We start from the raw sequence: 144,179 nt of genomic DNA, 5'->3' as shown, positions 1-144,179 counted from the left end.
CACACTATGGTCAGAAAAAGCACAGTGCTGGCAAACCTGACTTTAATTCAACAGACGTAGCAGCTGACCCGAAGCTGACCTGTCTGTTGACGTCTGTCTTCTGCCTCTGACAGGGGACGTGTGATCACTTCAATAGTCACTCAGTCAAAAGAAAAAAAGTGTAAAGCTCATAATGTTTAGAAGATAGAGACCTGAACATTCCTACTTTATCTCTGCCTTTATGGTATTTCCTGTGTTGTGGAACAACAGGCTGATATATTACAGCAGCACTTGAATCCAATTGATAGATTAGTGAGATTTATTTATGTCTTGTGTGTAGATGACACTTAAGCATAGCCCAAAATAGTGAAGAATGTGTTATTATTCTTCATCCATAGAAAACACACACACACACACACACACACACACACACACACACACACACACACACACACACACACACACACACACACCAGGCAGGCTGTATATAGATGTTTCAAAGAGTTCCAGTCTAGAACTAAGTAGAAAAGTTAACTCTTATCGTGCTGCATATTTTGTAAATAATCAGCACATTTATAAATCATCTGCATATGAAAAAACCCAAGTTTGAAATATTTTATTGCAGTAATGATGCATTATTATTGTAATACACATAAAATATGTAATTATATATTATTTTCATTATTTCATTGTCTTGTTTTGGGTTCCAAAAAAATGCTGTCAAATGCAGTGAACATTTACATTCTGTGACAAATATTTCGACCTCAGAGATCCAGTCTTCATCAGCAAATGGACAGGCTATAACAGATATTACATAGCTGAAGTGAAAGTGAAGTGAAAACTGCTGCAGCTTCTGAAAACAGTGTTGAGTAATGTTATAATGTCGAGCTTCTGCCATCATAGCACACACACCCAGTTCAGGTGGTGTCCACGCACATGTGCACATGAAAGTGACTCCAAGATCTAAGGATCTATAGTGAGGATTTAGGCTAAAAACATGGTGTAAGTGATGTCTTTCAAGTCACCTTGGTAAATTGGGGCTTTAGGAGATTTGGATTAAACCGGACAAGCAGCATGGAGGCATTTTATGTCTTTTTGTTAGTTAGTTTGTTTGTTTTTTCAGTTTGGTCACCATTCACTCCTATTATTTGGGAGATTCTGCCACAGTTTTTCTGTGAAAGTCTAGCAGTGTTTTGTGGGTAAAAAAAACGAAAGCTGACCTTCAATCGGCATGAGGGTGAGTGGGCGAACTATCCCTTTAAGGTATTTGGTATTGGTTGTCTTAAAAAAACATAATTAGAAAAACAATGTCAACAATCTGATTTTGTAGTATACTGAATGCCAGTTAAAAAACAAACCAAAAAATGTATAGTGATATATTTTTAGAATTCGCTCCATTGGATGTTCACTCTTTAAGATGGAAAAAAACTGATTTTATGAGTCATCCTCCATGTGCGGAAATTCCACTATGTGCTGCTGACCCTCTCTGCAGATGTTTCCTCTCTCTGTTGTTGTTGTTCTCCCTTAGCACCCTGGGGTCTCTCGCACTCAACTTGTGCCCAACTAGCATATTAGTTATCTTTATAAACAGCTTTTTTTTTTAAAAGAACGCAGGTGGGTCTCACTAAAAATGTATCTGTATTTCTCAACCTGGCTGGAACATCAGCCATTCTCTCCAAACTGGTACAGGAAGTTACTGTCCTAACACTGCCGGGTGGTTTCCTGACATTTAAACGGCACTTTTACTGTTTAACCATGCAGGAAGTTATATTTTAGAAACAGAAATGAGGCGGGCTGCTCACCTGCCAAAGGTTACTATCCTGTTCTGCTCCTGCTGGTTGGAAAAAGTAGAGATGGTAGAATGTAAGAGAGGTATTCTGAGACAAGAAATGGCAAGTCATTATTTTTCTAAACACTTTTGCACATATTTTGATGTGTGATGTGATGATGTTAAAAGCCTTTTCAATGCTATGATGTTATTAAATTAAATAATTACAAACACAACAATTCAAAATTGAAACTGGACATTATATTGAAAATTACACAGACTGAAAAATATTTAAGCAGTGAAAACTACCCTCATGTATATGGCTTGTCCTGATTGTTTTAATATGTTGTTGATGGGAATGCTTTCATAAGTACATGGCTTGAAATAAATCAAATAAAACACATAATTGTGAGTGGGAAAATCTGTAAAGTGCAGAAAATACCTGCTATTCCTCACTTCATCTTCTTGACGTCATCTTCTTCCCCCCGATGACAGATCTGGAGGCACCTAGCATGTGATTTGAGTGTGCCTCCATGCACGTGTACAGTAAATGAATGGTTGTGCGTGTGTGTGTTCCCAAAGAGAGGACATTTTGCCCTTTTCCTGCCTCACCTTTCTCTTATTCTTAAATATCACGTGCATAGAGCACACAGAGGGAAACTGGTCTCGTGACAAACTGGGCTATGGTAATAAGGATCTGAATTTAAACCACCAGCCCACTCCAGTCTCTGTGGACGTAAATATACAGCAGTTTCAGATATTTTAGGACTTATGAATGATTTTCTCCTGCAGCACTCAGTGCATGGGAGCACGTTCGTCTAAAGCTGGCGTACCCTGACTGTGTTTGACTAACGAGGTGCTCTGATTTCCATCCAGAAAAGAAACGGGGACACACTAAGTGATTCCACTACTGTGGAAAGGGGAGACTGGGGGATATTCTGCAATCACATTTTCTTGGTTTTGAAATAGCTATTCTGTTTCACATTAATTACAGCCATTTGAAAACTGGCACTTGATTTGCTGAGATTTTCTCAGCTGAAATAGAAGGGTAGTTTTATGAGCAAATTTCAAACAGCAAGCACAGAAATTAGCTTTCTCCAAATCAGTTTCTTCTTCAGCCTGCTTATAAAAGGATGCTTATTGGCAACATAACCAAAGTGCTATGACATCAAATGATTGGGTTATTTACTGATTAACCAACAGATTTTGTGCTATGCACCCTCTATCCAATGAGAAATCAGAAGACAGACTTACAGTATCAATCCAAACACAACACATTTGGTGCAGTTCTTTCTTTTTCTCAACTTGAAAAATTATTTCATTATTGCTGTGGGCAAAACTTCATAACCAAATAACTAGTGTGCTCCTGTGTGTTGCGTGAACTAAATATGTAAGAGCAGTCTTACATGTTACTATTTATAATACAGAGTGTTTGTCCTTTGCTGGGCAGGCTGCTTTTTAATAAAATTGGGGGCATACATTAAGACTCTACCGCTCCTCCAGGCACCACTATGTCACCATCGATACCGTAGCACCATCCATAGAAGAGACTCTCTATGTAGATATAAACAGCTCATTGTAAGGTAATGAAAACACAACAGGTGATAATACAGGTATAAAAACATACTTATGTTATATTATACTTATATTCCAAATCTGTCAATATTCTGCCAATATATCCCTGTAAATCTTACACACTGGACCTTTAACTTTAGAGGCCTTGGTATTTTTGGCCCTTGGTGTGTGTGCTTTGTTTTTGCCATCTTTAAGGAGGTGCTGGCTGTGGGCACAGCAGGGTTTCCTTGGACATATTTTTTTTTTGACACAGCAGGCAGTGGAGAGATCAATAAAAAGCTCCTCACTAGCCTTCCAGGCTGTCTGACACGTGCAGCAACACACGTCTTCAAACTTTGAAAAATTCCTGGAAAACCTCAAAGAGAAACTACATCCCATTTTAGACCTCATATGTAATTGTGCTGGGCATCAACAAATCAGACAGAATTAATTCACTTCAAACATATGATCAAAATGCTCACTTCGTTTCTAAAGTGCATGTAAAGCCATGGCAACCACTAAATGCGCCTAGTTAAGATCAGGAAAAAAGCACAATTAAAAATATCAATGCTGGCTGTTACTAAAGGAGATTCTGGTGATTTGTGATTTTCATCGCAATACTGTTTTCTATTTAAAAACTCTCAGCCTGTGTGTCTCTGTATGATGGTTGTTTCTGTGTAAAATAACAACTTCAGCTTGAGGCAGTGGGAGCTAAAAGTGGTGAAATCTTATGTATTGTGACCCTGTTTCTGTAACAGTTTATACTGTGTGTCACAGCAGATAGAAACCAGATGCTAAAACAGGCTTCGGGACTGAACACATTATTTTTCTTTTATTACAGATTTGGGTTAGGAATGATACTTTTGTTTAATGTTACTGATGTTTAAACAAAGGTGATATATGATTTATTTCAAATCATTTCAAATGCACTTATGCTGAAAGTCTGAAGCTAAGGTAAGAAGCTCCAAACACACCTCTCTTTAAGCATTAATATGTGCTGAATTAAACAGATGCCTACATTTTCAATACACCAACAGACAAGAAGTCAGATATTAAGATATTAATGTTGTGCAGAATATTACTTCAAGTGAGATTTTGGATTCTACTGTCAATACAGAAACAAACATTTATATTTGTTGTATTTTGGCACTGTGGTGCATGAACACACTAAAACAATTGTGTTCATTGAACATGCTCATGTTTGTGAGTGTTATCCAATCAATGTCCATCAGAGCACTATTTTATGGCAACCAGCATGCTTTACTGCACCTCTTTTTTTCCATTTTCTGCATAATGTGACAGTGTTTAAGTGGTAAAACATACACTTATATCAGGTTTTCTTGGCTTTGAAAAGTCTGTGATTCTATGGTAGTTTACAGTAATTCATTTAGTTTCAGAAGTGGGCAGTGGCATCTGGAGATGGATGGGTATGAGGAGAAGAAATTAACATTAACTAGGGACTATGACCTTCAAAATTCAAAATAGAGAACTACAACCATGAATTAATACATTTTAATCTGTGTGAACTGAATTTCTAAGCAGCTTTTGTGAAGTGTGAACTTGCACAACACTGAGTGTAGGTGGAACTACACTTACCCAGTGGCTTTAATATTTAATCCTGGGGGTATAGCTGTTATATGTTAAGAATAAACATAAAAACCTAGCATGAGTAAGAAAAAAGTGCCATTGGCAGGTACTCAATCATTATAATTAGATAAACTAATTAATAAACAAATAAAATAAAAAATATTGCTAATACTGTCTTTTAAAGGGACAGTTCTCCCTTAAATCAAAGACACATACATTTATGTATCTAGATTATTTTGGTGGGATTTGCTGAGATTTGGAGCTATCAGTCACAACGATGTCTGCCTTCTCTCAAATATAATGGAACCACCAAGCTTGTGGTGCTCAAAGCACAAAAATGAAAAAATATCAAATTGAACACCTTCTGAAAATCATGACCTGGTTGCTAAAGATAATCCACAACCCTTATTGTGAGCAGTTTAATGTAAGAACGACTTTATTTTTACTTTCTTCGTACTGGAAAGGCAGAAATCTCTACAGCCACATATCTTCAAAGTTCAACAACTCTCACCAGAGCATTTTAGATGGATAAATACCTCTACAGGCCAGAGGAAAAATATGTATATTTGGGGGGGGACATGTCCCTTTAGAATGAGTGAGCCCCCTATTAGCCACAAAGCTAACAAGCATAATGTTAGCAACAGAGATATCAGGCTAGTCAAGTTACTGGCCTATACTTGAGGCAGTAAGTTTGTGTGTGTGCAGATTTGTGATGAGGTTAACACTCTCCATAAGGCTGCTGGTATGAGCGTCTCTGAATGTGTGTGGCTCTCTCTGTGTGTGGCTCTCTCTCTGTGTGTGTGTGTGTGTGTGTGTGTGTGTGTGTGTGTGTGTGTGTGTGTGTGTGTGTGTGTGTGCATTATGTAACTGTGGTATTTAGCAGAACATGGCTCCAGGCCACATTGTTGCAACCCCAGATGAAGACACACAGAGACTAACCACTCTCTGTGCTCTCCCAGTGGACAGCTGTGACAGTTTGCATTAGACAGAGACATGTTCATGCAGTGACACTTCCACCAAACTCAACCTAACCTGCACCCCCAGGGGCAGAAGTAGCTCAAAGTTTAGAGAAGTGGCTTGTTTACAATTTTAGTTCCTAAGCCAGCTGTGAAAAAATGGAAAGTGAATGATTTATACTCTCTCCTCTCTCTACATCTTCCTACAACTCAAAACAGAGCATAAAACAATGTGCATAAAGCACACAGAAATAACTGAAATTAACCTCAGAGGCCTTTTTATGGAGGACACTTTGACATGTCACAGAAGGAAAAGCACAAGTGTACATAATAAAATTAATGATCTGTCATCATTTAGTTTTTTCATTTTCAGGGTCCTGGTGTTTTTCATGCTGGGCCACTGTCACACCGTCATGACTTAACTGGGACATTTAAATGTAACAGAGCCATTGTAAATGTTATTGTAAAACCTGTGTTTTTTCTTATATAACAAGTCAAAATGACTGCTACGAAAAAGACCTTTTGTAGGATATACTACATAAATTAAATAAGGAGTTAAGCCTATAAAGATCTGGATACATGTAGCTTTAATTTCCTTATTCGTTTGCTCTTTAATTTCCATACAAATTCAGGCCAAACCTGTTTAAACATTTATTTTAAATATTGCTAGACCTTTTTCACAGCAGCCACTTTGGCACAGAATTGCAGGGGTAAACACAGGTGTTACCACTGTTACTGATTAGTTGTTCCATTCAGGCCAAAGTCAGGGTGCTGCTGTTGTTTGCATTGGCTCACTGGAAAGGCTCTGCACTAAATGGAATGGTACCTTAACAGTGTTTCCTCTAGGATTTCTTTCAGCAGCAGGGGCAGGCGTTCCGTTTCTCTTCTTAGAGAAATATTTCAATATACTCATCTGAAAAATGCAGTCAGTTGTTACATAATGGTGTGTAGATATTAACGTTAGCCTAATACTATCAATTAGTTTACTCACGTTAGTGACACTGAGTTGGCACCAGGCCAAATGAACTTAAACTACCGATAAGTTACGTAACGTTAGCTGGTCATCAACATATTGTGAACGTCTGTTTAACTTATAAAATCTATGTCGAGTTATCTCAAGCTAATAACTTACGTCTACCTCTTCTCCGGCCGGTAATTCGCTGCTTTATTGTTTATTTGTAATTCGGGAATTCACTCCTCTGACTCTGCCCTGTCGCCTAGGTGCTTGACGTGCTTGACGACCGTGCCCCCGAAACAATGCTAGCATCATGCAAATGAGCACGCACAAGTATATTTCCATACTGAGCAAGATAGTTATCTGCAGTTTACCTTAGTGCTCACAAGTACCCGACAGGAGTCTGTTTTGAAGGTGGAGAGATGCCGCGGTGGTGTATTTGCGTCAACAATAAAAAAAAAGAAATTTGAAGGAGTGGCGGCTAGGATTTAGGAGTGGCGGGCCGCCACTCCTAAATGAATGTAGAGGAAACACTGCTTAATTGCTATCATTTTTAACATCTGTGTTTGCCCTACTATTTCATATCAGTATGGTGGCGTGAAAAAAGGTCTGTTACATAATATATAATTGACCCTTCGTTAAGCCCCACCTCCAAACAGCTACTGTCCAATCACAGCTTAGCAACCATAACTAGAGCTGTCAAGCTGTCCATTTCTCTACATGTTGAAGCAGTATGCAGGAGGTTCTGAGAAGAGCAATGCTCTCTGTTTCATGAGTCTTGGCAGTCATACTTTTTTTTTGTTTCTCAAAAATGTAAAACACGAGCACACGTGTGGGGAATTGATTAAACTCTGTCTTTATCTGCATGTAAACTAATGTAAACTGCAAATGTTAGCATGTCTGGCTAACTAACACTAGCTTACTAGCTACAGGAACTTTACCTCCAGCCAATCTTGTAAGATACCAATGCACCTGCATTTGTTCTGTGGGGCTTTGATGAGGAGGAAGAGGGCTGGTGCAGAATTGAAGTGGATCAATGACGATGCATCTCACTCTGGCTCGCTGTCTCAGGTCTAAGCAGAGTTAGCTTAGCTCTTATCCCGGTTGTCTTCTGTGATCGCGGTCCGGCTGGTCTGGCCGTCTCAGAATCCGCTGCACTAATCAAGTCTCTGCACTTCCTTTTCCCACGTTATGCTGTATTTCACCATATGACCAATGCTTGCTTCACTGCATGAATGCAGTGCGAGAATTGAAAGTTTGGCAAGCTTAGCATTAGTAACTAAGGACGGCGGTGCTTAGCGAAGGGCCAATTATGATGACCATCTCTGTCCTGCCTTTTTAAAAACCCTCAAGCTGATTTGCTGGATCTTTCCTCTCAGAGACATGGCTTTTGCTGTGTCAATGACGGTTGACTTGGCTTGTTGCTGCACCATAAACATTACAGCACACTCACACAACTCTCCACTCATGCACCCACCTACACTGCTGATCTTCACATGCCACCGTTTAAGTTCAATTTAAACACAAAATATGTAAATTCTGCCACGGAAATGTTACATGTCATAGCTTTAAAAATTTCTTCTCAGTCTGCCTCAGGGAGTGTGTTTTCACACATATTGATACTGAGTTGAGGTCATAAATTATGTGATATCAGAAGGTTTGAAGATCAATAAAATCCTTGCAAACCAAGACATCTGCTATTTAACCATGTTGTCGTGGCTTTGGATGAACTCCCAAGCTGGCTACTTTACAACAAAGTATTTTATAAATAATAAAACAAAGAGACAACTGTTAATCTTCGTGTTTTGCTGAGTTGTGCACAGTCAGAGTTCTGGCAGCCCAAAATGCTTCCTGCAGAGTCTGTGCTGTTTTTCCTGTCTGTATATTTCCATTGTTTATCTCTGGGTTTGATTTCATTCAGCTGTGTGTTTGGATTGAAGGCCACCAAACTGCTGAACCCAGAGCAGAGAGGTGACCACACTCATATTAGCTGGACACACAGAAACAGCATCAGGGGATTTGAGTTTAGCTGAAGTCCTCAGCAGATGTTTTCATAGAAGGTCTTGATCTGAGCTCAGTTTGAAACACAGTATCCCCACACAGACGCAGGTTGTGACATTTCCTTGTTGTACTGAGAGTTGAAACAGAGCTCCTTTGCATCTCAGTGAACTGCAGCTGTTTGATCTCTGTGTCGGGATCACATTACATGTTTTTTTTTTCTTTTTTGAACTTTTTTTTTTATTATTTCCTTTTAACAAGTGCAATCATCACATGTTCAGAGACACAACACAGACATGAAAGTCTGAACTGATCACGTAAAGCCTGTCTGGTTCTGGCTCTGAGCTACATAGCTGAAATGTTGACCCCATATGAGCCTGAGAACCTTGGGCGGAGGCCTGCTAGCTGTTCCAAAGTAGAGGCTTAAATCAAAAGGTGACCATGCTTTGGAACGACCTGCCTGCAGAGATAAGGTGACGTCTTTTAAACCGATTCTTAAAACTCACTTTTGTAGACTTGCTTTTTCTGATCTTGTCTTTTTAATCTTTTTAATCCTTTCATTTTCTTAAATTTGTATTTATTCATATTAACAAGATGACATTATGTGTGGCTTCTTTTCTTCTTTTCTATTCTTTTTATGTCAATGTTCTGTGGAACAGGAATAGCAATTAAAGAGAGGATTTTGCCGGAAATTTTCGACATCTCAGCTGTCCAATAAATCCATACACATTTCACAAACCCTCTTCTATTCTTGTCCTTGTGAACTCACGATTTTGCCCAGACAGTAATTCTGAGAAAAGGCCAGACTATAACTAAATCAAATCAAGGCCCTGATCAGTCTGGTAGCGGTTTGGTAGAGTTGATATTATCACCAGATATTCTGTGTCAGTACAGTCCTAATGCATCACAGGCATAAACTGGAGATAAATAACCTGGATCTGGCAGAAAGGTTACTGTAGGCAACTGGACTTGGTTGAGTTCTTGAAGACATTTTGTCTCTCATCTAAGAGTCTTCTTCAGTTCAGGTCGCCTCTTGGATGAGAGGTGAAATGCCCTTAAGAACCCAACCAAGTGCAGTTGCCTACGATAACCTTTATGCTGTACGAATGCCATGACCTGGATGACTGAGAATCTTTACAGACAACCTGGATCTGGGTAATCTGAGTCCGCTGTAGGAGAGAGAAATTGATTTTACAGATTCTGATATTCAATCAGTAATCGTCATCGTAAATTTGCTGTTTGTTTGTTTCCTATTCTGGTTTAACAGCCTGAATTTTGTGCCTCACCTCCTCATAATTTGACTTACTTCCTTGTGTATTTTTGTTTTTGTATGATACACTCTATGCCTTGTAGCTCCTTAGTATCTGTTTTCATCATTTACCTTTTATATTGTCTAACGATCTACACAGAGTAAACTACAAGCTCTGCCAAAAAGCCCTCTGAATAGTTCAGGAGAGGAGATGCAGAGTCTCCTCAGTATTTTTGAAACTTTTATGTCTCTCAGAAAAGCAGAACTATTCAATTCTTAATCTGATCCTACAAATAAATATTTCATTAATACTGTACCCACTTCCTCCAAAATGCAGCTGTTCCATCTTTTTTGCTCTTGCATCCATTCTGACCTGCTGGGGTTCCTCAGGTGAAATGCAAGGCGAGCTGATTTCAGCAGATTGCATCAGACTCAGCCAGTGTGTGTGAGAGTGTGAGAGTGGATTTTTATGTGCAGAGTGTCGTGTGGATGGCAGGTACAGCCTCAGTGGGTCTCCCAGGCATGCTGCAGAGACTACAGTATACCAGCATGTGACAGTCTGCTAAAACAGTGTGTGTTTAATTTGAAATTCCAGAGTTTAGTAAAATACCATATGGGGTATGAAAATATAATTTTATATCACAGTTGTTGGCAACTTTTCACATTAACACTGTGTCGCGGTTTATATGTGTGTGTGTGTGTGTGTGTGTGTGTGTGTGTGTGTGTGTGTGTGTGTGTGTGTGGGTGGGTGTGTATGTGTGTGTGTGTGTGTGTGTGTGTGTGTGTGTGTTTTGTGTGCTTTTTTGTGGCCTCTTGGGGAGCTTTTAAGGTATAAACTCTGACCTTGTCAGGACTAAAAGTCCTCATGAGGAACAAAACCCAGTCCTAATGAGGCAAATCATCATTTCTGAAGGCCTGGTTAAGGTTAGGGGTAAAGTGTGAATTAAGATTAGGGCAAGTTTAGGGATAAAGAGTTTGTGGTTAGGTTAGGACAGGGCTGTTCAACTTAAATAGCAAGTGGGCCAAATAGCTAAATCACTGAGGGTTTGAGAGTCCACAAAAAACAGCTACTAATCGCTTTTCCAGTATAATAGTTAATAGATATATTCCTCTGAGCCCTCTTGAAAACCAGCAGGAAACTAGACATGATTTGACTTGTAGTACCTCTTCATGCTGTATTCTTTCATCACATCACTACATTTGTTGCACAACAAACACACCGTTTTATACTTGTTGCAGCTGGCAAGTTAAGAAATACTTGTCAGACCATTCACTCTGGAATGTATAACTTTCACAATCAACTTTCAATGGTTTAGCTTGTCCACAATGAATACAAATCAATGCAATGTCCTAATGAGGACACTGGTATCTGTGTGTGCGTGTGTGTGCATTTTAATTGTCACAGATAATTTGCTGCTTTGCGAAACAGTTGTACTGTAAGTCAGTCTTTTCCTATTGTGTCTGTTTAGAGTTAATACAGACTGACATTATTATCTCTGTCTTCATTATTGATTAATCTGTGTAATCTGTAATTTTCTCAATTGATCAGTTAGTTGTTTGGTCCAGCAAATCTTGAAAAATATTGATCACTGTTTCCCAAAGCCAAATGTGATGTATATTTATGTTGTGTCATCCACACCCCAGGACACCAGCAGTAATATCCTGCTCCGAGTCTGTGCTCTCCTCTCCATTGTGCGAGCCAGTTTCCTCATATACTTACACAACAGCTGTTTAGGAGGTGCGAGCTGATCGATGCCATTGAGAAGATAATTACTGATCACCACACCTTCCCATTAACATTAGACTTCACCCTTACTTTCCCACATAGTAAACAGAATATAAACAAAACTAACACTGGCGCTGGTTATTGCTGTGGGTGCAATAGTGCCCTTAGTTTGCATGTGTGGGTGTAAACATATACCTACCTGACTGGGTCCATTTCTTTTTTAAGATAATGTTTGGCAGTAAACAGTGTAGGGGGAGGTGGGCCTACACTCGATTTCTCTTGCTGAGTCTAAAGGCTGGGCAGTGTAGGATATATCAGTACAGATATGTCTTGTCTCATGTCCCTGGACTCTATCAATGAAACCTCTATCTGCCTCTCCCTGCTTCTCCTTACTAGCTCTTTATCACCTGCTGTGATAACCCTCACAATCTACTCATGCTGTATTTTTAGTCACAGACCACATGTACCTGTGTGTGAGACAGTGAAGTGTCTGCTTCTGTGTGTTACCTCCTGTCAGTCCCAGGGCTCAAAGCATGCAATGCACCAATCAAAAGAAGTTTTAATCTAGGCCTGGAGTTGATTTCTCCATCCAACAACATAATGTAGAAATTGACTGTTCATCAAGTCAGGGAAAGAGGTTGGCTGTAGATGTGTCTCTGCTTGTCAGACATATATGGGTGATAAAACTTCCCTGGACAGAGATTAACACAACCTTGTTACTGTAGCTGCCTGTTCCGCGCTGTGCTTACCTGGAATATGAGCTCTGCATTGAACGGCTCAGTGGACAGAGCAGCAGAGGAGTCATTAGTGTGAGTAGCCTTTATAATATGACCTTTCCCTCACGGTGAGGAAAACTCAGGGTCACATTATATTCCAAACAAAATCAGATGTAATGTGTGTTGCACTCCCGTTGAATACAGTGTGGCACGCAGCTCCACACTCCAGACAGTCACTCCACTGTAGACCTGAAAGGTGCAGCTTGCTTCTTTGTAGAGGAGAGCAGCCTGATTTCAGTTACACTGGAACAGTGACCTGGAAAAAGAAAAACATTAAAACGTCTTCTCATCTTCTCCTGCACTGTAATCTCCTGTGGACGTTGCCAGAAAATATGCATGTTGATGGAATACCATGTCATCATTTAGATTTTCTCTCTGCACTTTGTAGTGCTAACATTTTAACATTTTAAAAGGATTAAAGAATGATATTTTTGTCACAAAAGTCTAAAGGGATAGTCTGGATTACCAGTCGTGTAGGAAGCCATGTACTGCTATGAACAGGCTCGGCAGCAAAACGTCTTTTAGCCACCTAAAAAAGGTACATCTAAAAATATCTATATCATTTTAAATGTACACTATATTTAGAATATTTCAGCTCCTCATCTTGGTGTCAGGCAGCCTTTTCCGACAGGAAACTGCTGTTAAATAAGCCAAATATTGCTCCCACCAAACCAACCAGACTTCATTTGCAAAAACGATCAAGTTCACCTTGCAAACTACAGGAGTTGTTAAACTACCTCTGCCTCAGATTGTTTGTGTTATTGCGTGACTTTAGTTTAGATTCACCAAAGTCACACAATAACACAAACTAACAGACTGAGGTGGCAGCAGACCAGCAACTCTTGTGTTCTGGTGGCTTTGGAGAGAGCAATATTTGACTTAAATAATGACTTGTCCCATCCGATAAGGCTGTCTGACAGCAAGGTAAAGCAATGACATATTACAAATATAATGTACACTTAAACTGATTTTGATTTATTTTTGGTGGGTCTTTTTTATATTTTTAAATACTATCCTTTTAACAATAAGAACTTTTGATAATAAGCTTGAGCTCCTTCAATCAAATATAAAAAATATTATTATACCATCGGAGTAAAAGATGTGGTCTCAGCTGATTTTTTACTTATAATGAGGCAAATCAAGGACTTATTTGGTTGATTTTATATTTGAAGGCTTTGTCTTTGTGGTTATTCCAAACAGACACATGCAACCACACACTGATGACAAATTGCTCCTTGAAAGGTCTTCACCTCTGCAGGGAGATGACATCATCTCCTGTTGTGTCATTCTCATTATATGTCTCATCTTCACCTGTAAGTAACACTAGTTCTTTGTAAGGCCTGAAGATAAAAAGCGAAGCACCATTAAATCCCTCCTCAAACAATTACTGGGAGGCCCCATCTGCAAAGCCCAGTGACCGAGACAGCCTGTGTTGTTTTCACCTGCTGTTACATAATCTTAGTTAACAGATGCACCACTGCATGGACACTGGCAGTGAGGCCACTTAATGCCTTGTTTTGCTGATTTTTGCATCCGATTTGGACAAAAGAAGGATGTTTCTAGGACATTTTCATAAGTGGACTGTCTCAAACAGCAAATAAAGGAAGGATGTCAAAGAAATGCATTCATATCTAGAATTATCATCAATAGCGAAGACAGCAAGTCATGTCAGAGCACATTTCACAAAAGCACAGAGGACTGATTTCACTCTGACCAAGTAGATGATGATTGGAGAAACCATTTTGGAAATATGGGTCACTTCCTGTTTGTGCCTTTTCTCTCAAGTCGTCACACTGTTCATTATTCACTCACTGCTACAAGTAACTGATTCATCCATTCAACTGTTTGGAAATGTGACTCATTGTTAAGTCAGTTACTATGAATGATTTGTACATATTTCATTCATTCATTCATTTTCTGTAACTGCTTATTCCGTAAGGGTTGCGGGCTGCTGGAGCCCATCCTAGCTGACACTGGGCGGGAGGCGGGGTTCACCCTGGACAAGTTGCCAGTCACTGGGCTGACACAGAGACAGACAACCACTCACACTCACATTCACACCTACAGGCAATTTAGAGTCACCAATTAACCTAGCATGCATGTCTTTGGACTGTGGGAGGAAGCCGGAGAACCCGGACAGAACCCACGCAGACACGGGGAGAACATGCAAACTCTGCACAGAAAGGCCCCACCCCAGCAAGCCGGGGGATCGAACTCAGGACCTTCTTGCTGTGAGGTGGCAGTGCTAACCACTGCACCACCGTACATATTTCAATTAAAGATTTTATATCTGTGTACGTGAACCTGCGATCCATAGATAATAAGTCTTGGAGAGTTGGGTAAAATAATAATAAATGAGACTGAAAACATATGTAACATTGGTATATGTCCCCATTCGTTTTAACCGAAACACCATGAATTTTTACTTTTGTTTGTTTTGATTAAGTTGTGTAGGGTGAATGGGTAATACGGAGTATACATTTTAAAATTCAAATTCTCAGGGTAAAGTTTAACTTACTTAGCTTTACCAACCAAAAACATTGACGTCCGGCTAATTAGGAACAACAATCAACTTTCTTTCTGGTATGTTTACGAAAACAGCTTGGATAAGTCCTACTGATTCTACCTTGGAAGTGTTGAAGTGGATACATCAGAAAAATCCAGTGATCCCCTACAGACAGAGAAAGTCAGAGTTTGTGTGTGTCGGAGGGAAGACGAGGGTCTTACAGGGTCAGCATGGACGGATGATCCTACAGAGTTCACTGAAGGACTTGAAGGATAAGTACATAAAGACTGCTACCTACCAGGCACATAAACTTTAAAATATCTGCTTTTCTTCGGTTCACACTGGTAAACTACCTGCTATGAGATCTCTGAGTGGGATGTGTTTAAAGTGCAACGTGCTGTGAAAGAAAGCAGTGCAGCAGCAAGATTCCTGTCCTGTGTCATCACTACACTGCTTATCTTAGTGTATTTTACGGTCTAAAACTTTTTCATAACCTGACAGTTTTCTGTGAAACTACCCTCATCTGAGATAAGGAGCAGGATAGTGACATCTGGATACAACTGAAGTCAGGACCGGCTGTTCTAACTAGTTTGGTGGTTACAGGAACGGCATGTATCCTCTTCTTTGATGGGTGCCTGAGTCACATTTTCTTAAAGACTGAGAAAGATCTGTGGCTCTGGACCAAAAACATGACATGTCCAGCAGAATCATCCTTCTTGCATCAGTCATTTGAAGGATACCCATGTGGGGAACAACATTTTAATTATGTTGTTTTCTTCTATCTGAAATGTTGAAGGTTAAGAACAATATTTACTGTATATGTGATCCAATCAAAATTGTCAAAAATCAAAAATGAGGTGCAGCTGCTAATGTAAGAATACTTAAGCAGTGTTTTGTTGCCAAACCAAGGTAAGAAAAATGGTCAGTGCACCTTTTTGGTAGGTTGGATTGTTACCTGTTTAAGTGAATCTGCACTTGAACAGTAAAAAGTCCTGAAAAACTGTATCTCGTGGTTCAGTTAATTATTTTAGCGCTGTTAATGTAAGTGAAAAACTTAACACAGAGGAGAGAAACTACATTTAAAGATTCAGTGTGAAGATAAGCAAGTACTGAGAGCTGAACACAGACTTTCAAAGCTCAGTATCACAATACTTGCTTGGGACAGAAAGGAGACTCACCACCGTTGGGCCGTGGTCAGCACGACGTGACTGCAGCCTGCTTGGAGGGCTCGAGGTTCACGTTGGGTGCGGCTCGCCACGATATAAGCAGTCATGAAAATGCAACTCAGCGGTAACATGGTTTGACTTGCGTGGCCAAAAATGTCAGTACGATTACAATTACAGTGTCTGTAATTGTGTCATTCACTCACCCTGTAAGCAGCGCGGTCAGCTCCTCAATGGTGCTGCTGCACACAAGTTTACAAGCAAACATGAAGATAAATCCACTTTTTAAACCCAAAAGTTCTGAGCTCTCATCTGGCTGGTCAGCACGTCCGTAATTGTTTCATGAACACTGCTGCAGGGGGTTTGAGAGGCAGGAGTAAAAATAGATCCACTTTTTCATCTCAAAAGTTTCAAAAACAAACGCTGAGCCTTCGTCTGGCAGGCCCATGACTCCATGATTTCTGCGTTGTTGCTGCAGAAGGTAGAAGCAGGAGTGAAGATAAATCATCTCTGTAATCCCAAAAGTTTGAAACATACACTCTGAGCTCCTCTCCTGCCAGTAAAGTAACCAGCATCACAGCGACTCCAGTGTTTTTTTTCCCCCAGAAGCACCAGTCTGCTGCAGACCCTCCTCTGAAGAGCTCCCCGAATCTGAGCAGCTGTTTGTCGGCTCTGTGTCTCAGCTCCACCTGGTCCTCTCAAGACTCGGTAAAGGTCTGTGATACACGTGAATGAACACAACTGAAGGTGAACTCAAAAGTAACCCAGTGAACTGACAAACTGGGTTGAGCATGTTGCTCATTAGGCTTTCATTTTCTTTATTATAATGCCGTTTTATAGTGACTTTTCCTGCAGTAGTTTCTGTCATTGATTCAGAGTCTCACCAAAGGAACGTGCACATGCAGCTACACTAATAAGAGGAGTCCCCCAGGTCCTAAAAGACCTGTTATTGGTTTAAGTCTACCGTCACGGGGCAGATTCTCTAAATGCTGAAAACAGAGCCATAGAGGAGGTGCAGAAGTGTAGCTGTCTCTCAGAACACCTGATTTACAATATGCTGAAAGGTTTTCATGAAATTATCTCTCAATTATAGCAAAATAATGTTGCCTACTGGAGCTTTAAACCGTGTGAAGGCATGTCATGGAGGCAAAGTACCACCCAACATGAAGTTCGAACTGTTTAACACACACCTATTTAGTCCAAGGTCATTTGTCAACACTGTGATATAAAAGCATTCTCAGATTTTTTGGTGAAAGTAATGCACTTAAAATCAAAACTTATGAGAGCTTGCCGTTGCCAGGACAAGGAATAATTCTAGTCCCTTTCACAACCAAACTCAGCTGGCCTGTCGCAGTTGATAACGAGTAAACACAGTTTCCCAACTTCACGTGATGCGAGTGAACAACTGTCCACATATAATACAAGTGATGTCACAGCGGTGCACTTGATATTCCTCCCTCTGTAGATGAGTAACTTAAGTATCTGAAGTATTTATTCATAACTATGTAACTTCTTAAATCAGCCTTGTTTCCACATAGTTGACGGACAGTTTACTTAGTCGTAACTTAGTTTCTAAAAAAAGTTCCCTTTTTTCCTTAAAATACTCCATCCTCTTTGAAGATGTTTCTCTAAATAGGCTGCTGTGGATCATACAGAAGGTGCTGCTACTTCTCAACCATATTAATTAGTCTCTTGCCAATCCTTTCAACTGCTTTGATGAGGAGAAACAGAAACATCAAAGATGTCACAGTGATTTTAACCAAATAAAATATTTTGGAGGTGCACGAAACCTCACTGAACTTGACGCACAGAGCAGGTTAGGATGTCCTCACCTAGGAAAAGCGAAGCGATCAGGCGGAAGTGGTATGAGCTTTGACTGCTGTGCTCTTAAATGTTCCTATGGTTATAAGTTGGGTAGTGGATCAGTTTCGAACGGTGATTAAACTTGAGCCGAACTATGTGTGCATTAAACGGTTTTAAAGCACACCTGCCAGCCAATCAGAAGTATTCACCCAGACCGTGGTATAAGTTGTTATAACGTTATGTTGTTACAATAAAAGTTATAATAACATTTAATGTTTTATAATATAAGTTATCAAGTTCTAACAAGATAAATAATATATTGTCATAACAGGAGAAATTCCATGTTATAACTGTAAAAAACATAAATTATCAGATGAAACATTTTATGCTATAACACAATATATAGTTTATTGTTATAACAACAAAAGTTTGTTGTTATCCAAACTTCTGTATGTCCTAAAAATAATTATAACAATAAGTTTTCACATTAGAAAGTGATACTGATTCATTTTTCCTGGCAAAGCAACAATCGTTCTGTTGCCATAAAATACAAATCACTAATATTCCAGTATAATTTATATTTTAAAATACACAGACAGATTTCCTGTATATCTCTTTGTGTATATCTGAATATCACATGAGGATGAGTAAATCAGCTGTTTGTTTAATAACAGGAGCAGGAAACGTGTCATTAATTTTCGGCCATCAGACCAGAGCCCAATGTACACTAAAGGAACCATAAAAAGTGAAGTAGAATTACAGTAAAAAGGAACTTTTGCATAACACCTGAAGAAAAAAAGAGACCATGTCATTTTCAAAACGAGAAGGAGCAGTCAAGCAGAGATCACAGTCAGGGTGAAGGGGGAGGGGGGCAGTGATGCAAGGGGACATGGGGTTACAGGAACAAGGGTGAAGTTGATCAAAGGTTATAGAGGGCAAAGTTGTAAAGGTCACAGCATGACCAACAGACAAACGTGGATGTCATGGAGTGGGGATTTCCTAAAAACTATGTGTGTGACCATCACAAGTGCAACACTAAAAACAGATGCTGTATGATGAAATTCTTTTCCTGCATTTGTCACCTGACGTGGGACCATACGGTGGTTACGCTACATCCTGTAATCAGCATGTCTGAACACGCTGCCCAGCTGACCTTACACATCAATTTCACTTGAAAATCATAACATACCTTCCATGAGAGAGGAATTTCCAGAAGAGACGTGCTTACCATCACAAGACAGTGATTCATGGAATTACACAGAAATAGAATTCACTATTAAACTGAGAAATTACCGGGACACACACACACACACACTCACCAGTCTTGTGCAAAGTGTGTATCAGTCTCCGTGTGACCCATTTTACCGGAGCTATGCTCTCAAAAACTCATAATGAGCGTGTTGTGCGTGAGGAATGTGTATACAGCTTCCACTGTCATTGTTTCAGGCACCGGCGTGTTGTGTCGCTGTGCAGCAAACATGCGGCACCCTGCGAGTCAGCTGGCACTGAGTCAAGCTGGTCACACTGATTACAGACTCCAAAGGTTTTCTTACAGTCAGCAGAACGTCCTGCTTGCCAGCAGGAGGCGACCCCTGAAAAACTAACACATGAAGACAGTTTTATTCATCTGTGCCACAAATTCTCATATTTATAACTCTCAAAGCAGCAGGCAGAGCAGAGTATTTGTATTATTCACTATAAAGACTGTTACAAAAGCAGGAATTTGGTCATACAGACCTCAGGCCGGTCATATTCTTTATTTTTCTTATTGTCAACAAGCCTCAAAGACATGAAAGAATATGAGCTAAAAATAAGTATAAGTATACAAGCATCTATGTATGTTCCTTGTGTTACATGTGTTGAATAAAAATAGTTCTGAAAAAAAAAAGTTAAAAGGAGTTAACAGGGGCACAGGGGCTCGTTTTTCCTCCCAGGGGCACTGAAGCAGGGTTAATCCAGCCTTGTTAACAAGAACAACAGGCTGCATAGGTGATATTGTCAGTATACAGTACAGTACAGTAAGTGCATGTGGCTGCAGGCACACATGAGCACAGACGACTTTCACAACACAGTGTCTGTCTGCATACACAGTACTGTATGTGAACTTACGGATCAATTGTCGGCTCTATTAACTGCGTCATGTTTTGCCTGACAAAGGCTCGAAAAGTTCACGCATGAAGGTGCAGTATCAGTAAGGGCCGATAATAAGGATGAGTGTAGTATAAAGAGCGAGAAAGACAACAAAATGCAAAAGGCTGTATTATAAGGAAATTAAAACACAATTCTTATTTTTAGCGGATTATAAACTAATGAAAACATACTTTTTTATTATATTTCTGCTATTCTGCTAATAAACCCCCCGTAATCTTACACCTTTAAGTGACACAGTCTTATTATAGCCTCATATATCCGTCTGTCTGTTATTCATAGTGAGTAGAAGGGTGACCTAGTGAGACACAATGATCAGGTTTGACCCTAAAAAAAGCAGCTGAACATCCACCTGCTGTCTCACTTGTTGTTACTCTGATAACAGTATCAGTTCCTAAAATGTGTTTGTATAATAGTGAAGTGGAACAGTGATTATCTCTTTCTGTGGTGGTGCTTTCAGTCTCACACATGTCGTTTTTCAAAGCATCAGAACACATCCAGACTGATCTTTTTTGGAAATGTGGAAACATCACCCATTCTGAGTGCACTCAGGTTCAAACCAGTTCACCGTCTTCAGGGGCTTGACTGCCTCTAATGTCTCTAGTCTGTAGGTTTATTCCTGGAGTCGCGGTTTAGACTTAAGTGAAGTCAGGACCCCTGTGATTATCTTTCACTCTTAGTCCTCTACTTAAACCTGGCTGCTGCTGCTGGTAAAAATACCATATGTGCACTCCATACACGCTACCTACTGACACACCCCTCACTTACCACACACACACACACACATTTCTACAGAATAAGAGTAGGTTCTGGTAAGCGTGTTAGTTACTGAAGGCCACCACTAATGACAGCAGCAGAAAAATGTCTGAATGACACAGACATGATGTCATCCGCCAGTGGCGAGGGCAGATCAGGGTGACCGGGACTGGAGGCTCGCCAGTTTGTCTCTTCAGAGAAAATATGGGTGGAGATGATGAGAAAGGAACACTCCTCTGCCCGGACACGAACACCTGCAGAGGTGTCCCTGTGACCCCGTGTGACTGTGAGTGAAGTGTGAAGTGTGTGAATGTCAAACTGAGCAAGGCTGCAGCAGTATAATTATACAGTAATCAAGATCATGTGATGGTTGTGTGTGGGTGACATACTACTGGACTCATCTGTTTGATATTTTTTTGTGCGACATTTATGACTGCATGCTCAAGGATTTCTTGTGGTTGCGGTGATTCACAATTTAAAAAAAAAACTTTGAAAACGATTTTATTGAATGCTCTGTTTACCTTCTGCTGACTCCTCACCCCTCTGCTGGCTGCCACAAGTCGTCGACAACTGCTATGCTAAAAACAAGGCTCGCCCAGTCATCTGCAGGCCTCATTTTGGCCTTTGTCGTAGCTCAGAACTGAAACGTTTTGTTTCATGTTAAACTGGAGCATGTGCAGATTACTTCCATACCTGATATGTCATGATCCACTAAAGTTAGACACGATGAAGATGAATAAATCCATGTTTTCTCAGCTTGGTCAACATCGCCATATTATTGGTCTGCTAGTAAAGTAAATGAGAGAATGTAAAATTGACTGTAATGTGCTTAATTATGAACCCATTTTCAGGAAATTTGATTTGTTATACACATGATAATCTACAATCTAATCCCCTCTATGCCAAAACATTAACGTTTTGAATAGCCACAACTTCTATTGGGACATGCCACCTCTGAAGTTTCAATAGGGAACATTATTTACAATTTCGGCTAAGCTTCTCCAACAATATAGATTTCTGCATCTATTATATTGTTGTTAAGCCACTTGGCCGCTAAAGAAACACCAACTTATTCTAAATAAATAACAATGTCTAAACTAAAAAAGTTCTATTGTTTCTGTATATAATTAAAAAACACAAAAATTCTGCCACTCACATAAAAACAATAAAATAGATGTAGTTTGATGACATGTGAAGAAGTGTGGGATCATGGGAATTTCTTTCTTCACCGTTAAACAACCACCATAGCTGATGAAAATCTATCTGACATGACTCAGGCAGAAATCCTGTTCACGGATAAACTACCATTTAAGTCATTCTCTGTCGTATCTGAAGTATACCGTGTTTTCCTGGAAGTTATAGCAACTAGCTAGCCTGGAAGCGCACGGTTAACTCAAGCTGCATATTGGTTTGCATTTGAACATTGTTTGAAACATTTCGGATAATGTATGACCACAGCCTAACAAAAGATATAATATAGATATAACACACACTAAGGTTTTAAACATTTGAATGTGCAAATGTTACATATTATAGCTTTAAGTTTATACAGTTAGGCAAACCCTGGTTACTATACTATTGCACTGCTCCATGCATCCTAAAGAAAACTGAGACCACACTTACACTGTACTTACACTACACTACATACACTTACACTTTACTATATAAAACTGTATTCAGAACTTTGCAAATCTCTGCTGGGTGCATCTAGCAGTTGTGGTAGCATTGCAGTAGCATCTGTTGCCTAGCAGGTATCTGCAGTCTACTGAGTGCACTCTTCTGATTAAGAAGTAGAAAACAGGAAAATAAAAGTAGTGAGAGCTTAAACAGACCTCATCACAGTTTCAAACTTTCCATATCAGTCGAACAAGAAATGCTGAGTCAGCGGTATACTGCAGCACAATGCTGAACATCCTGAAACATCAAGAGGCCTTTGTGTTGAATTTGATCAAAAAGAGCGATCCTTTACTGTCCCAGATTTAAACAAAGCTCTGGGGTTCACGACCAGGTTGCTGTCTTGAGAGGCCACGCTGATTTAAACACCTCTGGAGGACTTTTTTTTCCGGAGTCACTGAGGACACGAGCCAGAGCCAGGCGTAGATAGAAGTCAGAGTCCTCTGCTTTCTTTCTTCTCCTTCTGGGCTGCATCCTGAGCCAGGCAGGCGGCGGCTGGAAATAGCCCAGACATGCAGGCCAAGTCGGAGCAGAGCGCGCTGTTGGTGTTGTCTCCTGTAAGACTTCCTCAGCCGTGCCGCTAATCAGCAGAGACAGAGGAGGATGCAGGACAGAAGCCAGACACAGATCAGTCTCTGATGGGTGGGGCAGGCGACAGGAGTGTGCATGTGTGGAAGCATGTGGGTGTGCATGCATGCTTACCTGCATGAAAATATGCATGAGTAATTGTGGACATGTGCAGACATATAGACGGTAAACAAGGGAATGGCACAATTCAACCCTACTTCTACTTTTATTGAGTAAGTCCATGCCCACTGTATTTCAGAGGGAAATATTATAATGGGATACATTTATTTCACAGCTGTAGTTGTTTCTTTTAATATAACATATAATAATACTTTCTAAAATACAATGCATTTTGAATTGAAAGGAGCTATATGTAATATTTTTTGTTCAAAACATTAAAAATTAACTAAAATTATCAACAGAATGTGAATATAAACAGTTTTGATGTTATTTCTATAGGTCTATGTATTTTGTAACTTTATTTAAAACAATACTTTGTGTACAATTTTTGAAGGAATAATGATTTTGCATTTAGTGAAACAATGCAAACATAATCAAAACAGCAAGGCTAATTTAACTACAAATAAATATAGATACACACATGAATAAGATAAATAAAATCTGTACTTATAGATAGTGTAGCATTTTCACATTCCCCAGTTCATTCAACAGTCCATGAGCCCAATATCAGCCCAATATGCCCAAATTTTATCTTATAACTTTCAAAAATTAACCAACATTATTGACAGAATGTGAAAATGTATTGAGTTGCAGAATCTGGAGTCTGTTGCCAGCCCCGTTCCATCCTGTCTTGTAATACCACTTTGTGTCTCATAGGTGATAGTGAATCACTGTATCACCCATTCTGCTCTCAGTCCAGCTTACCTTGGTCCCGTCTTCTGGATCAGCTTTCTGCCAGCGCACATCGCCAGTTTGCCAAGTCTGCCAGCCAGCTCTCTTTCCCGGATAGCCCTTCTGCCAAACTTCCAACCCCGGATACCATTACTCTCGCCTCAGCCATAACTCCTGCCAGCCACCATCTCCCCCCACCTTACAAATCCCCAAAATAAAAGACTTTCACTAACCTGCCTGTTCTGTCTCTGCATTTGGGTTCTGCCTCAGATTCATGAACTTCTCAGATGGTTTCACTTAAATAATTGTCCAAAACCCAAATCATACAATATTTCACGCAAACAGCACAAAGAAAAAACAATATTTGAAGCAGAATTTTGTTTTGTTTTTTTCTTTTTTTCCTATCCCATTGTATCATGTGACCCTTTGGCGGCTCTATCACTAGGTTGGAAACCACTTCAGTAAACTACCTGTATGAAGTAGAAAAAACAAGCTTTATTTTGACCAGCTACAGAACAGAACAGTAAAATGGTGCTTACATAATGGTGCATTAGTGCTGAAGTAATATATGATAATACATCAGTAACAAGTTATTTTTTTATTGATACAATTAGCTTTTAATTGAATAGAAATTTAAATGCATGACTTTTACTTACAATAGAGTATTTTTTATATTATGTTGATACTCAATGATGGAAGAACCTTTACTTAGCAATACCACAATTTAAAAGTTCTCCATTACAAGTAAAAGTAAAAAGTAAAAGTACAGAATTATAATGAAAATGTACTTAAATTATCAAAAGTAAAAATAAACCCAAGAATAACAAACAAAGTTCTGCAACACAAATTTCTATTAATATTTTCCTCTAATATATGTTTTTCTAAACAAAGTATTGGATGATTTGATCTTTCTGGGATTCAAACAGAAGGAAAATTTAAATGAAACCGTCTAAAGAGTTACGAAGTCCCATCAACCAACTCGCTTGGGACATGATTATATGGCCAAACCAGACCAGCCACTGGTTTACTCATCATCATCATCATCATCATCATCATCATCATCATCATCTAATTGTAGTTTATAAAGTGATCATATTTTTTTATTTGAAAAGCAGTGCAGCTGTCAAATAAACGCAGACCAAAAAACTACGATATTGTCCACTGTAACTCAAAGTGTGCTTAATTACAGTACTTGAGTAAAAGTACTTAGTTACTTCCCACCACTGTTGGTACATTCACTCCAATAAAAGAATCTTACCTCCACCTTAAGTTCCTTCCACCTTAAATCCAAGCTGCACTCATATTGACAGTCATCACAGCCAGAATGAAGAGACTCTGTTATATGGATTCAGTCAGTTCAATCAGTGTCATAGCAACAAACAAACAGGACTAACTCCTACAGTATGTACTTCTCCTCTGATGCTAATTAACTGAAATACGTGTTCAAATTAGACGTGACTGCGTGTTTCCCCACCCAGACGTATATAATAAACATTCCCATTAGCAAAGCAATCACACTGATTAGCAATGGAGGAAAGATGTCAGGGAGTGTTCAAGTTCACTTCAGTTTCACTTCTTCTTTTAACACCTGCAGCCTCTCCTCACTGAATTAATCAAAAAAGTTTCAACACAAAAACACATCACCTAGCTGCAGCCAATTACAGTGCAGGGCTCGACAACCGAACCACGCAGTCTGACCTTTTTTTCCTGACCTTCTTTCGACTCCTGACAAAGAAATCCGAAGGCAATGAACATATACTCTGTACCTTTTTAAAAGTGAAACTATTTTAAGATATTGCCTTTCACCAGATGACTGAACTGTGTGCTCTGTGTTTTTACTTGTAGATTTGCCCAAGGAGAAATACTTGCAGGAATATCTTGTTCCTGTTCTGTGACAGTTCAATCAGCACTTCCTCAAGACATCAGATGCTTTTGTCTTAGTTCCATGGTTTCTGATTTCAGGGACAGATTTGTGCAGCTTGATGAATTTCCAGAAAGTTGACATTCTAATCCAAACAGTTTGACACGTCTATGGTCTGCAATTTCCAAACACACGTCTACTTTTCAAGTCTTGTTATAAATGTGAGCATTCATAATGACACAGAAAAAAGGATTTCTTTGTTTTTCTTTTCACTTTTCACACTGCAAATAATTTCAAAAGATTTCATTACAGACACGAAAGCATAATAATAGATTTGATATCAGAAAGATTTTTTTCAGGTGAAAACTCTTGAGATCATAAAAGTGTTACATGTCAGTTAAAGGATTTAAATATGCATCAGGATACAAGTTGTGCTGAACACAATCTGCTGTTTTGACAGATAAAGACCTTAGGTAACACTTTAGTTGAAGGGATGTGTGCAATATTGCCATGACATGTTATAACCATGACACCTGTCGTGAGCATGAAGGAGTCTTTATGAATATTTATGATTGTTGTTATTAAGTGTCATTCAATCACTTATGTCATTTAATGTTAATGTGAAGTTGACATTGTTTGAGATGCCTTTGTTATGACAACTTGACATTTACCAAGACAGCATAACCTGTCAATGTCTATGTCACGACTACTTGACATAATCAAACTTAAAGAAAGTGTTTAGCTTCAATACATTATATTGTCATAAATGGTTGGTTTTGGCACAAGACATCATGAGAGCAAAGAAACGAGTCATAAATGTTTTTCTAACTTCAAGTAAAGTGGTACATTTTTATTAGTAGTATAGTTTTACACCGAGTTTGGTGGTTGCTAGTTTGACGTCAGAGAAGACAGCACCGAGGTGGTTGCCTTGCTTGGTTTGGCTCCTGGCACCTCTGGGCTGAGTGAATGACATAACTAAATGAATGGTATTTAATGACAAACAATTTTGAGGAATACTGAGTGTAAATTTAACTTATGTTTGTTTACAAGAAAACTCCACAGGGCACATTTAAGATAAAATGTCTATGAGGGATTTTATGGCCCTTTTTGTTGCTTTTACCCAGACTTTATCTCAGTCTGATTAACCTAATTTTCCTGTGGCTACTCTCTGAGTATCCGAATCAGATGTTATTATCTTCATTACCTCCTGTCTATAAAATGTACTTAATTGGATGATAAAAATCTGTCTTGTGTCTATTTAGTTTGATAGGAGGGCTGGGAGGCTTCTTCATTTTGTTCCTGTTTGTTGATTTCATATCTACATCTACACTCAGACTTGGGCTAAATTTGATGGATTGCGCCATTTCGGCATTGTACTACTGATTAGTCCAAGCTAGCTCAGAGGGCGCACTGCATCATCTGTTCATTTGTTTGTCTCCGTGTCAGATACGATAGCAGAACTGGAGCGTATTCCACTGCAGCGCTCTTTGTAAATCACTGTGGATAAGGCTGTCAGCTCAGTGATTAAAAGTAAACAGGGGAGGCCTTCACACTCCCCTACTGGCTGCTCTCCAGGATTCTCCACTCTATTTTTGCATTTGAGTAAATATTTTCAGAGGTGTTCCCTGTAATAATTCTGAAAATCAGTTAATTATCCCCCCAGAGCCATTGTCTTGTCTTGTTGATTGTACCAAGTCTGTACAGCACAATGTGTGAGTGGAAGTTCACTTTTTAAATTTCCGAAGAGTGTGGCGCCACCTCCAGCTGACGCTGCAGTCCCGAGTGTGTGGGAGGTCAGCTGATCCTGCTGGAGAGACGGAGGTCAAAACACACACAAACACACACAAGCACACACACGCACACATACACACACTTCCTCAGAGTCTGGCACATAGTCTGATGGGGCTTCTTTATCTGCACTGATTGAGTGCAGCGAGTGTGAGAGATGAAGAATGAACTGAGACAAAGTGACAAAGAGAGACGGAGGTGGCAGATGAGGGCAGAGGAAGTTACACACACACATGCACACTAACTGAAAACACACATAGTCAGAACCTCTGTCTTGTTTCCTGTTTACAGTGTTGGGGTGATGGCTATTTTTGTCCCGTAGATGTATCAAGTGAGGCCTTCAGCTTTAACAATAGAGCATGGTGAAAACTAAAGAGACCTGCCCCTTCGATGACAACACGCTTAAGAGACAAGACAACAATAATGTCTTATCCATTTCCTGTTTGTTAGCTAAAGTGAATCTTTGGCTGTATTTGGACTCGCCTACTACATACTTTGGATGAACACAGTATTCATACTAGAAAACAGATGTAAACAATAGCACACCTAATGGCCAATGTTACTGTGTAACATCTTTGTTCTCTAAGAAAATAAGTTATGAACGTGAATTTTCATGATATTCATGATTAATCTGAGAGATGGGTAACACCTACCAGGAAGTAGATTCATCAGCGTTCTGTACAATTATTTCACTGCCAGTGTATCGCGTGTTGGAGCCTGTTCTCCCAGTATTTCTGCCGCTTTGGAAGCGTAACACAATCCTTGTTATTGTTGCTTCAAACAAACTAGATGCCTTTTCATAAAAGTTGCAGACTGATGGTATGTTCATGTTAATACCCATGCTGGTTTGGTCATAATATGAACATTTCCACTTCTGTAAAAGCAGCATAATATCAATATAATAATAGGTTAAAAATGTAATGTAATGTCTGGCTTTGGTGGTCTGTGTGACTGTGGAGTGCTCTGTGAGCATGACTGGCTTTGATTCCATCAATTTTCATATAACTGCCAATATTTGAAATCACACACAGATGATTAGTGTACAAAATCTGTCAGAAAAAGTAGAAGTAAAAGTAAAAACTTTTTCTTGTTGGCCTGACCAGTTGTTGTGACTGTTCCAGTGCTTTACATTGTGGAATACAACAGCTGAGGAAGACTGGTCCAATGCATAATGCATTTTTTTTCCTGAATAATTACAACATTTGAGTATTTTTGGCATACTGCAGATTTTTGTTTGGATTCTGGATACTACATTATGCATTTTGAGCAAATCAGTATTTCGTCAATATAGTGGGTGGTTTTGAGCACAACCTTTGTTTTCAAATTTGTCCCCCTTCCCAATTATTACAATTGATTTCTCTCAAACTTCTTTTTACATTTGGTAGGACTGGTAACATTTCACTTGGTCAGTTTAACATGCATAAATATTTGTCGACCATTCAATAAATATGGAGATAAAGTTTCAGGTAATAAATGAATGTTTACATGGGTTTAAAACAGTGGTTTGACACTAATTTGCTTCCTTGCAGAGAGATTGGATGTGTAGATCAATACCACATTCATTTTTGTGTGGTAAATATAAAGCTTCTGCTAGCAGACAGGTAGCTTAGCTTAGCATAAACACTTCAACCAGGGGAAATAGCTAGCCAGCTCTGACCAAAATTCTCCACTTTTTGTGTCTCTAACAACAAGACACAGAACAGTTATACTCTACCAGTATTTTCACCATCTTGTCTCTATTTTCCCAGAAATTAGTACCAAATTATGTCTTTCCAGAATATGATTTTGATATATTACAGAACCTATATATTTGAATTACCCAGTTATGTCTCACAGGGAACATCTGATGCTAACACTTAACTCTAACAACAGAGGAATTTTTAAAGAATGCAAAAGTTACTTTTATTTTATGACAGACCTTGGAAACAGAAGAAAGAAAAACGTCCTCACTATATATTTGGAGGAGGGTTAAAGGTGGCGTTGGGAGTTTGAAGAGTGCAGGTCACTGAATCGAGGAAAAAAACATTTCAGTGCAGCGGTCTGTTCTGGCCCTGCTGCCTTCCGCCATGACGCCTGTTCATCTATCACACTTCCTGTCTGTGTGTGTGTGCATGCCTGTGTGTGTGTATGAGCACATTTGACCATTTTTTATCTCAATTTCTATGTGTTTATGAACACATTGCTCTGTCTCTGTCTCCCCTCTGCATCTGTTTTAATGTCCTTGTTTGTCTCGCACACACGCACGTACAACACACACACAAAAACACGCGCCAATATACAGCACATGGACATTAAACAACACACACACATCCATTCCAACTGATAAATCACAGCTTTGTGAATGTGTCAGTTCAGACCTGGGAGGCTGCAGTGTGCAACCATTTCTTTAGAATAAAGAGAAAACACACACACAAAGTCACAGCTGTGCATTTAAAGACACCTGAGAAAGACAAAAATAACCCTATCCTGCTACCAGCTGCTGAGGGTGTAGAGTACAAAACCAGGCACACACACATGCACATATGTAAATGTACATACACACACAGAAGATAAACATGTCGATGTGTTCATATGCTCATATATTCACACACAAAATAATCCAGCAGAAATTGCAAGACAATAAGACAATAATAGTGTAATTTATCAATTTACATGATTCTATACATAGATATTCTCTTTTAAAATCCAATTTACATGTTGCATTGTTACATGTTGGTATTTTTCACTGATGGTATCATACTTATGTGTGCAGGAGGTTCAGACAGATGTGCACATATATAACACATAATATAAATGTTTATTGTTATGTTATGATATTGTTATGTGTCTTTATTCTCCTTTGTACTAAAACAGAACACCATCAGTGAGTCTTGACACCAAATATACACGACAACCTCAGGTTTGCATGTGTTCTGAGTAGAGTTTCTTTTAGTAACAGTAAAGGTTTTATTCCCACATATTGTAAGATGAAACACTCTTCGACAAAGAGCAAAATTCCAAGTTACTTTAACTCAGCAGGGAGGCTGGCACCCAATCAAGAATAATATGTATGTGTTCAACTCCAGCTTCCTCTGAGTGAAATTGAAAAAACTCAATGAAAAGTTAATTTGAGCTTTGGAAAGACTGGGGGACTTTTATATCCAAAAAGCATTGCAAAACCGTCAACCATATTACATTTTTTTTTATTTGCAAACATTATTAGGTTACAGTAGTGTTTTGAATTTTTAAAATTCATATTTTTGTCCTGGTAACTCATACCACATGGTATGTGTTAAGACACCATGTGACTGCTCTTGAGGTAAAGGTTCTTAAGGTCCCACTCTGGCCCAGAGCCTTTATCACATGTATGACCCTTACCGACTTTCTTTTCAAGTCAGTCTTAACTTTTCACCGCCAATTTAAGGAATCCATTCTCATTCCAGGTCATCAAAGTATTGAATTCTTTGTCACGCCTCTCTGCGTTTCATGCTGATATACAAAGTACTCTTCTGTAGCGTCAGTAGCCTATAATATGTTGCTAGAACGCCTTTTTAACATGTGGTTAAGGTTGTAAAACAGTTGCAGTTTGGGTATCTTTAGGCACCAAAGCTACTTGGTTAGGTTTAGGAAAAGTAAACTATTTTCATAATATCTACAGTGTATGTACATGTATGTACAGTCTGAAATCAGCAGACAGCACACAATCAGGTGTAGCCAGGAAGTATTTTGCATGATTGTACAAGGACATAGTCTGTTGTTGTTTAGCGTGCCCATCAAGCAACACAACCGCTCGTGTCCAACAATGCTCCTGTGAACAGGTACCATAAAGGATACCTTATGTGGCTGTGTGGGACACCAAGGGGCGTAACAAACCATTGGTATTTGATGACCTGACTACGCAAACAGGCTGATTAAGAACAAAAATGTTATTAAAAATGCAGAATTTTAATTAGATTTTTTTCATGTACAACAAAGATGTGGGATCTCTGTTTCATTATTCTTCTCCCAACCACAGAAGCTCAGTGTTGGTGTGAAAGGAAGATTATGTATTTCTACAGCATATATTAAATACAGGATTACCACAACAGCATTTACTATAGAATTATTATGGGATTACTATAACCTTATACTGTTGTAGCTCTTACAACCATAAATCCTCTAAACCATAAATCTTTTGAACCTCAAAGACACGTGAAAACATGCCAGTTGTTGCTTTTACATAATAATGTTACTAAATAAAGAAAAATCATTCTATAAACATGCACTCTACTTCATCCCACAACTGCCTGCATGTTAAATTGCTTTAACAACCATTGCAGCAACCTCTTGGACCAGCTGTTGCTCAGGTGGCAGACTTTGTTTTCTAATGATTGCAGGCTTGGTGGTTCAAATCTGTATTGCTGAGCAAGACACTGAATCCTGAGTTGCTGCTATAGATGAATCTGGCAACCGCTTTGTGTGTTGCTGTGCTGCCATTACTGTGGTGGCACGTCATGTCTATCACTCTTGGTGTTTGCTGGTTGGACCTAGAAGAAGGAAACTCCAGATGTGTGTGAGATTCTTCATGGTTTCGGGTCAAAATGTTCACTCTCACGTGTTTGTGTCTGTGTGTGTGATCGAGGTCTGGGGTTCCTTTCTAGACACCGTGTCTGCAGTTGCTGACAGTGAGACATGGGTAATTGGATTGACAACGTAAACAGCGCCCCTAAGTAACTGATGAGGGTACCTTTTAGGATGGTGAAATTACTGTTATTCAAATTTTAAATAGTGGTTGTGACAATAACCAGAAATGGATAATGGAGAAGAGAAAAACGGACCACCTCTGCCACATTCAAGTGATGAAGTATATATTAAAAATATATATGAATGTACATTTTTCATCAGGTATTGAAGGTTTTCAGGATTTTCAAGTTCCTTTCTGTTAATGTTTTTGATCCTCTCTGACACATCGTGGTCCTCTGTACACTCAGTGAAAGACCTCAGTCTCAGGTCTCAGACAGCGGCACTCGTCATGAAGATTCGTTTAATTTTTTTTCCAAAGTTGAAGTTTTACACAACTGTTTGAGCAGCTGAACTGCACAGGTTCTTACCGACTTTCTAGACATTGTGGTCAAAAGTACTGTTTCATAAAAAGTAAGTGTAAAAGTAGAAAATTAAGACAGCTTGCATTCATTCACACTCATACTGCAGGGAGACGCCAATGGTGGCTTGGTAACTTCTGGTACTTCCATCTGTATGCTTGCAATCTTTTTGCCATCCTTTCAGCACCACATAGACACATATATATTTCGCTCTTGTGGCTAAGTTTTGAAAGATCTAGCTGTCTGTGCAGCAGAGCTATTCAATTAAAATTCAGTTGGGGCAGATTTTAAAACCAAAAAATGTAGATGGGCCAGACATTTTCAGCAGCCTATTTAGAACCTTTTTTTATTTAGCTTTTAGCATAAATGCATTTTAAACAAATGCAAATGATTGTAGTAAAAACAGTCATCATTCATTACCTTTAAATACCACAACATACTCGTTGAAAATTAAATACTTTGGTTTGCCGTCTGGAGATGGTAGTAAAATATAAAAAAGTAATTGCCTTTTCATTGTCAATTTTACATTTCAAGGTTGACAGAGACATATTTAAGTGGAGAACTTCCCTACTTGCGAGTGTCAATAGTGTCAAAACTCTGAGAAAATGCTGATATGTAACTATAACAATGTAAGTATAGTTGGCAGAGTAGCCAAGACCAGTGCCTATTTCTTTGATCAAATCACATTATTTGCTGAAAATGTTACAATAAGTCTGTTCAGTCACCCATAGACAAAATATTCCTCTCTTGATTTAACTTTACTTTACAGTACAGTTCTGTTGTAATGTGTCCCTAATTACCCTCTAAGAAAGTTACACCATTTGGTGTATGGTGTCTAATTAGGGTATAACTACTGTCAAATGAATAACATATTAGTTCTTTTTTTGTCTACGTTCATACAAAGTAAGGCGTCTTATTTGTGTACTGTAAGACAAAGTGCGACCAATACTTTCATACACCGTATTTACTTATTTTGTTAGATTTATGTATACCAGGTCATTTGGAGGTTGCTTCTGGGCCGGATGTGGACTGCAGGGCGCCAAGTGACAAGGCCGGGTGTACGGGAATGACCAGAGATTATGGGTGAGTCAGTCCATGTTGCTTACCCCGTGTCAAACTGAGTGTGTTTCTGAGAGAAAGTGGAGACACAGACAGAGAAAACACCAAGGGGATCACCCTCACGCCTACCCAATCTTTAAAAACCACAACCCCCACCCCTTTTTTTTCTTTTCCCACACAGCAGCCAAAAAGGCAGAAGCTCAGCGACCGGCTGCTTCAGATATCCTGTGTTGGGTGTGTATCTATTTTTAACCACCTCATGCTTGTGTGTTGGGGCAGAGTCAGCTTCGTGTGTTTCTTCATGCTGAGCTCTGGCTTTTGCAACACAAATGCTGTAAACCCATGTTTCCCACCAAGCCGCAGAGATAAGAGAGCTTCTGTTATTTAGGCAGACAAGCAGCCTGTGCACAACAACAATGAGTCCTGCTGAAGACACACCGCGCTCAGACACATGCAAAACAAACACGCACATTCTCACACACATTCTTTCTCTCTCGCTCTCTGTAAACATGTGTGTGCGCATGTGTACATATTTTTCTTTCCCCTACACACATGTTTACACAGACATAAACAAATGAACACACTTAACAATGTGCATGCAAGGCATGTAAGGCTATGGTTATTAGTTTTAGACTAGAGCTGCTAATATAAAGTATTTTTAAATCTGATCACTCAGAAAAATTTCCTTGATGATAAATGTTATTTTTGGCATGTTGGGAAAATCTAATCTAAATTTAATAATAATACATAAGAATTTGTCTGTTTTATTCATTTAGAACCATTTCAATCATCTGCCCACTTTGATATGGACTAATGTTAGCTGCTGTATTACAACTAGTGGTTAATAATAATGATTGGTTGAAGATGTGATGATAGTTTAGTATTGTACATGGCTGAGTAAGCCTCACCCTCTGCCTGCCTGGACCTGCCTTACTAACAAGGCTATGGAGTTCACTGACAACAAGTGAGTGAATGTCAGCAATGTGTGTTATTAATCACAAGCCTGATGTAGCTGGTTGGGTTTTTGTTATGGTAAATGGTGGTGAATGCCATGCTAGTTACTAGCTTGTAGCTAACTAGCTTTTAGTAAACAAGGCTGTGTTGTCAAGCATCTTTTAATTGAAAAAAACCTGCACCTTTTATAGAGACCTTTTATTGTGATCAGTCCAAGGCACAGAGTGCTCAGGAAACGCAGAGTTTTGTGAAGAGATTTTTTGAGAGAAATAAACCTTTTTTGTGCACGGAAGTCTTAGATCCTTTACTGAAATTCAAGAAAAATAAGAGCGAAAGCAAAAGTTTTGCGTTTAGATTTTTGTTGAGCCTAATTATTGCATTTGTTCAACAATGCATGCAGTTTAAGAATCCATCACAGACTGGCACATAGTCATGAATAATACATGTACTATATGGGCAAGTACACACAAAACATACTCACACGCACTTGTCTCTTTGTCACCGCATTCTTCACACTCCAAAGTGTTTATTAAAGGTGCGATAAGTGACACCACACCAGCGACAGCAGCAACAACCTTGGCTCTCAGGGGAGGACGCCATCATCGCTGAGCTGGCTGTCATCCCACCAGGTTGTTGTTGCTGCAGCAGCTGTTTTAATTGTGTTAATGCATATGCAACACTAGACACAGAAAGGCTTTTCTGACCTACTTTCACCTTCTGTACTTTCTCATTTTATTCATCTCCGACTCTCCTTCATCTGCCTCCCTCTCTTTCAGGTTAGATGGAGTGAGGAAGGCAGAGATGGCAGAATGTGAGGAATTTGGCAAGCGACTAAAACTGAAAAACGATTAAGGACATTCCTTGAAAATCAAATCAAAGTCATGCTGTGTTTTATTAGGGTGTGTTTCAGCAAGGGAGCTGCACTGATAGCTTGTGATCTAATGTGTCAAACCACTGCAGATGTTCTCATTTAGAAAAGTCACACCTGCAAAGCACTGTTGTGATGGAGTTTCCATGGGTAATATCTACAGTACAATCACCGCAGCCCTTTTCAGCTAAATGCCAGGGTTGCTAATGCAGCTTGTCAAGCAGAATGTCTGTTTTTGTCTCTGAATGTCACTTTCAAACTCGCATGCTAGTACGTTTTTTTTCTTTTTTCCAATTTGCACGTTAATTATAATTGTCAGCCACATCACTGGAAATGGCTTGCGAAGAAATGGCAATAATGATTTCTGATAGAATCCTCTTAGCTCTGCAACGTACAGATTATATAGGCCAAGGATTATACAAACCCATTTCATTCATTAGTTTGATTTAAAGCCTCTTGTCCACCATCCATCCAGTGTGTCATTAACAAAGGGTACTGAGAAAGTCGCACTTTAACTAAAGGGATATTACACTTTTCTCCTGTTCTGCGCCACAGAAAGATCAGAAGTCACATCATGGGTACAAAACAGCAGTTTCGATGCTGTTAGTGAGACACGGAACAGGGATTTGTCAGATTGTTGGTTACCGGCCAAGACTGAAGGTTACTTCAAACTACTGTGAATCAAACTTGGCATGCTCTCAGACAACTGCAAGTAAACACAGTGCAGTACTCACAGACTCAAAACAAGGACAAAATACGGTTGTTTAACTAAAACTAGTACAAGTTTGTGGAAGTAAACTGAAAATATATTAACCACAACATGAGCCAGTGATGACCAATTGCAGTTATGTGTAACAACTTTGTGACATTCTGAGAAATAATATTTTTGTCTTTATATCCCTAGTGTTGTGTGGCCATACAAATGATGGGATCACAGTGAGGTTTGTCGATAACCTGCAGTAACCAGTGTTTCTTGTGATGTGTTTCAAATGATGTTTTGCTTAAGACTGCAGTTCCTTGAATGGCCACTTGAGGCTGATACTAAAGGGAGCCAGTCCACATAGACCGCTATATGAAAATGCTCAACTTTAAAGCAGAAATAAAGATGTTTACAGCCTGCTACAAAAGCGGATTAGGTCTCTAATTTCCCAATTCACAGCTGGGTGAATTTTTATTTAACTCACTTTATTAAAGATGCGGAGTGCTACTCTAATCCAACAACACTTCTCATCAAATTCAGTGAATATCTCTTCATGGTCCTCTGGCTCCCCATTCTGTGTGTGCTAAAAAACTAAATCTGATGTTTCTAAACAGCCATACACTCGGACTGAGCCACACAACAGTGTTCAAGACAAGGGGAAGATGAGGGGGAGCAAAAGGGACCGTAAATCTTCTAAGGGAGCACTGAAGGAGGATTTGTTTGGTTGTTGAGCTCAAATATAAATAATCTTTCTTCAGAATAATGCACCCCACCTTTAAATTATATTAAAGCTTAAAGTAATGCATAATTAAGGGCGTGGAGACTTTACCATCGCAGATGACAAGCTGCTAGAAAGTTGCTTCGTTTGGCCACCTCACCTCCATCCACGCTCCACCTTTTTGCCCAATTTTGGATTAGCAGGGAATTAAGCTCTACTGAAAACACATCAGTATCTTAATTTAGATCTGATTTGTGGTACCAGATTTTTACAAACCAAATAAACATATTGGTGGTTTCGATTCAAAACATGAATTGAAATGCGGCATATGGTTAAGTCACATGCTTCCATTTGAAAAAGCCAATCAGTGCTGTTCAAGCCAAAGGCATAACTTCACACTACATTTGTCTTTTTCACATGCTGAAATCAAGCACGAAGCCCACTAGCATCACACTTTGCTAGCTGCTGCACTTTGACAGTGGTGAATTCCAACCTCTTCTCATCCCTTGTCATCAAACATTGATTATTTGACATGCCGACATACTGATGCACAAGGTGCCCTTTAGTGTCTGTATGATAAACTGCCAGAATACCTTTTTAAAAAAATGGGTAATAGAGCTCCTATTGGTTAGGTTTAGGCAACAAAAGGACTTGGTTTGGTTTAGGAAAACATCATAGTTAGTATCATAAAGTAACATGTCATGTAGCACGTGACATACACAGACTTTCTCGCTCTTTATACTACGTCACGCAGATGTGTTTGCATTGAAGTCACAGAAAGCTTGTTGTGTCTCCTGCAGACAGTAAAGGGTACCTTGTGCATCTGTTTGAGTCACTGTGGGGCGTGACAAAATATTGGTATTTGGTGAGTGAGTGACTTATACACAACCTTTTCTTAATCTTTTATATCAGCCTCTCGCTGCTGCAGAGGGTGGGGACATGCAGCTTAAAGTAAATGAAGAAACATCACAGCTTCATGAATATATTGTGCTTCTTTGGCCTCTTTATGTATAAACCTAAGCAATGTTTTTAATGTCCTATAAGTACAAATACATTTAGTTAGATTGTCTCCATTTTTTCTTCGTCTCTGTTCATTTTGAATGATTTGCATTAATACCCTGTCAGCATTATTGTTATGAACCCTGGGGACAAATGATTGCACCCTTCTGTTACTCACCAACAGTTCTACATGATGAAATTGTATAAGCAGTATTTCATGTATACTCAGTTCATATCTTTATTGATTTATGTAATATATATGGAACATTATAATATATATCTAGACACACAAGGAAGAAAAGATGAGGTTGTCTGATCCTTTGACTTTTATTTCTCTGGATCAGTCTCTCTCAAGTCTCCACATTGCTCTCTGTCCTCCCTCTCTTTGAACTTGTTTCTCATTTTTTTTCTGCTTTCATCTCCCTTTCTCTAAAGCTATTGGAGGAATGCCAAAGTCTTCAGGGAGGCCAGATATGAGCGGCACTGCATTCCAGTCTGCTCTGCTGTGTCGAGATGGACAGGTTGGAACGGCGGGCAGAGGCATGTGACTGTTCTGGTGACAGATGGGAACAAGACTGAAAGGAATCAGTTCCTCATGCTCTCAGTTTCTTATGCCCCTTTAATACCTGGTCACAGCAGTTTGGCCATGTTGTGGTGTCCTGAGTTGTGGACAGACGCACTTCCACTGCAGGGAGTTTTAACCCTTTATTATACACAGTAGAGAGACCATGGATGATTACTGTGCAGGCGTACTGGGTGGCCCGGGGGAGGACCTTGGCCAAAGTGTCTAAAGTCATCCATGCAACTAGGAAGAGACATCAAATGAGTACAAAGAGATACACAATGAAAAGAGAGACACAAAATGACAACAGTGACACAAAGGTACTGCAAAGAAATAAAAAAAAGTACCATGTAAGTACCACCCGACACACAAAGGTACACAAGGTACCAAATACAAAAAACTATCAGAAATAGACAACTACAAAAAGACACAAATGCACTACCAAGAGACACAAAGCAACCACAAAAAAAGAAAAGGACACAAACCTACCACAAAGAGACACAAAGCAATTACAAAGACACACTGTCTATCTGTCTATCTAGGCATGCTCCTACAAAGAAGGGGTGAGGGGCCTTTTTTATGTCTGCAGGGACCAGTTGTCTCATAATCTGTTGATGAAGATAACAAGAAACGAGGGAAAATGTAATATAAGTTGTGGTTCATGGTTGACATATTCACCCCAAAGCATGTGACAGAGAAAAAATGATGTCACGCTTTAAGTTGGTGTTATTTTCAAAAATATCTGACCAAATCACTAATATGCCCCTAACTTCATCTACGTCTTTGAGTTGCCTGAATATCACCATAAAAACATGGCAATGTTTAAAATAGGTTGATGCACATATATTCAATTTATGCGTTTCTTAATTAGGCCAAAACTGAAATGTGGCATTACACTGCCTTCTAAATGTATTTGCAACTGCAAATTATTATGTAAACATAGTTGTAGGAGATGTTGTTGACACATATTACCAGCCGGAGAGATGTAATAAGCATTCATTGCCAGAGACAATTCATGTTAGTTTTTTGCATATGCTTAGTTGTAGTTAGTTAAATGTTGGGATAAATATTGCATTGTAGACTTTTTATTGTGGTATTGTCAGAAATATACCTCACTTCGCTAACAAACCGTCATGTTTTAAAGTGAGTAGGGGTTTTTTTCGGAACTTGTACTGTTAAACTTAGTTTGCTTTTTCTTTACAGGTTTTACTGGGTTAATACAGGTTATTTATAAGTGTGGTTTGTGCTACATTCTTTCAACAAAGCATAAACACACGCACACACACAGTCCCTTTCACCCCTGGGTTGTGAACTATGCACACACACACACGCACACAAAGCACAATCCCATTTAATCACAAGAATCCTGACTGGGAGCATTCCTGTCGCACAGAGTTAGGACGATTTGCTTATTAGAGCAAACAATGGTATCTGTCAATTTCATTTTCATAAGCTGAAAGATTACAGAGCGATGTGCTGATCCTCTGTATCCAGTCCAGCGCACTGCCTTTCTTCTGCTTTCCCACGTCTGATAGGCACCATGTTGATATTGGCTGCTGCATAAACTCTTTCCCTACACATGCAACGGAAACAGTTGTGTCCATATTATAATACCGTGAGGTTAGCGTAAAACCACATATGAGGTTTTTGATATTGTTTAAAGGTACTTTGCCGATTCACCTCTCTCCCTCAGCTGACCTCTGTGTCACCGAGGTGCCATTGTTCACATTAAAGAGCATCCTCCTCTTAGACATTATTGTTATGGTATTACAGAGGAGCCGCTGTTCAGACTGCTGACTCCCATTTTAATAACCTGCTGCACCTGAAAGTCTGCATAGCTGTGTCATTCACAAACATATGCTGATTCAGTGTAATGAACCCAATGACTGCACCTGAGAAATGATTAATGACACACTAAACCTGCCTTCACATGATGAGAAATTTGCTCCCGGCTCATTGTGAGGTAGGGCACAAAGTACAGTGCCATATATAATGTTTGCCTGGTGTACAAACAGCTAAGCTAACTTTAGTATTGGATTTAGCTAAATTAGTAAATTATATGCCTAATCAAAAATCTCATTGCCTCATCTGACTGCTGATATTTTTCCGAGCAGTCCATTTACATCCAAAATTGTAATACGTTTTTAATGTTGTGTTACAGAGTTTGGAGAACACTTTTCTTCCATCACTGCCTCCCTCCCCTGCTTGTATGTATCACTTCAGGCTACATCATTACATACAGCTGTTATCTCATCGGTTGCACTTTGAATGGTCAGCAGCAGCTGAGGGCAAAGTTTGAACTTTGAGCGTAGCACTTGTTGGTGATTTCGAAGTTTGGTATTGTTTCCCCCTTAGGAAAACAATGTGCACATTAATGTGCACAAAATGTAGCAGCTGTATGTGAATTGTAAAAGTGCTTAAATACAGTATATACTTGACACACAAAAGCTCAAAATATCATAAAGAATCAGCAGGTTTATACATATGAGGAATTTGTCTTGGTGTTCTGCAGCACCACAATAAACCTTACATTACATGGGTTGGCAATCTGTGGCTTCAGAGCCACATGTGGCTCTTTTGCCCCTCTCCAGTGGCTCCCTGTGACTTTGACAAAAAATTATATAGAGATGAGTAACATAACATCAGCAACTAAAATGTGCAACATACTCTATGTGCCAGTGGCAAGTCTCAAATCTCTTGCACTACAAAAAAGAAAAGTCACAGAGAAAAATAGAGAATTTAATAGTAATGGCTTCAGACAGATTTTGGCCGAATATGGCTCTTTTGATAGTAAAGGTTGCTGACTCTTGACATAGTAAATAGAAAAATATAAAGAAAGATAAACACGAGCACTGCAAGTCAAGAAATATAAATACAAATATGTACAAAATATCATTTAAATTAGAGAGCTTTGCAGTTTTGTGTAGGAATATATAAAGTATGGCATAGGCCCTACATTAAAGTCACTATAATATGCTAATTTTCAAAGTTCATACTTTTCCATCAGAATAGATTTAATGTTTGCATGCCCAAAAAACCCATAACTGATTTCATACTGGCCGTAGCTGCAGCACATCTATTCAGCCTCTGTCAGAAACGCACACAGTTTTAGCTCCTGTCTCTTTAAGGCCCCAAGCCCCTTCCAAATTCAGCTCCACACTAGCTGCACATTATTCAAATGAGTAACATAGTGATGTCAACATGTAGCAGAAGAAAGGCTGGATTACAAACGAGGTGTTTCAAGCAGTTCAGGAGGTGTCTTTTTGTTGGAGACAGGAACAAAACAGCTGTATAACACATTTAAGGAATGCGAAACCCAAATATAGTAACATGGTTATTAAATGAACCCTGTGTAAATCTGACATACAGACAAACTCATAAAATACTGTCACAAAATACACAAGCATCAGCCATTAATGTGAATTATTTGAATGTAGAAGTATTCCCATGAATATTAATAAATGTCAGCTATGTTTATGTTTATGAGAGGAGGTTTGCTGCAGGCCTGGATTACTGCTGCTTTGTTTCTGTGGAAATCCTGCAGATGCACCTGCACGGTAATTGCTCGCTTTTGTGCGTGTTGAAAAGTATGTGCTTCTGCGTGAAAAGGATTTTGTGAGCTTGTTTGTGCAATGTGTCAGATTCTTTGTGTGTGTGTGTGTGTGTGTGTGTGTGTGTGTGTGTGTGTGTGTGTGTGTGTGTGTGTGTGTGTGCGCGTGTGTGTTTCCAGGTGGAGGAAAGAGGGGGCAGTTTGCAGCAGGGGACCGGAGAATGAAGTGAAGGAAACGGGAAGGAAATGACGAAGGCCTGCTCTCTCAAAACTGCCACTCTCCCTTTGTCGTCCTGTATGGAAACTTGGACACACACACACACACATACAAACACACACACTCACAGCCTGTTGTTGTTGTGACTGTGATGAAAAATCTGGTACACAGGATCTGAGACACAGGATGGAAAACACTGAACTTGGAGAATAGAGCGAGAAAGACAGGACAGAGAGACGGGAAAGAAAAAAGTCTTAGAGACATAAGGAAAGACAGATTGAAAAAAGTTAAAAGACAAACTGTTCAACACTTATATAACACAATCTTACTTTGCATTCATGAGAGTTATACTCCTCACTTAGCAGAATCCACATAACAGCTGAAGTTCAATAATTTTTCTTTTCATTCAGCAAGCGTTTTGTCAAAGTCAGCGTCCCATTTTTCAAACAGCTGTCGCCTCTTTGTGAAATTAAGCTCTTGGGAGAGACACCTTTGAGTGGGAGCAGGTAAATCATGCACAAATAAAATGATTATTACACATTTGCCGGCTGAGCAGAGGCCAAATAAAGCATTTCTGCACATTAACGTGAGAGCGAGGCAACGTAGGAAGCCAGTTCTTCCACTCTGATAACCCAGAGGGCAGCGAGAGTGGGGTGGCGTCACAAACAGGGCCATTGCCGCCACAACATGACAGGCCAGGATCAAACATGTTTCCTATCGTTTGTTTAAAACATGCTGCATGTTGAAATGTGCTAAATACAAATTTATTTGTTTTATTTTAATACATTTCATCAAGTTAAGTTGATGATAAATAGATTAGACCTTTTTTGATACTCCATCTGTGTTGTATTGTTGCTTTAAAAGAATAAATTTGTCATTTAAATTAAAGCAGGTTTCTCTGACTCATGTGTTTTATTGTTCTTCACTTTGCTTTATTTATCAGGACAAAGAACATGAAAGGTACTGTGTGGAAATTTCAGAAAATCTTTTTTTTTTATTTTATTTTTTTTGCAATTTATGTTTATTGTTAGAATTTCATAAGTCATTCCTCATCATCAAAACAGTGACGTGACATACATCAGTTGGCTTGTGTTGTGATGTCAGTCCATATCTAAGCTAACATTAGAAAGTTTTGGTGCAGAAAGGGGCTGGAGAGAAGCAAGACACTCTGGACAGACATGCATGTCACATCTTCACGAATTTCCCAGAAAAACCATCCCAAGTCCGTCTTATAGAAGTCAGTCCACAGGCTGTTAGAGGCAACTGAGCGTTAGAGAGGCAAGCTTGTGACCAGAAGGTCGCCAGGTCAATCCCCTGACCGACAGGTGGGGAAGTGAAAGGCAGTGCTTGCCCCTCCCTCATTACCACCACAAGGGTCCCCTTGAGCAAACCCCTGAACCCCGAGTGCTCCAGAGGAGCTGCTCAGTGGCGGCAGGCTGTGGCTGCACTGGGCAGCTTCCAGGTGTGAATGTGATCAGCATGTTTCTGCAAAAGAGAGCATCTCTCTCAGCGAATCTGACTTGAGGCTGTCTATCACTTAAAATATTTAATCACATGAGTGAATCACATTTATCTGTTCAAAATGAACCTTAAAGGGATATTTTTCAAGTATTTAATGGACAAATATGCTCAAATAATAACACATGACAAACCCAAGTCCATCAGGCACAGATGAGCATATTGACCTGCTCAATTTAACACCAAGGCCAGAAAATATTCACGTTTAGATGAGATTAGAGAAATTTGACTTTATTATGTCAATTAATGATATATTGATTGTTGCAGCTGGAAGTGTTAAAAGTTCTTTAGGTTTATTTGTTTGTCCAGCTGTTCCTTCCTTTTTGTGCACAGCGTATTCATTAAATGATTAAATTGGCAGCTGTGTGTTCACTGTGCATGGCAGGATATTCTTCACTGAAAAATTACAATCCTACCAATAATCCATGTTTTTAATAACTGCATCTATAATCTGATTACCACTTTTTTATCTGTTTCTCTGATGGATTACAGTTACCTTTTTTGTATCCAGATTACATGCTGCTTGTGGTGTACCTTACATTTTATTGTCAAAAATAAAGTTGGAAGCTGTTGCTTGCAAACACACATTTACTAAAGTGTTATTACTACTAAGATACGTGAGCACATAGGGAGAGATCACATATGAAAAAACTTATTGAAGAGACGTGTAATGATGTCCGATCGGTCCTTGAGTTTATGTTCCACCTTTGATTTTTTCAGGGCCCTCGAAACCAGTTTCTCCAGGAGTACCTTGATAAGCATTTTGTCTTTGTCTGTCTGTTCTGTTGCACACTGTCCTTCAGTTGTCCTGTCAAGTTTTGAGACAGGGTTTTCTGCCTGTTCTGTTGGACATGTTCTGTTGCATATATAAATCCTTAAAGAACCTTTAAGATCCTTAAAGATCATTAATCATGAAATCAATTAAATTTTGTCCAGTTTGCAGGAGAAGGTGGGAGGAAACCGGAGCACCCGGAGGAAACCCACGCCAACACAGCAGGCAACACACAAACTCTAAAGTAAAGCTCAGGGTCAGGACGGGAACCCGGGACCCTCGCCCTCTGAGGATGAGGTCACACTGCTGATGTGGCCCTGAGAGCTGAAGTCCTGCCACAGATCTAAGCAGCTTTCTGCTCTACTGGTTTGAGACCAGTGAGGAGAAGATAAACTGGACATGAGGCAGGACTTCAGCTCTGCATAACTTTTTTAATAGATGTGTCAGTTAGCTTTGTGGGGCAGTTTTCAGTGTACAATGGCAGCGTGATTTGGAAGATGGTGCGAGGAGACCAGAGCCAGCACGGCAGACAACACACACTCAGAAAGGATTGAACCTTCACTTTCTGCCTGCGGTGGTTGTGCTGCTAAAGTGGCTCTGACACCACCTCCTTTACCTTACAGTGAACTCACTGCCATGCTGGTTTAATCTGGCGCAGAGACTTGGAAGCTTTTCTTAAGAATCTGTGTAGGGCAGGTTTTTTTGGTGGTGCCGTCAGGCGACGTTTGATGGTGGAGGCAATAAATGATTCAATTTCTGGATTATGTAAATCCATAAAAACTAGCACTATGTCTGGACAGCCCCACGCCTTACATAGATCTTTGAAAATTGACTTTTCGAGTTTTGCTAAATTCTTTTGGGTGATCTTAAAATCCTCACCCTCCACTTCAGCCCATGACTTATTGAAGAGACGTGTAATGATGCCCGATGGCTCCTTGAGTTTATGTTCCACCTTTGATTTTTTCAGGGCCCTCGAAACCAGTTTCTCCAGGAGTACCTTGATAAGCATTTTGTCGTTGTCTGTCTGTTCTGTTGCACACTGTCCTTCAGTTGTCCTGTCAAGTTTTGAGACAGGCTTTTCTGCCTGTTTTGTTGGACACTGTCCTTCAGTTGGTCTGTCAAGTTTTGAGACAGGCTTTTCTGCCTGTTCTGTTGGACATGTTCTGTTGCATATATAAATCCTTAAAGAACCTTTAAGATCCTTAAAGATCATTAATCATGAAATCAATTAAATTTTGTCCAGTTTGCAGGAGAAGGTGGGAGGAAACCGGAGCACCCGGAGGAAACCCACGCCAACACAGCAGGCAACACACAAACTCTAAAGTAAAGCTCAGGGTCGGGATGGGAACCCGGGACCCTCGCCCTCTGAGGATGAGGTCACACTGCTGATGTGGCCCTGAGAGCTGAAGTCCTGCCACAGATCTAAGCAGCTTTCTGCTCTACTGGTTTGAGACCAGTGAGGAGAAGATAAACTGGACGTGAGGCAGGACTTCAGCTCTGCATAACTTTTTTAATAGATGTGTCAGTTAGCTTTGTGGGGCAGTTTTCAGTGTAGAATGGCAGCGTGATTTGGAAGAAGGTGCGAGGAGACCAGAGCCAGCACGGCAGACAACACACACTCAGAAAGGATTGAACCTTCACTTTCTGCCTGCGGTGGTTGTGCTGCTAAAGTGGCTCTGACACCACCTCCTTTACCTTACAGTGAACTCACTGCCATGCTGGTTTAATCTGGCGCAGAGACTTGGAAGCTTTTCTTAAGAATCTGTGTAGGGCAGGTTTTTTTGGTGGTGCCGTCAGGCGACGTTTGATGGTGGAGGCAATAAATGATTCAATTTCTGGATTATGTAAATCCATAAAAACTAGCACTATGTCTGGACAGCCCCACGCCTTACATAGATCTTTGAAAATTGACTTTTCGAGTTTTGCTAAATTCTTTTGGGTGATCTTAAAATCCTCACCCTCCACTTCAGCCCACGACTTATTGAAGAGACGTGTAATGATGTCCGATGGCTCCTTGAGTTTATGTTCCACCTTTGATTTTTTCAGGGCCCTCGAAACCAGTTTCTCCAGGAGTACCTTGATAAGCATTTTGTCGTTGTCTGTCTGTTCTGTTGCACACTGTCCTTCAGTTGGCCTGTCAAGTTTTGAGACAGGCTTTTCTGCCTGTTCTGTTGGACACTGTCCTTCAGTTGGCCTGTCAAGTTTGGAGACAGGCTTTTCTGCCTGTTCTTTTGCACGCTGTCTGGCAGTTGGCCTGTCAAGTTTTGAGACAGGCTTTTCTGCCTGTTCTGTTGCACGCTGTCTGGCAGTTAGCCTGTCAAGTTTTGAGACAGGCTTTCCTGCCTGTTCTGTTGGACACTGTCTGGCAGTTGACCTGTCAAGTTTTGAGACAGGCTTTTCTGCCTGTTTTGTTGGACACTGTCCTTCAGTTGGCCTGTCGAGTTTTGAGACAGGCTTTTCTACCTGTTCTGTTGCACGCTGTCTGGCAGTTGGCCTGTCAAGTTTTGAGACAGGCTTTCCTGCCTGTTCTGTTGGACACTGTCTGGCAGTTGGCCTGTCAAGTTTTGAGACAGGCTTTTCTGCTTGTTCTGTTGGACACTGTCTGGCAGTTGGCCTGTCAAGTTTTGAGACAGGCTTTCCTGCCTGTTCTGTTGGACACTGTCTGGCAGTTGGCCTGTCAAGTTTTGAGACAGGCTTTTCTGCCTGTTCTGTTGGACACTGTCTGGCAGTTGGCCTGTCAAGTTTTGAGACAGGCTTTGCCTCAGTCACCAAAGGTGCTGCAGTCTCTCCTGGTATCAGTGATTCATCATCTATCAAAGCGTGCATTAACATTTTACTGTAGCGGTCAGCATGAGTGTTCAGCCACCAGCTCATCAGTACCACGAAACACCACACTTTGGCATATATTTCATCTTGTATATCAGCACATGTTTGACCTCTTTTTGATACGTCGATGATCTCTGGTAATCCTTTTTTTATGTGACTGTTGATGAGGTCACAGAGTTTTTTTGCGAACACCAGCTGTTTAACACTGCCAATACTTTCGATGCCCCAAATCTCTTCTGAATCCTTTTGTTTTTCTTCGTCCTCTGGCAGTAGCAGAGATTCAGCTTTACCTATGAGTGACTGCAGGGACTGCTTGCTTTCAACTTTGGAGTGCAGGAAGTATTTGGTCTTTATTTGTGCCACTATGCGACATATCACTGCACTGGAAATGCGTTGTAAGAAAATGTTCTTGATCTTAGTCCCTACTGCTTCCAAATACAGTTTCATTTTGGGACCTGCAGCTGTCGTCTGTTCTGCACTCTTAACTTTTCCAACAATTTCTTGAGTAATGTCACCTGCAACGACTTCAATCTCCAGAGAGCATTCCAGTGACTCATAGTCATGGTCTGATGCCTCAGTCAAAAGAGGTATTACGATTTTACTCACCTCTTCTCTAATTTTTTTCTGGACAGCTTCAGTTGTTTTTCTCACAAAGCTGTCCTCTGATAAGACCTCTCTGGTCTGCACTTTGTCTAATAGGTCTAGTGACAGTGACTCTGGGTCGATGCTCATGACAGGTGTTAACCAAAAGTCTGGGTCTTCTCCTGTGATGTCAACTCGGGGTTCTACAAAGTCTAACCAGTGATTCCCTAGGCTCATACTTATGACCGTTGATGGACAGTCTGGGTCTTTGCTTGGGTCTGCTGTTATGTCTGGTGTTTGATGGCCAGTCTGTAATTCAGAGGACACATTTGTCAGCTGTATGTCCTTTGTTCTCTTTGGTTTACATATGGATGAGTTTCTCATAATGTTCCTCAACATTCTGTGAGCATGATTAACCATATCTTGAAATTGGATGGGTGGAGTTATGCGCTGGCATATCACATGCTTCTCAGTGTAAAGACCACATGAGCATGCAGACTCGACGATTTCTGCAACCTCTTTTGATAATAGTTTGTTTAAACTTTCTGAGCTCTCACATGGGACAGGCTTCTGGATGCCCAGGGCTTCTGCAAAACCCTGAAAGAGTGTTTTGCCCAAAGCGAACTGAATTTGCTCCGTGGACATGATCGTGTTTATGTGCCGAGAAGCCACCAATGTGGCATCTGACAGGCATCGAATTATTTCCAAAAGCAGGTCTGCCAACATAATTTTTGTGGCTTCGTGAGAAAAAGATTGCAACAATTCCCACTGTTTATCTGACATTCTTTGAAAAAACGATGTAATCAGTGAGCAAATAGTATCTGGTCTAACTAACGGTGTTTCTGTTGTATCCATGGTGAATCTTTCTATATCTGTTTGTGTGTCTGTCCTCGATCTTATTTTCTCAGTTTTGTTGTTCCTTTGCATATTATGAAATTTCTTGAATGCTTTCAAAAGTGTGTGAAAAGTTTGTGAATTTCTGTGTATGACTGAAACAATAGATCTGATCTTAGCTGTTCAAAACATGTCATCAAAGGAATTCATGGACCTCTGATGTCATCAGAGCACCTGTTGCTAGGTGCAGAATCTTTTTTTTTTTTTTTTTTTTTTTTTTAACTTTATTGAAGAAAAAAAAACCAAAACATTCTTTTTGTGTATATTCCATTCTGTTGCTGAGTTGTAAAGACTTCATTGTATAAAAATAATGAAAACAAATGAAAGTGTTCAACAACAAAACAATAAAGAAGAACAACAAAAAAACATATTAGTCCACTAAATAAACAAAAACAAACTGCTGTCTGTGATAACAGTCCAAGTTCAACAAATTAACAACCTACATTAAAGGTTGTGTGGAAGTTTTAGAGGCTGACATGACATCAACTGTTTATTAGCAATCTAATCTATATCTGAGATTTGTAACCATTTAAACCATTTTGAGAAAACATTTGAGGATGAAGGTGAAATTGTCCATGTGGGCCAACTTTCAAAAATCTCTACCAAAGTTTTTTTAAGTTAAATTCTCAATAAAACACAGACTAATCTAGTTTGATGTACTGTTATAATAGTATGATTTAATATTAAATAAGCATAAAACAACACAATTATTCTGAATATTACAATTAATCTGGGGAATTGTGTGAGTCATGGCAACAAAGTGTCAAGTGGTCTAACCATAATTAACTATAATAATATTGTGCAAGAAGACCGTGTGACAGGAAATGATGATATGATATGATGATATCACAGAGAAGGACCTCTGCAACACTACATGCCAAGGTTAGAAACATTTTTATGGTGTGATCACATATACTTTGGTTCACAAGTCAAATGGTATGACCCCAGGAAAACACTGATAATTCATCATAATTATAAAAATTTGTTTTTAGTACTTTAAAAATTATGTTGTATGTCCATGATAATTCCTGTCAAATTGTATTTTAAATTGAAATATCAAATGTTTGCACATTTCAATTCCTATTTCTCACTATTAGAGGCCAGTTTAATCAGATATCAATAGTTTATTATGCTGATTAAATATTAAATATGAACTAACTCAATATGTCAAACTATTTTCAAGTGGTCAGTATTATGTTTTTTGAGGTGATGTATCCACAACTTTATCGTCAAAGCTCTGTGAGGGTTGAATAAAATCATCATGTTGCACAACCCAAGTGTTTTTAAAATACTTAGCTTTAATGTACATTTGTGTTCCAATCTGAAATTTCAAAATATAATTTTAAGCTGTATATAATGTCAGAATTTCAAAATATAGCAGAATAAAGTGGGTGAACATTCACGCCGACTCTTGAACAGGTTTAAAAGACATAAAGACATAAAAGGCTGAGGTTGCTAAGCTAAGTTGCGGGTGTGTAAATCTAATGCAGAAAAATATACACTGACATTGTCGTGGCTTCATTCATTGTCGTTGACATGCAATAATATTAGATTAACAATACAGCATGGTAGAACAGTAACTCAGTATGGGTCAATACATGTGATTAAATGTGTTTGTTGTATGTGTTTGTCATTCAGCAGTTCCACTGCTCAGAGTGAATCTAACACACACACAGTAGTTTACTCACAAATCCTGCCAATTGTTTTTTTTTTTTTTTTTTTTTTGCTCCTTTGAGCTCAGAATTAAACCAGCCTGGGGTGCCAGATCAGCTGTATTAGCAGCTAAAAATGTAAATCACAGAGAAGCTGCACTGACTTAAGAATATTTCAGTCTGACCTCAATGTTCAGGTACTGCAGGGGCAAACATGATTCATCTGCAGACGCCGACACAAAAACAAGAAAGGGGAAGGTCAAAGGTCACTGCAAGAATGTCACTGGTATGTTTGTTATCACATATTTTCACACAAATGCACAGTGTATGTGTGAGCACACACATACATACACACACACACTTTTGATGTTGAGAGGAAATCTATGGGGTTTTTTTGAACAGTCTCATCTTTCAGCTCAACAATGTTGTTTTGATTTTGTTTGTCTTTTCGGCAGAATGAGTTTTCTTCGTTCCTGTTACAGACAAAAACAATGTTCCCCCCTGGGCTTAAAGGCATTTCATATTTGATACAGAGGTGGTTAGGTTGTGTGTGTGTGTGTGTGTGTGTGTGTGTGTGTGTGTGTGTGCGTCCCTTTCTGTAATGTTTCTATGTCTGTTCATATGGAGAAGAAATAAAAAATGTATGAGAATGTCCAACTGCATCCAACAATATATAAAAATATTTGTTTTATACATTATGTATTACATGTCTTAAGCTGGGAATACACTGTACGATTTAAGTCCATTTCTGAGTTTCAGTTGTAGTTTTTGAGCCACACGACTCACGTCAGAGTTAGACAGAATTTCAGCTTCGTCAGGAGTCGTTCTCCATGAAATGTACACGGGGGAGCGAGGACTTATCAACAGCTCCTGAACGTCTGTTGGATGTTCGGATATACTTCTAACATGTCAGAAATTCTGTTTGGCCATTGCTGAAGTCTATTCTCCGAGGTCTGCGCCTTCTTTCTCACTGAACCTGCACGAAGAAGCAAACAGAGTGTCTGAAAATGCCATGGAGACACGATGCCTAATGCGGATGGGAAATATGGATGGTAAAACATCGTCACCCCCAGTTCTGTCTACAAAATGGACAAACCCTACTGTCCACATCTTCCTAGCCACCTGCGGCTCCTGCAACATTCTTTTTTAGAAGTTTCTGCATACAGGATAACACAGAAACTCAAGACAGCAACAATTTTGCTTCTACCTGCATTGGAGCTCCCAAACAAATCTAAATTTATTTAAATCTTTTATAGGCAGGTCATTTTATATTTTAAACATGCAGTGTGAGCACATGAATCCTGAACTTTAACTCTACATTGCAGAAAATGTACTTGTGCAGGAGTAAGAACAAAACATAAACATTTCTAAAATTGTACAGGTGTCTGCCCGGTTCAATAAGACTTATATGTCTCATACTGTGATTTACGCACACAGGTGAGTTACTGGGATGCTCCATGACTGTAGTTTTTAAACTTATCTTCTTCTTCATTGGTTTTTAAAGCAAAACAGAAAACGTTCTTCCCCAACCTTTATCCAGAGGCGGATTAAAGTGATCATGGGACGCCCTCGGCTACTCTCTGTGGGACTCCTGTGGTTCTGATACAGATAGCATTTCCGCTGCGGTGCTGCTACTGCCAGCCCTATCTTTTTATGTTGAGTTTACAGAAGAGTTTTGAAGAGAAGAAAAGAAAAGAACTGTATCCAGAAAGCGGTGTGAATTTTTTCACCCCTCACTGAGAGAGTGAGAAAGAGGGGGAAAAAATACTGACCTTGACCAGATATTTTCTTGTCTTTGACATATTCTACAGCTGCATGAAACTGAAATGAGAGCTGTCATGTTGCTGATATGATGTCTATATGACATTTATACTGTGTTTATTTGCAGGGTACTGGGCACATCATAGGGAAAAAATAGGTGAGACTCCGAATCTCTGGATGAAGTGTGGCTGCTAGATGTAGGCACATCTACCCAATCAGCTGCTTAATTTTTAAATGTTTTATGGTCCAATTTGGGTCATGTTTTTAAACAAAATATTGATTAAAATTAAATATTGTCTGGCCAATCTGGGACCCTTGCACATGTGGGACCCATGAGCTACAGCTTAGGTCAGCCTGTGCATTAGGGCCTCAAAGCCTCTCTCAACAGCCCCTGCACTTCCTCTCCAGCAATTCTCACAATATACAAAAACTTTCTTGCAGCATCAACAGCTATTTCTGTTCTCTCTGATTTTCTTTTTGCCTCAGTAGCACAGTTAATCACCACAGCCAGAAATGCAAAGAAGTTACAAAAATAATACTCATCATGCTTCCTACCTGACTGCTTCTCCTTTCATTCTTGAATCTTTCCTTTCCTCATGGTGCGGCCTTCTCTTGGACTTCATCCTCATGACCTCCATCTCCTTCTTTCTCTTGTCTGTTTCATGACTCCCCCTCACACTGATCACTCTTTGGTTCCTTACCACAGTTACTACTGCTGCACATCACATTTCAACATTTACCACAGATCTTAAAACTGACGTCAGCACACAAGCCAGCTGTGTCCAAATTTCCAACAGTGTCTGCACTCAATAGTTTTAGGGACAAAAGTCTTTACTGGGTTACTGATATGGTCCAATAGTACTGTCCAATGTATCTGTAATTCAAAATGCAACATTACATATCTTGTTTAACATCTTTCTCTGTCGCTCATCTTGAACATCCTGTGATAACCACTCCTTTTCACTCCTTAAATCTGCTTCAAAATCATAGACACACCCTCAACAACACCCTTCACTGACGCTCTTCTGCTGAACAGAAAACATGATACCTGGTAACAACCTGACTCTGTAATTTTCACTGTTTTCGATGCTTTCTTAAGTTGTCTCTTCAACACAAAACAATGATTGAACTACTTATTTTAAAATCTTAAATCTTAAATCGCACTGATTTGTCTACCTGTAGCAACAGTCTCTTTTTACTGCCAAAATATTTAATATCTGAATTAATCGACTTGCAACAAATCTAGCAAGACATTCAGACCAAGTGAGAAATATACACAAATCTATTATTTTGTAATATATTTGCACGCTGTAATCTTAGTCAGTGCTCCTCTGGCAGCAGCACAGCGTCTCTCCATCTCCCCTCACACTGTGTGCCAGGCGAACCGACTCATGACCACCACCAACCATGGCATGAAATGTCCGACCTTGACGTGAAAGATGTCAGTTTCACTAATGGTTGTCCAACTTATTTGACTACTAAGAATGTAGTCGATATCACAATTACAAGTGTATATAATTTCTCAAGTCACACAAACTTACTAAGGATCTTGTTTCTGGTTTGACTATCATAGAAGTTATGGATAAAAGATATACACATTTGGGAAAATGTGTCTATATCTTTTCCATATGGGTTTTCTCTGTGTGGACACACTTATTTGTCTGGTCTGCATGTTTGCTCTTATGTGTCCTTGAGTGAGTGTGTCCTTGTGTTAGGACATAATTATGCTTTTAATCATCTGGGCGTGGCACAAATCAGGTACAGAACAGTACACTTCATTCTGTGGTGCAATAGATGAACATTTTGTGCCAAGTGAATATTTGGCACAAGACAAATAAACAAAAGACAGCTGAAGGCGTTTTGACAGACAGAAGCATTATGAGACAGAGAGATTTCCAGCGGTAACTGTTGACTAATACGTCAAGATAAATCTCTTAATCAGTAATGTTTTTATAAAGAGAAATCTGCTAGTTAATATAACACAAAGTCCACCCATTTTATGAAAAGCTGCTGGTCTAAGCACACAGTGTAAAGTAAGGTAGCTCTTTGACAGGAAAAATCCCCTGGCAAACGGGAAGTGATGTGTTTTATGTTCTTGGCAGCAGCAACAGCAGGGGATGAAATGAAGAAAAAAAAAATGTGTTTCTGGCATGACATGAAATATCAACCCAGACTAAACTCACACTTCAGTAAAGAAACATGAAATCTGCAGCAAAGAAAAAACAAATCTATGTTTAGCAGCCATGAACACAAATAAAAGATCAGACTCATATACATCCACTTTAAGGTCCATCTGCAGGCAAGCCTGTCAACAAAGTGAACATAGCAACAGCCAATGGCACTGTGCATTTCCTAGATGGTGTGTGTGGCTCATGAGACCCGATGACATGCTAATTCCATGGAGACAGCGTTGTAGGGGGGTTGAGATTACAGTCTGGCTGTGGAAGTCCAGCAAGGTTGCTCTGTAGTTTCCTGGAGCTCATGGCCTATGTCTTAAGAGGCTTTAAGAGGCTTGGAAGAGATGAACCGCCATCTGGCTAAACCCCGAAGAGCCAGTCACACATGGTTGGGAAAATGTTAACACCACTGATGTGGTGTGATGCAGCAGAGGGCTACTGGTGACCGAAAACCTGGTGTTTCTTACCTGAGAAAAGACTGAGAAGCGGTGATGTAAGAGGATTTAAAGAAAGTTTTTTTTTTTCTAATCTAAAACATTTTTTCAACTGAAATGTGTCTAACATGCAAGTTCATTATGTTGAGTTTGTTATTTTTAATAGCTTGTTTTTGATTTACACTTGCACATTGTATGTAGTGTTTTAAACTATACGATATGAGTAAAGCATCAAATAGAAATACATAAAGGCGGTATTAGAAATAAAAAAACTGCAGCAATACATTTTTTTTCATTAAACATATGCCCATCACTTAGCCTAAAATGTGGCTAAAACAGACCATTAAATGTACATTACATCAGCCTGCAAGTCAGCCTCATCACCACCAGTTTTTGAATGTTGATGTTTCTGTGTAGCCTTGGTTTCTTCCAATGATTCCAACGATTAGCTATATATAGTTATATTCAGAGGTTTTTGATGTTATATTTTGTGCTTTTGGTGGTAGACACACAACCATTTCTGGAGGGGCCTCAATCAACACAATATGAAAGTCCTTTGTAGTCACTTTGACTGAAAGCACAATTTTTCTGTAACATTAACAAAAGTGCTTTTCTTCTAAACCTAACCATTTGTAGAATTCAAGATGAGAACCCCAGTCTAAACATGATTCAGACAGAGATTACAAACAAATTAAGAGTTAAATAAATGTGAATTCTGGAGACGAAAAGAAAAAAAAACCTGTGCTGTGTTATGTTTGTAAACTGGATTTTAGAAAAAGCCGAATTAGAAAGTATTAAGTACTGAGTATGCAGGATCAGTGCTGTGGAGATGTTGCCATGCGGCATCATCTTTTTTATGTGCCTCAGCTGTGATTTGGTTTTGGTTTTGGTTGTTTACAGTTTCACACATCACATCTGTGTCAGGAACAGTTCAAACCTGCAGGGAAGGAAAACACTGGCACACAGCTTTCACCCCACCAGTCTGCTCACATCTATCAAAGGCCTGCACGTCTCCCAGACACTTTGGTTTTTGTCTCCGTTAAGATGTTTAATCTGTTTAGCTATGAAAATTATTCAAAATCTGAATATGTCTAAGTAAAATTACGCCACACAGTCAGTCAGTCAAGCAGACAACGAGTTGATCGAGGGAGATTCAGTCTGATTACTTGATATTTTTAAGTCAGAGCAGGGAGATAACATTCTGACATCTGAGACTACACTACAATGAAGTACAGTGTAAACACGATCAGCTGATATTCATGCACCTACAGCATGTTTTTACTCGCTTATTTTGAGTCTAAGGAGTGGTTCTCAGACGGAGCAACATCTGATAAACATTGCTGGGATTTCTGTGAACAAAAGACTCTGTTTTGTTTACATTCCCCTTACAGGGAGATACATGGTTTGGTCTTTCTGCCTAGAGCGGAGATGCACAGCACTGAACACTGCTGTCTTCATGCGGTTCCTTCTGACGTACAGTTCTGAAAGTGACATCAAACTGTTAGGAAAAGGTGAACATTTGGGGAACGTCCATTAGCAAGGCATGCAGCCTCCAATGGGGAAGCTCTGTGGCCAACAAAAGATAAAATGACTCGACAGAGTGCTGCTGAAAAAGAAAAAAAACTGAAATTGATGTTAAAAAGCATAATGCCCACATATTAGAACAAAGGCTGACATATTGTACAGAATATGGACACTGACTCCTGTTTGTGTCTATTTTCTCTAGTTTAAAAAGCTACAACACATTCCTCACCCAGTGAGTGTGAGTACTAGATGTATTTTATAGATAACTGTACCTTACATTATACCAAATAAGGTGGAGGTTTTTGAGCATTTTGCCAAAATTCATTGATATAAATGAGATGGACAAATATTAGAAGCATATAAAGCAATGCAGCAGTGCAAACTACAACCTAAAAAATCAATCAAAAAGTTGAATCAAAAACAGTTTCAACAGAAACTGAAGATTATAACCTCTGTAATTTATTGCAGGATTGTTGTAGACTGCATTAGTTTAAGCTTGGTGTACCTGATAAACATATATAATACATCATTTGCAACTTGCTTTGCAGTCCTGAAGTGGTAAATTCCACTAATTTGGTATTTTATGCAGGGACAAAAAGCATACGAATTGTTTTAAAATGATATTTATGTTCAGTACAGAATATATTTTTTGTTTTATATTGCCTAAGGAAGAGCACCAAGCTTGAAATACATTGCAATCCAGAGTCCAGGCTTCTGTGGATCATTTATGCCATTTGTGCACATATTAAGTTCCCTCAATTTTGTATAATCAATGTCTCCACTCCTTTTCTTCTCCTCCTCCTACTTCTCACTCATTACGGGTCATTACTGTTTGTTGGTGACAGGATGATCTTGTGCTGAAACTAGACACTCAGAATTTCCACCTAACATAAACCATATATCGTATACTGTATTATACACACATTGAAATATGCTGTTGATGAAAATTAGCACAGTAAATTAACATCATTTCTATTGTGACACCTTTATCTTGTCATTCAGACAGCTCTAAAGATTTCTCTGGACTAACATGTATAAACAGGTGGGTATTTTCTTCAAGTTCAGAGGTCGACCATCTGGTCGTCTGCTGATTACCTTTCAGCTGAGCTATCAATAAGACACCTATTCATGGATGTCAACTGACATGCTAGGCAAAATGCTAATGAATCGAATCACCCGCCGGGCAACAGCAGAGACCCTGATCCCTTCTCACAGCAACAGTCTGTCGATACCACGCGGCAGCATGCTTGTACACTATGGCCTGCACAGCATTGATCTCAATACAGTGGACAGGACAGGACACATCTATCAGTGACAAGATCTGTCTGTTACAGGTCAGGCTGGCCAATGGAAAATTGGAGATTTGATTCATTTATTCAATGCCTGTGAGCTCTAGAAGTCTCTCGGTAAATATGTCACTGTGTTCAAAACTTCATGTGATGACATTTAAGAGTAGAGAATACACACAAATGTTCAGGAGTGTTAAAATAAATGAAAACATCATGTTGACTTGAGACAAACAATTATCCCTTTTTTGTGTTAAGTCAATAAATTTGAATTTTTGAATTTTTTATTAAGATAAGACGAATTAACTACACATACGTTATGCATGTACATATTTTGATGGTTGAATTAACTAAAAAATGGTTCTAAAAAACTGACATAATATTTTTGTGTTTGTATGACATGTAGCCAGTTTCTTGTTCAAATGCTTGGTAACACTTCATTTGAAGGGGTGTGCATAACCATGTCGTGATACCTGTCAAGAACATGAAGGCATCTTTATGCATGTTTATGACAGTTGTCAGTACGTCTCAGGTGGTCAGTTATGTCATTTTTAATGCAAAGTATACATTGTTTGAGATGTCTTTGTTATGACAACTTGAGAATAACCAAGACAATATAAAAAGTCAGTGTCTTTGTCTGTCATAACAAAGACATTATTGTCTTGATTTATGTCACAACAGACATGTCAAACATGACATCTTTGCATTAAAAATGACACAACTGACCGAATGACATTTAACAACAGTAATACATTCATAAAGAGTCCTTCATGTTCATTACAGGTGTCATGACATGGTCAGACCGTATAATGAAAGTCTCATGCCCACCGTTTCGAATAAAGTGTTACCAGATGTTTTGCTTTCTAACTTAAAACTACAGCAATCCTGTGTTCTACTAATTTAAAATTTTCTTGAACACAAAATTTAGTAAAAACAACATTTATTTTTAGAGTGCAGGCACATCATGCATGGTATAAAAAGTAAAATTCTCATTCTCATGTGTCTCTGAAAACCATCATATATCATTACCATGGTGAAGGTTAGTTTTTAATTCAGTCCCTACCATTTTTCACTTAAAACTTAATAAATTCACTGTGAGTAGTTGCACATATTGCCTTTGTGTCAGTGCTGGAACAAAGTAGCTCCAATAATAGATCCCTTTACAGGGTTCTCGTTTTAAAATGTATCAGATGGAAACATTAAAAAGTCAGAGATGGACTCTCAGCTGACTCAAGGAGTTCAAGCATTAGCATTAGCTTACATTAGCCAGCTGCACTTATTAAATCTGCTAGAGTCGTCATTTCAGCCGACAAAATCCACGGCCGCCAGCTAGAAATGAGAAGCTGCTTTTGTTTATTTCTCTGTGGAATCTGAGGGACCCAGTGTTTCAAAAATTATTTCCAATGTTGGTGTTAAATCTGCCAGCAGTGTCACTACAAACTGCACATGTGCAGTGGGAGAATGGCCAGCTTGACAGATGTAGCAACAGTAACTATGGAGGGCGGGGCATAACAAAGGGTCAGTTGGTTTTAAGAAACTCAAATAAGACTTTAAACTAACTATCCAACCTAAGCTCAGTTAACTTACATTTTTAAGTTGAACCAGCTTAAAGTTCTGCATGCAAGCTTTTTACAATGAACATTTAAGCTGAGTGAGCGAATTGACATTTACAGTGTATGTTAGTCACAAGTGCCATCAGATCAAAGTTCAACCTGCAGAGTTCTGGTAATAAAATGTCATGTGTAGAGATAACAGCCATAAAAACACAGCTAGGTGCAGAGCAGATAAATGCAATAAAGGCATTTTTATCTTAACTTAAACCTTTACAGTTTTTTTGTTCTCAGATTGGGGATATATTTGTTATATTTTGTTCCACAGATGTAGCACTTGTGCCCGGAGCCTGCCTGTCAACAGATAAAAGCACCTGCAAACACTCATTCAGACACACATGCACACACACAGAAACTCGTGCATGCTATGGGACAGGCCTGAGACCTGAGGTGTTGGACATTGCATCTGTTTCCTGTCTGTATTTGGAACAGGAAAATTACACATCTGGATTTCACCAGAGTTTCCTCAGGTCCAGAGAAATCAAAAAAGTAGGCCACAGTATCTGTTGAATATAAAGGTGCTAAAACCCTACTCTCACTTTGCTCTTGTCACTGACCAATAAAAGCAAAGAGAGTCAGGGGTTTTGGGGGCACAGATGTATCTCAGGTCTCCCCCCTGCACGATGTGCCGCTAGGTGTCTCGTTAAAAACACCAAAGGGTCTCACAGATCCAATTTTGGCTTCTGTATTCTGCTCAGACAGTAAGTCTGTCCGAGGGTCACCCCATGATTTTCTCTCCCTCCTCTGTTATTATTCCATTTCCTCCCCGTGAACGGAAAGACCGAAATAACCCTGCTGAAATCTATGGCTCTCCAGGGGCAAAGCTTTTGTGTCAGAACAAGTGGAAAACAAGAGCAGCAGCGGCTGAATGGGACACTGTGAGATCTAGAGTTTCAGACCTCATGGGGCTCGGCCCATAGACACAGACACGGCTCATTACATGAGCAGACTGTATGGAGACCAACCGAGAAGAGTCGTGTGAGACACTCAGCATGTGTGATTCACGGAAGAAATTGTAGGCTGGACTCTTGTCTGAAGCTGAATGACATCTGAGTGCACGGTGATGAAATATCCTGTAACTACCTGCAAATGTGTGTGTGGTGAACTGAGGTTGTGATCCCAGCTGAGGAAAACTAACATTGAATCCCATATAACCTGTCCTCCCATCAACCTTTTTTCTTCTGCTTTTTAGCAATGCTAATTGTGTGGCTGGGTGACACTGTTTCTTGGTTCACCATTTTGGTCCAAATTAAAGTATCACAGCTACTTTTGGATTGATTGCCATGACATTACATGCAGACACTAATGGCTCCACATGGAATTTTCAGAAAATCTGTCATTAATGACAGTGGCAGCCATTAAGTGAACGGCAGTGGGCATCCTGTTGCTTCAGCCAAAACAGTGACGTGACATACACAAGAGTGAACGGGATTGATCGGCATCATGTTGACAGATGAGGTTAAGTAAGGTCTGGCTGGTGAGCTGGTGAGTGTCGGTTTGTTTGTTGACTTTAGCATACTCCATTTCTAAGATAATGTTAGCAAGTGTTGCAGCAAAGCACTCTAAACTACACATCCTTTGGATTTTCCTGGCAGAATATCATTCCACCGACATTTACATAGATATCAGTTGACATCGTGACATTGGTCATATAAAATGGCACAAAATTTTGTACAGACATTTATGGTACACAGAGGATGAATTGACTTTGGTGATTTGACTTTTTCCTCTAGTGCCACCATCAGGTTCACATTTGTTTTCAATAACATGTTTGAAAATATTGGATGCATTGGCATGGAATTTATTGCAGGCATCCATGTCCTCCTTTGCATTAAGTGTAATAAGTGTGCTGTGGTTTATGGTCAAACCTGCACAAAACAAATGTGATCCCCATTAGCCTCGGCTGTACTTTGTATTTAATGCAAACTAGCAAACAAGCATGCTGACACACCAGACCAGTGGATCCCAAAGAGTTTGGTCAGAACCTGGCAATATAGGCTATGTTAATAAATAGAGCAGGAGAAGTAGAGGTCGCCCACCTGCAACAAAGCCGGCAACCACCAATAAAACTCAAAAAAAGAAGAATGGCTATCTATGAGAGAAAACAGGGGGCGATATCTGCAGGAATTCTGCTCTTTCAATCCCAACAGCAGAGACATTTTCCTCTTCTTCTGCTTCTTCCTCCTATTTCTCTTCCTCTTCCTCTCCTTCTCTGAGAGCCAACAAGTCATGTGAGTTAAATGTTTGCTACATCAAAACTTAGCCTCTTTAGAAAATCCTCTCCCAATTAAGCACATTAATTTAAAAAAAGAACACTTAAGTGTAAAAGTGTCAAAACTTTTTTGAGCAACTTCAGATTATGCCATTACTATCAACCTTTTCTAATGTGATGCTTCAAAATTGCACATAAAATACACTGTTAGCATGTTAGTACTTTGCTCAAAGCACCACTGTGCCTTCTAGCACAGCTGTAGACGCCTCTTGTTTTCTCTATGAATTATTTTTTCATCGAGGTTGTTCATTTTAGATTACATAACCCAACTTGCCAGCCACCGGTGCATAAAATCACTGACATTTATCTAAATGCTTTGCAGACACAGTTACTTTTAATGGATGTACTTTTTCAATAATTCATTAAAGCGTGTCTGTCTGTGCATGTTGATGCATCTGTCCTCAGCCAGGGCAGCACCTGAGAGGACGCAGCACATGAAATGTTTCATAGGAAAGCATGAAAATGACCTGTGCTCAGACACACAGTGAACTTGCATGCATAGGCACACATACACAACTCCTGGAGGACTGCTGTCAGATTCAAACTAATGAGAGGTGAGACTGGTAGCATAATGGATTTTTTTCTCCCTTCCTGTCTCTCACTGTCTTGTCTGTCTTCTCACATTCACAGCATCCTGGTAAAGTCATAGGTGGTCTGACACTGTCTGTCTGTGAAGGGTCAAAATACATCATCCTCTCCAGAAAAAATGCCAGTAAAGTTCACCACAGCTGTCTATAAAGTCCGCTGCGCTTCTAATTCCATGTTGTGATTTAAATGACCCTCAACAGTGGTCTGTGTAGTCGAGGAGTGTGTTAATTACACACCTTGATGCAACAAATTGCAGTGTCGCATCCATCTCCTCCTCACCTGCCCCATACTGTCTATGTAAAGCATCTAATTATGATCTCAGGGCATGCTGGGACATGTTGCTGCTATTCCTTGGATTCGTTTATATGTTTCCACAGCCAGGAGAAGGTCATCGGCCCTCTGTGCTCTGATTCAACCCCCCTGACACGCTCCGCACTGTTGCCGGTGTAATCAGATCCAGGCACTGTAACTAACGGCTCTGGTGCTTCCCCAGCCGTCCTCATGCATTATAGACGAACAGATTTTCTAGTGTGGTTCAAAGTGGAGCTGTGTGTCTGCCTGGCACTGCTGATGATCTGGTACAGCGATGGCCCACGGCGGCGTTCCACCAGCAGATAATTAGGAAACTCTTCTGCCTCTGTGTCAGAGCAGGCAGCGGCTGCCAGATTCATTTATTGTTTGTTTGAACATGGCTAAGTGTACTTAAAATTGTAATCGGAGCAATTCTCTCTGTGAATTATACTGTGATTATTTTTATGATTTTTCATGGCATCGTTGCTCTTGGCAGGTACCCAGGGAATTCTTAATGTTCACTGAGCCCTGTGGTATACTTTCATACAGCAGTAAAAAGTACATTTACTCAAGCCCTAAAAAGTTTTAAATAACTTGAATGCTTAATGTTTATGTACCTCTTTTCTCTACATTTCAGAGGATATCATTCTATTTACTGAGGTACATTTTTGACAGCTATAATTTGACTTTACATATGAAACCAGAGGAGCACAGGCGGTAGAGAGCAGATCTCATGACATGGTGGGTACCAGCTGAAGCCTCAGGTCAGCTAGTTTCATATGATAGCAGTATCTTCATGCTAGCCTTGAAATTGAGTCGGCTACAGCCCATGAAAGACCGGCAGATGTAACCCTCACACATTCATGCACACACACAACCAAATGTATGACCATGTCCAGGCTTACACTTGGCAGAGACAACAAACAGTTTATAAAATAGTTACTCAGTGTCCACTTTGTAACACAAGTATTGTTAAACAAGTAACATAAAAGTATATAAAGTAATATAACATCCTGAAAGGGCATGATTAGTAGCATATTGAATGTGATACTGTTACTTGAAAAGAAGTATTTTTCTAAAGTGGTATTGTTGATCAAGTCATTGTTTTTTGCAAGTCAGAACTGGCAAATCCCAAGTAAAGCACTAAACTTTGGGTTTTGAGTCTTAAACAAATCACAATGTGACTGAGTTCACTCATTGGTTTACAAAGTTACCTAGCTTTTAAGTCAAGCTTGCTAATTACGTTGTTAGCCTGGACCTACGTTTTTTTGTGCAACTTCAAATACTGAACCAAGCTGGAAGTTGTTGCGTCTCCATCTGTAATTTTTTTAACCACACTGTTTGCATATTTGACACTGCATAGTTTTGTCCATGAACAAAATGACTGGTCTGGTTAAAAAAATCTGGATCTGGGGAATTAAGTGTTGATTTGCTGAGAATGAATGGTGTTAACATTAGCTGACTCAGAAAATGAAGGGAAACAAATTGATTTGTGGCAAACTTTTTCTCCCTGGACGACAGTATCAAGTATTTTCAAGTCAAAAGGGTAAAGACCAAGTGAAGTCACGAGTCACCAGTGTTAAAGCACAAGTCATGAGACTTGAGGATTGATCTCTGCTTGAAGTATGAAGCAAGTGCAAAATATCAAAAAGTTGCTGCTGTCGCGGAATAGCTAACAGCAGTAGGGCTGGAAAGATTAGTCAGTAGATTAATCTGTAACTAATTGTTTAGGGCCATTTCAAATAGCAAAAATGTCTGACATTTCCTAGTTTCAGCTTCCCAGTGTTAAAGATTTGCTCCTTTCTTTGCCTTATGTGATAGTTAACTATAGATCTTTGGGTTTTGGACTGTTGTTGGGACAAAACAAGCAAATTAAATATTTCAGCTAAGGCTTTAAGACATTTTGAGTATTTTTCACTATTTTATAGACCAATTAATAAAGAAAAGAATCAGCAGGTTACCAAATATGAAAATGTAACCTGCTGCAGCCTGGTTATCATGTCTTATTACCTTTAAAGTGTTTAAAAGATAAAAGATACATGAAATCTTTTTAGTTATGCATGCAACACCAGTCACTGAAAAAGACTTCTTCAGTCCACTCCTGGATGGCATGTTTAATCAATGTATGAAAGATGGGCAAGCATTTAACACCAACAACTGCACACTTTGCTTTTGTGACTGACAGACCATTTTCTTGAATGTGTGACTCACACATGCTAGACAGTCGGTAAAGCAAACACCTGAGTGTTTGTTCAAGGGAAAAGTGAACGTGACATGTGAAAATCAAAAAGCCTCTTTATTTTTTATTCTCTCTTATCAGCTAGAAACTCCACTTGGCAGCTGGAAACGTGTTCTACAGCCACTTGTTTTCAGCAAACACTGTCCTCTACCTTTAATTGTGTGAGTGGACTTGGCGCACGTGTGGCTGATATCCTGGTAACCTTGGAAGATTGTGAGACCACGATTACTTTTGCAGAGGTGGGACACAAGAGTGGAGGCTGCGTGAGAATGTAGGTCAGTGAGAAATATTCAACCATAGATGCAGCTGTGAAAGGCAGGAACGGTACATAAATGGCATGTTGCTCTGACTTTATACATTGATGTGGTTGGAGCTCTGGCCGTCCACTAATTATGTTAAGCTGTGCACATGCTGATGATGTCATGCTGTCTTTTCTGTGAGCACCAGACAAGGCATCGCACCACAGGAGGAAGAGAAACTAGCTGGTGCGGGTTTCTGTGCTCTCATATGCACGATAAACCATTTGACAAGCCACAAATACAGCCACAGCAGTCTCGATTTAGAGCGTGTGTGTGAGTGTGTATGTGTGCCTCCTGAAAAGCACATCAATTCATAATGAGCCGCTGCGAAGCTTTTTATAGAGCTCACCAACCGCTGGATGAAATACATTAACCCTGTATCTCTGGATCTCATTGTAAACCCGTGGTGGGAGTGTTTTTGTTTTCAGTGAATACCTCAGCATGGCCAATGGGATCGTGTCTGCTGGTGAAACACTGTCCGTCCAGATAACAATCCCCATATCCATCTCCTCTGGGCAGCAGCAGCAGGCCTGTTTTCTCCATCCCACATGTCTTATTCAGCCTTATTAGTGTGCACTGACAATATTACAGGTAAAGAAAGTAGTACACGTTAGTGTATTAGAAACATAATTTAAAGGTAGAATCTGTACAATTTGTCTGAGCTGTTTGTAAACGCACAAGAAAGATGGCAAGGCGTCAGATAACAGCGTTTTGGGTTGGTAAAGCATTTCGACCACAGCAAAATAATGAGAGAAAATAAAGACATACAGGCAGATAGATCCACCACCACACACACTTCCAGTGAGTCATAAGTGATGATTGAAAGGGATTATGATTGTGTGAGTCTATACAGTATTTTCTGGGGATGTGCATATTATGCCTAAGAATGCAAAACTTATTGCATGCATATTTGTACTTTTCTGCTTAACTTAATTTATATTTAATGTGTACTTCAAATTTAGATGTCATTAAGTTTGTCTCCAATGTACTAAAAATAAATTTACTAATTCTGCAATACTTAAAGTGGTATTTCAGTTTACTTAAAATAGAATCCAGTGGAAGCCATGAAGAATAACTACATAAAAATAGCCAGTCTTCGATAGATGGTCTTGTTTGCGTGTGTAAGTCATATAGAGGCATTAGTATTAAACTGAGACAGTTTCATAACCTGCTAGACACTCCTTGTAGTAGCTTTAAGTAATCCTTAACACAGTTGAGGTTTACTGATGAATGAATGGTTTGACTGCAAGTAACCTCACATGCTTAAATTGAATATACTTAGCATATTGCCTCTGGAGCAGCATCCCTGCATGGTGTGCGAGGGCTCCAGGGTCCAGCCCTGGCAGACAGACGCACAACACTAATGGCTTACGTACGTCAATACATCAATATCTGCTATGTGCTCTGGTTGATACTGTTACAGCTGTCTCGCCCAAATGACTGGCGAGAACTGTGCGGGGTTGGTGTGGCATGTGCGCAGGCCTGCTGCTGTGTGTGAAAAGGAAGTGACAGTGACAGGGCTTCCACTTTTAGAGCAGCAGGAGAAGTAGTGGTGTCACTGCTGCTAAGTCACATCCATTGCTGACCACATCAGGTCACATGTACTGGCATGAGATGTGTCTGTCTTTGTGCCACTGTGGCTATCAGATATTTAACCTGATCTAGCATTTAATAAAAGGAAGTAATGTTATCTTTGATCAGTGTCACTTCCTTTATCATTTTGGTCAAGACGCACTAACACATCACACTACCAATGCAGCCATTATGATGTCAATAAGTAGGGCAAATGTGAATAGGGCTGCAACTAATGATTATTTTCTTTAAGAATTCCAACCAGAAACCCAAAACTTACTTCATTTACTATCATAAATGACAAAGAAAAGCAGAAAATTCTAACATTTAAGAAGCTGGAATCAGCAAATATTTGACATTTCTGCTTAAAAAATGACTGAAATGATGAATCAATTATAAAAATTATCACCTAATTGCTTAATTGACTCATTGTTGCAGCTGTAAATGTGAATAATACGCACCTGCTGGCTCCAATGTGCAGTATGATGCTAGACATGTAATACCAGGAGAGGAAGTAATGAAATACAAATACTCAAATGACTTTAATTAAGTCATTTTTGGGGGATACTTTCATGAGTAGTTTTTCAGGACTGTAATTTTACTTTACTTTACTTTGCGTTGGCCTTCCCTTGTAGGAAAAAATGTGGTAACATGAGCCACTTTTCATACTTGATTTTACTGCCAAATTAAAGGTACTAAAAGCAGTTCTTAACTGGTTATGAAACTGTCTCAATTTATTGCTGAGGCATCTATAAGTCCTACACAAGTTAATGAGACCAAGAAGAGATCTGCGAGAAGCCTGACTATTTTTGTATAGTTATTTGTCATGCCTGCCATTGGGTCGGCTTCTCAGTGAAATCAGGTGAAACAAGCCTGTGTTTACATTTTTCTAGGCAGGGTTACAGTGAGAAGTGTGTCAGTCAGTTAAAAATAAACAGCACACCATGCAGGGATGCTGCTCCAGAGGCAATCATCCCCGGTGGAAAATAAATATGCTCAATATATTCAATTTAAGCATACGTGAGGTTACTTGCAGTCAAACCAATCATCAGTATACTTGAACTGTGTTAAGGATTAGTTAAAGCTACTACAAGGAGTGTCTAGCAGGTTATGAAACAGTCTCAGTTTAATACTGATGATCTATATGATTCGCACATGCAAACAAGACCTTCCATGTGAAGACTGGCTATTTCTATGTAGTTATTCTTAATGGATCCCACTGGGTCAGATTGTCCAAGAAATCAGATAAAACGAGCCTGTGATTAGATTATCCTGGCCAAAGTTACAGTCTGTAGTTGGTTATCAAGTTAAAAAGAAGCAGGAGGAGATTTATTAATTAGATTGATGTTATATTTTGTGGTTATTGCGTTGGAAACCCAACCACTTTTGTCCACAGGGTCCTCCAAAATCAGCAAAATATGAAAGTTCCTTGTAGTAGCTTTAAAGTCTGCTTGTTTCAAATAAAAGTTATTATATATACCTCAGGTTGTTTTGTACCCATGGAAATCAAAATAAATTATCTTATTATTATGACTTTGGAAAAATGACCCATCAAAAACATTAGTCCTATGGCACAACTTGCCACAAGCTAGGAGTAAAATGAACATTGATGCTTAGTCCTTTCTGTCTTTCTTTCTTGCTAACTCAAATGCATTTTGAAGGAGTGAGTCCATGAAATTGGTCTGCAGGTTTCTTGATGAGGCTGGAAAGTTCAAACTACATGTTATCGTCAACAATCTGATGACCTATTGTTTGTCTGACTTAACCTGTTCCATGAATTTCTCCTTTTCTTCTTTTTGACGTACCTCTTCAGCATTATTCAGAATGGGCCTCCCCTCTTATACCTGTCCTCCTCTCTTTAGATCCTCCAAGCCTACATGAGCCGTCTTGATCTTATCTGCAGTGTATCCACAATAATGCTTAAACTTTGCACTTTGCACATATACTGTTTAGCCTATTTATACTTTTGGGGGTAAACTGTCCCATTGATTCAACTTGCCTCAACATCACTGGTGCATTTTACCTCACAGCCTCCATTTTGACAAAAATGTCTAAAATGGAATCAGATCCATACTTTTGCTAAGGTTATGACCTTGTTTTTTTGCTTACACTGGCTTAAATCGACATGTAACAATGTCCAAAACATATCTATTTTATGTGAACTGTACTCCCCAAACTTGTGGTCACATGATTGCGTTTCTTAATTGTTAGTTAGATAGAGGGGGCGGCTCATTTTAAACACTGGCTTGTCTTACCCCGCTCTCCCCTACCATGAAACAAATGTGCTTTTTGAGACTGAAATATGAACATGCGCTTTGTTGCACTATGCTGCTAATCTATATGATTTTGGTAGTATTGTTAATATTTTAGTTGTATCGTTGTTTTTGTGTGTGTGTTACACTGCTGGGCTGGGGAAGCAGCAGATTTTTAACGAACGCAAGTACGCAAGAAAATGACAATAAACTAAATATTGAATTATGAATACTTCACTACTGAGTAGGACTAAAATCTGAATTAATATCCAAAACTTTCATCCACGTTTTTGTAACCAGTAAAATTAAATGGGCCAATGAAAACGATGACAAAATGATGATGAAATGCTTGCTTGATTAGGTCGGGAGTAATTTAAACTGAAGGTCTGCAGAAACAGAAACTCCTTTCAGTTGAATCCCTGCTTTTGATAATCTATGAAACATCATCTGTTAAAAAGTAACTAACACACTGTGTGGTTTTTGAGAGGAATACTATGTACTAAAGTGTTTTAACACCAGTAGTTTTACTTATATTAGAGAAATATTTCAGTACTTATACTTAATTGCTGATTTCCAGTCCTCTTTCCACCACTGTGTACAACATTACAGTGCACAGATGTACAGTATACTTGTTTTGACCCGTAAGAGGTTCTCCTAAGTGTTTCACCAAAGGAGGACAGACGTAACAGCAAATTAAAAAAACAGTCATGGTGTTAAAAGACCTCGGGTGCTTGTGCTGCCTTGTCATTAAAGGACCCATGTGATGTTCTAGCTGCTGGTGCTCGTGGTGACGTCCTCCTGTGTGGCCTGGCTTCCCTGAGGCCGGTCAGGATGAATGAGCCTTCAGTACCTTAACTCAATAACTTCTACAGCCTGTTCCAAGAAAGCAGTGTGACGAAAAAGGCAAGAAAACTATTAAATAAAAATATATACAACACAGATGCTCAAGTGATCACTAAATTAAATTACTCGTAGAGCTGCAATAATTAGTTCATTAATTGATTAACTGTCAACTGCTAAATTAATATAGATGTGGTTGTGATTATGACAATCGATTAATGATTTTAAGTAATTTTTTTTAAGAAAAAGGTGTCCCAATTCTCTGATTTCAGCTTCTCAAATGTGACATTTCTGGTGTCTTTAATCTTCTAAATCTTCTAAACTAAATATCTTTGAGTTGTGGACAAAACATTTGAGGATGTCAGTGTGGGCTTTTAGGAAACACTGATCAACATTTTCACCATTTTCTTACATTTTATGGACCAAACAACTAATCAATTCATGGAGAAAATGATTGACAGATTAATAGAAAATGAAAGCAACCATAAGTTGTAACCCTACAAGTGAGATGTGTCCTGTATTTCTGTTTCCCACCTCCATGTGACTTTTAGTCAGCAGAGAAAATCTGACCTCAATTTTGAGCCTCTCAAGGTAAATCCCCACTGATATTAAAGAGCACCGAAGAAAAACATGACCTACTTGTTTTCAAATCTACATAAACTTCAACCACTTCATATCATTTTAGTTTTTTTATTGATAATTCTATGAGGTTCACATAACAAACCACATTTTTAATTCTTTAAAAAATAACATATTTATACTTAAAACATCTTTACTTTACATCTTAATACATAAAATGTGTTTTTTCTTTTGCACAGCAAAGATATGACACTTATGTTTCAGACAACATACCAACAAACATTATGTACATGTAGTCAACATAATAATACTTGAATGAATTCTACAACAGTGCAAAATCAAATAAAATGAACAGGCTGGTACAAAAAGCGCCCTGACAGGAGAATTAAGGATGCCTGTTTAGAGCAAGGAAACTAAAAAGTTTCGTTGGTTTAGACCCACTGAACCATTTAGGAAACAAAAAAAAAAACGTGCTTTAAAACGGAATGCTTTTTGGATTTGGGTTAGCATTTTTCAACAGAAAAATGCCACATTCAAGACAGAAAAAAAAACTTAAGGTAAACAAGCTTGAGGCTACAACAAATCCTCTTAAACAAAAGAGATGGAATTAGTGCCTCATGCGCACTGGGATTTTGTCGGTCATTTTTCAAATGGGCATGCACTCGTTCTTCCACATTCTTCTGTTTACACCATCTTCAAATATCATTCAGAAGCCTAATTATATGTCCGCGTGTGTTTAACTGTCCCAGAATCTCTCTTATAGAGATTCTTTTTCTGGATGATCTCAATTAGTCGTGGAGGCACAGATGAGACAAAGACTCTCCAACACAAGGCTGACGACAGAGGGGGAAGTGTTTCTTGTAGAGACAACAAAAACAATGCGTCACAGGCGCGCAGAAATGCCTAAATTTATTCAGGCAATTTCCTGCACCTTTACCTCCTCAAAGCCGTTTGTGACGGGAGGAGGGGGCTCCTGGCTGTTGCTCTCTATGGAGGACTCGCTCCCCGTGCTCTCCCCTGACAGCAGCCTGGTGACTCTCAGATCAGCTTTCAGTGTCTGTACGTCGTTTCCTATGCTCATCTCTCCCAAGTCATTAATAATCTGAGTCAACTCCTGTTTACCATTGGCTACACAATCATCGTCTGTGTCTAGAATGTCCTCGCACTCAAAGTGCATCGCCTTCTCCTCTTCCTCTTCCCCGACCAGGTCCTCCGTGATGGAGCCCAGCTTGGGCGCGCTCCGGCTGCGCTCCACCGGGGGTTTGTAGTAACACTGTCCGTTTAGCAGCTTCCTGAGGGGGACCAGAGGGATGGTCTGCTCCCCTATGAGCTGCTGCTGCTGGTGCCGGGCGTCGTCCCTCCGCTTTAGTCTCTTAAACTCAGCCAAAGCCGTGGCTGAAGTCTGGTAAAGCAGCAGCGCCATGGCTTTTGCCTTCTCCGGCTTGGACACCAACACTGCGTGGCAGCGCAGCATCACCGCCTTGTGCTTCATCTCGTGTCGGTAAATCCAGGCGAAGATCTTGGGTAGCCTCGGGTCCGCCACGCAGTAGGTTATCCGGTGCAGCAGGTACAAGTGTCCCGGCCTCCTGGCTTTGTCGTCCACATGCACCATCCGGATGCCCTGCGAGCTGATGGTCAGACGCATCTTGGTGCCGTTCTTGCCCATCTCGCTCTTGCCCCAGATCTTGCTCACCGCCACGTCCGTGCAGCCGTCGCCCTTGGACTGGATGGTGGTGGCGTTCCCCAGGTAGAGCACCGTGTACGTGGGATCCTCGCTGGTGATCTTCACCTTTTTCCTCTTGGACTTGAACATGCTGCCCACCCTGTTGAGCGCGCTCTCGGGACAGGACTTGGCGAAGGAGGTGAGCGCGGAGTAGTTGAGACTCACCGCATAGCCCTTCTGCTTGGACTGCTTGTCTTCCTCAATCAGGTCGAACTTATTCTTCTTCCAAGGCAGCATTTTGTTTCCAGTCAACAGCACCAAAGTCTACTGAGAGAGAAAGAAAAAATAAATAAACTTGTGTTACTGCTAGATCCTAGAAGTGTTAGTTCCTCTGTCAGGTCATTTATCAGCTACTCTATGAGAACTGAAGGCAGGGACTCCGTACTTCATCTGTTCATCGTCTAAGGTCCTCTGGTCCATTGTGGTGTCTCCAGTCCTCTCTCAATGTAGGGCAGACTACAATCCTCTGTAACGAACTGAGCTGCACGGAATATATACAGGAAGAAACCATTCGAGTGCGACTGTAGGGGCGGACTGTACCAAATGAGAATAGAGCTGGACTGGCCTGTGTTGAACGTGTTCATTGATATAAAACTCTCACGTTTCCCTGCTGTTTCTAAATGGCTGCAGCATTATTTTAATTAGAATTCATATGAATGATTTAGAAATAAATGAAACTATTACAGGAACGAACATTTTTACTTAATTTATAAAACATGTGCATAAATGTAATAAATGAAAATTAAATAACAATACAAAATTAATTAGAAATTTCGCTTTAAAAAATGAGCATCGGCATGTTGGCATACATTGACTAAAAAGTTGAATGCAACAATTTAGAAACACTTACACTTACATTTAGCATAATCTTATTAACATTACTCTGTACAGACACTGTGACCTCTAAACAACCCTTCTAAACTCCCTAAATTTTTATCAATATCAATGATATTACGAAGGACAGAAACATAAGAAATATATATTTTTGAAATAAAAAATAAAATCACAACGGAGTAACTAAGTCACACTACATATTTTAGAACAGTTACTTTCATTTTAATGCCTCGAGCATAATTAGACTACCAGACATTCCTAGCCTAATTTTCCCTTTAATATATTTACTAGACAAATTACTTCTGTTTCGTTCTGCGATGAAACCACGACAATTGCCATCAACTATCGTTTGTAATGTAAATGTAACAATAAAAGCATACAGCAGTCAGAATATAAGTTACATGAAGTCGAGAAATAATGAAATGAATTATAAAGTGGCCAAACAATTAGTGTCAGTCAGTTCAGCATACTGCTAAATGTGGAATTAAGGTAGAGGGGTTAGTCATTCTGATAACTGCTGTTTAATACTGCCATCTTCTGGTTCACATCAGAAGTGCGTCTGTTGTGTCTGTGTGATGATGGAAGATGAGTTACTTGTTACTTTGCGCAATACTAAAGAAAAAAGAAGTTAATAAAAATGTTTTCACTTTTTTCTATTGCTTTTGCTATTCTTGCAGGGCCAAGCTGTCGATTAAGTGTCTGTAAGCATCCCCTTCCGGCTCAGGCTGGGTACTCTGTACTCTGTAGTCTTCCTGCACACATGAATCCTGGCAGCTTTCATTTGTTCATTCAAGCAAAGGCAAAAGGTAAAAACATAACGGAGAAATAAAGGGATAAAAAAAAAACCCATAAATAAACAAATACGCAAAATATATACAAAATAGTAACTACACACGTTTATATATATATTTGATTTGTTTTTTTATTTACATATCTACTCTCTTAATTTCTTTCTTTCTATATTCCCACATTTATATTTATTTATTTATTTATTTTATTTATTCCTCTTTATATTTCCACATTTATTTTCTTATTTTCTTTATTCCATATGAGGGTAAACATCAGGAACGAATGTTGGTACGGTCCCATTTTCTTCAGGACACCTTTGATAACTGGACAGGAAGTGGACCGTACCATAGTTATGTCACTATAAATTATTACACTGAACCAGATATTAATTTAGGGGATTAACTATTCATATATTATATCTATTTCGTACCTACTGAAGTCAAATATTTGTATTAATATCTCCAGCTAGTTGAGGTCGATTCGTCCGGATATGAGACTCGAATGGTTTGTCCCACCTCCGGTTCTTACGACAACAACGTAGTGCACATGGGATACAGCAGCCAGTGTCAGAAAAAAGCTTTTACACCATTTCGATAATTATATAACTGTTTTTTGTATTAAGTGACAACATCAGAAATTGTTATGGGTAAGAAGAAGGCAGGAGGAGGAGGCGGACTGGGCAGAGCGCTGATAAAGGAGAGACTCCAGGCAGGCCGAGGGAACAAGAGGGGCGACTCATGGGTAACTATGACATGACAACAACTAGCTTATATTCAACATGCTTAAACTAATCATTGACGATAGTTAACATCGCTGTTAACAATATATTTTCATGCTAAAATTCACTCTTGACTTTGTTTGAATTGCCTCCCAACTCCTTAGGCAGAGCTGTTAATAGTTCTGAACGGTATGATTTGTTGCTTGGGCCAAACTCCATTAAGAAAATGTATTTTTTTATCGCCGCTTCGCAAATCAGAAACTTGAGATACATCAGTTAATGTCTGTTCGTAATAAAGAGGGTGCAGTTAAGTTCGGAATTGAAATAAATTATATAGGACCTTGATATTTCCCACACACACTCCTCTGTATAAAATATGGCGTGGTTAGGTTTTTTGTTTGTTTGTTTTCTATCAAATATCATAGATCTTTCTCGTTGAATGAAATGTACATTAAATGGATTTCTCTCTGTCATTGCCTATATAGAGATAACCTTGTCAAAGACGTTTTGTTTTTTACATGTTTTTTTTCTATATTTATATGTGTATAATTAAACTAAACTAAGTAACCTATTGCACAGAGTCTCATGATTATTAGAACTGGTTCATGGGACTCGCTACTATTACCCATACCATGTAAGACAGTTATGGTAAAACAAAATTCCATGAGAGTAATTTGGGCAGAGCACAGCAGAGTTGAATGACAGTCACTGTTTTTCTGTAGTGCTCAGTATAACTGTGGCTAATATTTGTTATGTTATGAATGTAGGCCTTATTTGTTTCATATGTTTCATATTTGCAGCTACACACCAGTGAGCTGAATGATGGATATGACTGGGGTCGGCTGAACCTTCAGTCAGTGACAGAACAGAGTTCAATGGATGACTTTCTGGCCACTGCTGAATTGGCGGGAACAGAGTTTGTTGCAGGTAAATAATTCCTCATTTAACTCATGTATAGTGTTTAAATTTCACATGTTACGTGTACGATATGATATGACAATATTTTTTACTTACCAAGCATGGCAGGGCATACGCGTACCCTGATACATGCCATTCTCTGACACTGTTGTTGTATGTAAACATCATATCAAACTGAATGCAGTTAGAGTGGTTATTTGCTGGCCTGTAAACCAAATTCACACAGGTTGTTGCACCCGGTCTGTTTCCTAGGTATTTATTGGATGTATTACTGAAGTGAAAGTTGAAATTGTGCAGCTGCTTCAAGGCTGCTTGAATGTATTTTGTTTGAAATGTTATTATGCTGTCTGCACCTCTGCCTTCTGATTCCACTGCTGTCTGTAACTGTTTCATTCTGTGTTTTCTCAGAGAAACTCAACATCAGGTTTGTACCAGCTGAGGCTCGGGCCGGTTTACTATCAGCTGAGGAGAAGAGCAGGCTGGCAAAGCTGCATGAAGACAACAAACATTTCCTCAGAATTCCTCGACGGTAAGTTGAACAGATCTAGTTAATTCTATGAACTTTCTGTACTGTGTGTTTCACATTTTTAATTTTTGTGATATGTCTCAATGTTAAGCCCCCACTGGGATGAAAGCACGAGTCCAGAGGTGCTTCAACAAGCAGAGAAAGACAGTTTCTTGGAGTGGAGACGAGATCTTGCACAGTGCGTAATTTTCTGTAAACTCAGTCACCTTTGTGTTATTGTCACATGTTTATTATCTAAAATTTGTATACAAAATCAAGAACCACATTTGTAATATGTAGTTAAATCAGTGTGGGATTATCAGTGTCACATATCTGACTGCATATGTGACCTCTGAAGGCTAGAAGAGGAGCAGAAGTTAATTCTCACCCCGTTTGAGAGGAACCTGGAGTTCTGGAGACAGCTGTGGAGAGTGATCGAGAGAAGGTAAACAACAACTAAAGCTGTATACAGCTGTCAGCTCATGCCTGTCTTAAATGACAAATGTGTTTTCTATATGACAAAAACATTTCTGTCTTTTCCTTTAGTGACATCGTCGTTCAGATTGTTGATGCCAGAAATCCTTTGCTGTTCAGATGTCCAGACCTGGTGAGTACATCAGGCAGAGTTGCTATTGTGGAAAAGGGATACTTGAAGGGACTGTAACTAAACTGTGACTACACCTTCCAGTGTATTTCAGTGATGATGATGATGATGATTTCTTTCCTCTTTTCAACTCTTTTCCCCTCAGAGTTTTGTTTAACATTTGTACTTACTGTAGTCAGTTTTAGTAAGTTTGGTACAAAGTTTTGTAAAGTAATCATATTAAATAAAATGATCAAGATCCCTATAACCAGAACAAATATTTTATAAAGGTGAACCGAATTTCACTATTATTTTATTCTGTCTGTGCTACTAGGAGTTGTATGTAAAGGAAGTGTCAGAGCACAAGGTGAACATGCTGTTGGTGAATAAGGCCGACCTGCTAACCAGGGAGCAGAGACGAGACTGGGCCAGACACTTCCAGAAAGAGGGGCTGAGGGCAGTTTTCTGGTCTGCACTGGCTGAGAGCAACAGACTAGATGCAGAGGAAAAGGTGAGTATGTGGAGGCATAAAAAGCTGTAATCTGAACATCACCTGTGAATTTTCAACGTATGTGTTAATTCTAGGGGTGGGATATGGATTCTTTCCTGCCGATTTTAGTAACTTATAATCACCTGCTTCTCAAGGCAGTTTCGGACAAGATAATTTCACATCTTTGTGTTTTAAAACAAACTTGATAACCCAAAGTTTATGCACAGAAAAGTACATGAAAAAAGTAAACATACTTGGGCTTTATAGAGGATTTTGCTTAGGAATTCAAATAAAACGCTTTGATATAATCTGTCAAATCAGACATGCCATGTTGTCTTCCTCTGAAATGGTAAAAACAAAACATCCACACTGGTGATGACATGTTTGGCTTTCACTTGCACTTTTTAAGTAAAAGAAAGCAATTTGTCTTTGAATTATCAACTTTATTCATCAGATAAAATCTCATTACCAGAATAATACTTAATAATGTAACTTTCCTGTATTGTGATTCCCCAGTTAATGCATTTATTCACATTTCTTGCGAGCAGATAACAATGTAAATCCACATTCCCCCATCATGGGGAGGTGGGTGTTATCAGTTTGTGAGTTCAGATTGTTGGTCCCGCTCTTTAATAACTTCAGACTTGCTGTTGCCTTCAAACCCAGTATCAAAGTGCAAACCGTCTTTTCTCATAGGGCATGGAAGTGGATGATCCAGAGTGTGGAGAGAGTGACCCAGAAGATGAAGCACAGCCAAACAATGATGACTTCACCCAAAAAGGAGCAGGTGGAGAGAAAGAAGTGCAGGCAGAGGAGGAGGAGGAGGAGGAGGAGGAGGAGGAGGAGGTTTATGAGAGTGGTACAGAGGAAGAACTGCAGGAACGTATAACTGTAGAAGAAGAGGACTGGTACACCTGCTCAGAGGACGAGGGTGAAGAAGAGAAAGGGACCGCTGGTTCATCCAGTGAGTCGTCCTTCCACAACTCCAGTCGTCTGCTGCATAAGGACGAGCTGCTGGACATCTTTAAGGCTGCTCACAGCGGGCCCAAGTGTAAAGACAGACAACTGACAGTGGGACTGGTGGGTAAAATGTTAACATGGTACAAACTACTACATAAGAGAGTTTTCTGATTTACTTGCTCACAATGGAATGTACTGTGTTGAGGAAGAACACTGTAATCCATTTCATCTTACATTGTTTTTCAGGTTAGTTCTTAGATGAAATATTATGGAAGCCCGTTTCCACTAGTGTGATGAAAAAAGTCATTATTTTGAGATAGCAGCTCCATTATTTCAAGATACTAAGTCATTATTTTGAGAAAGTTTCTCATTATAATGATTTACAGGATTATTTTTTAGCACAATGAAATGGAAATCGGCTTTACACTTTCCTCAAACTCAGCTGTTTTAGTGATAGTAAAGCAATCACAGTTTTTTTTAATTGTGTGTGTGAATTCAACAGGTTGGGTATCCTAATGTGGGAAAGAGTTCCACCATCAACACTATTCTGAGGAACAAGAAAGTGTCTGTTTCAGCCACACCTGGACACACGAAGCACTTTCAGGTACATGACCATTCTTTATACCTCCTGATATAAAATCAAGCCACTCATGCCATCAGCAGAAACCCTAAGGCTGTGGTTGTTTTTACCGTTTTGTTTTCAGACTCTGTATGTGGAGCCGGGCCTGTGCCTCTGTGACTGTCCAGGTCTGGTCATGCCCTCCTTTGTTTCCACCAAAGCTGAGATGATCTGCTGCGGGATCCTGCCCATCGACCAGATGAGAGATCACGTACCTGCGGTCTCCTTTATATCCTTTGTATGCTTTGAGCACAGCACCTGCAGAATCCAGCCACAGGAAAAGAGGTGCTGATGACCAGTGGAAGTGATGTGTGAAGAGCTGTGATATTACTGAGTCATTGTAACGTGCATTTTGGGAAAATGAAAGCAAAATGTCTCACAGTGGGATGTAAGGAACTGAGTTAAAGGCCTGTGGAAAATATATTAGCAGCATCGTCTTCAACAGGAGTTGGAGAGGCCGAAATCTTTTGTAGCATGAACCAACGGCTTTATGGAAAATATGGTCCCAATTCTTAAAAATACCTAAAAATTAGAGATGGGGCTGATATTGACATATTTCACTTGTCAGATATCAGACTAGTGCCACTGATCCATGTTCTAATCTACAGAGCCATGTGTCATCTATTCATAAATACTATGCTACACAACACAAATTGGGACGTTAACGTCATACTTCACATCTCAGATAACCTACTAGCTTTAATGACACCAAGAGGATCTTTAAACTTAACCATTCAATCATGACCGTGTGATTTCTGTCAGAGCATTTCTGTTCATTATGCCTCAGTATCAAATAAATTCATGATGATGATATGTTGATGTTGAAAATGTTCTATGTCCAGAATCTTGGATTTGAACATTATGAAGCTCACAGTCCATCCAATTTAAAGAATTTCTTGGCTGCTGATCATAGTTCAGTCCTTAACAGATTGATCACGTGTGTCAGACGATCCCTCGTCATGTGTTTGAAGGCACCTACGGCATCAACATCATCCGACCACGAGAGGATGAAGACCCCGACAGACACCCGACCTCTGAGGAGCTGCTGATGGCATATGGATGTGAGACTTTGAGACAATTTTCTATTTAGCATGAATATATAAAAGGGGAAAAATGTAGCTGTCAGCATGCAAGTCTGTATGATGAGCTTTGAGAGTGATCCACCTGCATCATCTTGTCAGTTGAAAAAGTGCATTTTTACAGACATATGTGTAATTTTCCTACTTAATCTTAGCTTGTTTTTTTTTCTTTAAACTTAGTTTTGTTTTTTCTTTGTATAAGTGACTTTTTATAAGTAACTATTTGTGTGTCTTTTAAGAGTTGTGTAAATCTCAAATAAGAGCTGTGTAAAGTTCATTATTGTGTTTCACTCTATTTCAGACATGAGGGGCTTTATGACGTCACATGGCCAACCTGATCAGCCCAGGTCATCTCGGTACATCCTAAAGGACTATGTCAGCGTAAGTGCAAAGAAAATCACTTATTTTACTAGTAGTTGACACAAGATTTCCATGCAGTATTATCTACAATAATTGTGAATATTTAAAAGGACAGCAGGGACCTTTGGCCTTAGAGCTGCACATTGTTGTAGTTGTACCATGAAATAGTTTTGCATCACATAATCATCAACCAAGTATGAGAAACTTGTAATTTGGAATATGTGTTTTTTTTTATCTGGCCAATTGTTGCTACACCATTCATACAGTTAATTAAAATATGTGCATCACTGAATAAAACATCCTCTCTCTAAAACACAGGGCAAGCTTCTGTACTGTCATCCTCCTCCACACATTAAGGCTGAAGACTTCCAGCCGCAGCACAAGAAGTTCCTAAATGGAGACTCCAACTGCTGTGACCTCTCTGCACCAACAAAAAAACAGAAAATCAAGAGGATTGAAAATGTAGTTGACAAGAACTTCTTCCATCAGGTACACTGCATCTACTGTCTTCTTATTTGTAAGAAAAATATCTGAGAAGTAGTTACTAGGTGTCAGAAAATTACAATTTTGTACAAGTGCAGTTGTTTATTATGAAATGAAAAGAGTATTGTTGTGATTTCTGTCTTCAGGAGAACGTGCGGGCACTCACTAAGGGGGTTCAGTCTGTCATGGGCTACAAACCAGGCAGTGGACCTGTCGGGCCAGGAAAAGCTGGATCAGAGGAGGTGGTGGGAAAACCCTGGAAAAAACACGGCAACAGGAACAAGAAGGAGAAAGTGCGCCGTCTTTACAAGCATCTGGACGCCTGAGGATGATCTAAAATCAAAGCACTTTTAATGACAGATCATTTCAGCAGGAATGGAAAAACCCTAAAGTACAGTTCACACGTGATTCCAAAGGAATTAATGATGAGAAGTATCCGTAGGTAGATTCAGGCCCCTTCATCCTGTGAGTATGGAAAGGTCAGGCTGTCTTGATTATACAGATGAGGTGCATAATCATGTTATTTACTGCTCTGGTTATAAGATCATATCGGTGCAAAGCATTCCATCAACTGGATCACTGGTCACACACCAGGACTCCCCACAGTGTTTGGAAATGGACTTGACATCCAGAGGGTGTGAATTTAATAAAACATTGAAAAGGACATTTTTCAATTTGTATTTTGAAGCTGTTTCAAAAGACACATTACAAAGTTAACCAGATAAATTACTGTATTTTTCCTGTATACAGTGGTGATTAATGTAACTAAGATGGATTATCAAATAAATTGAATGTTTTCATGTCAGTGTGTCGCTTCTTTACTCCATTTCCATGAGGTTATCATTGGTTAATGTCACACAGTATGGATTTCCATGCATGCAGTTACATCTTCAAATGATCACCAATCTATGTGGTGTGTGTGTACACATTCATACTGGTCTGTTTCTTTAAAAGCTTCATTTGCCTCAGGTTAGGAGTTTTAAAAACAGATTAATATTTAAATGATATTTAATGAGATGACTAATGTGGAAAACACTCAAAGTATTTACTATCTTTTCAACTAAATGAACCTAAATTCACCAAAATACATGAAACGAAAGATGTCCAAAAGGTGTATAGTTTTCTTAGACATCAGAAAAAATCAGATGTGTAGCAGCCCTTCAACATCTAGATTTCATCTGAATGTTGTCCTTTTGTTGATTTCTACCCCGATTGTAACACCCAGACTAGCATATAAAATTTGACAGTGTTGATTTATTATCAGAGGTAGTGATAAGACGATCATGTGGCATTTTGTGATAATCTGTATCCTCAGATGTCTGCAATCACAAGAGCAACAAGAAAAACATGTCTGCAGTCACGAGCAGGCAGCGTTGTCAGTGTGGGACCGGCTGAACATTGTTAGTGCTCCCCATTATGAATTTTGGGAAGATAGTGGAAAAGTTAGTTAGGAGCAACGTACTACAACTATAACAACAGCATCCCGCTGTAAATTTCCTCAGTCAGTAATTTAAAACCATTACTGCCTAGCATTATAAACATATATATGTATATATATATATAAATATATAACCCACTCTGCCTTAAATGATACTCATAGTCTGAACTCAACAGCAAACCCAATGTATATGTATATGTATAAAAAAAATCCATCTAAAACTACACCACAGCTGACTGAGATAACCATGTATATGTGCATGAAATACTGGAATTATACCTGACTTTTTTTACTTAGATACCAGAGTTATGTATCAATCACCCTGCTCTCTTAGTATCGGCATCAGTCATTGAAAAACAATATCGGTCGCCCACTAGTCAGAGATATAAACAATTCTTAGATTACCCAGTGCTCACTGCTGGAGGGATGCCTTCTGATATTCCCAAGACACTTTGAACCACAGCTTCAATTTAAAAAAAAAAAAAAGAGAAAAGGGAGACATGTATAAAGTAAGACAAAAGTGAGACTTCTGTGGCTTATTTCCCACAGAGCAGGATTTCCTCAGGTGTATGTCAGGTGAGCTCCTCCCTAAATTACGCAGCTCCTTTCATCAAACTGTTGACGCGAGAGTTTGCAGGTCAGCTGCATGGCTGCTGCATGGATTCCTTTTCTTATGATAACGTGAAATGTAAACATATCTGCAGTTAATATGCGGGGACGCTCATTGTCAACAGGACATCCCGACACTTTTCTCTCCAGTCTGGTTGAATTTTGCGTAGATTCATTTTCCACCTGCCTCTCCAAAGACGCAGACAAATTTTGCGTCCCCGTCGGTCTCACCTCTCTGTCTGCGCTGCTTCTGCTGCTCTCATGCTTTCTGTAAGTAGTTTCGGATGCGTTTGTTCCAGAAATTTACTGGAAAAGTTCTCGTGTTAAACCCGTGTAAACTGTTGCAGGCTGGTGTATCAGCGGTGCAGATCTCGGAGAGAAAATCCGGGAGAAACCATCACTTTGTGCTACAGCCTCCTGGGTAACCTGTGCAACACAGTGGGAGCCAGTCTGTCCTCACAGCTACACGTTCAGGTCTGTCATTTTAGTCATGGTGCTTTCCATTATTATAGTTTTGTATCTTTTCATTTTTCCACCTTTTTTTTAAGGATAATAAATACAGCTATTTTGTTGTTAAAAGGTGGAGTATATAAAAATATCTGATTTAATTTAATTTTTTCTCGTTTTGACTTGTGCCTGTTTCATTTCCACTTCCTCCCACCAGTAATCAATTATTTCTGCTCCCTCCTCTGCAGGTTTTAATGGGTTTTGTTGCTGCTGCGGTTGATTTTGTGCATTTTATTTCTTCCTGCTTCCCTGTGCTCCTGTGCTGCAACTCAAAGGCAGGTAAGTGTAGGGTAATGCCATATCTCAATAATGTAAACATTATCATTCTCGGATAAGGTGAAGGTAAGCACAGACGTTTTAGTATTACAAGCCAACTGGCCACAAGCCTTTAGGCAAAACAGTAGCCTACTCTACAGATAACCAAACAAATGATCACGAGTCGTTTCCAGCTGCACAAATCTCCTCTTGTGTGTGTTTTTCCTCAGTAAGGAGGCAGAGGATGATAAGAGGGCGGAGGAGGCAACACCTCCTTGCAGTGTGTGTGCTGATGGTGGTTGCAGGAGGTTTTCTGAAGTCCAGAGTCCCCCACCTCCCAGCAGACAGGCCTGTCAGCAGGAGGACACTGCTGCATGTCATCCTGCAAGTGAGCACACACACACACACACACACACACACACACACACACCACTGTGGCTAGTTGTAGTTCTTTCTTTTTGACTTAAGTTTTTATTGATGATTTCAACATTTATAAACATAGAACCAGTAGATTAATGTCTAAATAAGAAAACAAACTAAATAATACAGAAAAGAAAATGCTTTGTTTGGGAGTTCCAGTTTTAGTCCATCCATTCTCTCAGTTTCAAATAAATCATCTTTCAGTCTGGGGCATTGTTTTGGGTCGTGAACAATTTTTTGCAGTCGCACGCCAATGTATCAATTGTTCTATTATGCCCCATTCCCTTGTGAAGGCCTTTTTTTACTACCTGTTAAAAATATTTTGACTAGATATCTGTCCTTACTTGTACATTTTATTTAGTAAAACCACACAGATGGAGAATAACGTAGCTCATAGGGATGTCATATCCTAGTATATATATATATATATATTTTTTTTTTTTTTTTGCAGTATTTTGGATTTTGGGGGTTAACCGTCTCTTTTAAAACTGTTTCAACAGGACAACACTGAAATCCTGGGTTACACACTTGGTCTGCTGTCCTTCGTCATTGCCTGTACCTCCAGGTTCCCTGCACTTCGCAGAGTAGTAAGTGTTTTGGTGTCAGGACCACCTCTTGTTGCCCAAAAATATTGCCAAATGTTAAATGGCTCTTAAGGGAATGACATTTACATTTTCCCTTTCAGTGCAGAGGACAGATGCTGACCCGAGCCCACATATTCTCTGGACTGCTGTGCTCATTAGCTGGTGCCCTCTATGCTGCTGCCATCCTCCTCTACGACAGTCCCTTTGGGTTTCTTCTAAGAGTCATGCCGTGGCTGCTGTCAGCAATATGCTGTGTTATCCTGGACCTTCTTGTATCCTTATAGCAGCACGGTGTGACCACATCTTACTCAGCAGCAACAGAGATCGACACCACAGCTGAACAGAAAGAAAAAGAGCACCACAAATAGAAATGTCATCAATACAACATACAAGACAAGATCACAAGACATGCAGTGCCATTAGATTTAAACGATATCTTGAATGCACGTGAATTGTACAGATTTTCAACCAGGTGTTGATCTGTTGACCTTTAATCCAACATCATCAGATTCTTGTCATCCACTGGTGCAAGAGAGGAACCAGACAGCAGTTTACCAGTTTTTCTCCAGACACGGAGAGCCTTTTAAGGGGCTCACACATCCCCACTGAGGATAAATCTGCCATAGAGAGACAGAGGAAACAGAAGGTTAACTCATCAGCACAAACAAAAGTAAGCTGCCATACTTAATGTTTTAGATTTTATTTGTTTGTGTCAAGAAATTGCCTGGGTTTATTCCGTGGATTAGATCTCAATGAGATTCCCTTGGTAAATAAATAAATAAAACTGATTGTTTTATATTTAAGATTGACAATATATACATTTTATTTACTGTACATGTGTTTTACATTCATATAAAAGTAAATAGGAGACAGTATACAGGCATTCCTCTGTAAGGGTAATTTTCATAAAATAAATGATAATAATGCATTTTCACTCAAAGACAAAAAATGTCCAGAAGATGACTGAGATGGGCCGTTACATGGATGTCAATTTTCAACCTGCAAGACAAGTAAGTGAAGAAAATGCAATGCACAACAGCAGTGATAGGAAATCTTCACCTCAGTCAGTTCTTATTCTTGCAATGGAATGGAATGTATTTTGTTTGTTAGATGTACCTTAAGGAGGTGTTGTCCGAGGAGGAGGTGGAGAACCAGCTTCTGAATGGGAAGCAACGGATGCGAGTGATCAGAGTCGGCAGCTTCTGCTCCTCAGATACATCCTATGACTCTTCACTAGTCAGCTCCGATCTAGAGGTGGGTTGGACTAATATTTATAACAGAGCAGCAACATGGACAGAGAATTACTTATCTTACTGTGAACAGCACAGTTGGCTCCTTCGTTGTCGCTGCTGCACAGAGATTTACATTAGATGAAACCACTTTTTTTAATCCTAAATCTTTAAAAAACAAACTGTGAGCTCTTGCCGGCCCACGGGTGCATGATTTCTCCATGGATCGTTGCTGCAGATGCTCCCCTCCTGCCCATAAAAGAGTCTGCATCAAAGCGTGTTTCTTCCTCCAGAAGCTCCAGTCTACCACCAACCTGGCCACCACCGAGAACACCTGGTCTCTAGATGACCTGTAATTGGTTTAAGTCTACCGTCACTGCCAAAAGAAAGTGCAGAAGTCTAGTTCTCTCTCAGACCAGCTGATTCACAATATGCTGAAAGGTTACTATGAAATTATTGCTTATTAAACAAAAAAAACATGCCTACCACAATTTTATAACATGGAAATAATATCTGAGTCAGCAGTGTAACAACATTATAGCAAGGAAAGTGCTGAAACGGGTTAAAGGCTCAGTTGAAGTTCAGTCACTGAAAAGAGATAAATTGTTAATTGTGTGCCGGTGATATTGAGCTTGAAGTGCCAGTTAAAGTGGAACAGAAATTTGCTCGAGTTCAAGTGGTTAAAGATGTTGTCAGTTGATGTCAAGGCTGAAGATTAAGCGAAGCAGTTGGAATAAATTGTTTATGAATAATAAAGTCTTGGAGTTAGAAGTGCTGTACAAGTGTTTTGTTGTTCAAAGGTGAAGACAAAGATGCTTACACATGTTCAGAAAAAGCAATACCAACTATCCACTTTAGTTTGGTATTTGCTGTCTTGAAATTGCACAAAGAAGTATATAATGTACATTGTTGCATATACAGTTATTCTGCAGTCATTACCAGGAAATATCAGGAGAAGCTTTGCCTTTTTTGCAAATGTGGACACTGAAAAGGTTTTTAACAGTAGTTTCAGACTCAATCTGATGATAAATAAAGCCATAAAGTGTAGTTCTCACAGCATGCCACTAGGTGGTGACAGCATGTTGACATAATGGATGGTGAACATGGATTGTACTATACTGTAAATAAGTGTGAATGGATATACCAGGGCATTGAACAGCTGTTAACCTCTTTTATATCACCTTGCATGACCTGCTGTGATGATTCAAATCTGTGCAATTTATTATTTTTATAGTGGCCTCTGTAATTGGTTTTCCCCTTAACAACACAACACTGAAGTTCATGAGCAGGTGAAAGCTGATAATGAAACTGTCTGATGAATGTTTGACTAACTGATGTGATTTGATGTTTTAAGACGGTGTGTTTTTAACACTCCCCTGAGTGTAGGCTGTCTTGATGTGCCTGGCAGCCTCAATGCTACATGTGATTCTGTGCCTTAAAGGAGAAATCTGTAATATATTTACTATATAAATCATAAAATGGCCATAATATGTCATCAGAGATTAAGGAAACATGCTCAGTTGAAATACACTTGCGGTGTCGTCCTTTTGAAATTTCTGTTCCGTTCCATCACTGTTTGCCTGTTTCACATTAACTAGAGTTTAAATGCTGAATGTTTGCCGAATATGTTACTGTCGGCTTATGAGTCATAAGAAATCATTAATAGTCTCTCAGATGGAGCAAATGTTCATTATGGTTAAATTGTGCAATAAGTTAATGGAGTCTGGCAGGCAGTAAGGCAGGCTGTCAGACTGTCAGAGTGGTGGGCCTTTCTTTTCAGGATACCAGGTTTAGAGACCTTCAACAGGATTTTAGTCTATTTAATATATTGTCTTAAGGCTCCAACTACTTATTTGGGTGGCAGTACTCATTTTTGGATGTGTAGTGGTTACATATTGCTCCTTTAATGATAGATAGATTGTTCTTATGTCCATCTTTGAGACAAACCACAAGTATACCGAGATCTGTATCTTTAGATGTACAGCTGATTAAATGAGATGATATGTGCTCAGAGGAACCAATAAGAAGAAGTAACAGCTGGGTCAGTGTCTGAGCTGCTGCAAACCAAGCTTTGTGCTTTTCACATGTGACTCTGAGGGAAGTAAGTCAGACAGCTGTCAGGGGTTCTTGTAAGAAGAAAGCAGTCAGCATATTCCTGTAGGATTGATGAGTCAACCGCTATAAAGAAACCCCTGCATGTGTGTGCATGCAGAGTTATCAGTGAAAAAGTGTAGGGAAGTGTGAGAAGCAGAGTTTTATTTTAAGTAAAGTGGAATGTGGCTTCATTCTGCAGTGTACAATTGTGCCCAGAATTAAATATTGGCTACATAGAAGACACAGACATTTATAATAGCATAGTTTGAGTTTGCAGGGAGAATGAAATTACAAGCTTTTTCCTTTTTAGTCCCAGACGCTCGTGGCCACAAGAGAAACTCCTTTACTGTGCTTCTGCAGAAAGCCGAGCTACGGAGGATGTCATTTAATCAGAAAACAAAGGCAAATGGTGTTCGCACAAACAATTGCAGCTTGATACCGTTCACCAAACAGGAAAAAGCAAATGACGTGAAAGCCCTAAGCCCAGTTAAGTGTGTTAGAGAAGTCAGAGGGCTTCAAAATGTAGTGTGTGTACATACTGTTTGTGGTAAAGCATACAACTTTATTTAGCCTTGAGAAAACTCTTTCTCTTTACCATGACCTAATCTCAACTCTCATTTGGTGGTGACCCTTAAGCCATAATGTCTTCTTAGCTGAGGGATTTACCTAAAGATGCTGCACAGAATCTCTTAAAAGGTTTCCTTAATTGAGGAAAAACCTTTAGGCATTTACTTCATCGAAAGATTTTAAAGCAGTAATGTAGCAGATTTCAATGGAAACTGTTTTCTTGCACTGGTGTTTGTGATACCTGTTATTACCTTTATCTAAGACATACAAAAATGTACAACTTGACCAAAAAAGATCAGTAATTACAGGAAGGAATCTAACAAAACTGACAATAGCTTGAGTAAGTAACTGTCAGGATTAGACCAGATATAAACTAGACTGTGATGGTAACTATGGGTAATGTTATAGCCTGATGACATAACTAGCCTTATAATTTAAACTGTGACCTAATGTGCTATAAAAGAAATGTTCTTTAACAGAATTTATTCCATACATGATTCATTTATCCCCATAAAGTCAAGTATGTTGTGTTATTTTCCTTACTTTGGTTGCTAAGGTCTTTTGTGCAACAGTTAACCCCAGAAATCCTCAATTAATTGTTGTGAACATTTTAAGGTAATGTTCAGTTGGACTTAAAGGAAATTCTTAACTTAAGGTGCTTTATGCAACTGGCCCCTCCACATTGCAGGGGCTTCCAAATATTCAGTGTTTTGGGGGCAGCTCAGATTAGTCTGAGAGTCTGTAATACCAAATCTGTAAACTCCTGTTAATAACGGCTAATCTTTGCTGCTGAGTGCTCAACAAATCTCTTGCCTGTCTGTAGTCTTTATAAACAAACACAACAGCAGATAGATAAATTCCTCCATCTCTGGTACTTTTTCCACTTGCTAGTTAGAATTAACAGAAGCTGTTTACTCTGTAATTTAATGGAAAGATGGTTTCCACACAAGTTGCCACAGTGTCTAATGTTTAACCTCAGTACACAGAACTCCATGTGAGTTTAAGAATGCTTATTTAAAGGTCTGGTGTGTAAGTCTTACAGGGATCTATTGGCAGAATATGGCAGAAATGGAATATAATATTCACAAGTATGTGTTCATGAGTGTGTAAACAACTGAAAACAAGAATTGGTGTGTTTTCATTACTTTAGAATGACCTATTTTTATCTACAGAGGGTGTGGGTCATGTCTATACAGTAGCCCAGAGTGGACAAACTAAAACCAAACCAAACCAAACCACTGTAGGTTCTTCATACACTTGTAAGGGGATGGCGAGGCAGTACCATTCAACTGACCTTTCCCAAACCCCGCCCCTTTTCACTGTACTCCAATAACAGTTGAACAAGCTTTGTACCCGGGGGAACATCGGTCAGCTTTCTCCTCTCTTGTTTTCTGTATATAGATATGTTATGTGCTAGAAAAAACAAATTTTGAGGATGGTTAAAGATGAGGACCTTTAAAAGCGACATGTACATATATACTCACATTGTAAGTTAGCTTATGTTAGCAAAAGGTTAACTTGCATCAATTGTTAGCTTTTGGCAATATCAATCGTTGGCTAGCTAGTTACATGTGATGGCTAATGCTAGCTAGCTAGTGTTTTGCAGACGTTAGCCAACTTAAGATGTCATTAGCAAAGCATTTAACATAAGTTCAGGGAACAGGAAAGGAGAAAGTTGACAGTTTCGCTGGGTACTTGTGCTTAACTGTTATTGGAGTACAAAACAAAAAGGGGCAAGAAGGGTTAATAGTTGCAAGCTGCAATCTCACCACTAGGTGCCACTAAATCCTACACACTGGATTTAACGAGGTGGAGAAGTTTTTTATGTTTAAAAAGGACCAGAGGTTAACCAACTGTAAAATGTTTGAAAGCAAGCTGACCACAGAAAGGAAGAGATCATAGTTCCAGTGAATCATTTTAGATGTTTTTGCATATAGCATGAAAATAAATTCTGTCTCCTTTACATGACATCTCTGTAATCGCTGATCATGACAAAACCACACAACATTTTTGAAGTGCACTGCCTGCCTGCATGAAATGAGCAGTGAGAGTTCATTGCAGCCAGCAGCTTGAATTGTCTATTGTGCTGTGTGTTTCATGCACATTTCTGCTGAGTGCCGGCTCTTTGCTGGGGTGAGACTGAGGTGGAGGTGAAGGGAGGGGGGGCAACTGAGGGCTACAGCGAGGGGTGGAATTGTTTGAGATTTGCCTTGTGGCCCAATTGTTCTGCTGTAAAGGATCTTTGATTAAAGACCAGCACTGGGTTGGGCCTGTCTGCCTAGGAAGTTAGTGCAAAATGGTTGCCTTGTCTATAGGGGGCCAGTGTTACCCTCTGCTATTTTGGGAGATGTTTATGGTCTCTTGTGTGATGCCTCTTGGCCAGGACTTAACTGTGTGCAGACAAGTCTAAAGCTTTTGCATTCCTAGCATTGAGCTTATTCTCTTCCACAACATGAGTCATAAAAAAGGGGATTTTCCTTTCATGTCAGGATCTGTAACAGCAAAAATAAACAATGTTAAATGGGACAAGGATCACGACCTCAGAAAAAGCAATAAGAAGTATTCTTGTGCTCCAGAAATGATTTGATGAGATGAAGAATTGCTAGAGGTATTTGGGGGAAAAAAACATGCTGCTCTTGAGGTCTTAATATCTTCTTTATAGAACAATGATTGTAAGAATTGTAGTATATGGCATGTGTACACAATGAATATGACAGGATTGTTATTGCATTCATTACTGAGATTGTCATTGCCTGCTGGCCTGAATGAGGATTTGACTCTAGACCCATTTTCTGTGAATGTTCCAACACTGTAATTTCCAGAGTGTAACCAATACCATTCCAAGACAATCCAAGACCTTTAAAAATAATCATGACTTTCATTTTTATTTTTGTTAATTTTTTTTAAAGACTTTTTGTAAGTCACTGCAGTATATATATATATATATATATATATATATATATATATATATATATATATATATATATATATATATATATATATATATATATATATATTTTTTTTTTTTTTTTTTTTTTTTTTTTTTAAAGAATTAGGGGTATTATATTATCTTTATTGTTTGATATGACATGTGGCTTGGATTACATGTGATATATCCGTCAGAAATTATAATAATTCCTTAATGTTTATTGCCAACTATTGGTTTTATGAACAGTGATAAACCTGAGGCCCACACCAGTCACTAAAGTTGATGATTGTTTTTCAAAATGTCTGACTGATTAATAGATTTCTGGTGAAACTGTATAGAGTTCAAATGCACAGCAAGGTTATATGTGATGTGATGTTAATGTTTTGTGTACTGGCAGATATGATTTGTTCTTTATAAGAATATGCCATATCACAGTCCTTAAGATAAACTTTTAAAAGTTAAAAGTAAATCTCCATTAAAATGTCTTGACCTGTCTATATTTTCCAGTGGGATTTTGAGGAAGCACATGCCCAGTGGAGAGAACCAACCGCAAAACAACAGTTTCCTCCACAGGAGTGGCCAACAAACCCCAGGCCCTTGAACATCTGCAGCACCTGTTCCATGTCTGGACTCTCACAGAAAACTCTTTCTGGTGCAGAGGAGGGTGAGAGTGTCTCTTCTGCAAGTTTAGCAAAATGACAAAGAAAATGTCCTCAGTTTGTCAGTTAGTAATGTGACACACATCTGGTGCATTAATTTGAGGAGTAATAAAAATGTGATAACACTGACTGTGTTGTTTGACTGCATTGTTTTACTTTTTAGGTTGCAGGTGTTTTGGATTATAATGTCAGATGTTGGTCAGTACACAGGAGCAGTTGCAGCTACTCTGTCCTGACTTTATTCATCATGCCAGAGTTTGCAGAAAAGACCTCCCCTAATAAAACAATATTGCGCCCCTGCTGCCTTGTGAGGTTATTGGGTCATATCCTGTATTTTGCTAGTCAACCTGGGTTATCAGGGCTGGACTGGGAAAAGGAAGATAAGCACCAGACTAGACGGCCAGGGCTCCTCTGTCCTCTCCATCATCCCTCTGACCTCTGTCCATCTGCCTGCTCCGTGGTTGAGATGATGATGCTGGAGCAACAGAGCAGGGCATTTTTAACTCATGGGACTTCCTAGAACCCGATAACGCAACAATACACAGATTAGAGCAACGTTAGGGAGCACATTTTACTCCTCCCTGTTACATTTCCTCAAGTGACATGTCTGTCGGAGACAAATGACTGAGAAACAACTAATGGAGTGGAACAAAACAATCACTGGTACCAGCAGGAGAAGTTAATGTAACATAACAACTTGTTTGGCCTGAAAATACGGTGCAGAGGTTGGATTGGGAAATAATTAAAAATAATTTCTTACTGAATATCAATTTCTGTTTATGATTAATTTAATGATTTTGAGCAAGCTGTTAAAGGACCAGTGCGTAGGATTTAGTGGTATCAAGCAGTGAGGTTGGAGATTGCAACCAACTCACCTTAACCTCCCCTTCCAAGTGTGTGGGAGAACCTAAGGTGGCCATTAAAAAATAAAACATACATATGAATATCATGTTCCATTTCTGTCATATTTTGCCGATAAATCCCCATAAATCTTACGAACTGGATTGGCACATGGAGAATTAGGTCTTATGTATTGCATAGCACTGGAAAGAAATGAATTTCTTTCAATATGTTTTATTATTTTATGTGTAATTTTGCATACATTTGTCACTCAGTCCCTCTCAATATTGTGATTAGAATCTTTCCAAAATGAACAAAATTAAAATTTTTCCCACTTATTGTACATCTGTTTGCCTCCAGACCATGTTCTCCAACAGCTCAAACCTCTGTTACAAATGTACACACAAAGGTTCATCCATTTGTTTTGGTCATGTGATTGCATCCAGACATTTTGGAAAGAGGTTTGTACTGTGAACCAGGAGGTCATCTGTAAATGGTTCACACTGTCTCCTTCTTTTCCTCTCTTACAGCAAATTTTGGATAATCTTTTTGAGACGGATAACAAATCTCTGTTAATAATTCTCTTATTTCTGTCTGAAAAACATATCTTCAGTATCTGCAGTGGTCTGCAGAATATTGGCCCTGAAAAAACTGATGTACGGTCTCAATCGGAAATCACACAAAACTCTGGCTATCCCTGCATAGTTTATGTATATACCATGTATATTTTAAATTTAATTTTCTTTTTATACTGCAGCAGTGGTTGTTGGTTTGTGGTGGTATTTTTCTGTTTTTTCTCTTTTTCTGCTATTGTTAATTTTGAAGGGTATGTTTGTATCTGTTACATTTAAAAGTAAGAAAAGATTATTATTATTTTTAACTTTTATATAATATTACATAAAGATAACATTGTCCAGCCCTACTGATAGTGGAAATAATTTAGACATCTTTAATTCAGTAGGTGCCTTGGATATTTAATTTCTTTGACTGATTTGTCTTTAATACATATGGGATTGGACTGATGAACCCGCAGTGGAAACCAATGAATTGCTTCCTGCTTAAGCCAGTCTAATGTTGCAGATAGATGGAATGTGTCCCATGTGTATAGCTTGGTGAAGAGGCCTGAAACCTGAGATGCTGAATAAGATTAACCAATACACACAGTGTAGCAGTTTAACTGGACCTCATAATGCAAAATATGGGTCTTCAACTTTACTGAGGACACTGTTTGTGTAATAGGTTCATCTGTGTGGTTGTTTTCACTTGTAAACCTGCTGACAACTTAAACTGTTAAACATCTTGGGAGTAGATGAAAACACAGATTGCTGTTTCCCAACAGATCCAGTAAACAAAAGGAAAAATGATGTGTTTGTACACCATTAATGCCCTCTGATGTCAAGATGAATGCTGAGCTAGCATGAATCCGTCTCTGGGCCTCATCTCTGTCCCTTCTGAGACTGGGCCAAAGGAAAACAAACTGTGTGTCCTGTATAAAAAGGTGGAATTCTGTTTGCAGAGGTGATGAAGAGCGTGGATTAGCACATCTGAAGCAGCAGTGCGGTATGGGCCTTTCTGTTTTTCTTGCCGCATACGTCAGTGATCGCTCCACTGCAGAGGACATGGAAGACGCTGGATGACCTGAGCCTGCAGGACATTTTGTTCACCTTTTACACCGGCTAGAAGCCTGAGTACTTGCAATGAATAAGTGAGGAATGAATCAGAAACTGAATGCTGATTAATGAATACCTAGCTCTCACTGAGTTACTCTGTACAAAAGATTATATAATAGTGAGCTGCTTGAGAACTTTATCTTGTCACAGGTAGTCACAGTCTGAAAAAACTGTTGTTTGTTGTCTTCTGTGGCTCTGGAAGAACTTTTAAAGTCTAAAGAAATAACCCTGATGATGTCTCAACTTGGGCATGAAACTGAATTTCTTACAAAGAGTTTGCATTACAAACTGAGGAGATGGAGTTTAAAACCTGTGGGCACCAGCTAGACTCACACTAGTGACTAAATGTCGGGGTATTTTGGCCTCTGCTGCTTTAATTTTGATGACTCTTGGTTTACTCTTTCTCTTGCAAGCCTTTGACTTTTTGGTCCTTTACTGACTCACAATAAGTCGGTGCTAAAAGCTGACTGGGCATTTTAAAATATTACTACATAATGTGTTGTAATAAATAAATCATTTATTCAACACACATTTTAATAAAATCATCAACTATAGTTTTACAAAGAGTTTTACAAAGAATCTTGGATAGTCTTAGAGTGTTGTGTTTTCACCACCTAAAAAAAAATAAATTAACTTTCTTTTTTCTGAAAAGTAGACAGGAAATGGGGTAGGGAGAGGGGGGTCAGCATGCAGCAAGTTAGCTACACGAGCATCCTATTGCAACTCTCTTGACTTTCATAAATTATTGTTTAAATGGAAAGAAATAATATGTATAAATGACACATAGTTCAAATGAGATCAAAAAATTATTTGTCACCCTGTTGACTACCAAACATATTTTTTCCCATGGGGTTTGCTGGAAAGGGAGGGACTTTGCCTCTCTTTAGTGTATTCAGATTTTAACTGATAGGTGTCACTGGTGAGCTTTCCGACCATTATATCTGTTTGTTTCCAACCCAGACATCCCACTTTATCAGTTTTTAAGAAACAAGTTAGGCCCAGTGGGCTGCACAGTTCATTGCAATCTCAATAAAATCACAAAATCCAAATCAAACAACCAGAACCAAAGCACAATTTTTTGAAAAAGGAAAAATGTACGAGAGATACTGTGGTGCTGCATAGATGCCCAGGTCTAAAACTCTTGTTCTGCAGATGAGAGAAAACATGATTGTTTGGTACAGACCTCAATAAATATCACATCAGCACAATTTTATTTTTTTTTTCAATAAAAATGAAAATTGTAATGCAAAACTAATCATTTCCACTAATCATATACATATCAATTGCAATATCTGTCAAAAATAATCTCAGTATGACTTTAAAAAACCCTGGTTAAAACATGTCTTGAGGGGATCTTTAACTAAAATAATAAATATTTAAGAATTAGATTTTGATATAGGGCTCCTTCATAAGCCTCAGTGGCGCAAATTTATGACAAATGGTCAGTTAAACAAATTAGTAAAACTAATAGACATCTCTGTGCCATTATGTCCAAAACTTCTTCACGGATAGACAGCACTACTAGAGGCAAAATATGTATTTTTGATTTGGGTGATCTGTCCCTTTAAGCCTGTATCAGGTGCAAATTCGTAATAAACCAGTGAAAACAGTACTTTCCCAGTGTTTCGTCCCTCCATCACAGTTTTACCTTTTTATTACTCACCATCATGTGCCTTTTGTGGTCATTTACAGCTGTGACTCATGAGCGTGAATAAGTCTTTTTTTTTTTTTTTAAATAAATCTAATAACATTTACTTCATGGAGAGGGGCGCGCGCTGTTCACCTTGCGTAGTCTTCTCATGATGTCACGACATGTCACTTCCTGCCGTCAGACAGCCAGTTCAGGCCAGTTCACTGTGCTGTAGTACTCAGTCTGTCCAACTGAGCTGTCAACACAGCAACCATCCAGTCTACTGCGACAACATTTCCCTATTAAACTTAGTCCTTCTTCATCTTCAACGACGTTTTCCTTCAGATAACAGCGACTCTCGTCTCACTATGACTCGAAGGTGATCTTCAGAGTGTCCAGGTGGTTCTGGGTGAGTGTGCTATCATGAAATATGTTTGCGGTTTTGCCTTCATCGCTGTCATCATCACCCATGTGTCAGTTGCTACCTAGCGGGGCTAAAGCTAACGTTAACCGTTAGCTGGTGCGTGTACGGAAAACTGGTCAGGGTTGCCACTGAAACGCGGTCTCTACTCAACGGTGTCTGAAACCGAAAGCAAGATCATCAGTGGAAAACACATGTTCGGCGGGATTAAGCTGATCACCACTGAGCTGGCTATCCATGAAGCTTTGCTAACGTTAGCCAGCTAGCCAACATCCAGCGATGTCTCCTTGTCTCCCCGATGAAGCACTTCCCTGGCTGCCTGCGGCTTTTAGCCATGATTCATGGTCACTAACTGGGCATTAGGGATGTTGTTAACATTAGCCTGTGGTAGATAGGTGCAGTTTAAACCAGCGAAAACCTGTTTGTTACAGTGGAGACCTTTGGCCGTTATAAATGACATATGTGATCTTAATATCGTTTCTGTTGTCCTTTATTGGCTTAAGACTTAGTTTTCTTTCGTCAAGGTGGTTGCTACCAATTATTGGAGGTAGGCTACTACACATTTAATATAAGCTGTCATTTTATTTCAGTAAATACTATAGCTGAAGCCGTAAGCCGCGTGGTTCACAAGGCTCTTTTTTCTTATCGTTTCCCCATTCCTCTTGAACACCTGCCACCCTGCTCTCGGCTCTATAAAGCAACAGTCAAGGATGTACGTTACTGTTCACAAGTCAAGCTTTCCAGCTAAACGATATCTAAAATAGTCTGAGAAAGTCTGAATTCGATCATACAGTCTGTAAAACCTGCTGCATGATTTTGAGTTCATGAGAATATGTAATTGAAGTAAAGCTACCTGATGCACAACAGAAACAGCAGAAGAGTCAAATTATTGGCCTGTATCAAGCAAAGAAAACAACTAAGGAGATTGCTGAAACTACTAAAATTGGATTAAGAATTGTCCAATGCATTATTAAAACCTGGAAGGATAGTGGTGAACCATCATCTTTGAGGAAGAACTGTGGTTGGGAAAAAATCTCAAGTGATTGTGATCAAAGATCACTTAAATGTTTGGTGAAATCACATTGTAAAAAATCAACAGTAGAACTCACAGCTATGTATAATAGTGAAAGTAAGAGCAGTTCATATGCACAACGTGAAGAGAACTGAAGGGATTGGGACAGCTGCGTAGCCTTAAGAAAACCACTTATCAGTGAGGCTAATCGGAAAAGAAGGCTTCAATTTGCGAGGGGAGCAAAGATTGGACTTTGGAGCAATGAGAAACGGTCATGTGAACTGATTAGTCTAGAGTTCCCCTGTTACGCAGTGATGGGCACATCAGAGTTAGAAGAGAGGCAGATGAAGTGATGCACCCATCATGCCTGGGACTTACCGTACAAACCTGTGGGGGCAGTGTTATGATCTGGGGTTGCTTCAGTTGGTCAGGTTGAGGTTCAGCAATGTTATGTGCCCAAAAAATGGTGTCAGGTCACTACCTGAATATACTGAATGACCAGGTTTTTCCATCAATGGAGTTTTTCTTCCCTGGTGGCATGAGCATATTCCAAGATCACAATGCCAGGATCCATCGGGTTCATATTGTTAAAGAGTGGTTCAGGGAGCAAGAGGCATCATTTTCACACATGGCTTAGCCACCACAGAGTCCAAACTTTAACCCCATTGAGAATCTTTGGGATGTGCAAGAGAAGACTTTAAGTAGCGGTCCGACTCTCCCATCATCAATACAAGATCTCGATGAGAAATTAACGCAACTCTGGGCAGAAATAAAATTTGTGACATTGCGTAAGTCTTTTGAAATGATGCCATGGTGAATGTGTACCGTAATCAAAGCTAAAGGAGGTCCAACGAAGTGTGTCTGACTTAATTTTTGGCCAGACAGTGTATGAAGACTATATAATCCTCGTTTCATTGTTTCACAACATTAAATCACAGTGGATGTTATTAGCTATTTTGACTGTTTATTGTTTACTTATTGTTTACTGTTTTTTGACATTAGATTCATGAGAATAAATGAACAGAATAGAAACAATCTGTTTTCTGTGACATACTTTTAAATGAGACTGCATGATATGGTTAAAAAAAAGTATATTTTTTGACAAATATTACATGTTTTATATTTTTTTCATCATGATTTTCATTTTGTCTGTAAAAAAAAAAATCATGATATTTGGGTCTGTACCAAACATACCTACATGCATTCTAACATCTGGAGAACAAGATTTGTTGGCCAGGGCATCTCTGCAGCACTACAGTACTTTGCTCCAATACAGTTTTGTCACACATTTTTCCTTTATCAAAAAATTGCATCTCCTGTGCTTGGGATATTGTATTTGGCCATATTGTAATTCTTGATAATATGTTGATTACTTGTGCAGTCCAAATTTCATGACACTGGTATGGACATGTGGAGAGGGAACAGGTGGAGAGGTATTTGGGGGAAAACTACATGTTTCTTTAAAAAAAACTATATAAATGGACTTGTATGTTGTGTGCATTTGTGTTATTTACATGTAAATGATTATTTGTAACAACCTACAAATGTATGCTTAATCTGCATGGTAGAAGATAAACAGGCTTCCCAGTACAGCTGAGGAGGTTAAAATTCTCAAACTCAACAAACAAACAGATATAAAGTATCTATATGTGGAGAAGATATAGGTTGTGTGTGTTCAGCATTTCTTATATTAGGGCATGGGCCAGCCCCATGACGACGGTGACTTCTAACTATAAACTAACACCAGGATGAGGTGCCATGATAAAGAGAATACACAGACTCAAAGGCTGTTTCACGTAACTGAATGTCTGCCTCTAGCATTGAGATGACAGTATCCAGTAGGGTTGTTATGATTAATCACTGATCGATTGATTGCTTCAATTTTACCAATTAAAAGAAACATAAATGTAGGACACATTAAGTGATAGTCGGAGTAATTTTGCCTCATTTGACATTGTTTTGTTTGCTGATTGCATTTGCTGAATGAGGAAACCTAAGCTTAAAATGAGAAAAAAATGGAAAAAAAAGGAAATGAGAAAAACCTTGCATTTTGTAATTGATTGTTAGCGTTTTCAACTACCATTTAAGGATAATGCACAAAATATGCAACGCTAGTAGCTATGGCTGGGGGAAATACTTGATTCTTAGATGCATTGCGATGCAGACATGGAACAGCCATGTCTTTCCTCAGAGCTAACAGTGCAGCAGAGAGGCCGCTCTCCACTGCTGGAGAAACAACTTTAATAACAACACACACAGTGAAACACCCTGCCTCCCCATCATTTTGTTATTGTTATTAGGGCAGGAGACTGTATGATGCTTTCAAAATCATTCATTCATTAATTGATGTGATTAACTCTTTAAAATAAAAAGGCAGACAAAAAGATTCCCACCCTTACATGTAACATGCGCATCATGTTTACTTCTAAATGATGCAACTTCTTGAATTTTGGTGAGGGCGGCTGAATTTGACCAGCTGCAGATAAATCCAATCCAGTCGGCATCCCGATAAAGTTTAAGATTTTGATGCATCAAGATATCTCAGGATGCATCAAGACTTCGAAATCAAATTGGGAGGCACCCAGAGATTCCCTCACCTACTACTAACCAGCCAAGTCCATGTTTACAGTCAAGTGATTCACAGACTCTGCATACCCAGCTACCAAAGTACTATGTGCTCTAGTGACTTGATTAGATTATCAAACAACCAAAACAGGCAGCACTCATTGTCAGACTGTGGTAGATATGAATTCGGACAGACTTTTCTTGGACATCAATCATGGAAAATGGAAACATTGCAAATTGTACTTTTTTTTTATGAAGCAGCAAAAATGTTGTAACATGACAAGTTTCAGTTAATTTGCATTCCTTGACATTGCACATCCTGCAGTGTAACTGTTGCATATGCAAACATTGTGATGTCAATGCTAAAATGATGTACTGTGCAGTGCTAGAATTGAATATACATTAACAAAGTGATTGTAGAGATGCACCAATTTCAATTTCCTTGGCCGATTCTGATTTTAATTATGGGTCTGACCTGCCAATTCCAATTTTCAGTCTGTCTAAGAACCATAATTGACAGAATGCACAAACATTGTCGTAAGTTTTCTTTAATGTAAAATTAAATTGGACGTTCATGATAAAAGACTGACTATTAAATATTTTTTACATTTTCTCTAAAAGTGCTCCAGATTACAGCCAGGTATTATTTTATTTTTAATATGTACCAGAGAGGAGCACAATCTTGCTTGATCTCACTGGGAACAAATTTCAGGTGATGTAAACAAACCAGAAACCGACGTGGTGCAACAGTTTGCTGTAGTAAAACTTTGCAGTGAGAAAAACAGAAGGAGAAGTTAAACAAGTCTGAAGGAGAAAATCTTTGGGGAGATCCATCATTACAGGTTGTTTATTCTTCAGCCAGAAGTGGAGGTGAGATTTTACCTGTCATCCTGTCAACAGTAGTCTGCTGATGGTTAACTTTTGCCTGAAGAGCTACAAAGTTAACTGTTGTTTAGTGACACCATCAGCAGCTCAGCTGTTCTGTCTCTTAGTAGACTGTCTGTCGTCGTTGTCCTGTTCTTTGAAATCTTTTGCTAAGGCTGACTTCATGCAAGCATGTGTCTGAGTGTGTGGCTGTGACCAGCGCTGTCATAGTAATGTTTAGAGCTACAATTAACGATTTTCATAGTCAGTGAATTGGTTGATTATGTTCTCGATTAATAGTTGTTTGTTTTGAAATGTCAGACATGGTGAAAAATGTTAACGAGTGTTTTCCAGAGCCCAAGATGATGTCCTCAAATGTCCCAAAGATATCCAGCTTACTGTCAGAGAGGAGTAAAGAAACCAAAAGACATTCGCATTATAGAGCTGAAATGAGAGATTTTTGACTTTTTTTCTTAAAACATTACTCAATCCGATCAAAATAGTTGGCAGTTTATTTAATAATCAAGTAATAATCAATTAATTGTTGCAGCTCTAGTTTAGTGTTGCTGCACGCATGACGTGACCATGGTGCAGAGCATGTGTGTGAATATGACCGGTACAGAATCAGATGTGTGACACTGACTGCCTGGTCACCGGTCAGGGCCGGTCATGCTGAAAGCTGCCCAATTCTGGTCTCTGGCCAGTTGGTCGGTGCATCTCCAATTGACTGCATAATTCACAATTTACTCAAGCTACCTTTTGTCTTGTGTACAGGGCTTAGTTTTGCAAGTCCTGCCACAAATTCTCAGTTTGATTGAGGACTGGACGTTCCTACTACACTTAATTTTCAAATTTCCTACAGGCCCTCTGGCAAACAGTAGCCGAGACATCATGTGAGTTATTTTGAATTGTGGCTTTTCTTTGACAGTCTGCCCTAAAGCTGTGACTGGTGAAGCACTAGGGTAAGAGTTGTTGTTTGCACAATGTTTCAATCTCCTTCCTGTCGCTCCTTCAGAGGTGCCCTAGGCCTCTTGGTGAACTTCCATGCTGGAGGCGTTCTTATACCAGTACAGAGTTTTTGAGTCTTCGTGCCATATGCCGTTTTGCCTTTTAATTTTGTTATCATTGGCTTTACTGTACTTCAAAGCACAAGTGTCTTTTTTGTTTTCTTCTGTTAATTGGTACTTTACAGTTACCTTGTTGCAGATTTGTTTGGAATGATGTTTTGTCTTCATAATATTGATTATGGCAGAAAATTGCCTTGCCAGCAATCAGGCCATCCAGACACACAGGTGTCTAAAATCTTGGTCACACCGCACAGATGTTTTCGATTCAACTTCATGCAACTTCCAAAAATTGTTTGGATTATTTACTTGTGTCACAGTAAACAGAATGAATACTTTTGTGAATACTTGTTTATTATATTTGTTGTTATATTACATATAGCTTATTTGACCAGATTTATTTATGATAGAAAAAAAATTGTTTGTTGCTGCTCGCTGTCAGTGTGGATATCAGTAATTTAGACTGCTGACTGCTGTTTATTTACTAGCATTTGTGTTGCGCCATGGTTGGCATACCAAGCCCACAAAAGGTTTTGCTAAACAAAGGCTCAAAAAGGGATTAGACTTTATGTGGCAGTCACTCATCAGTTTAAGAATGTTTTGATAAATTTCAGGTGTAGCACAAATACAAGTCATTGAGAGCAGATCAGGACAAATGTATTAATTGTCTATTCACTTTTAAGTTCGTACAGCAACAGTGACTGGGCTGACTGGCACGTGTGTTCTGTGATGCCACAGTGAGGCTCAGGAGAATATTAGTTTGTGTGGCTTTAATTTTAGTAGAGAGAAATGACACCTACACAGAGATCAAGTTAATAAGAAAAAAAATGTGTCCCAGTCATACATGTAAACCTGTACAGCCTTTGACCACAAAATGTAGAATTCAGAGGTGATATTAATTTAACCTCCATATCACAAAATATTGAGATTCACTGCAGTCATTGCCTGAATAATATATCCATGATGAATTCTTGGTCTATCATCATTTACTGTGGGCAAATGAGAGTCATTTAGGACTTTGAATCATATTAGGTGATTTGAATATGTACCCACTGGGATCATGTCTTACAGGCCCGCACTAGAAAAAAATGGGGATTGGTAATTGGCATAAAACAATTGATGCATTTTTAGAAAAAGTGCATTTTTAGAAAAAATGTATTTAAGTGCTTTGTGTTTAACTATTTTCTGTTTTTGGTACTGTCTTTGAATTCCTTGTTTTGTCTGACCAACAGTCTAAAGCTTGAAGATATTCAATTAACAGAGAAAAATTGGCAGAACCTCACAAATGAGAAGCTGCAATTAGAAAATATTGAACATTTAATATACATCATACTTAAACAATTATTTAGATGGTTGCTGATTATTTTCAGTCTATAAACCAATCAATAACTCAACTGATTATGGCAGTTCTACCATTAAGTTTGAGTGCCGCCTTCTGTTTGAATTTAGTCTGCTAATAAGAGATTAACTGGACTACTTTTAAAATCCATATCCCTTTGATTTTTATCATGGTTATTTACTGTCCCAGGATGTGGAAGCATGGCTATACAGTCTATATTTTGGTTTGCCTTATTTTTGCCTTAGGACTAGGTTAGAAAATTCGACTTGCGGAAGCTACTGGATGAGGTTCTTAAAGGTTAAAGAATTCTTGTTACTGTGTCTTGGGTCATTTGATAATCATTTAGGGTCAAGTTTAATGCTAAGTCCATGTAGCAGTTCAGTCTCAGTTTAAGAAGTGAGGTGCCAATATTCCACTGGCCTTTGAGCCAATGCCTCAAGACTTTTCACAGGTGAGCTTTAAGACAGTAGCCTGTGATGCAAGGCCTGTCAGTGTTGATTCAGAGTGCAGATGAGAAATATCCTGACATGGTAAAAGTCCTCTCAGCAGCTCAGCGCCGTTTGATGTGGGAGCCCCAGAGCAGTGTGATAGAGAAACACATCTTTCTAGTTCCAGTGTAGCAGTTTGACTCCAACAAGACCAGGACACACCAGCGGCCTGCATCAGTGGAAGTGAAATGAAACACTTCAAATGAAAATAGAAACAACTGTGAAATGTGACATAGCAACGCAAACCTGAGAACAGAGTCGTGCAGTTACATGAATAAATTGGTCATTTCAGGTGTATTCAGGTCATTTCATTCATTCATTCATTCATTCATTCATTCATTCATTATCTTCCGCTTATCCGGGGCCGGGTCGCGGGGGCAGCAGTCTGAGCAGGGACACCCAGACTTCCCTCTCCCTGGACACTTCTTCCAGGTGTTCCGGAGGGACCCCAAGGCGTTCCCAGGCCAGCCGAGCGACGTAGTCACTCCAGCGTGTCCTGGGTCTTCCCCGGGGCCTCCTCCCAGTGGGGCATGCCCGGAACACCTCCCTAGGCAGGCGCCCAGGAGGCATCCGATATAGATGTCCAAGCCACCTCAGCTGACTCCTCTCGACGTGGAGGAGCAGCGGCTCTACTCCGAGCTCCTCCCGGGTGACAGAGCTCCTCACCCTATCTCTAAGGGAGCGCCCCGCCACCCTGCGGAGGAAACTCATTTCAGCCGCTTGTATCCGAGATCTTGTTCTTTCGGTCATGACCCAGAGTTCATGACCATAGGTGAGGGTAGGAACGTAGATTGACCGGAAAATCGAGAGCTTCGCCTTTCGGCTCAGCTCCTTCTTCCCCACGACAGACCGGCGCAACGACCGCATTACTGCTGCCGCCGCACCAATCCGTCTGTCGATCTCGCGTTCCATCCTCCCCTCACTCGTAAACAAAACCCCAAGATACTTAAACTCCTCCACTTGGGGCAGGGACTCTTCTCCGACCCGGAGGGAACAAGCCATCTTTTTCCGGTCGAGAACCATGGCCTCAGACTTGGAGGTGCTGATTCTCATCCCAGCTGCTTCACACTCGGCTGCAAACCGCCCCAGTACAAGCTGAAGGTCCAGGTTCGAAGGAGCCAACAGGACAACATCATCTGCAAAAAGCAGAGATGAGATCCTGTGGTCCCCGAATCGGACTCCCTCTGGCCCCTGGCTGCGCCTAGAAATTCTGTCCATAAAAATAATGAACAGAACCGGTGACAAAGGACAGCCCTGCCTGAGTCCAACATGCACCGGGAACAGGTCTGACTTACTGCCGGCAATGCGAACCAAGCTCCTGCTCCGATCATACAGAGACCGTACGGCCCTTAGCAGAGGGCCCCGAACTCCATACTCCTGAAGCACCTCCCACAGAATGCCACGAGGGACACAGTCAAATGCCTTCTCCAAGTCCACAAAGCACATGTGGACTGGTTGGGCAAACTCCCATGAGCCCTCAAGCACCCTGCGGAGGGTGTAGAGCTGGTCCAGTGTTCCACGACCAGGACGAAAACCGCATTGTTCCTCTTGGATCCGAAGTTCGACTATCGGCCGAATTCTCCTCTCCAGTACCCTGGAATAGACTTTACCAGGGAGGCTGAGGAGTGTGATCCCCCTGTAGTTGGAGCACACCCTCCGGTCCCCCTTTTTAAATAGAGGGACCACCACCCCGGTCTGCCAGTCCAGAGGCACTGTCCCCAACTGCCACGCGATGTTGCAGAGGCGTGTCAGCCAAGACAGCCCTACAACATCCAAAGACTTGAGGTACTCAGGGCGGATCTCATCCACTCCCTGTGCCTTGCCACTGGGGAGCTTCCGAACTACCTCAGTGACTTCAGCTTGGGTGATGAATGAGTCAGCCTCTGGGTCCCCAGCCTCTGCTTCCTCTACGGAAGATGTGTCAGTGGGATTGAGGAGGTCCTCGAAGTATTCCTTCCACCGTCCAACAATATCCCCAGTCGAAGTCAACAGCTCCCCACCACCACTGTAAACAGTGTTGGCAGGGTACTGCTTCCCCCTCCTGAGGCGCCGGATGGTTTGCCAGAATCTCCTCGAGGCCGACCGGTAGTCCTCCTCCATGGCCTCCCCGAACCTTTCCCATGTCCGAGTTTTTACTTCCACAACCACCCGGGCCGCAGCACGCTTGGCCTGCCGGTACCCGTCGGCTGCCTCAGGAGTCCCACGAGCCAGCCAAGCTCGATAAGACTCCTTCTTCAGCCTGACGGCATCCCTTACCTCCGGTGTCCACCACCGGGTTCGGGGATTGCCGCCGCGACAGGCACCGGAGACCTTACGGCCACAGCTCCGAATGGCTGCATCCACAATGGAGGCAGAGAACATGGTCCATTCGGACTCGATGTCTCCAGCCTCCCTCGGGATCTGGTCAAAGCTCTCCCGGAGGTGAGAGTTGAAGACCCCTCTGACAGATGGTTCCACCAGACGTTCCCAACAGACCCTCACAGTACGTTTGGGCCTGCCAAGTCTGTCCAGCTTCCTCCCCTGCCAGCGGATCCAACTCACCACCAGGTGGTGATCAGTTGACAGCTCAGCCCCTCTCTTCACCCGAGTGTCCAAGACACACGGCCGGAGGTCAGTTGACACGACCACAAAGTCGATCATTGACCTCCGACCTAGGGCGTCCCCATGCCACGTGTACTGATGGGCACCTTTATGCTTGAACATGGTGTTCGTTATGGACAGACTGTGACTAGCACAGAAGTCCAATAACAGAACACCACTCGCGTTCAGATCGGGGGGGCCGTTCCTCCCAATCACGCCCCTCCAGGTAACACTATCGCCACCCACGTGAGCATTGAAGTCCCCCAGCAGGATGATGGGGTCCCCAGTCGGAGCACTTTCCAGCACCCCTCCCAAGGTCTCCAAGAAGGCCGGGTACTCTGCGCTGCCGTTTGGCCCGTAGGCCGAAACAACAGTGAGGCACTTATCCCTGACCCGAAGGCGCAGGGCGGCGACCCTCTCGTTCACCGGGGAAAACTCCAACACATGGCGGCTGAGCTGGGGGGCTATTAGCAAGCCCACACCAGCCCGCCGCCTCTCATTGTGGGCAACTCCAGAGTAGAAAAGAGTCCAGCCTCTCTCAAGGAGTTGGGTTCCAGAGCCCCGACTGTGCGTGGAGGTGAGCCCGACTATCTCTAGCCGGTACCGCTCAACCTCCCGCACCAGCTCAGGCTCCTTCCCCCCCAGCGAGGTGACATTCCATGTCCCCACTGTGAGATTCCATGTCCTGGGGTTGGGTTGTCGGGGCCCCCGCCCACGACTGCCACCCAAATCACAGTGCATCAGCCCCTTCTGAACCCTCTCGCGGGTGATGGGCCTACGGGAGGGCGGGCCCACGTCGCTCCTTCGGGCTGGGCCCGGCCGGGTCCCGTGGGCAAAGACCCGGCCACCAGGCGCTCGCCTGCCAGCCCCAACCCCAGGCCTGGCTCCAGGGTGGGGCCCCGGTAACGCCAATCCGGGCGACGTAACTGACCCTGGTGTTGAACTTTCCATAGGGGGCTTTGGAGGTCATTTCATGCATTTCAATGCTGATTGATATTCCCTCACCTATTCCCTAAGTGATGGTGTAAATCAGGACCCAGCAACTTAGTTACTTTCCTTTTTTTTAGAATTGATTTTAAGATTTTACTGTTGAGTTTTAAGGCTTTATATAGCTTGGACCCTAAAAGCTTGAACTTTAAATCCCAGACAGATCTGCATGCAGTCTCCAGGCCTCATAGAAGCACATCTTGACTTCATCTCTAAGGATGCTGGCTGTAGCTTGTCGCTGTTTGCTCTAGCTCACTCTTATCAGCAGCCGTTTGGACGATTCAGCAAAATGAATTGCTGTCAGAGGCAGTCTGTGACAGAAGGCTGAGGACAGAGCTCTGCATAGGTTCTCTTCTTAAAATGTTCCCCCTGATGATGATCATAGAGCACCTCAAGACATTCATCCCTTCCGCACACCTGGCCAAACTGCAAAACAGATGACAACGCCACAGTGGCTGTTGACACCACTAAACCATTTGGCATTTTAGCAGTGACACAGCCACACACTTGTTACAGAGTCCTGATATGGTGTGTAGCAAGAAGCACCTTCTGAAATTCTGACTCTTATGCACTGTGAATACATGAAATTCTGATGCATTAAAAAAAACTCAAAAGCAGATTTTTGCTTTAAAAATAACTCTGAAGACTTCCATTTGCTACATTAGCTTGTAGCATGATATCACAGTATGTCAGCATTTGCCAGACACTGGTAGTCCAAAGATAATCCTTGTCTGACTGCTTCTTGAGTCTGCATGGCGCTTGATGCAAATATAAACGGTCTCAGGCAGGGTTTTTCTTTTTTTTTTTTTTTTTCAAACAGAAGTCTGCTTGCCCAAAGTCAATTTGTAGTTGCCCTGTACAAATTGTTTTATGAGTGGTTATTAAATAACAACAAAGACTAAATTTGTCATGTTTGATTTAAGGCTTCAACATCAATAATTGTCAGAAAATAGTAAAAATAGTAAAGGTTTTCAAAATCCATGGCTGTGTTTTCAGATGTCTTGTTTTGTCAGTCTAAAACTCAAAGATATTCAGTTTAACATGATTTATAAATGAAGAAAAGTGGGAAATCTCCATAGTTGAGGAACTGAAAACAGCATTTTCTGCCGTCTTGAATGAAAAATTACACTAGCAATGAATTGATAATCAAAATAGTTTAATCGTTTAATTTATTTTTGTTTTTTTTACCTCTTGCCTAGCATATTTTTCTTAACCTGAACAAGCAGACAGTCCTTATTGTTGAGCCCTGTCAGGGTTATGTTTGATCGAGATCAGGCAGTAAGTATGCTGTTTGAATTGTATTAATTTCCCTCACCTGTTTCTGTGCGATTGTAATTAACTTCAGCTGATTTACATCTTTCATCCTCGTTTGCATCAGTGGTCCTGGCCACACTGAGGGGGCATTGAGCCATTTAAGGTGGGGCAATGATTGATTAAAAAATTGTGGTGTGAACTTTTTCGACCTCTGAAGGGAAGTATGGCAGAAATAGTCCCCAGATATAGAGATGATTTACAATTTAGTTTTGCTCATGAAATATGGAAACTTTTAATAATTCAATAATCTGTTACATCCGTATAGAAATACTATTTCTCACCTCGGGGCATTATGTATTAATAAGCCGTTCAATTTAGTAAAAATGTGTTTTGATCTCTTGCACAGTGGCAGTTTTTCATAGACTGTCAGGCAATGCCACTGTTAATCCAAGAGCATGTGGTCTGACTTAAAACTAAGCACACTTTTGATCTGTAGGATTAAGTTTTGTTTTGTTTTTTTCCCAGACCTTTCCCTCCATATTTCTTCTCATAGATTTTTCACAGGATTGGAGGTCACACATACGGACTCAGTCCTTGTAGGTCTGTTTTTGTCCTCTTCCACTTTCTGAACTCATCCCCTTTCCGTTTGGATCAATCATAGTTGCCTGTAATATCAGCAGTTCTTCTCACTTGGTTGTGATGTAAAGTGCACGTATGTCGTTGCAGAACATACAGAACCTGTTACGATGACGCATTTTGTGGTCGATTCTCTGGATTAGAGGTGTGGATGTTTGCTGCATCAGTAGGTGAGTTTCACTAGGCGATTCATATTTTCAGTAAGCTTGAATTTAGCTTGGAAGTTTGAGAAGCAGGAAACTGTTCAGCTTAATGTGTATCTGCCTTGGTAGCTTTTTCTCTAAACTAATTACTAAAATGGAAGAGGGTTTGTACTTGTTGCATTGCTACATTCATTCTGTATGTTAAACACAATCAATTTAAATGTATGGTTTCTCCTGTGGGGAGTTGTAAGGTTAATTATGTTATCAGTTGCACTGGGCTCTTAAAACTGACTGAGATCAAGTTTTAGCTGTTCAGACAGCAAAGGAAGGGCAGGTTGTCATAGATTTTAGTAACAGTGATAAACCCCTTGATTGGCCCATGATGGGGAACAAAGCTTGGCTATAATACCTCATGAGTAGGAGGGGAAGTGATAAAGAAAGCACATTGAGTGCAGAGTATGATGGCAACAAAACACTTTTTCCTCTAAATGCTTCCATGAATTATGAACTTCTGTCATTAGGTCATGGCTCATTGTTCACGTTTTCCATTTTGTCTGTGTCTTGAAGAACAGGACAGAAAGGGAAAGGAGAATATGTCTAGTCTTAACTTTTCTGGAGTTATTTATTTATACAGTTTGTGTACTTTTGCTTTGCTTATGTTCAGGTTCCTGTAAAATATAGCTGTCAGAGCTTCTGCAAAAGGCTCTTTGTTCGTTGTCCCACCATACGAGACTCAAAGTATGACTTATGGTACTTTTGGCATATGGTGATGCCTGACAAGAAGCTTTTTAAGACTAGACTTCACTGTCACTAAAGACATACACTGATCAGCCACAGAAACTACTCATAAGTTAGGTAAATAAAATTCATCTTCTTGTTAGCGCTAATCCCAGTTCCTCTCTCTTGGCCCTACCCCTCGCTGTGGAGTGTCCTCCACCTTGTAGCACACGATTTTAATATTACAGTACTATATTTCCCAGTCTTTTAAATGAGAGTATTTTCTGCCTTTCTTTGTCTTATGTGACAGTAAACTAAATGTCTGGATTTTGGACTTTTGGTCAGACAAAAAAGCAATATGAAAAATAAACCTTTGGTTTTCTAGATGTTGTATTGGGCAGTTTTTCAATATTCAAATAATTTATCAATTGAGAACTAATAGGCAGCAGATTAAATAATGATGAAAACAGTTGTAGTCCCACAGTTGTACTTCTGTATGTGACCTATCAATGTTTATGAGAGGTCCATTTGCTAACATTAATGAATGTAGCACTAAATTGTGGGTTAAAAGCAACTAATGAATTGGACAGTCAGAGAGCTCACATACATTAATAATTCATCATGTCTTTAGATAATTTCCTCATAATGCATGTGTCATTGAGCTGTGTAAAAGCGGTGCTTGATCGTAGAACTAGATTCTATCTCTGTTGTAGTTTGAGACACACTGTATACTCAGTGAATTCTTTTCTGACATTTTACAGTTTACAGTCTTTCCAGGAACATTGATGATTGTCATGTTTAATTTTGAAGTTTGAAAAAAGATCAACAGCTGCCTCATTTGTTTTTTTCCCAAGCCAGTGTTGCTTATTAATACAATAGCAGACTAATCAAATAAGAGACAACAATGTGGCTTTAGGCTGGGCTGGAAGAATCTATAAATATCTCTGAAGTCATGCTGACTCTTAGAGGCCCTACTAGGGTCCTCTGTTCTCCTGGTTTCTTCTGTCATCCTCGTATTCACAACAAGAGGCCTCTGTTGTTGTTTTTTTTCATTACTGTTCCTAGTGGGAAAAAGGCGTGGGAGATTTATTTTATTATGTCACTGACATTGGGATGGGACAGGAACACTAAGCCTCATGAGTGAATGGGAGTCAGGAAGAGTCAGCTGACAGTTCTTTCATATACTGTAGCCATTTCAGCGTGAGGTCATGATTATTTGCTCAAGGCGCCGCTTATCACGTTGACACCTACAGTACTCAGGTTCTTTAGACACAGTGGGAAATTATTGCTGGGAATGAAGCGTAAAATGAACAGGGTCAGCACAGGGCATGATTAGCTGTGATTAGCAGAGGTCCACAGGAGCTGGTGGGAACAGACAGATGATGGGAAAACATTTCACTCACCCTCCTGTGTGGTATAGTTCAGTTGTTTTCAAAAATATAGTTCCCAAGGCGCCCCAAAGGACAAGTGAAAATCTCAAAGCACACCTGTATTCATTTCTGTGCAAAATAGCCTCTATAACTAACTGAATAAATGGAGGCAACAGGTACTAGCCAGTCAGAGGCAAATTTGTCCCTCTGGAGGGTTGGGATGATGCCGTCATCCATTGCTGATGGCTGACAGTAATCGCCCACTCAGCTCTCTACCACTGTAACATCATGATGTAAAAGCCCACTGTAATTGAGGTAGTGTGTCGCCTCAGAGTTGCTGTAAAACAGGGGTTTTGTTTTATCTTTGATTTATGGGAGAGGGGGAAAACTGTTGCCTGTTGCACTAAGGTTATGTTTCCATGTACTATTTATTATTTTCATATAACCCTGCCCAGTTAAGCAAAACCAAGATGCTCGGTTCCATGTGTGGCAGTGTTTTGTTTTGTTTTGGGGTTTTTTCACAACAAATGAGGGGTACACGGACATCCAGACAGAGCTTATGCGTACAGCCTCTGTGACGAAATTTACATCACATGGACCCCAACTGACCCCTGTGCAATTGCAGACACAGATAGCATGCTAACAGCTTAACTTTGGTTGTCCATTGGCAGTGTGCCACTGCGGACAATGTGATATGCCTATTTGGTAGACATGACTCTAAATCCCACCATCAAGCAACTGCACAAATGGTGCAAATGGATTGCTTGAACTTCGGACAGTTTCCCATTTCCATTTAATTACTCAACTTTTTATATAATTCAAGTAATTGTTGCCAGTCAGGACCACCAGACAAAATTAAATTATATTCAGGAGTCTAAATGTGGTTTCCAGTGACCACTTAAATTAAAATTAACTAATTTTCATCTGTTCATAGTCACTGGTCTTTCAGAAATCCAAAGTCTTCTTCTGCACTCAGTACACATTTATTTTTTTCCGTTTTAACTTGTTTTTTGTTTGGGATGAAATGTTTCGTGTTGTGAAAGTCTCTCTCCCATCAAGCCTCTACGTGATCATAAATTTAATGGAAACAGGAGTCCTGGAGAGCTGTGTTTGTGATATGCAGGTTTTGTGATTTTCTTTGTTATCTTAATTCTCCCCAGGGTTCCAGGTTGGTGTGGTGAGAGAGCAAGCTAATTGCGGGGAGGAGGACCGCCTGGGGCAACGTGTCCCTGGCTCTCAAGGTATGAGCACACCAATCAGCTAAACAAGTTTTTTCTCAAATGTGTTCACAGACATTGCAGTGATCTGCCACTTTTTGAAGTATTTTTGTAGTATTAAATGTTGTATGTAACCAGATTACTATCTTCAGCCAAATCATCTGCAAAAATCTGTCTTCAAATGGCCAAATAATTTGTAAACTCAGGGTTCATATGGGTGCTGGAAATCCTTGAAAAGATTTAAACTTTAATGTAGTGTTTCAAGGTTTGAAAAGTGCCTGAATTTTGGATAAAATACTGTCAGTGTTTAGATAAAGAAATAAAATGACTTGGATATTAGCTCTGCCAGGTTATATAGGATGCCAAGACTATTCACAGACAGGTGGACATTTTGAATCACTAAACTTTGTTGTGTGTTGTGGATGTTTATAGCACAATACCATTTGATTTAATGTGATAAAGATGTGAAAAAAGCACTTATGTATATAAATATGTAATATACCACAGCTGTAAAATGCTGGAAAAACCTGAAAACACACCTTGCAAATTCTTGAGAAGTGCTTGAATTGGTGTAAGCTTGAAAAGGTGTAAGAACCCTGTAAATCCTGTTGAACTGATTGCACTGCTGATAAACTAACTAGCTATGTGAAGGGTTAGATGCATTGATTTTGTGTCGGTCTCCCAGCCTTGCTCCTACACAAGTTAACCTGAATCAAAGTATAACTTAACTTGTCTTCAGCTCGAGTTAACATGTAATGTATTTATACTGGAGCCATAAACAGGGTTAACATTGTCAGGCTTCTCAACCACCAGGTTTTAACTTTGGCCTCTGTCTGTTTGGGGCCTGTAATTATGGAACCCTTTATGTTTTCTGAGGTTACAACCCTCTGTAACCTTAACAGATGATTCCAACATAACAGACTGTGTAACAATCTTCAGTTACAGTAACCACATGAGCTTCATATTTTTAAATCCTTTTGGGTACCATTTTCATGTTATCAGTGAGTCACCATGCTAGGACAGCAATCTTGTCTTATCTCTTGAGTGTATCCATAATGCACTGTTGTTGGTATTTCTTGTCATAGCACAGAATTGGGAGGGAACGTTCTTTTTGCACTGCACTCACTGCCTAGCGCCGGCCAGGGGGTGGCTATTGTAAAATACTAGGAAGGGCTTGGTCCTAAGCAAAATATCCCGCTGTATGCCAGAGAAAAAGTCCACACGGGTGCAGCTGGCAGATAAAATCTGTGTGTGGGGGCAGTGATACAGGATCAGTGGGTGTTAGAGGGTGGTGGGGGCAGCAGCAGGGTGGCCCTATAGGCACCATGCCCTGACACACCATGCCAGAGTCCCTCTGGCACTTCATACTTCACTTCATGTGGTTTTGTATTATTTTTTGTTTGTTTTCTGCACTCTTTCTGTTTTGTGCCCCTCTACATTTGATTTAAAAACATGACTTGTCAAAGGCATCTGTGTTGCCAGTTCCAGCTGAGGCCCCAGTAAAGTCAACCTGATTGACTAACACACACACAAAGTGACAGCATGCCTTCTTTGACAGCTGGCTAGTCCTCGGGGACACAGAGAGGAGGAAATGGGGATGAGCTTGATATTGGGTAACCCACATATCTGATGACTCAGTTGGTCTGTGTGTGGGTGTGTGACACTCTTAAGAGATAATCTCAGGTGTTGTGAGGTTGAGCAGCTGTCTGGGAAGTGCTGTGCATTCTTGTAGTTGGAGCGTGTCCCTTGTGCTCCACTGAACTCCTGACCTATGTTAGGTTTATTGCATGTTGTATCCACAGACGGTAATATCTTATTGCTCTTTTCCCTCAGAGAGTTCACAGTGGGTTAAATAGGTTTTACCAGAGCTGAGACAAACACTTTGATCCCTCCTCACCCTGTTCCTCATTGAAGTCCATGCACTCATGAACTTTTCCTCAGTACATGTACTTGTCTCAAAAGTTTCTGAACATTTTCTTTATAGGTTGTCTTTGCATAAATATCGGTGAAACTGAAAAAGTTTGTTTCATGCTAACTCCCATGAGAGTTATTGGTAAAATGCATCACAGTTTCATTATCCTACACTTTGTGATAATGTTTATACCAATATTATGAGAGATGGAACCTATCCAAAATCAAGGCCTAATACTGACATAAGGCATTAATCAGGTATGGGACTTATGTCACCAATCCGCTTTCTGGTCTAAATTCCACAGCGCCATGTTACACCAGCTTGTCAGTGTTACATGTATTTATTGTTGTATTATATTTTTTCTTCGGCAAAGACGTGTTTCAATAATTACCCTGAGGAAGTTAGCTTTGCCATATGATTAGCTAACTGGCTAGCCCAGCTATCTTGTCCTGCGTTACTGTGAACACAGCTAAACAGTTAATCTCGGGGAAACACTGTGTACCTGCTAGCTCACTCATGGTGTGACAATAGACCAGCAGAAAAATAACAATTACCAATAACAATTATTAACATAAACCACCGTGTTCTGAACAAACACATTAAAACATATTTCAAATGCACTTAAAATGCATAAATAAACCAAAGGGAACAGAGGAGAGGAGTGCCTGCAGGGAGAGAGTAACAGAGTCTTGATTTTATAGGCTGGGAACATCGGCCTCAGGTGTTACCAGATGGCACTGATGACCTACCTGTCAGTCAAACAGTGAGGTGAATTATAAGCTGCTGAACAGGCAGCAGCACAAGTTGTGACGTTTGTACGTAAAATGTATGGAACGGTAAGATACCAAATGAGTCTGTGAAGTTTGGGAATTGTTAAAATCTTACATATAATTTGTTACCAAGTTTGTTGAAGTCTTGTACATCTGCTTTAAAAGAGAAATGATTTTCCCAAGTGTTCCAGAACTGTCCCGAATTCTACTTGAAACTGTCCCAGGCTTTACATGGTCCCAACTTATTACTTTCATGCACTGCACATTAAATGACAGACATGTAAGAGAACACATGTATTGACAATTATCAATAATGTTCATTTAGTACAGGCAACTTTTCTGGCACTGATACTAAAGCAAAGCAACCTTAAACAACACTGCATATTACAGTTATGGCATTCAACTTTTGTGACCATTTATACATAGAGACAAATTTTACAGACCTCATTTCTCTTACCAAGGGTGCAACATGTGAGGGGAAGTACTAAGGGTTGGGTGCTGAAATCTGGTGCCAGCATGGCACAGAATCACAACACAGATGACGGTGCCTCAGTTCAGCACTACACGCCAGTACTATCTATTGAAATAGTTGCCTGCTTGTGCAGATGTTATAGACACACACCAAACGTGCCTAGTTAACATCACAGCAACACTCACTCTACATGATTCCAGCAGCAGGTAGCCTTCTGCTAGGTAACAGCCTAGTTTTAGCATCAGTAGGATACCCAGCCCTAGAGATACTATAGACTACTACAAATACATCAACATACAAATGCTAAATCATTGCCAAATGCTAGCTTGATGGATACACCTTTTCTAAGCTAAATATATCACAAATATGCAACAAAATGTAACACTGCATATTTTTACAAATGTTAACATAGGCATACACCATTGTGAGTGGCTGATCATGAATGACTGTGTATGGCTGTTATTATGTCACTTTATTATTTCAGGAAAAAAGTAACCATTTACATTGCCAATATGTGGTCAATCTGTCACAATTATGCTTATTTCAATATTTCAATGTTATGGTAACAAGATTCTCCACTGTCCCAGAATTGTCCTAGACACCATATATTTGTGTTTCAACTGCTGTTTTTATTATCTTTAGGACAATTCATCCACCTTATAACCATGAAGTTATATATCATTTATGCATGGTTTTGTAACCACAGAAATGTAGAGTTAATTGCATAAAATTAGAAAAGAGTGAATGATGGGTCTTTCCCTTTTTCAGTTTTTTTTTTTTTTTTTTTTTTTTTTTTACATTATTTTATAAAGGAGACAGCTAACGCAAATGTAAAAAATGTGTGGCTGACTAGTATGCCACATCACAAAGCTCTTTTGCATCATATCCTTAGAAAGCATCTTGTGACCCCCCCTCGGGTTTCTCTCCATCTGGCGTTGAGCCACTGTTTTGATAGGTTGCTGAGGAGCTGAAATGTTTTTCCAGTGTTCACTGTTCACCCTGACATTTTGTCTGTTGCGTTTGCAGTGACTAAAGGGGGGGCAAACTGTTCTGCAGCATGGAGAAGGAAGACCTGAAGGTCCTCAACAAAGGGGAAGAGGAGGAGATGGTATGCCTCTTTTTTTTTCATTCAGTTTGTGGCTGTGTACTTTAAGACTTATCAGACTGCACCCCCTTTTCTCCTTCCACCTTTTAGGAGCTGCAGGGCTACCGTCTGTGTCGTTGGCGGCTGGCCCTGGTGGGCCTCGGGGTGCTGTGTACAGGGGGCTTCCTCCTCCTGCTGCTCTACTGGATGCCAGAGTGGTGCGTCAAATCCACCTGCACTCGTACCACAGTCCGTGATGCCGAAGTGGTATTGCTGCGCTCCACGGTAGGTTGCAAATAGTGATGATTTATTGATCTGTGGATCAACAGAAATCAAGGACTACCGATAGATCGTTTCAGTTATTTTTCAAGTAAAAGTGACACATGTTTTCTATTTTCAGCTTCCTAAAAAGATGATTTATGGCTTTCCTTTGTCATATACAGGGCTTACGCCAGGGTATTGCAAGCTTGGCTCGTTTTATGATACAAAAATGTATCTATTGACCAAATTCTTACAAATTAAGAATTTAAGGAATAACCCAAGCCAGATTCCTGAGTCTTGTTTGCCACCTGCTGGTTAACGTAAAAGGGGTTAACCCAAAGTTAGTGACAACTCTGGAACAGGCTCACATAATATGAAGTGCAAAATATAATGACAGAGAGCCCAGACTGTTGAGGAACTAAAGCCATATGTCAAACAAGAATGGGACAGAATTTAGCTTTCAAAGCTTTCTAAAACTATTTGTGTCCCCAGTTCCCAAATTCCCAATTTTTTGGAACATGCTACAGGCATTAGAGTCAGAATGAGTGTATATTTACAATCAAAACAATAAAGGTAGTCTGTTTGAACATGAAATATCCTGTCTCTGTACTGCATGCATTTATATTTACACAAACTATTTAAATTCTTAGTTTAAAATTTGATGTTGCCATATCCCATGTTGAGCCATATAAAGTCCCGAAAGGTAGTTGGCTGGTAAAGAAGTGAATGCAAGTGATGAATTAGGGAGATTAACAACTGTTTAAAAGACAAGACAAGACGAGGTTAAGCTGTTGCGATATAGGAGCATATTGGATGGAGCAGTTTAAATTGCACTTTTGCAGGCTATTTTTGGTAAACTAATAGTAGAGTGTCAGACATCCTTTTTAAATTTCATTTTATTTAGACTTTATTTAACCAGGAATAAGCTTCAATGAGATTAAAAAAAGATTGTTCTCTCCAAGACAGGCAGCATCACATTAAACAAAGTTTCAGACATATTATGTGCAACAGTAGTAGTAATAGGATACAAAACACTCAAGGCCATCGTGTCCTGGGTCTGCTTCCCATCGTTTCATTTTATGTTACTTTTACATTTAAAGAATTAAATGAAATTATACAGTTGCCATTTGACACAGAAAGTCTGTTTGTGCCTTAAAAGAAACAATCTCAGGGTTCTGTTTTTCCCAAACCAGTTAATCACAGGGGAGTCGAGTCCAAATGCTGTCTGGTGTGGCAGCATAGGGGTATTTGAAGAAGATATGGACCTCAAGCTCATGTGCTTTTAAATCTGAGAGTGAATACAACTGATGTATTGTAGTAGTACAGTGAATACATTGAGCCTGACTGACCTCCTACAGACAGTCACACCAGCGGGAATGTACAGATAATTTACCATGTGTCCAGGAGTGTGTCCATAACAGTCATGTGTGCTTGTGTATGTCTTTGAGTGTGTGTCCCTGTGTGTGTCTGCATTCCTCCTCTCTGTGTTGGTCTCTTGGTCTGCTCACTGTCTGGTCATGTGTTTGCATTCATTCTTGACCAACTGTGTATGAATCCAAATTTCTGATTGTGGCTGTTGATTGAGTTCGAAATGTCTTAAAGCATTGGGAACAACCCTCAAGAGTAATGATTTTGCTGCTACTCACTAGACATGGGTATTGTTAGATAGGAAAAGATTCAGCAGTTATTTTATTTTTACTTTTTTGCAGAAATAACGAGTTAAATTGTTTCCTGAGTTATTGCATTTAGTAAAGTGAGCCAACACTTTTCATCATCTTGCCCTGTCAGCTGTGTAATGTTAAATACTGATTCTTGTCCAAAAGCTTATTGATATTTTGGTAGTGACAAGTGAGGAACTTTAATACCGGTTCTCAATACCTATCCACACTGCTCATTTCTTAGAGACTTATTCAGAAATAGGAATTTGGTTTAGGGTTTAGGCTGAGTCTCAAAATAACACCTGCTAAGTGCCAAATGTAAATTAATATTTTAAAGTGGATACGTGGGGGCTATATGCTATATATATCTGGATACTTTATAGGCTTTGACATAAATGGCTAGGGAAGCACAGTAAATGTCAGAGCCAATAAGAGTAAATGTATATTATTTATCATTCCAACGATGAAATTCTTGGGCAAAATGCTGAATAAGTATATTGGTGAAGTTTTTAACTTCTCTGGTAAAGTTTCTTTACCAGAGAATTATTGTTTTTTTTTCGTTATTGTTTTTGTTGTGAGTGATTTGGTTTGGTCAGAACTATGGAATACTAAAGAGATAAGAAGCATGGGCTTTTATTTTTCCCTAGAGAGATGATGACGAACCTTGGGACAGCTTTTTTTGGTTAAGCAAAGGGAGAGCTCGACCGGTCAGCACGGCATATTCAAGATACATAATTATCCATTATCATTTGGGCTGAAAAAACATCCATCCTAAATAAAGACTGCAGAATAAGTGTAATGGGTAGATCAAAATGCAAGGGGGTTATTGGATTTTGTGAATGCAGATCCTTAAAAGGTTCTTCAAAGTCCAGCACTAACACTTTGTGTGTATTTGTTTGACTAGGATGAGTTCCGGCGCTGGTTCCTGGCCAGGGTGCGAGTGATGCTGGCCCCGGGGAGCAACCCCTTCCACAGCCTGGAGACCCAGACCACCTCCCCCTCCTCCCCTTCCTCTCCCACCTGCCCCTTCGCCTCCCCTGCGTCCCCCCCTCTGGCCAACGGACATACCCCCCACCCCTCCGATGGCAGCCCAGCTCAGGAGCTCATCAGGAGATTTGCCGACTACCAGCCCACACAGGTAGGCCCTTGTCCACACAAAATACTGTATTTATACACTCACACTGAACACACCAATGATGGCAACCATAAACTGTCTGCAAGACTAGCAACCATCTATCAGTGTTTGGTTTCCAAAGTTCAGATTCAGATTGTTTTATACACTCCCTTGGCCCTTCTTTTGCTCTGTCTCGGGCACAGAGACACATGCAATCATTTGCTTGGGTTTCCTTGTGGGTAGTCTTCATTGACCACATTCATAACATGACACTTTACCCAAACATTGCACTCAACCATACAGATATAATGTAATTTTCTCCACTGTTTCATATGTTTAAGTTGGCTGCTTGTCTTAAATTTACTTTATGTCCTGCTAGTAAATGTTTGGACAACAACAGAGTAATGCTGTAAAAAAAAAAATAATGTTGCTTCTTCCCTCTGCCTCTCCTCTACTCTGTTTCCCTTTAGATTCGCTATTTTACCTTCCATAGCACAAAGTATTATTGGAACGACGAGGTGCAGAACTTTGAAGTTTTAACGTAAGCATTGTTTGATTATTTACAGAACATTTACTGGCTATTTTGATATCAGTTTGCACTTTTTCTTACAGTAAATGATATCTGAATCTATACCTCCCGATTTGTTGACTCATAAAGAGGTGTAAATTAAAATGAACAGAGCACTGTTAATTGTAATTAAAAGCGTTGACTTTGTCCCCTGCTTTGACCTATTTTCTCTCCACAGCGGTTTGGAGGATCTGCAGGTCAGCTGCTCCACCTTTCACTCGGAGCACAGTACAGGCCTGACCAGGAACCAGCAGGAGTACAGGTATCATCTTATCTGTTTGAAGGATAGGTCCCAGCAGCTTTTGACAGCCTGACTGGAGGACACAACTGAGGCCTTTTGGCCAGATTATTCTCCTGTATGAGTTACAGTAGCTTAAGCCTTTTCCCGTAGTTGTTGAATTTGTCAGGCTAGCTGTCGGCAGGGATTCATCTGAAGTAGCCAGGGGAAGTTTTTAATAATGACAATTGAAACTGTACAGAGTCCAGATAATTTTAATAATGAAAAAGCATTTCAACAACATAGAAGGAACTGATCACTGAAACCATCTGGTAATATTGTAAACCTGCATACCCTTTAACTTTTAGTGGTTCCCTGTTGTGTATCTTGCTATGTACTCTGTATATGTGTGTGCGTTTAGATATGAAGGTCTGTTATGCAACACTTGACTCATGAATGTTTCTTTCACGTCTTGTCAGGAGACTGTTCTTCGGAGTGAATGAAATTGCAGTGAAAGTGCCTTCTGTTTTCAAGCTGCTTATCAAAGAGGTACAGCAGCATTTTCTCTGGGTTTGAATTTTCCTTGAATGAAAGCAGCTTGTGTTGTTGTCCCCCTTTTTTGTGCATGGACATTTGTATAATTAACAGCTTCTTATGCCAAATATTAATATTATGTGAACATTAAGCTCATGCCTGTAATTCAGCACACATAATTTATGGACAACAGACATTTTGTCTGTTATTAGTAAATCTGTGATTGTATGCTACTAATTTGTACAAGCTTTGGAAGAAATATTGAATACTTGCCCGTAATGTATTTTTTTAATTGTAATTAATACCTCAAGGTTATTTAGGTGCTGACTCTGGAGAAATGTCATGGTCTCAAGTAGTCCAAAAATGATTTGTCAATTTTTCCATTAGTCAATAGACAGAAAATACATCTGCAACAAATTTTATTTAAAAAAAAAAACTTTTCTTTACTTAACAGAGCCTAAAATAATCACTGATCCCAGCTTCTCAAATATGAATTTTTGCTAGTTTTCTTATTCTTCTAAGATAGTAAACTAACAATATGTTTCATTTTGTTATGTGAGTCCTTGTTAAACGACAGTATTTTGGATATCTGCTTACCATATTTCTACAAGATAAGTATGAGGCTAAATACAGCGCTAATGCCCCCTGCAGACCAACACAGTAATGTGTGTCACAACTCGCATTCAAACAACTTAGGTAACATTACCCAATAGGCATGTGTATTATGTCCCACTCTGCCTCATTAGCACTTTTTATTTCACGTTTAATTACATGTGGCATTTCATTTCCTTACACCTTAAACACTGCTAACGCAGATGTACTCAGTGTGACAGCAGTACTTGTATATTTCAACCTACATACATCTTGTAATTATGCTGATAACTTGTTCATTAGCATATTAATTAGTTCGTCAAGTAGACATCTCTGTTTTTAAATTCATTGTCATTGTGTCTTCTTGCACTCATCTTTGCATTTTTCCACGCTGACCTCTTTCTCTGTTTCTCCTCCTGCAGGTCCTCAACCCTTTCTACATCTTCCAGCTCTTCAGTGTGATCCTGTGGAGTGCCGATGAGTATTACTATTATGCTGTGGCCATTGTTTTCATGTCGGTCATATCCATAGCTACCTCTCTGTACACCATCAAAAAGGTGAGTTCCAAAAAATGTTGAGACGCTTCATCAGTCCAGAGCCGTTCACATGTTCACCCACAGGATTAATTCAGCAATTATCCCCTTGCATTTCACAATTTGTGTCTGATCATCCATGTGTCTCAATACTCTGATTCAGAGCAAGACACTTAAACAAGTTTTGGCCAAATTGTCAGGAAACTTGGTACAAATATTCACAGTGGGATATTCACAAGGATTTTGATCCCCGAGTTTTCTGTTGTTTTGCTGCTACTTTAGATCAGCATTTGACCTCGACTAACATATTATTACAAAGGTTATTCAAAGGGCATCTTGGAAGATAATGCTCAGACTTCCGGAGGATGTATGCAAATGTTTTTTGATGGCCCCCTGATGTTTCCCATAGTACCAATATGAGGTCAAAATGTACGTTTTAAACAAGATATTTCAAAATATAAATGTTGGCAAAGAAGCCTTTAAGACTCAGCATGTAAAGCTGGACAGACACTGTATGTTTATATCAATCCTGTATGTTGTGTTTACTCAACCTACATGTTTTAATCTGCCTTCCTGCACAGCCAGAGCCTGGGATTTTTATGCTTGCACTGTGTAGATCAGTTGACCGGGGTGGGTGCTCATACTAAAAGTAAGCATGGACAATTCCAATAAAGCTTATTCGAACATGATGGCTGCATACTCTACAATGTTGACAAAAATTCTAATTCTGCTGTGGATAGAAATTAAGGAGAAAACCTGAGCTGCAGAGATGCAGACAACATATTCTGTCTTTTTTGCATTTATCATATATTATATCAGTTTCAGCAGAAACTACAATTAACCAGAACATGTTTATCACTATTACAATAATATTCAAACAAGCTCACTACAGTTTATAACAGATGTTTTGACAGCAACCATGTTGGAAATCGAACCATGGACCTGCTCAAGCTGCAAGACAGATTACAAAAGACCAGCAAAAATTTGGCCGGATTCTAGATCAGTCAAGAGTTAAACCCTGGTTTAATCCATACAGTGTCCGTCCAGTTTAAGTAGTGTTATCTCACCACATGCATCTGCATCTTATGTGACATAATTGTCTTATGTCACATACATGTTATATCAGTATATGTCATCGCTTTGTTTTATCTCATGTTAGCTTTGACAAAAGTGTTATTCTGTTATACAAAACTGTACAACATGGGCTAAACATTACCCAACATTAACATTGCCAATACCCAAGAGAATCACAGGAATGCATATTTAAAGACAGCACACACACACTGCCCTGCTCATGACTAATCCAGGGTTTTCAGAGTAGCATAAAGGCTCATCTGACCACGGTCTGCTGCCCCTGGCTGCAAAGTTCAGAAACTCAGCCTTAAACACCCTCGTAGTCACACAGGTAGTCATGGGAATCAAGAAACTGTCTAATATCTATCACCTGTTTTCTTTGTCCCTTTTTTCCAGCAATACGTCATGCTTCATGATATGGTGGCAGCTCACAGTATTGTCCGTGTGTCTGTATGCCGAGCCAACAATGGTTTGTCAAATTTCTTTTGTTTTTGTGCCATTCCTTTTGTGTAATTTTTTTCTTTTTGCTGATAGCCTCTGTTGAGACATTTTAATAGTAGTGCACTGCCTGTATTATTATATTTGGTTTCCTGCTTTTCTAAAGAGTGCTTTCCAAACCAACCTGACATTTTTCTGCTTCTGTGCTGGGCCAGACTCGATTACACAGTCACCCTGCTTTGGCTGTCCTCCAGATGGCTGCTAGGGTGGGACAATGCAGACTTGCAAAGAGAGAGAGTTTTTTAGACAGTGCATGTAGCAAATGTATATATTTAAAAGTACTCTTTTATGCTTCTGCACATGCTTTTTTGTGTCTGCATGATTTTTAAAATGGGTGATTGTGTCTGCAGAGAAGATGCATAAGTATCATCAGCTGTCTAATTATCAGCTGGAGCCAGTTAAAATTTATTTCAATCCATGTTGGCCAAAAGACAAAATTAAACTTATGTTCAGAATCAGTTAGAAACGTTGTGGAAGATTGCACACCGTATATTTTTGTTTATGCCTTCATATACTGCACTGGCCCCTGCTTGTGATGCCTCAGCTTTTTTTTTTACCCCTGCTGCCAAGAGAGCCGTGAGTAATGAGAGATGTGCTGAACAAGACTCTGGGGCTCTGACACACAAAGTATCTCCTTTCTCACCCCCTGTCTCCATCCACCATCTGCTTCTGTTGGCTCATTTACACACTTTTCACCTTTCTCCGCACTCATCATTTTCTATCTTTTATTTTATTACCTGCTCTCTACCTATCTGTATTTAATGCACACATTTACCTTCCCCACCCCTCCATTGCAACGCCCCTTTCCTTGCAGAAATAGAAGAGATTTTGTCTACTGATCTGGTGCCCGGTGATGTGATGGTCATCCCCAGCAATGGGACCATCATGCCATGTGATGCTGTGCTGGTCAGCGGCACCTGTATTGTCAATGAAAGCATGCTCACAGGTAAGAGCTGAAATCTGAAAAATCTCACAGAATACTGGATATATCTGTGGATAAACCCAAAATTCAAACTACTCTTACTGTAAATCTCCAGTCCTAACATGAGTTGACCCCCTCCGATCAGGTGAGAGTGTTCCCGTGACAAAGACCAACCTCCCAAACCCAGCACCAGGGGAGAGGGGGGAGGGGACTGACAGTGCCTACAACACAGAGGAACATAAGAGACACACACTCTTTTGTGGCACCAACGTCATCCAGACCCGCTTCTACACAGGCGAACTGGTCAAGGCTGTGGTGGTCCGCACAGGTAGGTGTATGTGTCTGAGGGAAGGTATTCAGATGAGTTCATGTTTGGATAATCTGTAAATTAGTGCACATTTCCTTGATGCTGTTGGACAAACTTGGGTCCAAAAATGAAGATATTCAAGTTAAGTTTTACTGACCCATGCATACACTCCTTCATACATACATACAAATAAAAAAAGATGTACAAAAGTGTAAGGACTTCAGTCACTTATTGGAGATAAAAAAAAAAAAAAAAAGACGTACAAAAGTCTAAAGATACATAACTCACAGGTTGCACTGCAGCTCATTATAGGAGCAACACAGTATTTCAGAGGTCATAAATATTCCTTTCATTCAGGAAGCCAGCATATCATCTGCTCCATAAAATATTAAATCCACATTTGAGCCACTCCTAGAAGACTTCTGTCACAGCTCAGTCCTTGTCTAAAAGGAGTGTGAGATCAAATTTTGAAAACCTTTTCACTCAAAACTTCTCATAACTTCTTCACCCAGGTTTCAGCACAGCCAAAGGCCAGCTGGTGCGCTCCATCCTTTACCCAAAACCCACCGACTTCAAGCTGTACCGCGATGCCTACCTCTTCCTGTTGTGTCTGGTGGCCGTGGCTGGAATTGGCTTTGTCTACTCCATCGTCCTCAGCGTCATGAATGAGGTAATGTAGGAGGTGACAAACAGATTAAACTGATATCATGTTCTCAATTTGAGTTAAACGGGTTCAGAATGTTAGACGTAGAGGGGCAGGAAATAAGAACATCAGATCTTGTAATGTCCAGTGGAACCTTCACTGGCCCTGTCTTTCTGTTGATTTACAATAATAAAAATACATAATCTGTACAAACACTGTACTGGTTTTCTATCACTCATGTAGGTGCACATATTCTCACCTGTGAGCTACCCAGTACAACCACAGTTTTATCTATTGATTTGACAAGGAAACTGTGGCTGAAGCTTTAAACTGAATTTATGAGATATTTGCCCACTAGGGGGCAGAATCACCCAAAACAGTATCTGTGACAGAGGCTCAATCACCTTATCAAAGTCTTTTTGATGACATGTAAAGAATTGGACAACAGCCCAAGTATTATAATTTTCTACCTTTTATTGTGGTGTTTGTTATTGTTGCTGTCTTTATTATTGTTGTGGTTGTCGCATACTTATTTGTTGTCGTTTTGTTGTACGTCTATGTTGATATGAAAATAGAAATTAAGAAATATATTAAAATGGACATAGAGTGCTTACGTCACGTCTGGGACCTAAATTCTGAAAAAATATGAACGATTGTCCATGGCAAGAGACAAATTAATTTTTCATTCCATTTGAACTGTCACAAATTTCTCATATGTTGTTTGTCAATTTAAAACACAATTTCACAAGTCAAGAAATTCTCAGTTTGTTCACAGTCTAATGCTTTAATAGTTTTACAACAGACGGCAGCTTTCTTGACTTGTACATTGTTTTTAATTGAGAAACAACATATGTGTAATTTGTCACATGATACAAATGGGATAAAAAGATATATTTGTCTATCACCATTTTAAGTTAGGTCCCATTGTGGTCCACCGGAAGGGACGTGACGTAGGCCCATTACTGAGTCATGAACTGCTTGAGACATTAGTTTTCCTGTCTCTGTAACACTTGTTGTATAATTATAGGCTTGTTGTAAGATTAGTGTCAGACTTAGAGGATCAGCCATTCTGGGTTCTTGCTTTGGATTTGTTGTTGACATTAACAATCAGAGCAGAAACCCCAGAGCTTTGCTGTACTACCACAATGCCACATATTTGAGTCTCAAACCTGGATTTTTGCTGCCCCTTCAACCAATAAATTGGGAGTGTTTATTTATAGATTGGTAAACAAAGACAAGAGATTATCAAAAATACAAAAGATTTCTGACTTTTTCCTTTCTACCTGTCCCAGGTGCCAGCTAAGACCATCATCATTGAGTCCCTTGACATCATTACCATCACTGTGCCACCAGCGCTGCCAGCCGCCATGACAGCTGGCATTGTCTACGCCCAGCGACGCCTCAAACACATTGGCATTTTCTGCATCAGCCCACAGAGGATTAATATCTGTGGACAAATCAATCTGGTGTGCTTTGACAAAGTGAGTATTGGTGGTTGTATGAGTTCTATTTTTATTCTTCAGTGGCCAGCACTAACCTTGCATAGCACTTATATGATGAAATTAAACTAATAATGCCACCTAAAGTGGATTGTACCTGCCTCTAGTTTTGTGGCAATAACAATAAAATTTATTCCATTTGATTCAGTCAATCAAACTCAGTTAAATTCTACTTTTTGTCTACATGCAGACTGGAACTCTGACAGAAGATGGATTAGATCTATGGGGAGTCCAGAGGGTTGAGAATGGCAGGTAAGCTTTCAGTAACTTAATTTATCAAATATAGAACTGCCACTGTTGGAGTATATTACAGCTGCATCCCAAATAAACTTTAGAAATCTCAAGTCAAGCTGGTATTGCTCTGCTGACTGCCTGGTGGAAAGGATTTTAAAATACTGGAATAACTTTTTCTAATGGTTCAAGTTCCTTCATGACAAATCACTATAAATGCTGAAATTTCACTGATAGTCACAACACAATTACCCCTATGCGTTAACAGCTTGAGGGAAATCATTTAGATACCACAAGATATCAACAAGTCAACCAACCAATTTCCACTTAGGAAATTTGTTATCCTGTTGCAGGCCTGGAATTTTATCAAAAGATCACCAAATGCCAGTGCAGCAAAGCCATCAAATAAAGCAATAAGTCCACAGAAATAATGAATTTAGGGTTAGGGATGATTTTATTGGAAATGGATGAATGAAAAGGATTGTATTTGAAGTAGGCCTAAATAAATAAAGTTTATTTCACAAAATTATTATTTACAAATTACCAAGATTTATACAAACTCAAGAGTCAAAAGTCTTATTTGTTTGCTAATTTATCAAATTGTAGTCATAAATAGTCCAGATTGCCAGAGGTTCATTAAAGGCTAGAAATCGAACCCACTATGGTTTTTTTTTCCCTTGCTGTGATTCACTGGTGTTTAAAAACCTTAATGATAGGAAAGAGGCAGAGGGGAAGAACAGAGAAATTTTTGAGTGAACACCTGAGTGGTATGATTATTTATTTCCTCAAATTTAGAATAGTGGGTAGTGATTTTTTTTTTTTTTATAGAAAAGTGATCTGTGTATTTGTGTACCATGAATCAAGGGCTTAAATGTAGGCGTAACCACACACTGTTACTAAAGTATTTTTTATGCTTGTCATAGAAGTCCATTGCTTATGGAAGCATTTTTATTTATAAAATGGAGAGATGAGCAAGTAAGAAAAACTGACATTGACATATCTTAGTAAAACATGTCTTCTGTCTTCTTCAGTTTCCACCTGTCAGAGGAAAATGCCTACAAGGAGAATCTTGTCAAATCCCAGTTTGTGGCTTGTATGGCCACCTGCCACTCTCTTACCAAAATAGAGGGCCAGCTGTCTGGAGACCCGCTGGACCTCAAAATGTTTGAGGCTACAGGCTGGGTGAGTTGTTCTGTATCTATGCAAAAGCATTATGTTGGTCAGGGCAACACAGTTGGAATTAGATTACTCAGACCACCCTCAAAAAGGTATATGGGGACAAATTAACGTTTTTAGAGTCCCTGTGTTTCTTTCTTGCACACTGGTAGCCTACAAATAAAGTGGAATCCATGTGACTAGTATGTTTACACAGTCTTGATATTACTTACTCTTTTTGCATAGTGATGCACAGACATTTTTCTGATCCTCCTTTTCTTCAAATCTTTGTTTGCCAAGATCCTGGAGGAGGCCACTGAGGAGGAAACATCTCTCCACAACCGTATCATGCCCACTGTGGTTCGACCCCCAAAACAGCTGTTGCCCCCAGAGCCTGCTGCTTCATCGGAGCAGGACATGGTATGAACAGTAACCCAGCTGATCAGCAGTACAACCACAGCTACTCAAAGTCAGGGAAATCAATCTGTCTTATCAGTATAGACATTAAAATTGAAGTACATAACTATCAATCCAATGGTATTAGTCAAATATTAGAGCTGGAGTGTGGTTGTGGTCACTGTATTCATTGTCTGACTTTTTTATAGTCATACAATAGGTGATATAGGTGATACAAATTGACAAAGTTGCAAACCAGCAAACTCTTGTGCTTTAAAGTAACATCAGTAGACACTACCATCATATGCCAACACTTAAATTTATTTGCTTCTCACGGGCTCTTTTCATCTCTCATTCTAGGAACTGTATGAGCTCTCGGTAAGTAGCTTACTTCCTTTTTGAAAATGCACTCATCAAATTCTGTTTTCCCTCTGAGTATACAGTTAAAAGTTTAATGAGCAGTAAAATATGCAGCAGTAGTGTTCTTCTATTAATAATGTTGACCATTTAATGGAAATTTCATTTCAAGTGTTGTAAATTAATTTGTTTATGCTTTAGCTGATAATCAAATCTTTAAAGGTGTCAAGATTTTGTTGACCAAACATTTGAGTCACCCATTATCCTTCTGGAAGTAGCAATTTTATAATTATTCGTTTAATAATACAATTCATGACATAAAAGATTAAGACTGTTATTTGTTTTTTGTATTTGTGTCTGTGTGGGTGTGCATGTGCAGTCAGCGTATGAGATCGGTATCGTGCGCCAGTTTCCTTTTTCTTCAGCACTTCAGAGGATGTGTGTGGTGGCTCGTCTGCTGGGGGAGAAACGTATGGATGCCTACATGAAGGGAGCACCAGAGGTGGTGGCTAGTCTCTGCAAGAAAGAGACAGGTGAGATACCTGCTCTGGTCGTGAACATCACTGGAAATACTAAACATGAACTGAACCTAAATCTAAAAATATATATTTATTAATTTTCATCCTCTCATTTATGCATTTGTAAAATATATATTATTGTCTCAGCATCAGCCGCAACAAATGGATCATTATGTAGTCTGTCCAGTAAGGGAACCTCCACTAAAAGCAATTCTCCACCATTATGAATTGCCAAATTCTAGCAGGCAGCCTTTGACCAATGAGATGAGCACAAAAGCCAAAGTTTGATGTGTCCTCTCTAACTTGACTTATTTCTTGAATCTCTGTCTGTCTGTTTGCAGTGCCAGAAAACTTTGCAGAGGTTTTGGAGGGCTACACCAAGCAGGGTTTTAGGGTCATAGCTCTGGCTCATCGTCGACTTGAATCCAAACTCACCTGGCACAAAGTCCAGAACGTCAACAGGTTGTGTGCTGTTTATTGTTGATTTGACCTTCATTTTAAACCAGAGAACTTCAAGCTGAGCATTGCTGTTGCTATTTTAGCTTAGCATGCTAATCACACTGCTAACATTACACTGTCTGGCCTGCATTTGTCTAGTCTGTGATATTTGAATAAGAAAAGTAACTGAAATGGTTCTTGTGTCAAACTGTTGTTGAAAGTAATTTACTGGAAGCAAATGTATTTTATCTATGTAGGTCTTGGCACTTTGTACAAATGTGTACCGCTTTTCCTTTGAACCAGAGATCACATCGAGGCAAACATGGAGTTCCTGGGTCTGATCATCATGCAGAACAAACTTAAGGCAGAAACCCCCGGGGTGCTGCAGGACCTCCGCCATGCAAATATTCGCACTGTCATGGTTACTGGTGAGACCATGCACACATACTGACGCACAGAGACCTTAACTAAGCCAGTAATGACATCAGTATAACCACAGAGTCACACAAATGAAAACAGAGAGTGCACAAAACACAGGCTTCCTTTCATGTTTCTCTCATTCTGACAGTTATGAAATAAAACTCACCAAAAACATCTCGGGTCATCTTTCCACTGTTCCAACAATAATTAACTCTGTTTAGTTTTAAATAAACCCTTAATTCCCCGCATTAGATGTGAAAATATTGAGAGAGGCATTTCAGGGAGGTTGGATATCAGAGAAGCAGTGGGAAGGAATGGTGTGTGCAGCCAGAATATTTTCACGTCTAACGTGGTTCAGGTAGAATTACATTGTATCTTAGTTTCGCTTCTGATGGCCACGTTCTGCCCCAATACTGAACCACTTTAAAAAAAAAATTTCCCATTAGTCATGTAGACAGAAAAACATGGAAAAATAGGGCCCAGGTTGCAAAATACCAGTTTAAAAGTTACCTTTTTGTGGTCTTTTATTGCTGTGACACAGTTAGCATAATGAGTTTGCTAATCTATGTATTGGCACTCAAAAGTTTTAATCCCTCTGGTATTTACTCAGCTGTACCTGTAATCTCAACTAATAACATTTTCTAGGCTGCTCAGTGTAACTGGCACAAACCAACTCCAACATCCACCACAGGATTTGGTTTTTACTTCCTTGCTTGACTTTGACCTTGTCATCTGCCTTCCAAAGGTTGCAACACGTCTCAGAACAGTCCAGAAAATGTCTCACATTGAAGTGACTAAACATACTTTCTCTTAACAGCTATCATGCAGGTCACAAGTTGCACATGAGCCTTAATATCTCCAGAGGAGCTGATCATCATAAAATAAGTATTGAAGTTTGTTTGTAAAAAATGCAAAATTAGACGTGCTATATTTTCATTCCAGGTGACAACATGCTGACAGCCATCTCTGTGGCCCGGGACTGTGGAATGATCCCTCCCCAAGACACAGTCATCATCGCAGACGCCCTCCCACCCAATAACGGACAAGCTGCCAAAATCACCTGGAGATACGCTGACAAGCCGAGCAAGACCCCACGCCTGGAGGTGATATGATGAATGCAATCCAATACAGTCACTGAATAATAAAATATGACCTTTGCACAAATTCTTGATTGAAGTTGGTTCAACTCTATAGTAATTATTGAGGCTAACTTAAATTAGAATATGATAATGTTTTGACTCAAATCCATACTTTAATTATTTTAACAGGAAGTCAACATCAGTCTGGAGGACGTGTGTGATGTGGATGAGCACAAAACACAAGAGCAGTACCACTTTGCTATGAATGGAAAATCATTTGCTGTCATCGAGGAGCATTTCCCTGACATGCTTCAAAAGGTGCGGAGGCTCTTAAATGAGAACCTTTACTGTAACTGAACAGAGCTAGAAATGTTAAAGTTATTACTACTCCTGCTGTTTCTGTTGTCATGATGTTGTGCTATGCCTTGCTGAAGCTGGTGCTGCATGGGACAGTGTTTGCCAGAATGGCTCCGGACCAGAAAACCCAGCTCATTGAGGCACTGCAGGGCGTAGAGTGAGTATTTAATTCAAACAGGCAATGCAGCTATGAAAAACGATTTTAACAAGTCAAAGTTTATTGAAGTGTTAGATCCACACTAGATGCTGCTTGCCACTGTTAAATAATCATGAGCAGTAGAACCAAGATTCAGTCAGAACTGTACAAAAAAAGGAATTTGTCAATGTATATGTGATGACTTTTGAGCATTTGAGTCACTGCTCTTTATTATTTGCTTATAGCTACTTTGTGGGGATGTGCGGAGATGGAGCAAACGACTGTGGGGTATGTATGGCTACTTAAAATGTAATTCAGTAGCACTCTCTATGAAGACCACATCTATAGTGCGATATAGGGGAATTCATAGTGAATTATTGATTATATGAACTCTTGACTAATTAGAAACTAGAGGTTGACTGATGGGGCTTATAATACATTATGACTATGCACACAAACATGCTCTTTGCTTACCACCAACAATGAAACGTTATGTTGAAGCATGCATTATTATAGATGCATCACTATGTACTTTACTTAACACATTCAGTCATAACTTATGATACTGCATGTACTATCGTAGCATACTGTAAATCCTTTCTGTAGTTGATTGTTGAGGTGAGTATAGGTAGTCAAAATGTATTATAAGCCTCATCAGTCAACCTGTAGTTTATCTGGTCTGTTTTAGTCAAGAGCATCCATAAGACACTTGAACTTATAATTCATTATAAGTCACATCTGTAATGTTTTATGACTGTTAATGTAATGCATCACAAAACGTATGTATTTTTATGTGATGTGCGTTATGAATGCATTGTAATTCACTGTGAATGCCCCTGTAATTCACTAGGTCTTTATAGAAAGTGTTTCCAGTAATTCTTAGTGTGATGATAACAGATTGAAGTGGTCATCAATTGATTGCACTCTGGACACACATTCTGTTTCTCACTGTCCTCACTCAGGCTCTGAAAAGGGCTCATGGTGGCATCTCTCTGTCAGAACTTGAGGCATCAGTAGCTTCTCCCTTCACCTCCAGGACCCCCAACATCTCCTGTGTCCCCAGCCTCATCAGGTCCGTCTTTACTTCTTTTTGTGTGTGACACACAGTAAATTAATAAATGGCAAAGAAAATATGATTGGTAACAAGAGAAATAAAACTCAAAAGGAGCATTTCACCTCAATGGATTGAGAGTGCCGTTTCTAATATGCTAAAATGCACTATTTTAGACAAATTTATAGTATTTTAAAAGGCTTTTTAAATCATGTTGTATTTTTCTATCTACTTGACATAATGTTATTTGTGAGGCTTGTATGTTGGATGGAAAGGTAACAATATTTGTTTGCTTTTATAGGGAGGGTCGTGCTGCTCTCATCACCTCCTTCTGTGTGTTCAAGTTCATGGCTCTCTACAGCATCATCCAATACATCAGTGTTACTCTCCTCTACTCTGTACGTAATGCTGCTCATGCACTCAATAGTAGCTATGGACTTAATGAAAAGGCAGTTACTAATCTGTGATATCTGTGTTTTTTTTCTCAGATCCTCAGTAACCTTGGAGACTTCCAGTTCCTCTTCATCGATATCGCCATCATCCTCCTTATTGTCTTTACCAGTAAGTATGGGAAAAGTGACAAAGATAAGCTTGTGTTTTTTTTTTACTATCGTTACATGTCACTTTTATTTTTATTAACCTGTATCTTTACCTCCTGCCTTTCTCCTCACCCTCAATGTCTGTTTCCCGCCCATCTTCATAATTTCTCCGTGCCCCTGCTCCTCTACAGTGAGTCTGAACCCAGCATGGAAAGAACTGGTGTCACGTCGTCCCCCATCAGGTCTGATCTCAGGGCCTCTGCTGTTCTCTGTGCTGACCCAGATCCTCATCTGCTTGGGCTTCCAGACCATTACATTCCTTTGGGTCCGACAGCAGTCCTGGTACACAGTCTGGGAACCGCTTACAGAGTCAGTACCTGTGATTATTGCTTATGTATACCCCGAGTCTCTCACCCCAAAAAACTGCTGTGTGAAGCACAAGTGAAAAATAGAATTCAGTGATTTGCAAACATTTTTGACCATATTCATTGAGTACAGTACAAAGACAAGATAATTAATGTTCAAACTGATTAACTTTATTGTTTTTAGTAATTATACACTCATTCTGAATTTGATGCCTTTTTCATTTTTAGCCCATAGATAATGATTCAAACTATGGGTCAGGCCAGTACAACAGAACATCGAGCGTCAAAAAAAATTAGTGGCATTAAAAGGAATTTGTGTTAATGCATTATAAAAATTGCATCACATTCATAAATGCAGTCAGACTTCTGTGCTTTGACCAAACTGAAAATGTTATTTGATGGTTGTTGAACTGAGCTCTCTTCTCACCTAGTGTCTGCAACCACTCATCACACACCAATGAGTCTGATCTCAACGACACAGAGGTGGATGACCACAACATCCAAAACTTCGAGAACACCAGCCTCTTCTATGTCTCCTGCTTCCAGTATCTCATTGTTGCCATCGTTTTCTCAAAGGGCAAACCTTTCAGGCAGCCTAGTTACAAAAATTGTAAGAAACTTACTTCTTAATACAAATATGGCTGTCTTAAAACAGTTATGAAGTTACTTTAACATAAATTTTTTTGTGTTTGTTTGTGCTTGTGCGTCTCCTCATCAGGGCCTTTCATGCTTTCTGCCTTGAGTTTGTATTTTTTCCTGCTCTTCATCATGTTCCACCCTGTCGAAAGCATTGACGAGTTTTTAGAGGTAAGAAGACGTCAACACAAGAAATGTAACACCTTTACTCAGCTCTGAAGGCTGAAGTGTGCTGAGCTCTGTACTCTTAATATTTTGATATAATATAAAGGCCCACTCTGTAATTTTAGAAAGATTTACCTAACTGAAGTGGTTGAGGCACATAAAGCCTTAAAGGGATAGTTTGGATTATTTGATGTAGGATTGTACGAAGTTGTATGAGGTCAGCCATCTAAAAAAGGCCCCCTTAAAAAAATCCGTATCATTTAACGTGTACCCTATATTTAGGATATTGTCACTGCTGTACTTTCTGGTGGGAAACTGCCCTTATACAAGCTAAATATCACTCTCTCCAAACGAACCAAACTTCATAAGCAAAATGAGTCATTTTACCTTGCAGAACATGGGAGTGTACAGCTGCTTCTGTCTGTTAGTGTGTTAGTGTTATTTGGTGTTTTGAAAAGACAGTTCACATTCACCAAAGTCACACAATAACACAAACTAGGCACTGGTACATCTGCAACTCCTAAAGTGGCTAAAATACCTTTTGCTGCTGTCCCTCTCCACAGCAATACATTACTTAGCTTCCGTGCTTAGACTTCTCTCTGCTTCTTCTAACTGGGGTTGTGCTAACTGGCATCTACTGTAGCTAATACACTGACTATTGATAAATACCTCATACAACCCTACTTTGAATAATCTAAACTATCCATTTTAAAACAAGCCTGTTGCGCTCATAATCACCGATGAGCAATGTTGGAGTATCTCTCTGTCCCTTTTTCTACAGATTGTTTGTGTCCCGTTTGAGTGGAGGATTAAACTCTTCCTCATCATTTTAGCTAATGCCGCCGTGTCTGTTTTGGTGGAGGTAAGACACACACTTGAACACATGGTAAACAATAGATGTTTTTCTCATGTTCAGTTTTTGTTTTTTCATGCAGTGTGCTCATCTTTGTCTCATTTAGCTGGACAGCAGGATTAGGCTAATGTTATTGGAACAAATTATGTTGTAAAGTGAAAATGTTATATAGTATCTGTGATAGTTATCACTTAAATTATGTGACCATCTTTGGTTAAATGTATGCAATTGTGGATCTTTTTAAATTATTGTAGCAAACGTTTGTCTTGTCTTAATTTTTGAATAGATGAACGCTTTTTAAGAAAAATAACTTATAGTACAGTTGCATGAAAATGGATAGTTTCTGCTGGCCTGCCACACTTGGTGGAGTGGAATCACTATGTCTCTGCCTTCCTTTTTAGACAGCTTCCCTTGCATACGTGCACTGCTTAACAGACACCCTAGATGATGCTGTTTCCTACACTACCAGTCCAAAACCCCTTCACCTTTTTAAGTGAATAAAAAAAAAATCAATCAAGATGATTTTGCTCAAAATCAAAAATTACACAATTGTTTCCAGTATCTTGAGACAATGTATCAAAAGTGTCTAGACAGGACTGTTCACGCACTCTCTTCTTACTAATTTGTTTAGTGCAATTTTAACCTCACCTGTATTAACACATAGCTGAATGGAAGACAGCTTAAAGCTTTGATACATTATCTCTACAACAACAATTGAAGACCTCTGTGCAAAACATACACAGACGCTATGTGAAATCAAATTAGCCTCTCTGTAATTCTTTCCCCTGCCCACTGCGCTATTCCATAGACCTTCATCCTTGACATCGTCTTATGGAAGCTTGTGTTCAGCCGAGACAAACAGGGCAGCTTTGGCATCACTCCTGCTGCCCCGACACCACAGGTTGGGAATATCTGACACCTTCTTCTTAAGCCCTTTCATTTTCCTCTTGTGTGGTGTTCCCTCTCTCTCTGTCCCCACTTCTTCCTCTAATGCTACAGACCACACCTTTGTATTCTAACCTCTAATCAAGACCATGCATGTGCGAGACGTCAGTCTCATCTTATCTGTCCTCTTCCTCTCGTGTCCCCGACAGGCCTTTTCTTCAGGGGTTTATTAACACTTGCAGTTTTACTCAAAGCCATTCTGTTCTCCGCCTCCATTTTTAGATAAGCTTCATAACTGCTCTCATGGGCGAGTATTTTACTCAGTAACATTCTTGCTGAAGCTGACAGCTATTTTCAAAAGTAGAGCTGCTGGTGGTCACTATTAAAATACATTTACATGGAGATAAGTGGGTTTATGACTGGGGGAGTAAATTATTTTATTTGAAGCAAGTAATGCTCTCACCTCCTGTGGAAACACCATTTAACCCCACTCAACTGTCAATATGATAATCTGTGAGGCATGATAGTATTTAAACCAGCCTTTTATCAGTTTAATAAGCCCTTAAAAATTGATTTTTTTTTTCAGTCAGGTTGAATGAGATATTTATCCATAGTCAGTGTATTAACTACAGTTGATGATGATCAGCATCCCCCCCATTTGGTGAAGCAGCAGAAATATCCACAAAGGAAGCTAAGCAGTGTACTGCCAAGCAGTGTCAGCAGCAAAGTGTATTTTAGCCACCTACATTTAAAGGCCCACTAAAAAAACAGTCTATGTCTGTGCTGTATTTAGAATATTTTCACCACTTGCCATCAAACAGCCTTGTCTGACAGGAGACTGCCATCATATAGGCCAAACCAACCAGATTCCACTGGCAAAATTCCATCATTTGACCTTACTGTGCGTGGGAGTTGCTGGTCTACTGCTGCCTTAATCTGTTTATTGTTTTAAATGGTTAGCTTACATTCCCCAGGGTCACTCAATAACACAAACTAACTAAGTCACACAATAATGCAAACAAACAAACTGATTGAGGCAGCAGTAGACCAGCAACTCCCATGCTCTGTAAGGTAACATTACTGATTTCCCCTGTCGAGTGTTGTTGAGCGAGAAGGAGCTGTATTTCGTTGACACCACAGTGGTTTTCTGTCTGAAAAGGTTGTCTGATGGCAAGGTAAAGCAGTAAAATATCTTTTGCTGCTAACCCCGTCCAGCAGTACATTTGCTTAGCTTCCTATACTGGTACCCCTGCTGCTTCTCCAAACTGGGGGTGTGCTGGCCACCATTGTAGGTAATACACTGCATCTGGATAAGTACCTCTTTTGACCTGACTTCATCCAAAATATGACTTTAAGGTAGTGACATACATTACAGTGCATATGCAATTTGATGACTGAATTTGCTGTAAGTACAAAGCACACATGTAGTTTCCATATACTGGAGATGCCTTTTATTATTATCACTGCTCGTGCAGTTTCCAAGCCTTGGATACCTCCCATTGCTTTTTTGTAGAAGTATGATTGCTACCTCCTCTCCCTCTGTCTACTGCACCTCCAGTTTCAGACTACCTGCCCTACTAAGCTCTACTTAGTGCACTTATCTCTTAGATTCCCTACTATATTCTAGATAACTGTCAGTCAACACTGTCAGTGGTTCCTATCAAGTACAGAATATTAAAAATAGAAGCAGGCTAGCCTTAAGTTTCTTTTCCAGTATAAGATTCATGAGAAAATGTGATTTTTTTTTTTTTCAAACCTGTAAAGACCTGCTGTGGAATCTTTTAATTTGTCTGATCTTTGACTCCATGAGCTTGTTTTTAAGGAGTGGTCTCACTCTTTAACCTACTACTGCCAACTTCTATAGACTGTTATCATGCTGAATTTTGTTTTGAATGACTTGCATGCATGCACCCTTGTTGCAGTTTACCAGTGTCAAGAAATGTGCCTGCCTATCATGCCAGTGGCTCCTCTCCAGTGTTACATTTTGCATGCAAAAGTTATGTTAGCATGCTTCTGTCCTGATTTACATTTGTCAGTAAGAGCGTTTTTAAAAACCTGAACAAAATATGACGCAAGTTCATGGAATCTTTCATCCCTCCCTTTTTCTTACTTTTACTGCTTTATGTTTTTTTTTATTTGTTTTTTTCTTGGGGCTGTGGTATTTTCAGGGGGGCATTGACCTGGGGGCGTTTAAGTGTCTGTCCCGGCTGTGCTGTCCACGCAAGATGACACCCAAGGCTCGCTACATGCATCTGGCCCAGGAGCTCAGTGTGGACCCCGACTGGCCTCCAAAGCCAACAACCACCACTGAAGCCAAACCACGTCCAGAAAACGGTTCCACCTATCAATTCATGATCAACTCCTAGCACCCCCCCAGCCCCAGAATCTCATCTACCCTTTTCATACACTTAACACATGTTCAGTGAACGTACATTCTTCCTATTCAAACAGAATTGTCACAGGATAACTGCTTGCCATCACTATTCAGAGACTTGCGTTTAATACTCTAGTTCCACAGGCGTTATTTCAAAAGCATTACATATAAGTACCAAATAAAGTCTCAGTTCTCTCAGTACTCCTGCTGTCTCTGGCTCGCCGCGCTCTCAGGTCTCTCTTGCTTGTCTCTAAATGTCATTTGAACATCAGTAATGTTAAATGTAATTCCCGTTCCTTTTTTTGCAATGTCTGTTCACCAAAGCTGAGCAGCATTCAACCGTGGTTGAGAAGAGGGTTGATAAGCCTGGTCTAATTTGCGCGTTTGCCCCTTCAGATCCTCTCACTTTGCAGGTCTGAAAGGGATATAAAAAAGAGCCAAAGTTACACACAAAACTAGCCTCTGACATACATGTGCTGTCAGAAATGTTATAGAAGGTGTCGAATGCTAGCAAATAGTTGCATTTATACCATTGTTAAAATAAAGGTCTTAAGCTTTCATTTACAACCACAGTACTAGATGTCAGTTCAGACAAAAGTAAAATAGAGTCATATTTGAGCCATTCAGAATGATCCCTGGAAAAGAGCAGTATGGGATGAAGCAGATGCTAGCCTAGAGGAGAGAGAAAGTACAACCCACTCTGACTGAAATGGTGAGTGAGAGAATTGAAAGAGTCTGGAAGTGTTTGAGGAATACGGCAGGAGATATTCTGTAATTAAAAGTGGAAGAATGGGTGGGGATAAAGGTGGTAAAGGAGTAATGCGTAGATACTGGTACTGTAGGTGGCTGTACTGACCAACTCATACAGTTTTCAAAAGCAGCAACAAGTCCACTCTACTGCATGTTCATATTTCTGAGCAGCCACCACCTCACTTTTAGGACATCCACACATTGAGTAACTTATTTCACATTTCTAACCTGTTGTGGGCAATGCCGGCTCTGATTGCTACTGTGTAGTAATCCTATAAAGCTAATGCACATAGATTTAATGAGCTAGCATTACCACCTGGCAAGCACGTAATAGAGAGCGTAGACTTGTAACCAAAAAGAGAAGCTTTAAAGCTTACTATGGAATGAAATTACTCATTTGAGACCAGTATTGAAAAAGTCTTTGAAGCACACTGAGTTGTAGAAGATTGTGAATCTTGGAATGGCTGCAGTCAGCTTGTTCAGTTGCACACCCCAGGCAGTTAACCCAGTACATTTTACATCACAGATTGATGACTGAAACCACAAACCTCATTTGTGGTGGCATTTTCCTCAGAATTTGGCCCCAGAGTTCATACACATTTAAAACATTATGGCTTGAGCTCCTCCACTCTCAAACACAGGCTGGGACCTGTGGCAGGATCTCCATTATTTAACTTGAGGGTTTTTAACGAATATATTGTTATGTACAAAAAATAAAATAAAAAAAAAAAAAGACAAACAAAAATGAAAAAAAGAAAACTTCATCTCAACTTTTTAGCCATGCTAGCCTAGTGGACTCATTAGTCTTTTATTCTAGACTTAAAATATCCCAAACTCTTTGCTGTATTTTCATGAAATTCACAGACATTTCATGGTCCTGATTTTTCATGTCATGACACCAGCCGGTCAACAAGTCTTCAGTTTGTAACAGTATACCTCTAAAATGAATAACCGAATTCTCATCGACCTCAGCTGTACTTTCATAATAATGCAAACATACTAAATGTTAACATGTTACTGTACACTCACACAATTAAGTTATCCTGACAGGGAACAACATAGCCCTCTCTTCTGGACTAACTTTTTTGCCCCAGTAGTGGTAAATATTTAACAACCGCAAATTTGTCTCTACTTTTCATTCATCAAAAAAGTGTGTGTGGGGCTTTACACACTCATGTTGTCGCTGGTGTGGCTATAAACCTTTAATCATGTTTTATGTTTTCTTTTTTACATTTATGAGCCATGTCCTGTCAGCACCTAGTGATATCAGACAGGAGAGTGAAAGCATACCAATACTTGCATGAAGCCAGCTCCCTATCATCATGTTCTTAAGACTTGATGGTTGCAATACTAGAAATATTACTACAAATATAGCATTACTGTAGAATTAAGAAACATTTACATCAGCATCTCTGTATTTGCAAAAAACATCCGCACAAGAAATGGCATGAATCTGGCTGGTTATTGTGGACAATTACTCACATGCATGAGACCATATAAGCATCTTACATTCACAAACTCATGTCGAATTGGCTCCAGAAAGCCAGTAGTACTACTTAATTATTATTATTATTTTTTAATTTTTTTTTTTTTTTACAAAATTTCTTCCTATGGAAGACTGATTAAAAGTGTAATCGTAAATCAAGGCAAGGCATTGTGCATCTCATCAGCTCACTGTTCTTGGCACATTCAAAACATCCATGCAACAACACACACTGCATAAGACAGATGCTTGTTACCATACACTGTACACCTGTATTCATGGTATTACACATGGGCTACCTGCATAGAGAGTTAAGGGCTATATTTTGTGTTCACTGCTCTTTCTTTGGCATTTAAAGTGACACCCTCCAAAATCTGTTCTTTACGTGTCAAACACTCACTCTTGTGAACTTTGAAGGTGGTTATAAAACTCTGAGCTTCTTTCTTTATAAAATCTATTGAGATAGATTTCAGTAATGGCATACTGAGCTAACAGATGGACACTGGAGAAGTGGTTTATACTGCAGAGAGTTAAAGGGATAGTACAGATTATCAGCAGTGGGATACTTATCGATAGGCAGTGTATTACTTGCAGTAGATTTCAATTGGCATGACCCCAGATTGGAGAAGCATCAAGAATATTGCGCGGGAAGCTAAGCAGTGTACTGGAGTGGATGGGGGTCAGCAGCAAAATGTATTTTAGCCACTTAAAAACAGACCCACCAAAAAAATAATCAATGACATCTTAAGTGTATGCTATATTTAGAATATTTTCACCGCTTTACCTTGCTAGTTGACAGCCTTTTCTGATGGGTAACTGCTGTGATGGAAGCCAAGTATTGCTCTCTCCACACCAACTGAACTCCATAGGCGAAATCAGTAATTTTACCTCACAGAACACAGGAGTTGCTGACCTACTGCTGCCTCAGTCTGTTAGTTTGATTATGGTATTGTTTGATTTCAAAAAGGATTTTAAAAGGATAGTTCAGTCGCACAATAATACAAACAAACAAACAGACTGAGGCAGCATTAGATCAGCAACTCCTGTGTCATGCAAGATAAAAATGACTAATTTCGCCTATGGAGTTTGGTTGATTTGGAGAGTGATATTTGGCTCATTTAACACCAGTTTCCCATTGGAGAAGGCCGTCTGAGATCAAGTAAAGTGAAAAAAAATATAAGTATAGTGTCCATTTAAATTGACAGGAGTTCATTGCTTAGGTTTTCTGCTGGTACTTCTCTCTGCTTCTCCAAACTAGGGGCGTGCCCACCGCCATCTATTGTAGGTAATTCACTATTGATAAGTACCTCATACAAACCCACATCAAATAATCAAAACTATTCCTTCAACTGCCATGAAAGTCGGTACCATTGGAAATCATAACTGACTGAATTCAAGATGACCACAGCCACTGTAAGGAGAAAACGACAAACCTTTTGGAGCCACCTTTAAAGCAACCATAGTGTTTGATACTCCAAAGGCAGACTTAGGGTGGAGTGCCGCATTAAAGCAGAGACACCAACACGTCAGCATAACTGTATACTGTGCATAGCCTGCCTTTCATGAAGCGTACAGTTTAATATTGATGATTTCAAATAGTGTGTGTCCCAAAGTATTTTCAGAATGCTATTCAGTGGTTATGAGACATTATGTCAAAAGAATGTCAAATTAAATGTAATGTTACTCCTCCATCCCTGACAAAATAGGGCAAATCTCAAACTTCTGGGAACAGCGCTGTATTATCTGACAACATGACATTACATGTATAGCTTGTCCATTGATTATTAATTACTTTATTCATATAGAAACACAGATATCCTTAATATCTGTAATAACAAGCGTCTGAAGTTGCTCAGTTCCTAAAAGCCATCGTCTATTGAGATGCTTGTAATAATATTACAAATGCATATGAAACTAGTGATCCATGCTGTTTTTTGACAACCTCAAATTTGGTATGTGACCATGGTTTTGATGGATATATTGTTTATTTCATGACGAAAGTTATATTATTTTGTTACAGTATTCTGTGGGTAAATTGTCAGTTTGAGAAGGATATGTAGCAGATGAAGCTGGTGAGAAACGGACATTCTTGTGCCAATTTTCAGAAAGATTTTGGTATGTGGTCAAAGAAAATTACTAATTTCTTTTGGATCTGAACCATTTTGCTTATATGCTTATATGAGCCACATGAGTTTCTATACCTCTGAATATTCAGTGGTGTTTTTCTTTTTTCAATATTTTCTTTCAGGGTTCAATTTCTTTCTCTTGATACCTACTGAGGCTAAAATTGAATGTTGTGTAAAGAACGAAATTTAATGCAAGGCAATACTATGGCTATTGATTCTATATTTCCAAAGACTTTTCATCACATCTGTATTGCTGATTTGAAAAAGAAAGAGATAAAAAGAAGAAAAGTTTTATTTTAACCTGTTCACTTCTGTCAAAAATAAGTTGATTGAGCAGAAGTGGATAATGATATTAGATGTTGGATTCTATCTGTATATATGAGATGTACATTTCTAGTGTGTGCATATAAAGTCAAAAGATTTAGTTATAAAAATGTTAAATGGTTTTTTTGGATTATCAAAGGGCTGGTGTGTCTTTTTCTACTATTTTGGTACTGTGTTACAATCAGTTGTCTGTCTACTTTTGATTTGTACTGTCTGTTGAATTTATTTGTACTTTCACTTTTGTTATGGAGTTGCATTAGCTTGGATTTTATTAGGGCATGAATCACGGGCATTTATTTCACAATTTTGAATCAGTTATTGTGAAGTATGATTTGGGCACTTGGATCAATATTTGTTCTGCCGTGCTTAAACATTGCAGCACACGTCTACTGTAGAGTTCAAAATAAGTTAAAC

General features: G+C 39.6%; 4 protein-coding genes across 7 annotated transcripts; 3 read left to right on the top strand and 1 right to left on the bottom strand.

Annotated features, from left to right (window-relative positions):
• Positions 1 to 70,418: 70,418 nt before the first annotated feature.
• On the bottom strand, positions 70,419 to 72,543 carry fam43a (family with sequence similarity 43 member A). 2 transcript variants are annotated; one of them, XM_084723302.1, is made up of 2 exons: positions 72,430 to 72,543; positions 70,419 to 72,311 (listed from the first exon to the last, which is right to left on the bottom strand). In XM_084723302.1, the coding sequence occupies exon 2, from the start codon at positions 72,279 to 72,281 to the stop codon at positions 71,235 to 71,237; it is 1,047 nt and encodes a 348-aa protein (XP_084579428.1). In that variant the 5' UTR covers positions 72,282 to 72,311; positions 72,430 to 72,543; the 3' UTR covers positions 70,419 to 71,234. The 2 variants fall into 2 exon arrangements, with proteins under 2 accessions (XP_084579428.1, XP_084579429.1); XM_084723303.1 differs by having other exon boundaries at positions 70,419 to 72,308; positions 72,430 to 72,527.
• A 1,631-nt stretch (positions 72,544 to 74,174) lies between these two features.
• lsg1 (large 60S subunit nuclear export GTPase 1) lies at positions 74,175 to 81,182 on the top strand. The gene is made up of 14 exons (XM_084723301.1): positions 74,175 to 74,408; positions 75,186 to 75,312; positions 75,712 to 75,832; positions 75,921 to 76,007; positions 76,167 to 76,253; positions 76,355 to 76,415; positions 76,726 to 76,902; positions 77,578 to 77,961; positions 78,344 to 78,445; positions 78,546 to 78,689; positions 79,398 to 79,521; positions 79,841 to 79,920; positions 80,218 to 80,388; positions 80,529 to 81,182. Exons 1-14 carry the CDS (start codon positions 74,310 to 74,312, stop codon positions 80,706 to 80,708), a joined length of 1,944 nt encoding a protein of 647 aa, XP_084579427.1. The 5' UTR covers positions 74,175 to 74,309; the 3' UTR covers positions 80,709 to 81,182.
• A 1,267-nt stretch (positions 81,183 to 82,449) lies between these two features.
• Positions 82,450 to 91,799, top strand: tmem44 (transmembrane protein 44). Its single transcript, XM_084722245.1, has 10 exons — positions 82,450 to 82,699; positions 82,777 to 82,903; positions 83,125 to 83,215; positions 83,422 to 83,579; positions 84,112 to 84,198; positions 84,297 to 84,467; positions 84,704 to 84,865; positions 85,137 to 85,205; positions 85,306 to 85,449; positions 91,522 to 91,799. The coding sequence occupies exons 1-10, from the start codon at positions 82,530 to 82,532 to the stop codon at positions 91,711 to 91,713; spliced, it is 1,371 nt and encodes a 456-aa protein (XP_084578371.1). The 5' UTR covers positions 82,450 to 82,529; the 3' UTR covers positions 91,714 to 91,799.
• Positions 91,800 to 95,887: 4,088 nt separating this feature from the next.
• On the top strand, positions 95,888 to 139,649 carry atp13a3 (ATPase 13A3). Of its 3 annotated transcripts, none has more exons than XM_084723298.1 (34): positions 95,888 to 96,222; positions 112,414 to 112,494; positions 116,651 to 116,732; positions 116,820 to 116,993; positions 119,532 to 119,765; positions 120,212 to 120,282; positions 120,488 to 120,571; positions 121,006 to 121,075; positions 122,074 to 122,208; positions 123,655 to 123,727; positions 124,571 to 124,702; positions 124,824 to 125,006; positions 125,498 to 125,655; positions 126,921 to 127,109; positions 127,318 to 127,379; positions 128,390 to 128,540; positions 128,814 to 128,933; positions 129,270 to 129,287; positions 129,646 to 129,799; positions 130,126 to 130,246; positions 130,526 to 130,650; positions 131,585 to 131,745; positions 131,911 to 132,039; positions 132,156 to 132,235; positions 132,460 to 132,502; positions 133,177 to 133,286; positions 133,567 to 133,663; positions 133,754 to 133,826; positions 133,996 to 134,173; positions 134,601 to 134,779; positions 134,888 to 134,976; positions 135,752 to 135,832; positions 136,632 to 136,724; positions 138,877 to 139,649. In XM_084723298.1, the coding sequence occupies exons 3-34, from the start codon at positions 116,682 to 116,684 to the stop codon at positions 139,072 to 139,074; spliced, it is 3,816 nt and encodes a 1,271-aa protein (XP_084579424.1). In that variant the 5' UTR covers positions 95,888 to 96,222; positions 112,414 to 112,494; positions 116,651 to 116,681; the 3' UTR covers positions 139,075 to 139,649. The 3 variants fall into 3 exon arrangements, with proteins under 3 accessions (XP_084579424.1, XP_084579426.1, XP_084579425.1); XM_084723299.1 differs by lacking the exon at positions 95,888 to 96,222 and adding an exon at positions 109,136 to 109,193; XM_084723300.1 differs by lacking the exon at positions 136,632 to 136,724.
• Positions 139,650 to 144,179: the final 4,530 nt, after the last annotated feature.

Source organism: Lutjanus erythropterus, chromosome 7 (genome assembly GCF_056507025.1).
Source record: "Lutjanus erythropterus isolate fLutEry1 chromosome 7, fLutEry1.hap2, whole genome shotgun sequence".
Taxonomy (NCBI): domain Eukaryota; kingdom Metazoa; phylum Chordata; class Actinopteri; order Lutjaniformes; family Lutjanidae; genus Lutjanus; species Lutjanus erythropterus.
This window is presented reverse-complemented; position numbering and strand designations above follow the sequence as displayed.

Excerpts from the sequence above, each read along its gene's own strand:
- lsg1 (XM_084723301.1), top strand. The coding sequence starts at position 74,310 with ATGGGTAAGAAGAAGGCAGGAGGAGGAGGCGGACTGGGCAGAGCGCTG. Across the intron at positions 76,008-76,166 it reads TGGAGACGAGATCTTGCACA|GCTAGAAGAGGAGCAGAAGT; the intron begins GTGCGTAATTTT and ends TGACCTCTGAAG. Across the intron at positions 78,446-78,545 it reads GACACACGAAGCACTTTCAG|ACTCTGTATGTGGAGCCGGG; the intron begins GTACATGACCAT and ends TTTTGTTTTCAG.
- tmem44 (XM_084722245.1), top strand. The coding sequence starts at position 82,530 with ATGCGGGGACGCTCATTGTCAACAGGACATCCCGACACTTTTCTCTCC. Across the intron at positions 84,199-84,296 it reads TCCCTGCACTTCGCAGAGTA|TGCAGAGGACAGATGCTGAC; the intron begins GTAAGTGTTTTG and ends TTTCCCTTTCAG. Across the intron at positions 85,206-85,305 it reads ATTTTCAACCTGCAAGACAA|ATGTACCTTAAGGAGGTGTT; the intron begins GTAAGTGAAGAA and ends TTTGTTTGTTAG.
- atp13a3 (XM_084723298.1), top strand. The coding sequence starts at position 116,682 with ATGGAGAAGGAAGACCTGAAGGTCCTCAACAAAGGGGAAGAGGAGGAG. Across the intron at positions 129,800-130,125 it reads TCTCTGCAAGAAAGAGACAG|TGCCAGAAAACTTTGCAGAG; the intron begins GTGAGATACCTG and ends GTCTGTTTGCAG. Across the intron at positions 133,664-133,753 it reads GTGTTACTCTCCTCTACTCT|ATCCTCAGTAACCTTGGAGA; the intron begins GTACGTAATGCT and ends TTTTTTTCTCAG.
- fam43a (XM_084723302.1), bottom strand. The coding sequence starts at position 72,281 with ATGCTGCCTTGGAAGAAGAATAAGTTCGACCTGATTGAGGAAGACAAG.